General features: G+C 29.1%; 1 protein-coding gene and 1 long non-coding RNA gene across 6 annotated transcripts; both read right to left on the bottom strand.

Annotated features, from left to right (window-relative positions):
- Positions 1-23,204: 23,204 nt before the first annotated feature.
- On the bottom strand, positions 23,205-103,709 carry LOC147802022 (uncharacterized). Of its 5 annotated transcripts, XM_087155355.1 has the most exons (17): positions 103,464-103,708; positions 92,943-93,098; positions 91,212-91,547; positions 86,788-86,987; positions 85,745-85,872; positions 82,354-82,537; positions 69,518-69,728; positions 59,808-59,916; positions 47,126-47,208; positions 45,034-45,118; positions 42,247-42,330; positions 38,354-38,464; positions 35,174-35,204; positions 34,193-34,344; positions 31,590-31,669; positions 28,034-28,197; positions 23,205-23,748 (listed from the first exon to the last, which is right to left on the bottom strand). In XM_087155355.1, exons 5-9 carry the CDS (start codon positions 85,842-85,844, stop codon positions 47,186-47,188), a joined length of 627 nt encoding a protein of 208 aa, XP_087011481.1. In that variant the 5' UTR covers positions 85,845-85,872; positions 86,788-86,987; positions 91,212-91,547; positions 92,943-93,098; positions 103,464-103,708; the 3' UTR covers positions 23,205-23,748; positions 28,034-28,197; positions 31,590-31,669; positions 34,193-34,344; positions 35,174-35,204; positions 38,354-38,464; positions 42,247-42,330; positions 45,034-45,118; positions 47,126-47,185. The 5 variants fall into 5 exon arrangements, 3 of the variants coding, with proteins under 3 accessions (XP_087011481.1, XP_087011482.1, XP_087011480.1); XM_087155356.1 differs by lacking the exon at positions 35,174-35,204 and having other exon boundaries at positions 34,235-34,344; positions 92,973-93,098; positions 103,464-103,709; XM_087155354.1 differs by lacking the exons at positions 35,174-35,204; positions 103,464-103,708 and having other exon boundaries at positions 34,235-34,344; positions 92,973-93,454.
- Positions 103,710-108,426: 4,717 nt separating this feature from the next.
- LOC122271963 (uncharacterized) lies at positions 108,427-117,475 on the bottom strand. The gene is made up of 3 exons (XR_015430307.1): positions 117,237-117,475; positions 113,838-113,958; positions 108,427-111,148 (listed from the first exon to the last, which is right to left on the bottom strand). It is a non-coding gene; the product is annotated as an uncharacterized LOC122271963 (long non-coding RNA).
- Positions 117,476-132,127: the final 14,652 nt, after the last annotated feature.

Below are 132,127 nucleotides of genomic sequence, written 5' to 3' on the forward strand. Positions count from 1 at the left end.
TTGTTCTATGAGTAGAATCCTGCATCTTTCTTTGTTAAAGAACGCATAATAGAATAATAATAATAAAAAAATTAAAAAAATAGCGGGGTGGGCTCGAATTTCGAAGCCGTCAAACTCCCTTCAATATTAAGTTATAATTTTCAAACTCGGTCCCTAAGTAGGGGACTATAGTCCAAACATTTCTGATGGAGGAAATTTTTATATGTAAATTAGGGGGTGCAGGGGGTGCCTCGAAGTTCCATTGCATAGCTGACTGCGAGAGGACTTTTGAAGCGAAATTGTGGCAGGTTTCTCGTGTCCGAGTAGTACGGTGGTCAAAACACCGGACTATTAACCGACGGCAGGGGCGAGGGGGTGCAAGTTCGAATCCCAGGATCAGCAACTTTTCAGAAAATTTTTTTTTTTTTTGCCTCCGCTAATTTTGCATTATATTATTTTTTCAATGTGTTTTTCTATATTTCAAAGGATCCTACATATAGGAAATAATTTTTTTAAATAGGGAAAATGGCGAATAACGGGTGAAAACTGGAAAAATCCAGGAAAATTGTTTAATTTCCATTGTTTCAAACTATTTTTACAATATATTCGACAGTTTATCATGCGTAAGTTGTTCTATGCGTAGAATCGTGCATCTTTCTTTGTTAAAGAACGCATAATGAAATAATAATAATATAAAAAATTAAAAAAATAGCGGTGAGGGGTTTGAATTTCGAAGATGTCTAACTCCCTTCAATATTAAGTTATAATTTTCAAACTCGGTCCCTAAGTAGGGGTCTATGGTCCAAACATTTCTGATGGAGGAAATTTTTATATGTGAATTAGGGGGTGCAGGGGGTGCATCAAAGTTCTATTGCATAGCTGAGTGTGAGAGGACTTTTGAAGCGAAATTGTGGCAGGTTTCTCGTGTCCGAGTAGTATGGTGGTCAAAACACCGGACTATTAAACGACAGCAGGGGCGAGGAGGCGCAGGTTCGAATCCCGGGATCAGTAACTTTGCATAAAAATTTCTTTTTTTTTGCTTCCGCTTATTTTGCATTATATTATTTTTTCAATGTGTTTTTCTATATTTCAAAGGTTCCTACATATAGGAAATAATTTTTTTAAATAGGGAAAATGGCGAATAACGGGTGAAAACTGGAAAAATCTAGGAAAATTGTTTAATTTCCATTGTTTTAACTACTTTTACAATATATTCGACAGTTTATCATGCGTAAGTTGTTCTATGAGTAGAATCCTGCATCTTTCTTTGTTAAAGAACGCATAATAGAATAATAATAATAAAAGAATTAAAAAAATAGCGGGGTGGGCTCGAATTTCGAAGCCGTCAAACTCCCTTCAATATTAAGTTATAATTTTCAAACTCGGTCCCTAAGTAGGGGTCTATAGTCCAAACATTTCTGATGGAGGAAATTTTTATATGTAAATAAGGGGGTGCAGGGGGTTCCTCGAAGTTCTATTTCATAGCTGACTGCGAGAGGACTTTTGAAGCGAAATTGTGGCAGGTTTCTCGTGTCCGAGTAGTATGGTGGTCAAAATACCGGACTATTAACCGACAGCAGGGGCGAGGGGGAGCAGGTTCGAATCCCGGGTTCAGTAACTTTTCAGAAAAATTTCTTTTTTTTTGCTTCCGCTTATTTTGCATTATATTATTTTTTTCAATGTGTTTTTCAATATTTCAAAGGTTCCTACATATAGGAAATAATTTTTTTAAATAGGGAAAATGGCGAATAACGGGTGAAAACTGGAAAAATAAAGGAAAATTGTATAATTTCCATTGTTTTAAATTATTTTTACAATATATTCGACAGTTTATCATGCGTAAGTTGTTCTATGAGTAGAATCCTGCATCTTTCTTTGTTAAAGAACGCATAATAGAATAATAATAATAAAAAAATTAAAAAAATAGCGGGGTGGGCTCGAATTTCGAAGCCGTCAAACTCCCTTCAATATTAAGTTATAATTTTCAAACTCGGTCCCTAAGTAGGGGACTATAGTCCAAACATTTCTGATGGAGGAAATTTTTATATGTAAATTAGGGGGTGCAGGGGGTGCCTCGAAGTTCCATTGCATAGCTGACTGCGAGAGGACTTTTGAAGCGAAATTGTGGCAGGTTTCTCGTGTCCGAGTAGTACGGTGGTCAAAACACCGGACTATTAACCGACGGCAGGGGCGAGGGGGTGCAAGTTCGAATCCCAGGATCAGCAACTTTTCAGAAAATTTTTTTTTTTTTTGCTTCCGCTAATTTTGCATTATATTATTTTTTCAATGTGTTTTTCTATATTTCAAAGGATCCTACATATAGGAAATAATTTTTTTAAATAGGGAAAATGGCGAATAACGGGTGAAAACTGGAAAAATCCAGGAAAATTGTTTAATTTCCATTGTTTCAAACTATTTTTACAATATATTCGACAGTTTATCATGCGTAAGTTGTTCTATGCGTAGAATCGTGCATCTTTCTTTGTTAGAGAACGCATAATAGAATAATAATAATAAAAAAATATAAAAAAATAGCGGGGAGGTGTTCGAATTTCGAAGCCGTCTAACTCCCTTCAATATTAAGTTATAAATTTCAAACTCGGTCGCTAAGTAGGGGTCTATAGTCCAAACATTTCTGATGGAGGAAATTTTTATATGTTAATTAGGGGGTGCAGGGGCTGCCACAAAGTTCTATTGCATAGTTGACTGTGAGAGGACTTTTGAAGCGAAATTGTGGCAGGCTTCTTGTGTCCGAGTGGTATGGTGGTCTAAACACCGGACTATTAACCGACAGCAGAGGCGAGGGGGCGCAGATTCGAATCCCGGGATCAGTAACTTTGCTGAAAAATTTGTTTTTTTTTGTTTCCGCTTATTTTGCATTATATTATTTTTTTCAATGTGTTTTTCAATATTTCAAAGGTTCCTACATATAGGAAATAATTTTTTTAAATAGGGAAAATGGCGAATAACGGGTGAAAACTGGAAAAATAAAGGAAAATTGTATAATTTCCATTGTTTTAAATTATTTTTACAATATATTCGACAGTTTATCATGCGTAAGTTGTTCTATGAGTAGAATCCTGCATCTTTCTTTGTTAAAGAACGCATAATAGAATAATAATAATAAAAAAATTAAAAAAATAGCGGGGTGGGCTCGAATTTCGAAGCCGTCAAACTCCCTTCAATATTAAGTTATAATTTTCAAACTCGGTCCCTAAGTAGGGGACTATAGTCCAAACATTTCTGATGGAGGAAATTTTTATATGTAAATTAGGGGGTGCAGGGGGTGCCTCGAAGTTCCATTGCATAGCTGACTGCGAGAGGACTTTTGAAGCGAAATTGTGGCAGGTTTCTCGTGTCCGAGTAGTACGGTGGTCAAAACACCGGACTATTAACCGACGGCAGGGGCGAGGGGGTGCAAGTTCGAATCCCAGGATCAGCAACTTTTCAGAAAATTTTTTTTTTTTTTGCCTCCGCTAATTTTGCATTATATTATTTTTTCAATGTGTTTTTCTATATTTCAAAGGATCCTACATATAGGAAATAATTTTTTTAAATAGGGAAAATGGCGAATAACGGGTGAAAACTGGAAAAATCCAGGAAAATTGTTTAATTTCCATTGTTTCAAACTATTTTTACAATATATTCGACAGTTTATCATGCGTAAGTTGTTCTATGCGTAGAATCGTGCATCTTTCTTTGTTAAAGAACGCATAATGAAATAATAATAATATAAAAAATTAAAAAAATAGCGGTGAGGGGTTTGAATTTCGAAGATGTCTAACTCCCTTCAATATTAAGTTATAATTTTCAAACTCGGTCCCTAAGTAGGGGTCTATGGTCCAAACATTTCTGATGGAGGAAATTTTTATATGTGAATTAGGGGGTGCAGGGGGTGCATCAAAGTTCTATTGCATAGCTGAGTGTGAGAGGACTTTTGAAGCGAAATTGTGGCAGGTTTCTCGTGTCCGAGTAGTATGGTGGTCAAAACACCGGACTATTAAACGACAGCAGGGGCGAGGAGGCGCAGGTTCGAATCCCGGGATCAGTAACTTTGCATAAAAATTTCTTTTTTTTTGCTTCCGCTTATTTTGCATTATATTATTTTTTCAATGTGTTTTTCTATATTTCAAAGGTTCCTACATATAGGAAATAATTTTTTTAAATAGGGAAAATGGCGAATAACGGGTGAAAACTGGAAAAATCTAGGAAAATTGTTTAATTTCCATTGTTTTAACTACTTTTACAATATATTCGACAGTTTATCATGCGTAAGTTGTTCTATGAGTAGAATCCTGCATCTTTCTTTGTTAAAGAACGCATAATAGAATAATAATAATAAAAGAATTAAAAAAATAGCGGGGTGGGCTCGAATTTCGAAGTCGTCAAACTCCCTTCAATATTAAGTTATAATTTTCAAACTCGGTCCCTAAGTAGGGGTCTATAGTCCAAACATTTCTGATGGAGGAAATTTTTATATGTAAATAAGGGGGTGCAGGGGGTTCCTCGAAGTTCTATTTCATAGCTGACTGCGAGAGGACTTTTGAAGCGAAATTGTGGCAGGTTTCTCGTGTCCGAGTAGTATGGTGGTCAAAATACCGGACTATTAACCGACAGCAGGGGCGAGGGGGAGCAGGTTCGAATCCCGGGTTCAGTAACTTTTCAGAAAAATTTCTTTTTTTTTGCTTCCGCTTATTTTGCATTATATTATTTTTTCAATGTGTTTTTCTATATTTCAAAGGTTCCTACATATAGGAAATAATTTTTTTAAATAGGGAAAATGGCGAATAACGGGTGAAAACTGGAAAAATCCAGGAAAATTGTTTAATTTCCATTGTTTTAAACTATTTTTACAATATATTCGACAGTTTATCATGCGTAAGTTGTTCTATGCTTTGAATCGTGCATCATTCTTTGTTAAAGAACGCATAATAGAATAATAATAATAAAAAAAAATAAAAAAATACCGGGGAGGGGTTCAAATTTCGAAGCCGTCTAACTCCCTTCAATATTAAGTTGTAATTTTCAAACTCGGTCCCTAAGTTGGGGTCTATGGTCCAAACATTTCTGATGGAGGAAATTTTTATATGTGAATTAGGGGGTGCAGGGGGTGCATCAAAGTTCCATTGCATAGCTGACTGTGAGAGGACTTTTGAAGCGAAATTGTGGCAGGTTTCTCGTGTCCGAGTAGTATGGTGGTCAAAACACCGGACTATTAAACGACAGCATGGGCGAGGGTGCGCAGGTTCGAATCCCGGGATCAGTAACTTTGCAGAAAAATTTCTTTTTTTTTGCTTCCGCTTATTTTGCATTATATTATTTTTTCAATGTGTTTTTCTATATTTCAGAGGTTCCTACATATAGGAAATAATTTTTTTAAATAGGGAAAATGGCGAATAACGGGTGAAAACTGGAAAAATCCAGGAAAATTGTTTAATTTCCATTGTTTTAAACTATTTTTACAATATATTCGACAGTTTATCATGCGTAAGTTGTTCTATGCGTAGAATCGTGCATCTTTCTTTGTTAAAGAACGCATAATAGAATAAGAATAATAAAAAAAAATAAAAAAATACCGGGGAGGGGTTCAAATTTCGAAGCCGTCTAACTCCCTTCAATATTAAGTTGTAATTTTCAAACTCGGTCCCTAAGTTCGGGTCTATGGTCCAAACATTTCTGATGGAGGAAATTTTTATATGTGAATTAGGGGGTGCAGGGGGTGCATCAAAGTTCCATTGCATAGCTGACTGTGAGAGGACTTTTGAAGCGAAATTGTGGCAGGTTTCTCGTGTCCGAGTAGTATGGTGGTCAAAACACCGGACTATTAAACGACAGCATGGGCGAGGGAGCGCAGGTTCGAATCCCGGGATCAGTAACTTTGCAGAAAAATTTCTTTTTTTTTGCTTCCGCTTATTTTGCATTATATTATTTTTTCAATGTGTTTTTCTATATTTCAAAGGTTCCTACATATAGGAAATAATTTTTTTAAATAGGGAAAATGGCGAATAACGGGTGAAAACTGGAAAACTCCAGGAAAATTGTTTAATTTCCATTGTTTTAAACTATTTTTACAATATATTCGACAGTTTATCATGCGTAAGTTGTTCTATGCGTAGAATCGTGCATCTTTCTTTGTTAAAGAACGCATAATAGAATAATAATAATAAAAAAAAATAAAAAAATACCGGGGAGGGGTTCAAATTTCGAAGCCGTCTAACTCCCTTCAATATTAAGTTGTAATTTTCAAACTCGGTCCCTAAGTTCGGGTCTATGGTCCAAACATTTCTGATGGAGGAAATTTTTATATGTGAATTAGGGGGTGCAGGGGGTGCATCAAAGTTCCATTGCATAGCTGACTGTGAGAGGACTTTTGAAGCGAAATTGTGGCAGGTTTCTCGTGTCCGAGTAGTATGGTGGTCAAAACACCGGACTATTAAACGACAGCATGGGCGAGGGTGCGCAGGTTCGAATCCCGGGATCAGTAACTTTGCAGAAAAATTTCTTTTTTTTTGCTTCCGCTTATTTTGCATTATATTATTTTTTCAATGTGTTTTTCTATATTTCAAAGGTTCCTACATATAGGAAATAATTTTTTTAAATAGGGAAAATGGCGAATAACGGGTGAAAACTGGAAAACTCCAGGAAAATTGTTTAATTTCCATTGTTTTACACTATTTTTACAATATATTCGACAGTTTATCATGCGTAAGTTGTTCTATGCGTAGAATCGTGCATCTTTCTTTGTTAAAGAACGCATAATGAAATAATAATAATAAAAAAAATTAAAAAAATAGTGGTGTGGGGTTTAAATTTCGAAGATGTCTAACTCCCTTCAATATTAAGTTGTAATTTTCAAACTCGGTCCCTAAGTTCGGGTCTATGGTCCAAACATTTCTGATGGAGGAAATTTTTATATGTGAATTAGTGGGTGCAGGGGGTGCCTCAAAGTTCTATTGCATAGCTGACTGCGAGAGGACTTTTGAAGCGAAATTGTGGCAGGTTTCTCGTGTCCGAGTAGTATGGTGGTTAAAACACCGGACTATTAAACGACAGCAGGGGCGAGGGGGCGCAGGTTCGAATCCCGGGATCAGTAAATTTGCAGAAAATTTTCTTTTCTTTTTGCTTCCGCTTATTTTGCATTATATTATTTTTTCAATGTGTTTTTCTATATTTCAAAGGTTCCTACATATAGGAAATAATTTTTTTAAATAGGGAAAATGGCGAATAACGGGTGAAAACTGGAAAAATCCAGGAAAATTGTTTAATTTCCATTGTTTTAAACTATTTTTTCAATATATTCGACAGTTTATCATGCGTAAGTTGTTCTATGCGTAGAATCGTGCATCATTCTTTGTTAAAGAACGCATAATAGAGTAATAATAATAAAAAAAAATAAAAAAATACCAGGGAGGGGTTCGAATTTCGAAGCCGTCTAACTCCCTTCAATATTAAGTTATAAATTTCAAACTCGGTCGCTAAGTAGGGGTCTATAGTCCAAACATTTCTGATGGAGGAAATTTTTATATGTGAATTAGGGGGTGCAGGGGGTGCCTCAAAGTTCTATTGCATAGCTGACTGTGAGAGGACTTTTGAAGCGAAATTGTGGCAGGCTTCTTGTGTCCGAGTGGTATGGTGGTCAAAACACCGGACTATTAACCGAGCAGAGGCGAGGGGGCGCAGATTCGAATCCCGGGATTAGTAACTTTGCAGAAAAATTTCTTTTTTTTTGCTTCCGCATATTTTGCATTATATTATTTTTTCAATGTGTTTTTCTATATTTCAAAGGTTCCTACATATAGGAAATAATTTTTTTAAATAGGGAAAATGGCAAATAACGGGTGAAAACTGGAAAAATCCAGGAAAATTGTTTAATTTCCATTGTTTTAAACTATTTTTACAATATATTCGACAGTTTATCATGCGTAAGTTGTTCTATGCGTAGAATCGTGCATCTTTCTCTGTTAAAGAACGCATAATAGAATAATAATAATAAAAAATAATAAAAAAATACCGGGGAGGGGTTCGAATTTCGAAGCCGTCTAACTCCCTTCAATATTAAGTTGTAATTTTCAAACTCGGTCCCTAAGTAGGGGTCTATGGTCCAAACATTTCTGATGGGGGAAATTTTTATATGTGAATTAGGGGGTGCAGGGGGTGCCTCAAAGTTCGATTGCATAGCTGACTGCGAGAGGACTTTTGAAGCGAAATTGTGGCAGGTTTCTCGTGTCCGAGTGGTATGGTGGTCAAAACACCGGACTATTAACCGACAGCAGGGGCGAAGGGGCGCAGGTTCGAATCCCGGGATCAGTAACTTTGCAGAAAAGTTTCTTTTTTTTTGCTTCCGCTTATTTTGCATTATATTATTTTTTCAATGTGTTTTTCTATATTTCAAAGGTTCCTACATACAGGAAATAATTTTTTTGAATAGGGAAAATGGCGAATAACGGTCGAAAACTGGAAAAATCCAGGAAAATTGTTTAATTTCCATTGTTTTAAACTATTTTTACAATATATTCGACAGTTTATCATGCGTAAGTTGTTCTATGCGTAGAATCGTGCATCTTTCTTTGCTAAAGAACGCATAATAGAATAATAATAATAAAAAAAAATAAAAAAATACCAGGGAGGGGTTCGAATTTCGAAGCCGTCTAACTCCCTTCAATATTAAGTTATAATTTTCAAACTCGGTCCCTAAGTAGGAGTCTATGGTCCAAACATTTCTGATGGAGGTAATTTTTATATGTGAATTAGGGGGTGCAGGGGGTGCATCAAAGTTCTATTGCATAGCTGACTGTGAGAGGACTTTTGAGGCGAAATTGTGGCAGGTTTCTCGTGTCCGAGTAGTATGGTGGTCAAAACACCGGACTATTAACCGACAGCAGGGGCGAGGGGGCGCAGGTTCGAATCCCGGGATCAGTAATTTTGCAGAAAAATTTGTTTTTTTTTGCTTCCGCTTATTTTGCATTATATTATTTTTTCAATGTGTTTTTCTATATTTTGAAGGTTGCTACAGATAGGAAATAATTTTTTTAAATAGGGAAAATGGCGAATAACGGGTGAAAACTGGAAAAATCCAGGAAAATTGTTTAATTTCCATTGTTTTAAATTATTTTTACAATATATTCGACAGTATATCATGCGTAGGTTGTTCTATGAGTAGAATCGTGCATCTTTCTTTGTTAAAGAATGCATAAAAGAATAATAATAATAAAAAAAAATAAAAAATAGCGGGGAGGGGTTCGAATTTCGAAGCCGTCTAACTCCCTTCAATATTAAGTTATAATTTTCAAACTCGGTCCCTAAGTAGGGGTCTATAGTCCAAACATTTCTGATGGAGGAAATTTTTATATGTGAATTAGGGGGTGCAGGGGGTGCCTCAAAGTTCTATTGCACAGCTGACTGCGAGAGGACTTTTGAAGCGAAATTGTGGCAGGTTTATCGTGTCCGAGTAGTATGGTGCTCAAAACACCGGACTATTAACCGACAGCAGGGGCGAGGGGGCGCAGGTTCGAATCCCGGGATCAGTAATTTTGCAGAAAAATTTCTTTTTTTTTGCTTCCGCTTATTTTGCATTATATTATTTTTTCAATGTGTTTTTCTATATTTTGAAGGTTGCTACAGATAGGAAATAATTTTTTTAAATAGGGAAAATGGCGAATAACGGGTGAAAACTGGAAAAATCCAGGAAAATTGTTTAATTTCCATTGTTTTAAATTATTTTTACAATATATTCGACAGTATATCATGCGTAGGTTGTTCTATGAGTAGAATCGTGCATCTTTCTTTGTTAAAGAATGCATAAAAGAATAATAATAATAAAAAAAAATAAAAAATAGCGGGGAGGGGTTCGAATTTCGAAGCCGTCTAACTCCCTTCAATATTAAGTTATAATTTTCAAACTCGGTCCCTAAGTAGGGGTCTATAGTCCAAACATTTCTGATGGAGGAAATTTTTATATGTGAATTAGGGGGTGCAGGGGGTGCCTCAAAGTTCTATTGCACAGCTGACTGCGAGAGGACTTTTGAAGCGAAATTGTGGCAGGTTTATCGTGTCCGAGTAGTATGGTGCTCAAAACACCGGACTATTAACCGACAGCAGGGGCGAGGGGGCGCAGGTTCGAATCCCGGGATCAGTAACTTTGCTCAAAAATTTGTTTTTTTTTGCTTCCGCTTATTTTGCATTATATTATTTTTTCAATGTGTTTTTCTATATTTTAAAGGTTGCTACAGATAGGAAATAATTTTTTTAAATAGGGAAAATGGCGAATAACGGGTGAAAACTGGAAAAATCCAGGAAAATTGTTTAATTTCCATTGTTTTAAATTATTTTTACAATATATTCGACAGTTTATCATGCGTAAGTTGTTCTATGAGTAGAATCGTGCATCTTTCTTTGTTAAAGAATGCATAAAAGAATAATAATAATAAAAAAAAATAAAAAATAGCGGGGAGGGGTTCGAATTTCGAAGCCGTCTAACTCCCTTCAATATTAAGTTATAATTTTCAAACTCGGTCCCTAAGTAGGGGTCTATAGTCCAAACATTTCTGATGGAGGAAATTTTTATATGTGAATTAGGGGGTGCAGGGGGTGCCTCAAAGTTCTATTGCACAGCTGACTGCGAGAGGACTTTTGAAGCGAAATTGTGGCAGGTTTATCGTGTCCGAGTAGTATGGTGCTCAAAACACCGGACTATTAACCGACAGCAGGGGCGAGGGGGCGCAGGTTCGAATCCCGGGATCAGTAACTTTGCTCAAAAATTTGTTTTTTTTTGCTTCCGCTTATTTTGCATTATATTATTTTTTCAATGTGTTTTTCTATATTTTAAAGGTTGCTACAGATAGGAAATAATTTTTTTAAATAGGGAAAATGGCGAATAACGGGTGAAAACTGGAAAAATCCAGGAAAATTGTTTAATTTCCATTGTTTTAAATTATTTTTACAATATATTCGACAGTTTATCATGCGTAAGTTGTTCTATGAGTAGAATCGTGCATCTTTCTTTGTTAAAGAATGCATAAAAGAATAATAATAATAAAAAAAAAATAAAAAATAGCGGGGAGGGGTTCGAATTTCGAAGCCGTCTAACTCCCTTGAATATTAAGTTATCATTTTCAAACTAGGTCCCTAAGTAGGGGTCTATGGTCCAAACATTTCTGATGGAGGAAATTTTTATATGTGAATTAGAGGGTGCAGGGGGTGCCTCAAAGTTCTATTGCATAGCTGACAGTGAGAGGACTTTTGAAGCGAAATTGTGGCAGGCTTCTCGTGTCCGAGTAGTATTGTGGTCAAAACACCGGACCATTAACCGACGGCTGGGGCGAGGGGGCGCAGGTTCGATTCCCGGGATCAGTAACTTTTCAGAAAAATTTCTTTTTTTTTTTTGCTTCCGCTTATTTTGCATTATATTATTTTTTCAATGTGTTTTTCTATATTTTAAAGGTTGCTACAGATAGGAAATAATTTTTTTAAATAGGGATAATGGCGAATAACGGGTGAAAACTGGAAAAATCCAGGAAAATTGTTTAATTTCCATTGTTTTAAACTATTTTTACAATATATTCGACAGTTTATCATGCGTAAGTTATTCTATGAGTTGAATCGTGCATCTTTCTTTGTTAAAGAACGCATAATAGAATAATAATAATAAAAAAATATAAAAAAATAGCGGGGAGGTGTTCGAATTTCGAAGCCGTCTAACTCCCTTCAATATTAAGTTATAATTTTCAAACTCGGTCCCTAAGTAGGGGTCTATAGTCCAAACATTTCTGATGGAGGAAATTTTTATATGTGAATTAGGGGGTGCAGGGGGTGCCTCGAAGTTCTATTGCATAGCTGACTGCGAGAGGACTTTTGAAGCGAAATTGTGGCAGGTTTCTCGTGTCCGAGTAGTATGGTGGTCAAAACACCGGACTATTAACCGACAGCAGGAGCGAGGGGGCGCAGGTTCGATTCCCGGGATCAGTAACTTTTCAGAAAAATTTCTTTTTTTTTTTGCTTCCGCTTATTTTGCATTATATTATTTTTTCAATGTGTTTTTCTACATTTTAAAGGTTGCTACAGATAGGAAATAATTTTTTTAAATAGGGATACTGGCGAATAACGGGTGAAAACTGGAAAAATCCAGGAAAATTGTTTAATTTCCATTGTTTTAAACTATTTTTACAATATATTCGACAGTTTATCATGCGTAAGTTGTTCTATGCGTAGAATCGTGCATCTTTCTTTGTTAAAGAATGCATAAAAGAATAATAATAATAAAAAAATTATAAAAAATAGCGGGGAGGGGTTCGAATTTCGAAGCCGTCTAACTCCCTTCAATATTAAGTTATAATTTTCATACTCGGTCCCTAAGTAGGGGTCTATGGTCCAAACATTTCTGATGGAGGAAATTTTTATATGTGAATTAGGGGGTGCAGCGGGTGCATCAAAGTTCTATTGCATAGCTGACAGTGAGAGGACTTTTGAAGCGAAATTGTGGCAGGTTTCTCGTGTCCGAGTAGTATGGTGGTCAAAACACGGAACTATTAACCGACAGCCGGGGCGAGGGGGCGCAGGTTCGAATCCCGGGATCAGTAACTTTGCAGAAAAATTTCTTTTTTTTTGCTTCCGCTTATTTTGCATTATATTATTTTTTCAATGTGTTTTTCTATATTTCAAAGGTTCCTACATATAGGAAATAATTTTTTTAAATAGGGAAAATGGCGAATAACGGGTGAAAACTGGAAAAATCCAGGAAAATTGTTTAATTTCCATTGTTTTAAACTACTTTTACAATATATTCGACAGTTTATCATGCGTAAGTTGTTCTATGAGTTGAATCGTGCATCTTTCTTTGTTAAAGAGCGCATAATAGAATAATAATAATAAAAAAATATAAAAAAATAGCGGGGAGGTGTTCGAATTTCGAAGCCGTCTAACTCCCTTTAATATTAAGTTATAATTTTCAAACTCGGTCCCTAAGTAGGGGTCTATGGTCCAAACATTTCTGATGGAGGAAATTTTTATATGTGAATTAGGGGGTGCAGGGGTGCATCAAAGTTCTATTGCATAGCTGACTGTGAGAGGACTTTTGAAACGAAATTGTGGCAGGTTTCTCGTGTCCGAGTAGTATGATGATCAAAACAACGGACTATTAACCGACAGCAAGGGCGACGGGGCGCAGGTTCGAATCCCGGGATCAGTAACTTTTCAGAAAAATTTCTTTTTTTTTTTTTTTGCTTCCGCTTATTTTGCATTATATTATTTTTTCAATGTGTTTTTCTATATTTTAAAGGTTGCTACAGATAGGAAATAATTTTTTTTAAATAGGGAAAATCGCGAATAACGGGTGAAATCTGGAAAAATCCAGGAAAATTGTTTAATTTCCATTGTTTTAAATTATTTTTACAATATATTCGACAGTTTATCATGCTTAAGTTTTTCTATGAGTAGAATCGTGCATATTTCTTTGTTAATGAATGCATAACGGAATAATAATAAAAAAATAATAAAATGACGGGGTGGGGTTCGAATTCCGACGCCGTTTAACTCCCTTAAATATTAAGTTATAATTGTCAAACTCGGACCCTTAGAAGAGGTCTATGGTCCACACACGTCTGCTGAAGGAAATTTTTATAGGTGAATTAGGGGGTGCAGGGGGCCCCTGAAAGGTCCAATGCACAGCTGATCGTGAAAGGGCTTTTGAAATGAAATTGTGACAGGCTTTTCGTGTTCGACTGGTCTGGTGGTTAAGACACCGGAGTAGTAACTGACGGGTGGGGCAAGGGAGCGCAGGTTCAAATCCCAGCAGCGGCAACTTTTCCAAAAAATGTTTTTTTTTCTTCCGCTTATTTTGCATTATATTATTTTTTCAATGTGTTTTTCTATATTTTAGAGGGTCCTTCATATAGGAAATATTTTTTTAAATAGGATAAATAACGAATAATGGATAAAAAATGGGAAAATCCTGGAAAAATTGGTTTATTTCCATTGTTTCAAATTGTTTTTATAATATATTCGACAGTTTATCATGTGTAAGTTGTTCTATGAGTAGAATCGTGCATATTTCTTTGTTAAAGAATGCATAACGGAATAATAATAAAAAAAATAATAAAATGTCGGGGTGTGGTTCGAAATTTGAAGCCGTCTATCTCCCTTAAATATTAAGTTATAATTTTCAATTTCGAACCCTTAGAAGGAGTCTATGGTCCACACACGTCTGCTGAAGGAAATTTATATAGGTGAATTAGGGGCTGCAATGGGCTCCTCGAAGGTCTATTGCACAGCTGACCGTGAGAGGGCTTTTAATGCGAAATTGTGACAGGCTTTTCGTGTTCACCTGGTATGGTGGTCAAGACGCCGGAGGAGTAACTGACGGGTGGGGCAAGGGGGCGCAGGTTCGTATCCCAACATCAGCAACGTTTCAAGAAGAAAAAAAATTTCTTCTGCTTATTTTACATTATATTATTTTTTCAATGTGTTTTTCTATATTTTAGAGGGTCCTACATATAGGAAATAACTTTTTTAAATTAGAAAAATGGCGAATAATGGTTAAAAACTGGGCAAATCCAGGAAAATCAGTTTATTTGCTCTTTTTGGACTTTTTTTGTAACATTTTTGATGTTATAGCATGCATGGGGTGCTTTCTGTGTGTGAAATCTAGCAAAGAAAGCGTAATGGAATAATAAAAAAAAAAGAATAAAAAAATAAAATGGCTCGAGGAAGGTTCAAATTTCAAGACCCCCTAGCTCCCTTTAAAATCCCGGTATAATTTTCAAACTCGAACGTCGAATTTTCAAACGTAGGGGTCTATGGTCCGAATAAATCTGCTGAAGATAATTTTTTTAGGCCAATTAGGGGGGTCTCAGTGGGCCCTTAAATGTATATTGCGAAGATGAGAGGAGAGAGCTTTTGAAGTGAAACTGTGGAAAGGCTTCCCGTATCTCCGTGGTCTGGATGGTAGGCCACCAGACAAGCAAGATCGCTGCTGCTGGAGGGGTCCTGGGTTCAAATCCCAAGGACGGGCACTATTTCAAAAAAAGTTTTTTTTTTGTTTATTTTAAATGATATTATTTTTTAATATGTTTTTCGATATTCTGGATGGTTCAAAGAAGTCTCTTGTTGTCTGGATTAGGTTCAAAATTGCAAGGCTACGAAGTTGGCGACGGCGTTTATAAAATAAAATTCAATTAGTAATAATTTTTGAACGCTACAATTGTATTTATACCTAATCATTATTTATTTAATATTTTGATTATTTCTACTAAATTATTCAAGCAAAATGTCACTGAAATAGTTCGCTGTTTATAAAAAATATTTCGGTTTTTGTAGTTTTATTTCTCCACTTTATTTTTCATTTCACGTTGGCAACTTAATGTTAATTGAAATCAGCTTCGTTTCTTTTCATTCCTGTCTGGCAAGTCTTGCAAATGAGCGCCTATTTTTGAACGCATGAAATGTGTCGACTGTTATTTCCAATTAGTATATTTTAAAAGCAAATAAAGTGTTTAATTAAGTAATATCATACAACTTGTTTCTTACGATTTCTGTATTTTAATTAAATGCACTATTGATGATATAAGGAAACTAAACTTCTAAAACGAAAAAAATATTTTAAAATATGACAAGAATTCTCACACAGACAGGGGCATTATAAAGAAAAGTACGTTCCAATTCTGTAACCTGATTCTAAAACTAAAGGCAAGCATTCATTTATGATAATGCAAAAAAATGGTTAAAGAAAATTGACATCTACAAATCTACAGAAGTTATTGCATCTCGAAATTCGCCATTTACCTCGAATTTCACTAACGGTTTAAGAGAATAAGTAAAAATGATAATGAAAATATAATCTTTAATCGCCAAAAAAAAAAAAAGTATAAGGATCGTTAAAACTTAAGTTAATTATTGTTAAACTAGAAAATTAAAAAAAAGTTTAAATATTATTGAAGAAAGGCTCTGTGAATTATTTCACTCCAAATTATTTTTATTTCAGTGTAATAGGATTTTTGTTGTTGTTATTTCTTTAATCCTCTGATTTGTTTTAAACATTGTTTATTTAATTGTAAAAAGTATGTTGTGAAGTTTTGTACAGTTTATTTTTATTTTCTTATTTATATGTATGATTTACTTTGAAAAAAAAAAGGACAAAATTAATTCTTTCAGAGATTAGTTTACTATTGAAGTTTGTGAAATTTAACCAGCCTAAAGAAAGTTTAAAATGATTATACTTAATCATTAATGATTATATTTTGAGAAAGCTTAAAATGATTATACTTAATGAAACATCGGTGTGAAATGAGTTTGATTATAGGGAAAACTGTTACTGTTCTTAAACTATTTTATTTTCTTAATTATGTATCTAAATATTAATAAAATGGAGTTTCGATCGATTTATGTGAAGTTAAAGTCTTAAATATATTGTTTGGATTTGAAACTGGTGGCATCAAGCTAAAAATAAGCATTTTGATAAAATAAAAAAAGATCCTGGTTAGCTTCAGTTTTTAGACATTGTAAATGTAAATTGTTATATTTCTTTGTATTTATTTTATGTGAAGGTAAATTATAGTATTCATTTACGTTCCAATTATATTTCGACGAGGCGAGGCGAAAGAAAGTTCATTGTGGCGGTGTACGATGGTGTCCCACCTCGGTAGAGGTAGGAATGAGACTTTCAAAGTATCAGGCAGTACAAACCTCTCTTCTTTGTGCTATTATTTAAGATCTAACGTTTCCTCATTTTTTTAAAAACATTCTTTTCCACTGTGAAACTTATGCCTTATTTGTTCCTTCCTTACTCACCTTTTTTTTTTAATTTCAAAGTTTTTTTTTCTTCTAATTAATATCCACTTTGTTTTACCTGCAATGCTTTTGTCTGGGTGGGGCGAAAGAAATTCATTGTGGCAGTGTACGATGGTGCCCCACCTCGGTAGAGGTAGGAATGAGACTTTCAAAGTATCAGGCAGTACAAACCTCTCTTCTGTGTGCTATTATTTAAGATCTAACGTTTCCTCATTTTTTTAAAAACATTCTTTTCCACTGTGAAACTTATGCCTTATTTGTTCCTTCCTTACTCACCTTTTTTTTAATTTCAAAGTTTTTTTTTCTTCTAACTAATGTCCACTTTGTTTTGCCTGCAATGCTTTTGTCTGGGTGGGGCGAAAGAAAGTTCATTGTGGCAGTATACGATGGTGTCCCACCTCGGTAGAGGTAGGAATGAGACTTTCAAAGTATCAGGCAGTACAAACCTCTCTTCTTTGTGCTATTATTTAAGATCTAACGTTTCCTCATTTTTTAAAAAATATTCTTTTCCACTGTGAAACTTATGCCTTATTTGTTCCTTCCTTACTCACCTTTTTTTTTAATTTCAAAGTTTTTTTTTCTTCTAACTAATGTCCACTTTGTTTTGCCTGCAATGCTTTTGTCTGGGTGCGGCGAAAGAAAGTTCATTGTGGCGGTGTACGATGGTGTCTCACCTTGGTAGAGGTATGGTAGCCCAATGAGACTTTCAAAGTATCAGGCAGTACAAAACTCTCTTCTGTGTGCTATTATTTAAGATCCAATTTTTCCTTATTTTTTTTAAAAAATATTTTTTTCTAATGTGAAACTTATGCCTTATTTGTTCCTTCCTCACTTACCTTTTTTTTATTTTTAATTTCAATGTTTTTTTCTTCTTTCAAGTCCTTTGCTTTCATTGACAAAAAAATGGTATATATTACAGGTTTATATACTTAAAAAAAGAAACTGTTAACTCAAAAATCAGGGAAATGACGCGATTGGGTTGAGTAATTAATCTTCATTTAAATTCATTGTTTTATTCTCATCTTATAGGATAACGATATTATGTAGAGCAGAGCTGAAACACTTAATCCGTAACATATTGATTCTTTTTTATTTGAAATAAACCATATAAAATATCATTTATTCAACAACCATAATTTATATAAACAAAGGTAATTTTTATTCCAATACAAATAATTAACCTCAAATTAAAGTTTAAACAACTAAAATAACGAAAAAATATTTTTAATACAAAAGTTTCATAAAAAAATTCTATAAAATTTTATTATCAGTAATAAAAACTACTTTAATTAGAAAAAAACAACAACATATTTTTAAAATTGGGACAAATTGTTTCCATAACATTTTGAGAAGGGAATAGCGTTGAGCAAAATTTATCCAGTTGTTTTTAATCAAAATCAAATAGGATAATCAAAGTAATTGTGGTAATTAACTTTTTGGAAACTTTTTTTATGCATTATTTTTAAAAATGTTTAAGTTATGTATTTGTGAAAATTTTAATGCTAAAACTTTGAATACTGCTGAGGGAGGAAAAGAATTTATCTGACCATCAAAATTATAATTTGTCAATTAAATAACTTTATTTTCCATTTTAAAATGGCAATGCCGATTTAAAACCAGATAAATTAAACAGGAACAAGAACACATTTCACTTGAGATTGCAATAATTTTATTTAACTTTCATTTTCTACTATTTTCCTCACTTTTTTTTAATAGTTTTGAGAATTATATTTTTTTAATCATGAAGATGATCTTTATTCTAACCATTGTTTTAGAAGAGGTAGGATTACCAGCTCGCGCATAGAAAGCGGGATCAGATCTTTTTAAACCTACCAAACAAACATTACTCCTAGTTGCAGAACTTCTCCGTTTCTCTCCTCATCTGGGGATGACAAAGAAAGCTCTGACTGCAAATCTTGGTTGAGTTTGCCAAACAGTTAGCGAAAACATCGGTCATCGGCAAATGTGATATGAGCAGATTAAAAATCCATTGATTGCGCTAATTGGGAACAACTAAAATAGATATAGCCCCCATCGTTTAACTACTTCCCATACCAATTATTTTGAAGAAAAAAAAAATGCAAAAAATGAACATATTTCTTTTTATTTTATTAATAAATACAAGTAACTAAAACAAAAGATATTGCACAAGTTTTAAATTGTTATTTGAGTTTTTTCATGTGTAAGAAACCTTTAATTTAAAATCAGTTCACTATCCAGAGTTATTTCGGGGAAAGTTAAATATTAGTCTTTGTATGATAGTTCTTACACAACACATCGTGATATTTTTCAAACGTCAGTGAAGGAATACATCATTTTTTTTTACTGTTATTGCTATGTAAATTCAGCAACCATCGTTTATACAATCGCACAAAACACGTGTGCAGTCCAACATACAAATAAAACTTGGCAAACAGCAGTTTTTCGCTTCCGACCGAGTAAAAAAGTGATAAAACAAAATGTACTGACAAATTCTGCTAAGCCCGAGTTTTCTCGGGATGATATATAATTTGCAATATATCCGAGTTAACTCGGGATAATCAGGGAAGCGGTTAAGCAACGACTTTAGTTATCAGTTAAGTGTTCATGAAATGCCGGTCGAAATCATTCTTAGTTAATTATGGCAGATGAAATATTATAAATTGTTAGAAATTCAATTTATGTAAAGAAAATAATAATTTCTTATTTCCCGTCTCAAAAATCATCCTCAGTTAATCTATGTAAAAATAAAAAACGGCAGTTTCATTTTTTATTTAGGCGTGATAAAAATTTTAATTTATAACTGGATAGAGTCAAGTAACAGATTAATTAAACAGTTTTGCGATTTATCAAAGAGGATTTAGATAAAATAATTTTAAATACTGTAAAAACATCTTAAAAAAAGCAAAATAGTCAGTTTTTAGCATATCGTTAAAAAAATTAAAGAATCTGCTGAGTTTTTTTTTTAAACGTAATTGAGTGTGATTTTGTAATTGTCCGTGATTTTAAAGAATTTCCAGAAGATAGAGCAGGAAAATATATTTTTTGAGAGAAAAATTGTTTGATGATTAATTAATTTAATTTTTTGAAACAAACCCATAAAATGAGGGCATTTTTAAAAAATTGCTTGATCTCTATTTTGTTTTAGAGTGATGTTATAGAATTTACCGGGGCTAAACGTACTAAACATATATCATGCAAAAACAAACATTTATTATTTTAGTTTTTTAGTAAAAGAGAAGTTATTTTTTTATTTTTCCCTTTATTAAATTTTTTCAAAACAAATTCGCAAAGTTACATACTATTTTAGTAGTTCAAAAATTAATCAAACGTAAAATAAAAGTTTATTATAGATTCATTTGGAGAGCTATTGATTTCAATTAATTGAATGTTAAACTTTGAAAGAACTGTATTAAAACTGTTTTTTCATTAAAACCTTTCAAATAAAAATTATGCTTTATTAGTCTTTTGATGCAATATTCTAGAAAACTCTGCCTCTGTCAAATAATTAATTTTAGAAAAGAATCTGTTCATTATGATTTCCAATCTGTAATCTATTATCTCTACTTTTAATAAACTATATTGTCCACAAAAAAAATTTTTTTTGTATAAAAAAGGCAAGTATAAAAAGTTTAGAAAAACATTATAGAAACTTTATTTAGGAACAGTTTTAAGAACATTAAAAAGAAATCTTACAATAAGAAATCTCAATATCTTTAAATTTGACCAAATATGTTGGATTGCTTTATATTAACAGGAAAAAAAAGTCATACCCGGGCAAAGTCAATTAAATCAATTTTCATCATAAGAACTCTCTTGCTTCTGGTTCATTAACTCTTTGCCAAATATCACTGACTCCAAAGAGTTGCATAGTTTTACTAACATCAACTTCAATGGAGTCAGTTATTTAGCCATATCTTTTTTGATGACTCAAAGGATGATACTTCACACACTTATTATAAGGAAAAAGTGCTCTAATACCCAAAACATTTAAAGTAATTTAAAATAATTAAATTTGTGTTTTAACTAAGTCAAAGAGCAAGCTGTAAGATATATTTACGAACTTAAAAATAAATAACTATCAGAGTTAATAGTAATAATAACTAATAATAAAAATCCTTGCTAAAAAATAATTATATGTAGAAATACAATTGCAAGAAGAAATATTTAAAGAGCAAGAAAAAAAGTGCAAGTTCAGTTGCAAAATTACAAGTTTGCAAGGAGAGAATAATTTAATAATTGGATTCATATTGTAAAGAAATTTTATATTACAAGAAACTTTATTTCTAAGCACTAAATTGGCTTATGTAAAGTTTTCGATGTTACCTTTTCTAATGGAAACGAATATTTAGCATATAATAAATCATTTAGGAATGATAATTCTTTGGAAAAGAGTAGTTTCATGCTTAGAACATTAAAAATAATCTGGAAAAAAACTTCATTTTTAGCAACTCACATATTATGAAATTGAATTTCAAGATAAACTGTATTATAAAAAAAAAAAAAAATTGTGAACGGAAATTTAAATATAGTTACTTAAATGAATGATTAATAAGAAAAGCAAAGCTGTAAAATTATAACTTATCCAAAAGAAAATAGTTCATGATAATAATCCAACAGCAAGAAAACATTAAGTCAGAAATCTAATATTTGTAAATTTTTACAATGTTGTTTTTCTTCTTCAAATCAACAGAAAATAAAAAGTATACCCTTCAAAGTTTTCAATATCAGAACATTCTGGCTTCCTTTTCATTAACTAATGACTAAATATCACCAATTCCAAGGAGTTTCACAGTTTACTAATATCAATTCAATGGAGTTAGTTATTTAGCCATATACATATATGGCTAAATGATACTTCATATACTTATCCCAAGGAATGATACCACATGAAACATTTAAACTAATCGGAAATAAAAATGTGATTATGCGCATTGACTAAGCCCAAGAGAAAGCTGAAAGATGGAAAAATATATACATATGCATTAGTATATATACATTTATGAACTTAAATGGTATATATTTTTATAAACTGAAAAAGTCATAGCTGTGTGAGCAAAAAATAATAAATAAAATGAAATAACAAAAAAAGTACTACTCAGTACTTTTAGGTATAGTATAGTAAAAGTACTAAATGAAGAAATGTTTCTACGCAAAAATTAGAGAAGATATTCCAGGAAAAGAAAACTAAGAATAAAACCAAGAAAATATTAAAACCAAGTCTGTAGGCTAAATTTGAAAAAAGAGATCAAGAACGCTAGATTAAGTTCTTAGAAAAATATCTCATGGATTATAGCACAAATAAAAACAAAGAATAGATACTTAGAGTGAACCACACATGTACCAGTAAATTAAGATAGCTGCAAATCCAAATGCATTATGACAATCTTGTATTACAAACTGAAATACATTAGTTTCAAAATAGCAACTCAACAACTACAGGCTCAAAAGAAAACTTTCAGTAGCAAGGAAAACAGCAGGTTAATCATATTATGATTCTTTGAATTTTTAAGATCATTTTAATTAAATTAAGATTAAGGAATAACTGAATTATGGAAATGTCATCATTAATGAAAGTCAGAAAAATATAAGTACAATTTGCAAATTCTAGCACAGGGCAATATAATTTAAGAAAGAAAAATGTAATAATTCCTTGCAGATGCCAGAATTTTTTTTTACAAGAAGCTAGGAAAACTGCAGGTTCAAAGACTATATTGCAATTTCATTTTTATCTCAAGGCCACAAGCTATCAATTGAAATCAACTAACACCTTAACCATGGAATTTATAATAGGTAGAAAAATATGAAATATAAAAGTTCCAGGCAAATGCTAGAAAGAAATTATGAAAGCAAAGAGAACTTCAGATCAACAGATCATACTACAATTTCTTCATCTGTAGATAATACCAGCTGTAAATTAAAATCAATAAATAATTGAAGCAAAAATTTAAGAAAAGCAAAAAATATTAAATATAAAAATTCCAGGCAAATAATCAAAAAACCACATAGAATTTATTCTTCACCTTCAAAGACCACAAGCTATAAAATTAAAATCAATAAGTACTTCAAACATGAAATGTATGAATGGCAATAATATATGCATGTATATATATATATTAAAGTTCCAGGCAAATTTATAAAAAATTATTCTATATTTACAAAATTTTTCCTATGTTAGAAGCACAATGAACATGAAAAGAATAAAATTTATATGTGTGAATAAAATTATGAGTGAATAATTAAGTGTGAGAAAATGTTTAGTTTTGAATAATAAATTAAGAAAAAGATTTAGATAATAAAATAACATAAAAAGATTAAAGCTTTTTATGTTGCAGCCCACTTTCCTGAAACATTTGTATAACCATCTAAAAATGTATAAAAAATTATTCTCTATTTACAATACTTTCCCTATGTTAGACGCACAATTAACATGAAAAGAATACAATTTATAATCTTAATATACAAGCTATATATAATTTTTTTATTTTATTTCCAATGGCCAAGGTTACAAAAGACCACTCACCACAATGGAGGAACAACAAAATAAACAAACACAAAACAAACGTGGCAAGAAAAGTCCATGACCCCAATAAGTCTCTTGCGCGCCAGTAACAGTCACACAAAGAGATATCCCCCAGTGCCGGGCAAAGACGAACGTGGTTTGCATCCATCTCTGCTTGAAGGTCACAAAGCGTACAGAAAGGCTCTTGAGCAACATGAATTTGATGGAGATGTTAGAGGAGGCAGTTGCGTCCGGTAGTCAGTCGAAACTCACCAACTGCCCTACGTTTCGGCCACGTAGGAAGATTTCTGAGATTATTCCATCAGATCTTACCAGAATTTTTCTCTTATTGGTTTAAAGTGAGAGCCATCATCTTTTTCTTGGTTAGGCGCTTGGCATTAGTGAGAGGGACAGCTTTCTTTGATGTCTGTACTAGCCAAAGTTATAGATCATTTAGCCACAAAGCGTTACTAGGGTGCACCAGTAGGAGGTAGATCTATGCTGCACCCCTATATATAAAAATAAGAATTATATATAAAAATATATAAAATAAGAAAAAAATTAACACACAATTATCTGCAGATAAATCTTTGTACGCTTACTTTTCAATTAAATGAATTTTTTTAAAAAAGATTTTAATAGTTTATATTTACTCTCTGTCAGTTCAAAGTCATTTGTTTATTTTTCATGATAATAGTCTTTTTACTAATAAATACCTTTCTTAATCCATACAACTTTCAATTTTTTCACTTAAAATTATAAATTTCCCCTTGGACTTAAAAATGCAAACATTCAAAGACATGAAATATAAAAATAGAAAGAAAAAAAAATCAATCTAAAATTAGAGACTGTAAGAAGAAAAGATTAGATATTATAAAAAAGAGAGAACAGGTTGCATAACAAGTAAGCTGTAGCAACACTACAGGTAGTCTGTAAAACCAAGGCCAAATATTAAATAATGCATTCCCAAAACATTTACAATAAGTTAAAAAGCTTAAGAGCTGAGAATAGATTTTTTGGAAAAATACTTGATAAAGTAAATAAAAAACTAATAAACCCCAGTAATTTTTATTAAAATCTTTTAGATTTAAAACTAATAACAATATAAAACTGCAATAAATCTTAAAAAAATATTTTTATCCTTCGAAATTTTTTTATTGTAAAATATGCCTTTACAATTTAGGAAATTTTCTGCAAAATTCATGACGTATGAGCATTTTCAGGGAAATGACATAAATATTATTAAAATATCTAAAGCAGAATAGTTATATAAATGTAAAAAGCAAACTGGTATTGTAAATAGGAAATTATAATTAGAGAAGATGAAAAATAAGGTTAAGTAAACAACAATAATAATAATAATAAGGCCCAGTTTAAAATCAGGAAAATACTGTAGAATGGATTAAATTGAAATTAAACAAACCTTTACATGACAAAAATTTACATTAAATACAATTATATTTACATCAACCAACACTGAGCAGGGTGGTCACTTCAATCCAGTTTTAAATTTCCCTGAATTTTTTCAGGTTTTTTCATTTAAACATATTAAAATTTCCAGGTCGTCATGTTTTTTTTCTCATAAAGTGTAGGATAGGTACAAGAAAAATATCCATATTATGAAATATTTTATTTAAAATGTTATATTTTTAATATATCACCGAGAAAAAATAATCGTACTAAATTAATTCGTAAGTAAGATATTGTTTCCTATAATTTGAACTTAGTAAGATATTGTTTTTTATTTTTTAATGTTTGGATAAATTTCTAAAAAATTAAGACAGATGTGGAGAAAATATCTTTAACTAGTAGAATACATTGTTTTTATTGAATAAAAAATGTTTTAATATAATACATTAAGTAGGTACCAAATGTGAAATAAAGAGTGTTAAAAAAAAAAAAAAACCTTGAATAAGTATTGTTTAATATATTTTCATTAAGCAAGAGAAAAGGATTCTAAGCAATTATACCTCAAAAAAATTTTTATTTTTACAGTGGCTTCCAAAAGTGTTCGCACACTTATGACTTTTATTGAAATATGGCTCTTTTCACTAATTAAAATGAATATTTCAGAATGGGTATTTAATAAAGAGATGTATAATCTATTCTTAGCAAAACTTCATGGAATATTTTAAAAACAAAGCAAAAGTTTATTTTTAAGAACTCAATAAAAAAAGTAACAAAAATTTTACATTGTACACTTAAATGCTTTAGGATTTCAGAATTAAAATTATTGTCTATCACTTTAATTTGTTTTATTTAATTATTTTCATTTAATTTTCATTTATTTATTTATTTGCAATTTAGTATCAAACTTTTGTTAGAAAAATTATATTTTAATTTTTGCTGGCTAACTCCATAATATTTTCTTTTACCCATTTATAAGTTGCTGATAGTCATAATTATATAACTGACAGCCTTTGAAAGATGATTATTTGTCATCATAAGAGGTAAATCAGTAATGAATATTGCTAAATTAGTCTATTTTGTCCCATTCCATTGTGCAATATGAGGTAAAATGCTTGAAAGAGGTACTTCATATCAGCGTGACCTGAGATTAAAATTATAAAATTTGCGAAAAAATTCATAAATTCAGATTTGAAAGTTGTAAAAATTTCTGCAAAATTTAAAGAAAATATTCTACTTAAATTTCATTTTCGATGAGGCTATACTTTGCAAATTCAATGATAAATAGATTCCTAACGTAGTAATAATGTTTAATCGGAATGGAAACAAACTTAATACATTGGGTTTTGATGTGCATTATAAAGCAGAGAGGAACTTTATCCAAAACAGTTGGAACAGTTAAGCATGGTGGTGGTGTCTTTGCATGTTGGTGCAGATCATAAGGATAAGGTAATTAGTCATTTATTGATGGCATAATGAATAAACCTGTTCATTTAAATATTTTAAAATATAATTTACAATTATGAGCCAAAAATTTGGTTATTGTAACTTTGTTTTATATTAAAATTGCTACTGGTAAATTTAATTGGTAAATATTCTAATTATACTAAAAATTAGAATATTTACCAATAGGCAGAGTTTTTTTTAAAGTGTATGACGACTTTCTTAAAAATTAACTTTTGCTTTGTTTTTAAAATATTCCACGCAGTTTTGCCAAGAATAGAGTATATTTTTTATTGACATATATATATATATATATATATATATATATATATATATATATATATATATATCCATTCTGAAATATTCATTTTAATTAATAGACAGAGCCCTATTTCATTGAAAGTCATTAGTGTATGAACTTTTTTGAGAGATACTATATTTATATTTCAATAAAAAGCTATTTTGTACTTTATTTTATCTAAACAGTGCTCTTTATAAAATTCATTGATCATATTTTAATTAAATCAGTATCTAAAGTTAAATCAATGTATAGATAATGCAGTTTGTTTGGAATTAGCATTATTATAAGAGATAGTCAGAATACAAAAATGAATGTTGCAAATCCAGAATTGTCAAATTTCTTCTTGCACACTCTATAAAAAAAGATAAAATTCTTTAAATCTTATTCATTTCGCTTTCTTATTTGAAATAAAAATATTTAAAGAATTCTGATCTAACCACATAGTTTTTTAGTTTAAATTAGTTTATTGTTTTTACAACTAGAAACCTGTCCCTAACAAAGTATCATTCTCCTTCTTTCCAAGAAATACACACGTAGAGCCCAAGCAAAATATTTGCCGAATGCGATAAATTGTAAATTCAGCGAAAGAAATAGTGTTTTGGCTAACAATTTTTCTATAGTTAAGAAAAATATATATTCTCATTGAACATGAAAATTACATAAATATGAGTTTTTTTTTAATAAATCTTGATTATTTTATTCAATTACAGTAATTTCTTATGGATATGTCATATAACTAATTAGAATTATATTAATTTCAGATAATTTAAGCAACAAAAAAGTAAAGGAAAAAAAATATAGATCACATGTCTGTTGCTGTATTAAGCAATATCATGCGACAGAACTCTTTCCTTCGATTAACACTTTTTATATTTTGACCTTAAATGTTTGGCTCATTTATTGGCCTGCACATGAATAAAATCCTTTGAGATTTTATGTTAATACATCGTTTAAATTATTTCTTATACATTTCTCAGTCATTGCCAGCTTTTTAAGGTTGGTTGGTTGGTGTCGTATCCTCTATAGAATCATATTTCATGGTGTGCTTGAATAGTTTTTGTTATTTCTATGGCATTAAAAGAATACAAATCCTCTTCTGTGGGGTAGTTTAAGAGGTGAAGGCCTGCAGCGACTGCAGGGCAGTTAAAAACATGATATGGTGTCAGTTCCACATTAAGACAGTTGCCACAGTTTTGATATTTTCTAGTCTTATCTGTAGAAATTTTCATGTTTTTATGATGTTTTGTTCTTAGTCTGATGAGAGTTGTGGCTGTCTTCCTATCGATGTCAAGATTAGTTATTTGATCGTGGGCTTTGATTTTTAAAGGGGTGAATAGTCTTGACTTTGCATAAGCATTTGCATCTGCCAACGTGGTTGGGATTGAGTTTTGATTTAGATCTCTGGCATTTTTAGCCAAGGAATCAGCTATTTCATTGAACTCTAGGTTCACATGGGCGGGAATCCACTGCAAGAAGCAATTTTTCCGGAGACGCTGAAGTTGTCCAAGTTGTTCTATGATGCTTTTTAAGGTAAAAGGAGAAATAGTTTCAGAAATATCTCTAGATTGCAAACAACATTTACAAATGTTCAACATTTTAATTACTACACATTTCGTATTTTGAATCAAAAATCAAATATTTACCATATGCAGTAGAGAACTAATTAACCGGGATGCTCGGTACCATCATTATCCCCGATGTCTGAATTTCCCGGTTTTCTGGATCAGCCAAAAGTGCCGTTAATCAATGTTTTATCAAACCCAAATTACAAGAAAAAAGTGAAACAAGAAAAAAACGAAAAGATCTCCTAAATTAAAAAAAAAAATGGTAGAAAAACAACATTTAAAAGGATAAAAACATTTGCAAGTTCAGACAAGAAAAACAAGTTTAAAAAATACAAAATTCACATATTTATTTTTTGATAATAATTAAAATCCCCAAATGAACTAATATAAAACAAAACCAATAATTAAAAGAAGCAATATATTCCATACTTAATTATATGGGGAGGAAACGATGAAAAGAAAACTTATTAATCTAAATAAAAAACAACACTTGAAAATTATTGAACGGAAACAACATTAAAACATAAATATTAAAACCTGGAACAAGGCAGGATATTATAGGATCAACGGAATTAAAAAAACAAAAAAAAAACTTAATGATAAAATTTATGAATAAAAATAATTAATTTATTGAGTACAAAATTTATCTTGAAAAAAACCCAAATGTAGTAGAATCAGGAAACCAGAATCAAAATTAAAAAAAAGAAAACTGCTATCTACTTCATAAAATAATCGTCTGCTTTTATTAACAAATAATTATATGCTTAAATTAATGAACAATCTTCTTTTATTTTATTTTTTATAAAAAGACTATTTTTAACGAAAGCAGATGTGATTCCACATTAAGAAACAAACTTGCTAATGATACAGCATTTCTAAAAAATCAGAATTTATTAAAAAAAACAACATTGTTTTGCTAATCGATGTCAAATAGATGAATGTAACTGGTGATTATAAAACGTTTTGTTCGTAATCAATAATGCATTATCTGAAATAATAAAACAATTCATCACAATAAATAAAGGATAACTGAGTAACTAAAGTGAATTTAAAATAAATCTCACACGTCAATACTCTTAACCAGAAGTTTCAAGTTCCTTAACATATTTATCGTTAACATATTTTGCATGTGCAATGCATATTCCCCACCCCCTCATAAACTAAAGAAAAAACCAAAACAGCATGCCACTTGTTTGATTGACGGTCGCTTATCAGAAAAACAACTGACACACAGGAGAAAATAAAAAATTTGTCCTTTCCCTGTCCCATCTCGATCTAATGATCTTCAAGGTCAGGGGAAGAATTGAAGTTTCTCTGGGCAAACAAGGAGAAAAATTCCCCCCTTTCCCTGTACTAACTTCAAGGATGAGTCAAATTTCTGCTATTTTTAATAATCGTTATACTACAAAATAGCAGGAAAACCAAGAAAAATTCCTCCTGGTTTCCTGGTTACCGGAAAAATGGTTCTCTACTGTACTTCAAAATAGCAGGAAAACCAAGCAAAATTCTTCCCCATTTTCTCATTTCCCAGATAAATGGTTCTCTACTGTAGCTGGTACTTAAAAGAACCTTTTATAATTAAAATATGTAATAAGAGGCTAAAATGAAATTGAGAAAATTAGAATTTATGCAACAATTGAAACGATTTATTGTCAAACATTGCTGTTAGTGATTGCAAGAAAACGTGCAATTGATTGGCTTTGCCGAGAAATAATCCACTGATTTCATTGAATGAGAGTAAAAAAGCTAGTGCTATATAAAATCTTTTGTTATTAAGTTATAACCAAGTAATTTCCGGAGAATTTTATTAGGTTAAAAATACTAAAACATTTTGTCAAAAAAGAAATATCCCAAAAGCATAGGAACAAACTAGAACATCAAATGGATTCAGACCACAGACTAGAAGGGTAAAAAATTCTACTTTTATTATCAGAAGCAAATATCCTAACCTCTTTCCCTACAATCATTGCCCATTCTAAACTGTACAGTCCTATATTCTCCAAAGAGGTCAAAGGTTTATTCACTCATTTAGCAGCCATGGGAGTTTCATGTGGTATTCTAGTTTAACAGGGTTATAATGGAGCAAATTTTGATACAAGTAAAGTATTGCTAAGTTGATGATATTCCAACTGTTTGGCAATAAATGTCCATCTAAAAAAAGGGGGTATAACCGATGGTAAAACTAATTTAAATTGAAAAAAAAAATTCCTGCTTTTCTTTAAAATTCCCTGATTTTTCAAGGCTTTTACCCAAATTTCCCTGATTTTTTCAGGTTTTCACCAGTATAAAAAAAATTCCCTGATAATTCCAGGTGGGTAGCCACCCTGATATAGCAATACAAAAGTATGAAAGAATCATTCAAAAGTTTCATGCAACAGAAAATAAGAAATTTTTTTTCTGTTGCATGAAATATATAACAGGGTGCATAGACAAATCTTTCAACAAAAAATAAGCACATTTTAAGTATTTTTTAAGCACTAAAAGAATATTAAGCACTATATACATTAACAAAATGCAAAATAATTTAAAGAGACTTTACATGATCATGATAAAATAACTAAGTTTCTGACAAAAAACAACAACAACTCTTTTCTTGATTATATAAACCACCATAAAAAGATGGAGAGATTTTTCGGTTCGATTTCAGGCGGTGGAAAATGAAGCCTGCACTTGGGAATCTTTTGCCAATTGCAGCAGAGTTGTACATAAGAGTGCAAGAATCTCACAGAACCCAGCTCAATATACGCAAATGCTGACCCGCAAGTATTTCAGCAAACATGAAAAATGATTGTCGCCTTCATACGCTACGGACTGAGGGTACGCCGAAATGCATTATGTTAGATTGAATTGTGGAAACATTGAATAGAACAATGTGGAAACCACGCTTTTGCATACGTGGCGGAAATCGAGATGGTAAATAAAAAAAAATCTCATTTTCGAAAAGGGAAAATTAAGCACTTTTTAAAAACATCCATTGAAAAAAAGCACTTTTAAAAAACAAAAATCGAAAGTAAGCACATTTAAGGACTTTTTAAAAACGCTACACACCATGTATAACGTATCTCATGTTTTAAACAACATTTTTAAATTTGCACATTTCAACAAAAAATAGACTAAAAAGGTTGTCTATAGAAAAGCTGTATTCGATACAAAAGTATCGAAGAATCCTTCAAAAATTTCATGCAATGGAAAATAAGAAAATTTCTCTCAAGTGTTATTAATGAAATTAAATATAAACAATTCCGTTTTGTGGTATTTGTACTTTAGACAAAAATGTTACAAAACAGAATATAACCACTATGAAGCATTTGTTTTTGATAGACTAAAATTCAACTCTCATAGCACAATAATTGAAAAGCCTCTATATAAAAAAAGATCATTCTAGGATTAATTCAAACATCAAACTTAATTTGAAAAGTTTGTTTCTGAGATTGAATTTTGCTATCCCTCATTGCAAAATAAAACCTTAGCTGCTCTATAAAACTCACATGAAGTTTTTAATATAACTTTTACATGTTTGTAGTATGAAGCATTAGGGAATAAATACATTAATTAACAACTGCTATGATAAAACAACCAAAAAATAAAACCTATACAGATAAAATGTGCAATTAGAAAACAATTTAAATGTTACCTGCAATAAGATTTTGTTGTTCTTCATGGCAAGACATCTTGTATTGCTCATAAATGTAGTAGTTCGGAATTTTAATAAACCTAAAAGAAAAAAAATTTAAACATTTATTTTTTGAATGTAATTTTTTTTAACGAAATATAATGAATCATAGAAGAATTTAAATTTCATACTAGTTTTAAATAAATATAACTTAATAGAGATTAAAATAATTTAAAATTAACATATAAATAAAGAAGAAATGTTGTTGTTTCAAGTTTCTAGATTCAGTAAGAAATAAATTATGCTTCTTTCAACCGAAGTGGAAAAAACAGTTTTTAATTGCAATGAAATTTAAATAATAGTATTAATTTCCAAGCTGTTTAATACATCAATATAATAAAAAAGCAACACTTAGGAATAAAAAAAAATTGAATGCATTTCTAAAGAAATTAAAATGATTGTAGAGTTTTAATATTTTACTTAAAAGTTAGAAATGAAATATAAATTTTTATATTTTTTAAAAAGGCAGTTATTATGATATTTCAACAGTTTATGCCATAAACTGCTAAAATATCATAATCAATTTTTTTAATGCTTTTCAATTATACTACTGCATATTACTGCAAATAACAAAAGTTATTCACAATTACAAATTAAATACCATTCTTATTCTTGTAATTGAATGTTGTTTAGTATGCAACTAAATCTAAATGATTCATGTATTTTAAAATTCTGCAGAAAACTAAAATAAATAAATTGAAAATAGTTATTTTCTTTATTCATTTCATCCACTTTTTCATTTTTTTTTTTATGAAAGTTTTTCCCACTTTCTTTTAGTGAAAGGCTGTTTCTGGACAAAATGAATGGGACACAAATTTGAAAGTCAACATTAAGACATAGATTCCAACATGGATAGAAAAAAATCCAGTAGATTTTACAAAATGATACAAACTTCATGATAATTGTTGCATAATGAACTAAATATTTTACACATAGGGAATTTTAAGAATTTTTATAGTAATCAAAATAGAAAAAATTTCAATACTTTACAGTTATGATTTCACATTAAATGAACATGAACACTTATTCTGTTTACTCATAATTTTAAAAAAGGGATTTCAAAGATATAAGATATTATTAATCTTTAAATATATTATAACTTTATATATTATAACTTTACATAATATAACTTTTAATTTTATACTTTACTATTATACTATTATATGATACTATTATATATTTTATATATATATTATATATTATTATATTATACTATTATATATAGTTACTATTACAACTTTAAAAGATATAAATTTGATACAACTATTTTGTAATTAAGTCTGTCATAACATATTCACATTAAATTCTTTCTATTTTTTTATTTTAATATCTCTTAGACCTGCTGCTGCGTGAAAAAAAGACTATTTATTAGTAATACCTTCATCTTACTTTCAAATGGAATTTAAAAACAAGCTTCCCTCTTAGAATAACAGCTTCGTATTAACATCAACATTGTATTTTTAAGTTTTTATGGCTGGTCAATCAAAAATTATTGTACGCTCTTACTTTTAATTTTTATTTTGTGTAGAGTCTGGCAGTTTAATCAAGAGTAACAGGCAAGAAGTAAACTTTTATATATTTAAAAAATTATTTGTTTACTTTCAGATAAGTAAATCTGTCATTACTCACTAGGCTATATAGTTAAATAAGTATTTTTTTATATCCTTATTCATTTGATTTAATGTTATTTTGTTATACATAGTGAATAACAACAGTATTTCTATCTGCTGTCTGAAGTTCACATACACACAAATGATAAGATTATCTTAAAATTCATTTCATTATTCTGTGCAAGAAGAAAGAGAGAAACAATTTTGGAACAGCCTAATATTTATTATATTACCATCTAGATTAATTTAGCCAGTAGTAGAAATGATCAAGAACCAAATTAGGGTACATAGTTTAAATTAACGTAAGTTATGTTAGTACTATGTTAAATCCAATAGAGTTGACAGTTAAGCAATATACTCTTTTGGTCTTATGTTACAAATTAATAACTTACAATTCTTTGTTCGCAGTTTATATAATCTATACAGGGATAGTATTTTGCTTCTGGGTCAATTTTTATTGACATTTCTCCTCAATATACATCTTTCATATTGAGTAATAAAGAAGAAAAGAGTTTAAGAGAGAGTAAAATAGATTTTAAAAAAACCTTTAGGCATTGCAAGTACAGTAGGAAACCGATTATCCGGAACGATCGGGACCATCGCTATTCCGGATAACTGATTTTTCCGGTTTTCTGAATCGCTACAAAAAGTCGTTTTTTTTTATTGTTAAACCCAACTGAAAAAAAAAATATTTAGAAATAATCTTGAAAAAACGAAGTAATACACTAATAATTATTTCCAAAATGATGCTAGGGTAAACATCTTTCAAAAAAGAAAGAAAAATCCTAAAATCTTATGAGGAAAAAAAAAAAAAAATTTTAAAAAATAGCGTGAAAATTTATCGAATTTCGTTCCGGTTTTCTGATTTCCGGATAACGGGTTCTGTACTGTACTCAATAAGTCAAAAGTTGTTTACAAGTAGCTTAAAAAAAGGATAATAATAAAATTTATCACCATATATATTTATCATTTGAAAGGAACACATATTTTCCATACTTGGTTTCAAAAGAAGTTGGGGACTAGATGGACTTTTTGAATCTTCCAAAATCTGTTTCACTAGCGTTTTTTTAAATAAGTTTTGTCAATATGGGTCCTCGAATTATGAACTGAAAAAATAGAGAATAAAAAAATTATAGGCATTCAAAATAATAAATGTTTGATTAAAAAATTGGTATTTCTATTTTTTTGTAAGTGTTTAATTTCTTGTAATTATCATTATCACTTAAATGATCATTTCAATCAAGTCAATAGGATATGATAGTTTTTCTTTACAGGAAAAATGTTCCCTAAATAATATACTGCGAAAAACTATGACTAGCGGGGCTATTTTTGGACAAAAGTGTTCAAGTATATTGACTAATGTTGATATGGATAGCAATATAATCAATCGTCAGTTTATTTAATACAAAAATAGAAAAAAAAAGTTTTGTCATGCAAAATATACCTAAACATATAAGTAAGTTATAAAAGAATATTAAAGATTTAAAAGGTATCAAAAATAAACTGAAATATATAAAAATTTAAATATAAAAAAATTATGTTACTTTAAATCAGTAAAAAGTAAGCAACTATTTATTGGTTATAACAAATAATAATAATATCATTTGAAGAAAAGTAATTTAGCCGAGAGTATCTCATTAAAAGATTAAAAAATATATGTATTAAAAAAAAATTAACAGAAAGTAGGTAGCGGATTGACAAAAATTTTAAATGTTATATAGTTAAACAATTGCAAATTTTTACAATTTAAAAATCTCTCTTTTCTATGTTTAAATAAAAGTTCATTTAAGTAAAAACTGCTAATGTGTTGATATTACACATTAGAAAAATTGAATAATATTACTGGAAAACAACTATAATAATTTTTATTTTCTTTTAAGATTTATAACAACAGCTGGTTCAGTTAAGTTTACATGGAGAATATGAAGTATTTACCAGATTTGTAAATGACACATATCTTTATATGCTGTAAGATAAAATAAAAATTATTTTGGGTTTTGAACTGTTTTTAATGCTATTTGTCAAGCAATTGCACAGGGAAACAAAATAACTTCTAATGATGAAAATTAAAAAATAATCTTTTGTTCAAAAAAAGAAAAGAAAACAAGTTTTTAAATACAAAAAGTAAATTTTAAATTAAAATAAATAAAAAGGTCAGTAAGAAAAAGAATTATAATTATGAATCATTTTTAAAAACTATCTTCATTCGATTCTACCTTCAGATGATGAGCATATTTCTGAAACAAAATAATTATCAGAAAACACTTGAGATGGTAAGATAGACATATATAGTACTTTAATCTTTATATATGTATAGTATCTTTATATTTGTACAGTTAATATGCTTTAAATCTTTATATACAAAAAAATATAACATTAAAAAATATCATAAGTTGCTCTATCCACAAGATAGAGGATATAAGTATGTAAATTTAAATTTCTTTAAATATGGTTGAAATATAGCATATTAACTGTAAAGTGCATACTATTCCATATTTCAATGAAATTTTTGTCATCAACTTGTTTATTTCAATTTATAAAGAGACACTATATCTGTGTGAAAAAGACTGTGTCAAAAATCTTTATGTTTCATGGTCTTGTACAACTGAGGAAATTATTCAGCAAAACTCTGAACTTATATCAATAATCTTAATTATTGAGTGTTTGCTTGCAGAAAAGTGTTTATTAATCTTCATTACAAAAGGTAAATTTATTTCATTTTACTCTTATAGTTACACCTGCAACAAAAAGTTACATTTATACCTTAACAGAAAAATTTAAATTAAGCATGACCAAGTTATGAAATTTTGTATTCAAAAATAGCTTATTAAGATACAGTGAATTACTGACACAAAAAAATTATTTTATATTTTAATAATAGTTAAGTATTGGGGGTGTGACATGTGCCTGGGCTCTTGTTAAATACATTTTCTTGTGCAGAAGAATAAATAGAAATGAATAATCATAAAATATTAAAGAAAATCCTGTAAGTAGGCAGAATATTTACAAAAAGAGATGGACAAAAGCAAGAAGAAAAGCAAAAACAGTGAATGACCGAAATCAGGAGAATGTCGGTTTTCATTGGTGGATACCAACGATCGCTACGGAGATGTTATATTTCTGGTCCCATTTATGTTGAGATGGAAATTTCGGTGTAGGTTGGAAGTTTATGGAATACTTGACCTACTGAAATCAGGGGATGATGAAAATAACACTTAAAAATGAAAACTGGAATATATACTCAGGAGGAGAAAAGTGCTTTGCCCTCTGCACCAAGTGCTCTTTGGCCCAGGCATCCCCTGAACATCTACTGGACTGCCTCGGTCTTTTAAAACAAGACCTTATTGAAAGACCCTTACTTGTTTTAAACTTTTTGAAGGTGAACAATCTCATGGACCTTGTCTAGCTAGGCTAGAAATGGGGATTTGAAAGTAGAAGAAGAAGGAACAAAAAATTAAATATACACTTATGTATAGTTAAATATTAAAGCAAAATTATTATTCAAAACAATTTTAAACATACAGTTATACTTCAAAAATATATTTTCAATACTCATGTTCTTAAATCTTATGTTGATGTAAAATTAGCTGAGCATTGTCATCACCTGGACAGGCTGAGCATTGTCATTCCTTTCGTGAATTTGAGAAAACTTTATCAGTAACAAACATAATTTGCAAAATCATTTCATTTACCAAATATTTTTCTTATTGTCATTAATACTTTTCCACATAATTTTAAAAGATTAAGTCTTTGATTTATTTTGATATATAATTCTATCAATAAAAATAAATTTAACTAATTTTCCAAAATTAGTTGAATGAATTTTTCAAGTATTATAGAGGTATTTAAAAAAATATTTTACATGCTCGTTCAGTGCTTCATAAGGCCTCATTGACATGTACGTTTAGAAACCTCATCAAAAGTGAAATTAAAACATGTATACAACACACACCGGGGTTGCAAATTGATATTTAAATGAGTAAAAAATGCTATCAAATCTGAGAAACTACACAAAGGAAGGTGCGAGTAATAAACACCATAACAGGTCTAATTTGAGGCTGAAATTTGCAGGTTTCCTTTAAACAATCATCTTTCAACTCCTTTCAGATTCCTCCTGTAATCAAACCAGTTTTGCTGTTTATTACAAAAATTGAAAAAAGAAAGATTACTAAAGGTTCCGAGACCCATACTCATCTGGGACATGAATTGTATAGTTGCAGTCAAATCTCACTTTTTGGGAACTGATGATTTGAAATATAGATTTTTTTAAAATTTGAAATACAATGAAAAAAATATGACCATGTTTAAAAATATTATTACAATGAAAAATTAATAAAAATACTGTGAAAAGAATTTAAAATTTTTTTTTTATCATAACACAACTAACTTTATGAACAGAATAAAAAACAAACTTTTAAGACATACAGATATAAACAATAAAAAAAAATATTTTTTAGAAGAAAAATATTGGATTATTTTCTTTCCTTAAAAAAAAACTATTATTTGAACTGAATTATATCAAGAAATAATTAATAAAGATACATTGAAAGTTTTTTTAACGGATAAAAGTTATACTTATTAACTTCACTGCATCTTAATAAATAATTTATTGAATGCATTAAATAAATTTTACAGTTAGATAAAATAAAGTATTGAATTAATCTTTAATATAAAGTAAGATGAATTAGCATCAGTTAAGACCAGTTAAAAAAAATTTTAAAATTTAAAAAAAATAATATTTAAAACACTAAAACAAATAATATGCTTAACAGCATTTCTAGTTAATTGATCTGATTTTATAAATATTTATATGAATTACTAAAAATGTTTACAGCAGGTAATGTATATTTCACATTAATTATGTAGTATACAAAACAAGTTCTAATTCTGTAATATTAGAAGAAAAAATTTATCACAGAATTAAAAACTTAGAAAAGAAAATAATTAGTTCTCATATTTATCAAGAATCCAACTAGTTCTTATAATTACTGTTGTTTAAATCTATGTTGCAAATTGAATGATAAAAATGTAAATAAAAATGCATAGTAAATAATTGGTATAAGAGAGAGTTCTGAGCACAGGTTTTCTATGCTTAGATTAGGAATGAAAATTTACCTTTTAGAAAGAAAAGACTCAGAAACAATCTTAAGGCTATGAAAAGGTGGTGGAATTTTAGTTGAATCATTCTAAAAAACAATTCGTTTTGCATCCTACATCTTCATCATACTGAAAATTGAAAATATTTCTGAATAATTTATGTTAATTAAAATTAAGTTATTTAAAAACAAGCATTAGTTTCAGATATTAAAGAATAAATAGGTACTTTTAGTATCAAGCACTTCTGATATGTTTCTTCTTCTTAAAGATAATGAAAATCTGACACATTGTTATACTTGAAAAAAAAAGAGAGATAATTCTTGTAAAATCATTCAAGTGAAACCAAGCATAATTAAGTATCAAGATTAAATTAGCCAGTGGTCAAAATGAACCAAACTAGGGTCCACAGTTTAAATAACATAAGTTATGTTAGTACTATCCGGTGTGGCAGAATTTTTTTCAGGTTTTCTGAGACATACCTCTTTAATACTAATATGATATTTAACAATATCATATAGATATTTAACAACAACAAATATACAAGATATTTAACAATAACAAATGTACAGACTTCAAAAAAAAAAAATAACTGTAACTTCAAAAAAGTTAAATTAATTAAATATATATATGAAAATTGGAGCAAATAAAATAATTTTTTTAATTGAATATGTGATTTTTCTCATTCTAATATTATAAGCGATATTCTAGCCCTTTGTAGAAAGATAACACACTAATATTTCCTTTTTCGCACTTTATAATTCATAATCGCATTAAAAAAATAAAATCTGAAGCAGTAACTGCCAATAAAAAAGATAGACGACGAAATCATGCGAATCGGACTCTTCAAAAAGGGGTTACTAAACGCGTGTTTTCATTTTGAGATTTAGTTGTTGGGACGGATTTTAAAAACTATATGTGGAAATCAATAGTAATAACTGCATGAAAAATTGGAATGAACATTTTCACAGAAAAGAAAATCAAAATTTTTACTTCATCATTCTTTATCTTTCATTATTCTCCAATTAGAATAGAAAAATCACAAGTATTTTTTTCCCCACTCCGAAATGGGAGAAAGGCATCTTTTGAATATAATTCTGAAGAAAAGATAAAATCGCTTGAAAATTTCGGCAGAAAATAAAAGCAAAACTTTTTATTCCCCAAAGGAAAAATACTTCTGCAAGAACTCAGCAACGTTCTGCAACAATGTCGCCACAATTCTGGCTCACTACACTGCTTCATTCAAAAAGCAGCACAAAGAAAAAGTAACGACTAATTTTAGTTTTGCACAACTACTTATAGCGTGCTACATCAGGTTACTGGCTTATAGGCATATAATGGAAAAAATTAAAGAGGTTACCCTCTTCTCGCTTTGTCTATTAACTCATGGCAGAAGAAGAATAAAAGTTTTTCCTATTTTCATGCCCGTTTTGCATTAATCCCAGGGTTCGTGATTTTTTTGATTTTTTTAAAAAAAATCAAAAGAATCAGATTTTTTTGATTTAAATCGGATTTTTTTTTATTTAAATCAGATTTTTTTGATTTTTATTCATATACACTGTGAGAACTTTAATTTATGATTAAAAAAATTATAAATGTTTAATCAAATTAACTTAATATTAAAACTATATTGTAACAATATTTTAGAAGCTCTAACTAAAATAATTTTTCATTATAAAACATGGCTTTGAATGCAAAGCAACCATTTTGAAACAAATGCGTGATTAAAATTTAAAGACTAGATGAAATAGAGAATTTAAAGAATACTTCAGGGGTGTGTCTGGGTTTTTCTGAGAGGTAACTATTTTGTGAAAATAAAAAATTACATTAAAAAATCAACACAAATATAGTAAAAATATGGATTTATCGTTTCTTACGAGACACAAAAATAAAATTTTAAGAAAAAGTATTTCGTGTGATTATTGTATCATTTTTCCTAAAGTTGAATTTGTAAAGGTACCGTTAAACGTAGTAAATTTGGCTTGGACAGACCCCTGTATTTTAACTATTAAAACAAAGTTTCAGTTAACAAATCACAACTTTAATTTAAAATTGCGATTTCTCTTTTTTTTCTCTTGATTCTTAAAATAACAAAATAAATGTAGCAGACTGTGTTTATAAATGTAGTCATTCATCTTTATCAAAAAATAAATAAATATTTAATCTATATATTTTTATATTAAAATATTCATTTTTAATTCTATGTCAAAATAGATAAGTTAAGCTTAAAAAAAATTGGAAAATCTATGTACTCATTGGAATTTTTTTTCACAAAATTTCTTTATAGAAAATCAGATAATGTCAAAGATACTGTAAACACATTATGAGAAAAAAATACCAGTTAATAACCCAACCCTACTGCATCAAATAGACTTTGAAAGGGAAGAATGACACTATATTAGGAAAAAAACATCTGAATTCATCTGCCCTTTTTTTTCTTTCTGTTTTTGGCATATTAGGGTAATTTTTTTTTAATAGAACCTGAAGCTTCAGAAATATGCATTTTCCACTAATAAAATATGATGTAGATTTTAATTCACGCTTTTTCATTCAAAAGGTAGAATTTTAATTAACATTATTTGTATTATTTTTTGAAAAAAATTCATGTTTATTAATTACTTTCTACAGCTATGCAAGTCTATATTAAGACAGCATTAAATGTTTACTTTAATCTGTACTTTCAATCTCAAGAATCAAAACATTTTTAAAAATGTAATTTCAAATGTGTTGGAATTTAACACACACCAAGAAAGTAATTTCGTTAACTAAAATTAATTACTGCAGCAATTTATTTAAATTAAATTTTAATACTAAGAAAAGAAAATAATAAAAGTATCAAAAATGTAAAACACTGTTTTTTGACTTCTAAAATCAATATATATAGATAAAAAAATTTGTTGATTTAAATCAATGATTTTTTTTAAAAAATCATTTGATTTAAATCATGATTTAAATCGTGATTTTAATCAAGCTGATTTAAATCAACGAACCCTGAAATCCTACAAAATATTATATAAATTGTCACAAGAATTGTGGTAATAAGTAATAGGATTATATAACAAATATCTCATAAGTAATTTTTCAGCTAGCTTTAAAACATGACTATTTCATGAATAACAAATGTAACAAAGAAAAAAGAACTTCTACACAAATACTTTTCAGCAGTAAATACAAGACTTAAGAAACAATCGATAACAAATTAAAATATTTTTTAAATGCTGCTTTATGGGAGAAAAAAGCATCAAATATAAGGCTACATAATAATTTACAGCAGTTTTGGAAACATAATTCATACATCATATCATTAATAGACCTTCAGAAAGTGTATCATCGGTAAAATGTTTGAATTATCTTGGAAAAACTGAATTATCTTTGGAATCTTATAAGTTTAAATTGAATAACATTTAAGTATTGCATACAGACACAATGAATATTAACAAAAAAACAAAGCTGAGCATAGAAACTGAAACTAAATTGACAAACACGTACAACTTACAAAAAACTAATAAAGGAATTAATTGACAAATAAGAAAATTTTTAAAATCTAAATTGCTTGCACCTGACTTTAATCTATCCATCTATGAAATATGACTTTAATCGATCTACGAAATTAAAATTTTATTTGAATAGTTTTGACACATTTTGAAAGTTGAAATTTCAGCAGTAGGGTTATTTTTTCAACATACTCAGAGTTACATAAACTAAAAATAAAATATTTTATAAAATTAAAAAAAGAGCAGAATATCCAGTCTCATGGCTGAATAACATAATTGGCTATTTCAAAAATTAGGCCAAAAATTAAATACAATTAAAGCTCTTGGTTCTTGCTTTTAATTTCTTTTGCTTTATGTGCAAACATGAAAAATAGTAAATTTATATAATAAAAGTAGACTATTTAAGAAGGTAAAAAGTACCTCTGTTCTAGGCAAAATATCAGGATCAGTTTCGATTCTATCAATAATTTCACACATGATGATACCAAAAGAAAAAACATCAGCCTAAAATAAAATATCTTTTAAAATCTAATTTATACTTTCATTTATTAAACAAAAAAGATGGTTCACTGTTATCTTTTATGTAAGAGACAAATTTGAAATGGAAAATTTAAAAATAAAATTACATCTTTTTTCTTAACAACTACTAATGAAACAAAATTTTCTTAGAATATTTAACGAAATTATGTAATTAGAAAATTTTGTTACCATTTTTCAAAAGAAGTTTAATTTTTATTTAAAAGTGAGACAGTAATAGTAATGTCAGTTTATTATCATAATAATAATATGGACTACAATTTATTTATTTACACACTAAACTTTACTGCTATTCACTTAAATCACACACACGCATTGGCAACACAACTGTCACCTAGAAATATGTTAGGAATTTGCAGAATAGTAACGAAAAATAGAATTTTGCATTCATTTCCATGCATTTAAATAAACCTTTGCTGCACAAATTTTATTGTTCAATGTGTAATATGGAATTTAAAATGTGTGGTGTTCAAATGGAATAAGAGAACGTATCTGGTACAAATTTTTAAAAATTTAAATGATGAAAACATGTTATTTTACATGTTGTGCTGTGCTTTGCATTCATGTACTGACCTTGAACCTTTACCAAGTACAGACTTTGACATTTTTATTCATGAATTATTAATAAATAAAATAAAATTTTTTGCTTTTTTAGAATTGACTTTAAAATTTTATAATTTAGTTATTCAAAACTTTATAATTTTTAATCTAGTATTCTGTTAGGTCTAACTTTCTCTATTTTCTTCATTTACTTATTTGATCTCAGCATTTTAACGGCTAAGTTGAATCTATTTTTAGCTTCCTTATACTTAATTTTAATAAATACTTACCTTCAATCATTATGGGCTAATGAATCTAATTAGTTTTGGGGTGTTATAGATGGCAATAATTTTTTATGTGTAAATTGTACAGATTGACTTTTTTCTCAAGTTTGTCCATCATTAAAATTTTTTTTAAAAACTTAATGAATACCTAGGTGGTTCTTTTGGGCCATTAAATTTTCATTGCTGGTGTGAACCCTAAATATCTGGAAAACTTCCTTATTAACTACCATACCACATAATTACCTTTTATTCATGACAGGTTTAACATGCACCTTGCAGAATAAACAATCAAGTTGTTCAATTTGTTACCAAGATGGAGCTCCCAGTAGAACTCAAACCTGTGCCAACAAAAAACTTTGCTGTCTTAACCTTTTTTTTCTTCTTCCTTTTTTTCTTTTTAAACAGGTAAGTGAAGGCACAGGGAAGCACTTAAAATAGAACTTTGGAAATAGGCTCATCTATAAATTTTATTTTTTCACATTGTAAAGCTGAAGAGCTTGGGAGAATATAGTAAGCCAAATTAGAATTTTTGGAAGAATGCAACTAGAGTGATTTCTGAATAGACAGACAACACGATATTTAAGTAAATTGTGCTATTATTTAAAAGAAATTTCAGAAATTCTGGAAACAATACTATAGAACAGTTACATAGAAAAATATCTTTAGAAAAAGTGAGACTTTGCACTATACTGTCTTAAATCCTTTAATCGATAATGCTCATGCCATAGTTTTTGAAATGGAAAAAAAAAAAAAAAAAACTGTATAAAATTACACATTATTAGCTCTCCATTTGAATATTTTAACTTTTCTTTGACACTTGAACATATGATTCAGTAACTGACAAGGATTACAACAATTTAAAAACTAAGCATCATAAAAAGTCATAATTAATCATAGCTCAAGAACAATTACACTATTTTTTAAAATTGTTACTTACGTTGATCTGAAAAAATCCTGACATAATATATAAACAAAATAGACACACATGAAATCTGTTTGAATATCTTCTACTTATAACAATGCTGTAATATAATATGATATACAGTAAACAGGTTTTTACAATGATCATCAGAGTAACATAGTTAGCCCTTTAAATAGAATAGACCACTAGTATTCATTTTGTATTAGAAAAGCATACTACATGTTAGTGTATGACAGCTTTTAATGTTTATAGCAATAAAGAGTTACAAATATGAGCTGACATTAATTTGTAAAATTTTTTCCCTAGCTAAATATTAGTAACTCATTAGGAAGTAAAGACATTCCCAGATTGTACGTTAAATCAATTAGACACCTGAAATATAATCATAATCAATTTAATAAGAAATATATCAAAAACTATATTTTATTCAATTTGATCTACAAAAAAGGGGCACTGAGCACTTTATACTTATACACTAATTGTTTAGATAATCAAGTTTTCTTTATTGATATTTTGAAATACTCTTTCTTTAATGAAACTGAGACACCTCATACATACTAAAGGGTACTTTATACCCTAACTACCTGGATTAATGGGATACCTACCAAGATAACTGTCTCCTCCCATCATTTTAGGTATAAGGTTCTATAAGTATGTTACTATAAGGCTAACATATGAATGATTAAATAAGCACTTAAATTTAATCAAATTATGAAAAGTTCGAAATACTAAATATTATCAGTAACTTTTTTTAATTACAGAGCAATAAAATAGACAGGGGTTAAAATCATCCCAGTCGTCTTTGTATTGTTAATACAAGAATACTCATGAAGTTTTTGAAGGAGTGTAAATAAATATGACAAAAAGTGTCATTGGAACACTGAAAATTATAAAGTAGAGCTAACTTGATTAAAAAATATTTACCTTTTAATTATACCACTTTCCCTTTAAACACTCAGGTGTCATCCAATAAGGTGAACCAACAATTAGTAAACGTTGACTACGATCCCTAAAATAAACAAATAATGTCTTAATACCTTAATAACGTCCTAATATCTAAATGAACAAATAACATCATAATATTTTAGAAAAAACGATTAGGCTTAATTATAAAAACCATTTAAATTTATAATACAACAGAAAAAGTCTCAAAATAAGGACAAAAGAAGTTGAAATACTAGCATGTATAATTTAGACTTTGTTAAAAAGATATTTACACTTTTATTAAAAATATATATATACACATTAAGCTTATATTGAATTATTAAAATGCCTTTAAAACTGTTATATATTTTTGAGACATGCTAATTTTGATTGTAATTAAACAAATTCTACAAAAAAATTCTAATTTAAAAAAAGAGAAAAATCAGATCTTTTTTCCTTCATAGACACTTAGCGGCTTTGCTGCAACAGTTATTGCGCAACATAGAAGTTTGTGTCACAAATGTGCAAACCCTTTAACAATTACAGAATTTTCATAGTTACAGAAAATATTTTTTATGGTAGCAAATGTAAAGTATTAATATTTTAACTAACTAAATTTAAAATAAAATTATTCACCACTACATGCAAATGATTTAAATTGATGTATGAAAAGTCTGATACACAAAAGCTCATTAACATTTAACAAAAATTCTATTTCTTTTAAAATTTCTGCTTTAGTTTACTACCACTAGGATAAATATAGCATTCATGATCACCAAGAACACTACAGGATAAAAGAGGACTTCTAAAATGACTATCCTTCCTTCATCTTTTTAAATTTTAATAATACAACAAAGCATTTTTTTCAGGGGACCGAAGTAAATTGATGTATAACAGAAAATCAAACAATTTAAATTTAATATTTCATAAGAACACTAATTTTGACAATGCAATAGCCATTGTTAAGATGACATTTAATGTTATCGATGTTGAAAAAAAATATAAATAAGTTTAAAATAATCATACCATTACTTTTTTATTATTGCCCAAAAAGAGATGGAAAGAATGTGTGGATGAGGATGGCCATTCTCATATATTTGTCCCAATTGTATTATGTATTGTAATTGTATTATGTATTGTACTGTATTATGTTATTGTAATTGTATTATTACTCATATATTTGTCCCATTTTTTTAAAACCTTAAAATAAAGAACTGGAAATCAATTACTGGGAGAAGGGCAGAATGGGAAAAGCTTCTGAGGAAGGCCCAGGCTCACAAAGGGCTGTCATGCCAATGCTGGTGATGACTTAATAATTTGAGCACACAAAAATATACAATTCTTTCCATACACATAGGCAATTAAGAAGAAAAAAAATTGAAGGGGGAAAAATTGTATTTTAGAGTTGAGGAAGCCTTGAGAGTTTCTGAAATCCATGGCAAATATTCAGAGATTACATAGAAAAAAAAACAAAGTACAGAAAAAAAACATACAATCAATATTTTATGTTTTTCAGTCATATAAACAAATTATTTTAACATAGCATATATTAAGAATAAACTGGGACTGCAAATAAATTACGGATAAATGTGATACAGATAAAATGTGCTTTACTGTAACAATAAAAAAAACTAAAATTATCGCCATCTGTTGGTACTTTCATCAGTGGAATCTACCAATCAAAAAGTGCTAACATCATATATAGGAAACCAGAAATTCAAACGGTAGTTTTGAATTGAAAAATAGGTATTTATCCATTAGCTGGGTACCTTATCAAAATGGTTACAAGTTTTTTAGCATTAAGAAAGACAGTTACAACTAATCAGATTTATCTTAAGCTAATTAAAAATTAACTTTAAACAGTTAGTCTTTTCAAAGTTTTGGAAAGCTGTTTAAATTAAGTTGGACTAGCAATTGTATAAAAGGTGGACACAAGAATTCAATTTTTTCAAAAGAATAATCTATTGCTGAAGTCTTAATGAAGTTTGGCTATTTTGTTTTGCACCAAGTTAACAGATTAATACAGAAAATATATTAAAATAATGTTCTATAAACATTCAAATATATACAGGCTCGTGGGCAGTTAGTGTACCTTGAATCTGGTATTTTCTCTGCTAAGCCAAAATCACCAACAACTGCAGTCATCTCATCTTCATTCATTTTGATGAGGACATTCTGGAGAACAAAGTATCACTATTTACAAATCAAATACAATAATAATATAAGTCAAAACTTTCAAATTTTCTTTACCAATAAAATGCATATTAAAATTAAAATAATAACAAATTTTTATGTCTCATATATTAAAAATGCACAGCAAAATTAGAAAATTATAGTAACTTATGAAGATAAAAGATTTCAAATGTTTGAAGTAAAAAAACTTTAATTTGAAAGAATTACAGTTGCATGCTGAACGATATGTCAAATTAAAGCCATAATTTGCAATGAGAGAAACATAAAGAGCTATATTAAAGACTATAGATTTTGGGATCATACGAAAAGATTTAATTCTTTTAAATGTTTATATGTCATTACCTTTTTCCATACTTATTAAGAGAAGAACAAAGAGGATTTCTGTATAATTCTTTAACTTTCAGAAAAAGAGAACTTTAGTGAAAGAGAAATTTAGCCTTAACCTAAAACCTTTTAACTAAACTGAACTTGTGTCGGGCACAGTTTAAGCTCAATTCATCTTAGACTCTTTGATGCAGGAGGGACGCCAGTGTCCCTTTCATATATATATTCTAATTACAAATACATATATTTTGTTATTTTTCAACTATGAAAATCAGTAATAGTTACGAAAACAAATTGTTAGAAGATTATCACAATTATATTTACACTAAAATATAAAATCCAAAAAAAGTAGTTTGAATTTCTTTTTAATCACATGAAAATTGATCAATAATTGATTTTGTAAATTAAAGAAATTTCAATGATAAATAACTTCCTCTTAAATATAAATAATTGCAATTAAGTGCAAACTTGAAAAATTATTGGTCGGAAGTGAGCTGTGTTTGGAAGATTTAATCTTTAACACAAGAAAAGATACAGCTGCATATCATAATCATGAATTATTAAAGCGCTAAATATAATATTTTTCACTCATTTTGACCTAAATTAATACCAAAGAATAAAAAATATGTTTAATAAAAATTGTGTGTCAAAGAGTTAAATGTCATAGTAGTTCAATTAAGATTTACAAGTATTAAAAATTCAAATCTACTAAAAAAATATTGTTCAAGCATTTTAGGTCTAAATACTTAAAAAAAAAAAAAAACTAAAGGAGCGAAAAAAAAGGGGGGGCAGAAAAACATAGTGCCCCAAAGCATGGCTCAAATTTAAACTAAAAAACTATTTAGGATAAATTTAAAATGTTTATTTTGCTTAAATTTATAACAGTTAAAAAATAACTGATTATGATTTAATAATTTTACAGCCAACATGCTCTTATAACCAGTAGGTAAAATTATTGAAAAAAAAGATAAACCTCTAAAATAAAATAATAAATTTCAGTTCTTATCCTTACAATACACATTTAGTTCTCCATAATTATCACTATATTATGAGATGTAAAAATAGCTTTAATAGCTGATAATTTCTTACCAGTGAACACACTAAAATACAAGTAAATAAAATAAAAATACTAATCAAACAAATCTGATGCCAGCAACTCAACAATAAACACAGAATGAAAAGAAAGATGAGGTTAAATCATAACAGATGTTTCATACCTTTGAAGTAAGATCTCTATGAAAAACAACACGTGAATGCAAGTAACATATGTCATGAGCTATACCTAATGACAGTTTAATTCTTGTCTCCCATGACAACTCAACATGCTTGTTCTGTAAAAGCTGTTCCAAGTTTTAGCCATTAATGTACTAGAAAAAATTTACAATATGAATCATCAGAAGTTTTGGCTACGAAATCAATTATGTATATATATATATATATATATATATATATATATATATATATATATATATATATATAATTGATATATATATATATATATATATATATATATATATATATATATATATATATATATATATATATATATAATTGATATATATATATATATATATATATATATATATAATTGATATATATATATATATATATATATATATATATATATATATATATATATATATATAATTGATATATATATATATATATATATATATATATATATATATATATATATATATATATATATATATATATATATATATATATATATATAATTGATATATATATATATATATATATATATATATATAATTGATTTCGTAACCAAAACTTCTGATGATTCATATTGTAAATTTTTTTAGTTCATTAATGGCTAAAACTTGGAGCAGCTTTTACAGAACAAGCATATTGAGTTGTCATGGGAGACAAGAATTAAACTGTCATTAGGATTGTTATATATATATATATATATATATATATATATCGCATTATCGTATCGCATATCGTATCGCATATGCGATATATATATATATATATCGCATATCGCATTATTTATGGCAATTAGATGTGTCTTGACAACGACTATTTGCCTTTACCATTCTTGTTTCTCTACCATTTAGTTTTTTATTTTTATTTTATTCATGTTTTTCATGTTAATTTGTGTATATATATATATATATATACATAACAATCAAAAACTAATTTAGTGCTAATAAGAACACAAAAGTCAACAGTTACAACATTATCAAAATTCTTACAAAAAATTGCTTCATTAAATATCATATTTTCATAATAAATTGCAAATCGAAAAAAAAAAAACATATTTCAACATAAGAAATCCATAAAAAAAAGGAAATCCAAGAAAAGGAAAATCCATAAAATAAGAAAAAAACTTTTTATCAACATTTCTTAATCTTCACTTTAAAACACATTTAATATTGTATCAACTTTTTCCCTGATTTATTTTGTCAAAATTTTGATTACAAAAAATCATCTCAAATCTAAGATTTTGCCAAAACAACATTAAAAATTTTTTAATATGACTGTTGTACACAAATTCATATATGTAAGAAATGTACATATTTGTGAAAATACTTAAAAGTATACTGATATAAAAAGTAATATATGTCATGCAATAGCTGAATGTATCTATAATAGATAAAACACGTACATCAATAAAAATATGCAAGATAAGATCATTTTCCCTGTGACAAAACTCTCCACCACTAATGTCTTTCTGCAAGATACTTTTAATAATCAACAAACATATATCTTACTAATTTAAAATAACAAAAGCGCTGCATTTACAAAAAGAAAAAATAAGAAAAAAATATGCATAATTTTTTTTTATTGAACATATAATAATTTTTTACTATCAAATCTGAGAAACTACACAAAGGAAGGTGCGAGTAATAAACACCATAACAGGTTTAAGTAGAGGTTGAAATTTGCAGGGTTCTTTCAAATAATCACATTTCAACTCCTTTCAGATTCCTTTTGTAATCAAACCAGTTTTGCTGTTTATTGCAAAAATTAAAAGAAAGAAAAATTAAAAAAAGAAAGATTACTAAAATGCCTTAAGTTCCAGAGACTCATACTTATCTGGGATATGAATTGTGTAGTTAATCACACTTTTGGGGGACTGCTGATTTTAATATAGATTTTTTAAAATTTAAAATACAATGAAAAAGATGTGAGCATGTTTAGAAATATTATTATTACAATCAAAAATTAATAAAAATACTGTGAATGGAATTTCAAATTTTTTTATCATAACACAACTAACTTTATGAACAGAATAAAAACAAAATTTTAAGAGATACAGATTTAACTCTTTCATTCCGGTAGGGTCTGAGATTTTGAGTTCCCCTGTTACGGCAGTTTTCAGAAGGAAGGTTTTTCACTTGAACTCGACCACGGTTCCCACCCAGTGAGATAAGTAAAAGGGGTGTAAATGATTCTCCTTTCTCTTCATTGAAACTCAGTCAAGTGGGGGAAAAATGCATGCAGCAACAAATTGTTGGATAAGTTTAAAACACCCCATTTACCAAAACGTTAGTTCAGCACTTTTTTGGTGACGAATAACTAGAATTGTAAAAGTTTCCTTCCTTCTTTTTTTGTTTTCTTTTTACATCTTTTCTATTGTTTTTTTTTTTACTTGATTTTTTTCACAAAATCATGAAATGTAAAAAGTTTAGATAAAAATTGCTCTTCAATAAATTTTTTATTACATTGCATTATTTCAAATAATTCTTGAATAATTAATTTAGCTTTAAATAATATGTATACCATACCTCACAAATTTCTCTGTTTTACCACTTCCGACATCGAATCTCGAGACTTCTTTACTCAAATTTTATTTAACTTAAAAATAATTTGAATAATCTATTATTTTTTATTAAATGGAGATTTTTATTAAATAGTTTTTTAATAGTATATTGCATTAAATTTTTCAGAATCTTAAAGATTAAATTATAAAATTTTGCTCAATCTTAAAGATTAAAGTTTAAAGATTAATATTTTGCAGAATCTGAACGATTTAGCTATCTTAGTTTTATAAATGACAATACCCATGGCTCGAAATGATCAGTTGAACAGTCCCTAAAAAATACTAGATTTTATTTTTTAACCGTTTGACGAAGATGAGACACCGGTGTTCCTTTTATATATACTTTTTCTTGCACTCAAATTACCATCTATAACTTATTTCAGTATTTTTTAATTGTAAAAAACAGTATGATAGTTTCTAAAAAACTCTGTTAGATTATCAGAATTATATTTATACTAAAATATGAAATATGAATATAATAATTTGAACAAAAAATTTATTTTCATACATGTAAAAAAGTTATCCGAAATTGATTTTCAAAATTAAAGAAATTGTAAAAATTGAAAATTAAAGAAAATTGTTTCTTTTAGATCAAAATAACTGTGTGTGAAAATAAAGGCAAACTTTAAAAAAATATATATATAATGTCTGCAAGTGATCTGTGTTTGGAAGATTTTATCTAACTCAGAAAAAGATACGGGTGTTTCACGCTCTATTTCATAACCATAAATTATTAAAATGCCAAATATAATATTTTTCACTTATTTTCAACCAAATTATCTTAGTGTAAACAAATTTTATACTATTTGAGTAATACTTTTTGATCCCCATAATTAGATTCAGAGAGAGTAATAGAAAGGCATAATAGTTAAAGGTATAAGTTTTAATCTTTCTCTTTACTGATCTATGAAGGCCATATATTCCAAATTATCTTTTCCTTTCTGACAACAATATTTTGAAAAATATTTATTTTCATTCTGAGGAATCACCTGTGTATTGAATTTTTCATAGAAATCAATAGTTATATGAAATAATATGCATATTCTAAGTGGACCTCTTAAGACAAAAATATTATTTCTTTTCATTAAATAGAATCATCACTCAAAATTATTAAATTTTGAGTGATAATATTTAGAGCAGCATTTTATTGCAGAGCACATCTTATATTGTTCAATAAATTAGTAATAAAACTGAATGATATCAAGACCTGCGTTTTCATCTTTAAGAACTAAGCCTTTACATAACGTGCTCGCTATCTTGTAGGCAAGAACATTCGGATAGTGTCATCGGCTTCATTAACTATAAATTATAGCAAAAACTATTCCCGCATCTGGTGGCCACAAGTTATCACATTTTATTTGTGTGTATTATTATAGATATATGGTTAGTTTATGATTGAAGAATCAGAAAGATGGATTAGCCTGTTTAGTATCTTTTTTTTTCAGTGAAAAGAAATCTGTGAAAAATAGAATACTATCATCTTAGCTAATTTGTATATAATTATCAGGCATAATTTACTTTTAACGGTATAAGTGTAATATTAAGCAATTTGTTGACATTAATATTTGATAATGGAGAATTTCAAAGTTGTTAGAATTCCTTAAATTCATTTTTTAATAAAAATAAAAGAATTTTCTTTTGTAGTTTGAAAGTATATTATTTAGTCTAAGTTTTAAAATACAAGTCTAGTTACAGATTCTTTATTTTCTCCCAATAACCACCTTTGACGTCGAATCGGAATTTGTTTGCATAAACGTTCAACAATAAATTAAAGAATGTGGTTATTTCTTCATGGTTAAATGAAGCCCAACTGTTATTTTTCTAAGAAAATGTTTCTTGCTGGTTGCAATCCTTTTCAGCAAAAATGGCCAAAGTAAAATAAATTTTAGCTTTTACTATCTTATGTCAAGAAGTGTTTTGTATAGTATATTATTATATTCTCATTACGCAGCAGGTATTCGCCTTACACGCCTCAAACTCAGTACCCTTTCCAACCGGCTCAATCATTCACAACACACATCAGGAATTCTTTCCCTTTTGTATAGCGATTGACACCACTATATTCTTCGATCAAGGTGTGCTGGCCTCCTTCTCCGAAAAAAAAATAAATAAATAAAACGGAAACTGTATTTGAATCCTTCTTGCTCGTATATTTTTAGAAACATTTCGCCCTAGATAATTTTTAAAAAAAATAATTATTGTCGTAATTTTACAAATGTTATTAATTTATCTATTTAATTATCTTTTTCTTATTTATTTCTTACGTTAGAATGCTTTAATAAGTCACATAGGTGCAAAGCATTGTTTATTGTTGCAAAAACAAAAGTTTATATAAAACAGAACTAAAGTAATTCAGTTGTTTCTAAATTTTCTCTATAGAAAAAAAGTATAAACGATAAAGAAATTAATACAATTAAGGATACTATCTGATTAATTTTAATATTTTGGAAGGCTTTTTCTAAATTTTAAAAGTATTTTTTATTACACTCAGTTTTTTAAAAAATTAAATAAATGAATAAAGTAAACAGCACATTGGAGCAGGAAGCGGGAAGGTGATAATATCCATTCCGTTATATTAACATTTTAAATAAAGCCTGTTGATACTTGAGTTTTTTTTAAAGTAAAATGTTTCATTTATGTTCTTTTTTTCAATATTAACGTGAATAATTTTAATAAATAGAAATAGTAGTATGTTGCATGGTTAATAGCATTAAAATAACTTAAATCTTGAAAGAAAATAATAATAATAAATAAACACACTGAATATTTTTTTTTTAAATTTAATTAATGAGGTAAAAACATTTCTAATTTCTTAAAACAAAATAAGAAGAGATACATGCAATGTCAGAAAAATCAGTGCAAGATTAAATTTGCTACAACCGCAAAGAAACATCAAGTTAAGCCATATTTTCTATTCAACTCTAGCCAAAGTATTGTGCGATTCAAAATTTGATTGACGCAAAATGAATTTCATTTATACGTTGCAAAGAAAAATTACAATTTTTTTTATAGAAATATAGCACCTTTTAGTCTTAGACTTACTTTGAATAATTATTGCTAAATTATTTGAAACGTGTACCATTGTTTTTTTTTCGCAATAAAATTTAAAGCATAATATTTACTTCACTGATAATTTGAATATAAATTATTATATTATACTCGATATGATTGTTTTAATGCAGACATGTTTGTATATAATAATATTATTTTTTTTTTATATTTTGCTATATTGGAGACAATAGTTACAGACAGAAATCATACGTTTTGGGGCGGAAAAAAAATAAGGCACAAATCGTTAGTCTAGAAAACTTCTAGAAGTTTTTATTTTATACTTTGGTTGATTCCAGGCGAAAATCGTTTAATATTTGAACGCGTAGTTAGTGATTCTAATCAATGACATAGCAAGGTTTTTGATTTTCATTCACAGATAGGTAGCATCTTAGGTACAAATTGTGGATTTTTATTAGATAGCTCAGTTCTTGTAAGTATTGCGGCAAAACTTTTCGTGAACATTGTATACAAATTCAAGAAATTTCAGTTGGGAGCAAAAAATAATACACTGAACTCAGCAACCACCAAAAAATAAAATAATTGGTCGAACAAACTGGAAGATATTTGGGGAAATGATAAAACGTCTATTGGTGATGAAGGAAAATGCCCAAATGTCATTTTAATTACTCACAAAAGGTAGATAAGGACAGAATAAGATAGATAGAGGAAGCTACGAATAAGAAAGGGATGAAAAGGTTTCTTTCCTAGTTTTTCAGGAATACGAACTTATAGAATGCATGGTGTCATAAAATTATTCCCACTCGTTCTTGCAGGCTAACAGTAAATACTTTTATACGTCGTCTAGAATAATCAAACTTTCAAAATATTTTTGAAATAGAAACGATTTTTTAGAAATTTTATCCATTCCTCATATAAGAAGAAAAATTATTGCACTTTCTCCTAAATTAGAACACATAGAAAAACGGCAGACCACATTCATTCATAACGAAAATTACTAGACTTAGTCCCCCTCGTTTCCTCCCTCGTGAAACAGTTGATTTTTATTTATTTTTTAATTTAAGCATGCATAGACAAAGAGGTTATTCAAAAGAAAATAAAAGGAAAATTACGACTGACTAGGACTAAAGTCTTTTTCAAATTTTATTCAAATGATTAATTTATTGACAAAATTTGAAATTTATTAAAATTGCTAAAATCGAAACAGAACAAAAAACTTGGGTAACTGTTTCCAATTGCGTTATTAGAAAAAAAAAAGAAAATTTAAAAAGGAGAAAAAAAAGCTGAAAAGACAGCAAAACAACTATTGTTTTCTTTTTAAGAATTTTCTTTAAGAAAAAAAAAAAGATTTGATTACATAAAATATGATAGAGTTTTCTTATGTCTACCAATATTAATCATCAGATTTTGAATAAATTGTTTTGAATTAATTTCAATTGAATGGTACCATTGAAATAAATTTATTTTATGAATATGCTTACTTTTATTTAATGGTTGATTTTGTGAAGTGATTTAAAATTTAAATATCACTATACAATGTTATTTCTTATATCATTGAAATCTTTAAAGTTTTAAATTATAATTTCTGCGCAATTAGATTTTTTTGAACAAGTATTTTAAATTCCTTAAAAGTTCTGTTTTCAAAATCTTTATTAAATATTCTAAATATTGTTAAATCTGTTTTAAGATTGGCTGCCAGCAAAAAAAAAAAAAAAATGCCCACAATATTTAAAATCTTTTAATTTTTAAGTATTAGTTTTTAGACATTAAATTTCATTACTTCTAATAAAAATCACATTTCTTATTTTGAAAAAAAAAAATTTAAGAAGAGAGAAAAATAACTAAGTAGAGGAAGTTTATTTCTTATAATTTTCTGTTTCTACTTTGCATTAGTAACAATATATGTCTCTGCTTAATTATTTACTTACTTAATTATATTTTTTTTTTATGTGTGGATAAAAATTTTTTCTATTTTTCTTCTTAAATCTATGGGAAACACCATAAACTAGGATACGTAGTCGATCAGAGAAGGTATATATGAAATTGAAAATGCATGAAAAATTTGCGCTTAATAAATTGAAGTATATATTATTTTCCCCTAATTAAAACAATTAAAATTCAATTAACTCATGTTAATGTTTAAAGAGAGAGAGACTAACAGTTGAATTATTAGACATTATTTACTAAAAGAAACTAATTAAATACAATAGAAAAAGTGTAATAGAAAAAAGGCTAGATATCTTTAATTTTATCACCATAGAAAAACCAACAGTACTTAATTAATATTATATTTATAAATCTGATGAAAATTGCACGACCTTTTGGTGTGACAATGTTTGAATATGAATTTCTCTAACTTTTTTTCCTCCAATATCAGTTTTATCTATATCTTTTTCTTAAGGTGTTCCGTGTTTTTTCCTTATTTTTTACGATGATCGTTAATCTCTCTCTCCCAGAAAAAAAATATATATAGTATAATTTTTTCTTGAATTTAAAAAAAGAAAAAAAAAACAGAGAATGAAGTGGTTGAATTTTGTGTATTTTTCTTTGGTGACGTTTACTGTGTGCAATACCTTACAATGCCTTTCCGCAGCTATTGTAATTCCACAAGTAACAATGAAGAAGGAATAGACAAGTATTGAAAGAATTTCTGCCTCTGGTAACTGTGGGTTTGTAGGATAGTTTAGATGTCCTGTGGTGAAGAGGAGTCAAAAAGCTTTGTGAAATTTTTCTATGTAAAGCAAATAGTGCACAACCGTATTGTGTAAATCCTTACTCAGAATACTTACAAACATTAGTCTTTCCCTTGCCGCGAAAAAAAGAAATATTCCTAAGGGAGTACTACCACAGTAATATAAATTTGAAATAGAACACTGAATGATTTTTATGAAGAAAAAAAAATGATTACGCATAATTAAGAAAAAGAAAAAAAAAAGAAAATATTTATTATTTAAAGTTAGTAAAATATTAACACTAATCATTAGCATTTCGAATAACATTAAAACGGTTTGATATCAATGAGGTTGAGAATCAATGAGAAATTAAAGTAGTATTTTGATCGATAAAAACTTGATTTTTGTATGACAAATGAAAGGCTTTCAAACATTTTCGAAAATTCGTTAGGTCGTCTATTTCTAAACATTTTCTGAACAAAAATAAACAAAAAAGATATTGAAAAAAGTAGAAATACTGAAAATTCCTTAGAATAAATTCGTATCTTTTCTTACATTGAAATAAATTTGTAGACATTAATGTATTGTATTTTCAATATTTTTATGCACCATAAAATATTAAAAGATAATGTCTAAGTTTCTTTATTCGCGATCAATATCGAGTAACATACCGACGCATATCATAATGAAAAATATAAGTTTTAATGTTGTTATACATTTTTAAATTTAAAAAAGTAACTAAAACGAGAAATCAGTCCTTTTTCAATTTCAATCTCTTTTTTTTTTCCTTTATCGATTTATGCGGCGTATTATTATTTAACAATAAAGCATTGATCTTTATCATTCGAAGACTATTCGAAAGTTTTATGTAAGTGCTCCTGCGGTTTCCTTGTATACCTGCTCAAAAGCACATTAATTCGTATATGTACGTATAAAACACTACATTTCCTCTGTGTACTAGATATATTGTTTTGAAAAAAAATTCCGCGAAAAACTATGTAATTAAAATTTGATTCCACTTTTTAATAAGAAAAATTAAGTATAAGGTAATTGCTCAAGCATCATAACCTCCAAAGACTTGAGAATAACAATTGTATTAGGTAATTAAGTTGAAATATCAAACAAATTTCTGTATGTGCTAATTACAAACGCTTTTTTTTCCAATACAAAAGTGTTTTTTTCCTTCTTTCTTTTATTTATTCATTTTTTTAACCACGGATGTATTTTAACAAGTGTAAAAGAAATGTTAATCAATGTTTGACAGAATTAATTAAACAACTTTCTTATTCCTATGAATAGCGAATATTTAATGTGGTTAGAGTGAAGTACAGTTTCGTCAGTTTAGGCTATTTTGTCAGTAAACTCGACATGGAAATCCAATATAGCAACAGTTTATTTTACGTTTCAGTTAAAAGAAAAAATTTTAAATTCATATATACTTATATTTAGCACGATTTTAACAAGTCAAATTGCCACAAATGAACAAAGCCGTTGATTAAATGGTTCTTTTTTTTTTGCTTCAAAAATAAAATTTCATAATGTGATATGAAAAAAATTATAATTTCGTTTTGAAATTTAAAGTGTTAATGCAAAGAAAAATTATTAAACCGAAGAAATTAATATATGTTCCATAATTATTCGAAGTTTGCTTAACGGTTGCACTATGACAAGCTCTTGTGGCTAAGAGAAAAGAATTATTAAAGTATAGCAACTCTTAGGAATTCCCGCGAAGAATAAAAAAATGCTATGTTTTAGTTTTAATTGTAATTTGACACAATTATAAATTCTTATTGTAAAATAATTGTAAATACTTTAACATCAATTCTGAAAAACATTTATTTATTTATTTATTTTTTATAAAAAAGGGCTGTGAAGCATTTCGTTATAACACAGGATACGTCCATTTGTTGAATTAAAACAGTGTCTTTCCGTGAAGTTTGCATTAGAAGATAAAATTTGGTGTTTGGCGCTTTCTCTAAGAGCCATGCCTGCAATTTTTAAAGTTAAGAATAGCAACCTTAGGAGAAAACTTTTCAACAATGCATAGGGAGGGAACTAATTGATGTTAACTGACAATCCTATTTTCTCCCCTCCTCAATGGACCCTAACAACCGCGAAGCTACCTTCCCCACCTTATTCACCTGGAGAGTCACGAAACAACACCTATCCGGAGTTTGCATGTAGATGTTTTTTCGTGACGCTTCGGAAATAAGGGGTTAAACAATAAAATAAAAATATTTTTAAGAAGAAAAATATTGGATTTTTTTTTCTTTCATTAAAGAAAAACTATTATTTGAACTGAAGTATATTATGAAGTAATTAAAAGATACATTGAAAGTTTTTTTTTACAGGTAAAAGTTATATTTATTAACTTCTAATCAACACAGTAAAAACACATATTAAAAAAAATAACTTCACTCTAACTTAATTATTGAATGTATTAAATAAACTTTACAGTTAGATAAAATAAAGTAGTGAATTAATCTTTAATATAAAGTAAAATTAATTAGCATCAGTTAAGGCAAGTTTTAAAAAAAAATTATACATAAAATATGAAATTTCTTAAAAAAAATATTTAAAACACAAAAACAAATAGTATTCTTAACAGCACTTCTAATCTAATAAATATTCAGATTACTAAATATATTTGCAGCAGGTAATGTGTATTTCACATTAATTATGTTGAATACAAAACATGTTCTAATTCTGCAATATTAGGAGAAAAAATTTATCACAGAATTAAAAACTTAAAAAAGATCATTTATAGAATAGAAATGCAAATTTACCTTTTAGAAAAAAAGACTCAGAAACAATCTTATGGCTATGAAAAGGTGGTGGAATTTTAGTTGAATCATTCTGAAATCCTTTCGTTTTACATCCTACATCTTCATCACACTGAAAAACGGAAATATTTCTGATTAATTTATTTCAATTAAAATTAAATTACTTTAAAACAAGTATTAGTTTCAGAAATCAAAAGAATAAATAGGTATTTTTAGTATCAAGTACTTTTAACCCTTTCTTAAAGATAAAGAAAATCTGACATATTTTTTATATATACAGTCAAACCCCGCTATAGTGAACATGGTTTATAGTGAACTCCCGGATATAGTGAACGAAATATTCGGTCCTGTGCCTTGCTATACACGTATAATCTTATTTTTCGTCGATATAGTGAACCAAAAAAGTGAGGAAGTTGGATATAATGAGCTTTTTTCGGTCTTCGACTGATTTTTTTCTTCATTTTTTTTTGCAATAATTTTGAAATTTCTACAAAATAAATACATATAACTATTTTTAAGACCATCTATAGAGGGGAATGTAGCAGCGATAAGCATTTTGTCTTGTTTGCTTCTTTTATCTCACTTTCCCATCCCTAAATAAACCAGGCAGATATTTCTAACTCAGGCAGATGATGCACCTGTAAGGTGTTAGTGGTATCAATATGCATTTTCTGTCAGAGGGAATGAGTAATTATTCATTATTGGTCAAAGGGTTGGACACTAATATGTGTTGATAAGGCTCTTATTTCATCTCCTTTTTATCCTCAGTTCAGTTAAAAAAAGGCCTGCAGACAAGTGTCTCAAATTTAACTATGGCGAGCAGTAAACGTAAAGCATTCTCCATTGATGATAAAATGGGCATAATCAAAAAAATTGAAAATGGATGTAATCAAGCTGATATTTGTAGAGAATATAAACTATCCAAATCTACAGTTTATAATATATGAAGAAAAAAAAAGGCAATTAACAATTTCTGCTCATGAAAAAAATTTAGGTGACAGAAAAAAGTTGAGAAAAGCAGATCACATGGATGTTGAATAAGCATTACTGAAGTGGTTCAGCATTCGAAGAGGCCATAATCTTCCAGTATCTGGACATATATTGACGAATTTGCTGTGCCATTTTGTGAGACTACTTTTATGTGATCGAATGGCAGGTTAGACAGGTTTATAAAGCGGAATAACAGAAATTCAGGATCTGAGAGTCGGGAAGTGTTTCCATATCTGATGTTGAGGATTGCTCATCAGCTAAAGATTACTAATTTTTTTTTTCGTACGTAAGAAGAAGAAGAATAAAAAATAACACATTTTTTGCTTCCATACAATATTTTTCAGTCATTCATTTGAATAATGTGTAATAAAACGGAGGAGTTTGGGAGCCATTAGTTAAATTGCCTCTGTAACGGATATAGTGAATCGAAATTTAGGTCCCTTGAAAGTTCACTATAGCGGAGTTTGACTGCATAAAAAAAAAAGTGATTTTTCTTGTAGATAAGAGAGAGATAATTCTTGAAAAATCATTCAAGCACCAAGCATAATTAAGTATCGAGATTAAATTAGCCAGCAGTCAAAATGATCAAGAACCAAATTAGGGTTTACAGTTTAAATAGCATAAGATATGTTAGTACTATCTCTTGTAATGCCAATAAAGTAAAAAATGATTGCACCAAGGTTCAAAACCATATTTTTTTTGATATGCTAAAAAAACTGAACATGGCAATTTTCGAGATTGGAAATCTTATTGAAAGTTTAATAGTAACATAGAAGAAGCCTATACTCAAACATTCAACATGTTGAGCTTATTAAAACAAGAAATAACTTTTTATTGATATACTGACAATACTTTTTAGACAAACCCTGTGTATTCATTATAAAACTGTTTATAAACATATGAAGGCAATTCATATTTATAAGCTAAACGAAACAACACCACCTAAGCTTTAGAATTTAATTAACAGTACATAAATTTTAATACATTTAAGATACATGAATATGTGACAGAATTAAAATTTACAAAGAACTTTGTTTTTTTATTATTATTATCTTGGATTTTAGACAGTTTTGGTTCCTTGACAAACAATCTGAATTTATCCCACAACTCTGTTAAAGAAAGCTAATTACTTTTATGTGGATAATTGTATTGTGTTATTAACTGACATAAATAAGAATTACTACCCCCAAAAATATAACAGGGTGTGTAGCCAAATTATTCAACAAAAAATAAGCAACCGTTTTCATACGCTACAGACTAACAATACGCCAAAATAGATAGCAGTTGAATTAATTGTGAAAACGTTGAATAGAACAATGTGAAATGTGTCTTTATTCATGCGATTAAAAGACATCAATTGGCATTATTAAATTAAATCAAATATATAAAATGATTATAATAATTTTGCTTTTGATGATTGAGTGAAGGATTAATAAAAGGGAAATGCTTCTAAATCAATTAATTTTCATTAGCGTAAATAGCAGTGCATGTCTAAAAATTTGGATTTTATTTGTGCCCTCTGTTACAAGTACTTTTAATTAACTTGCAATTTAATTTTGAGTCTCTTTCATTATTTTATGCCAAAGCTTATTTAAATGCAATTTGTATAAACAGCATACATATATCAAGACTTGTTTAACCCAAAAGAGACTTAAAATAGTTGTTTTCAACAATGTTTTCTAGTATTAACTAATTTAATCTTTTTAAGACTTTTAATTTAATCTTTCTAACTGACAAATAGTATCCTAATCTTTAACATTCATTATCAAATTGAGCTTGAAATATATAACTATGATTTTATTTTTTCAATGATTAGTTTTTTAATACTTAAAAAATAACAGTTTTACCCATCTTTGAAACCCATCGTTTTACATCGTACTTTGAAACCCATCGTTAACACCAGAAATGCTAACTATTTTAAATAATGTTAAATATCTTCAAAACAATTTATTAGATGCTTTCGTCAGTGAAAAAATCTGATTCAAATGTAACAAATCTTTTTTGGTTTTTTAATCAAGAATTTTGCCAAACCGAGATTTAATTTACCAAATTTTCATTTTATTTAATGCTGCATTATGTTAATAAGCAAATTGCAAGTCGTAGTAGGAAAAAAAAGAAACCAGGACATGTTTTGAAACAATATACATATATTAGTTTACTTTTTTTAAAAAAGCGAACAAGATAAAAAAAAGTATAGTTTTCTCAACTTAAGTACAATAAGGGTCAATTTTAACCACAAAGAAAAATACTTTTATTATATACAGAGTTTCGTTATTCTAAATAAAAAGTTTTAAAAATTTTTCCAGTTGAATTTTTTTAATAAACATGTCATAAAAGATCAATAATTAAAAAGTTTTATTGGTACTATGGCATTAAAAAATAATAAGTATCAATTATTTAATATTCTTTCATACCAATATTTATTTAAAATTTGCAACTAAGGCCATGATTTCTTTAATAAATCATTTTGAAGTGGGGTTGCAGTAACTTTGAAACGAAATCACAGTAAATATGCACATTTGTTGTCAAAAGCAATTTTCTGCATGAACTAAAATACAACAAAAAATATTAAATTGAAAATACAAATCTTTCTATCATTCAAACTGATTACTTTAGAAACTGTATTAGTATTCATAGAAAATGGGATGTTCTTAGTACAAATAACAAGACAAAAAGCTAAAAATAACGATAAAACATTTTTTTAGTCAGGAATTCAGAAATCTCAGAACTACAGTCTTTAATATTATTAAACTTTATCATGTTAAAATTAATGGAAATAGTTTATACTTTATTTATTATCTAACTATAACATTAAACAATTATTATTAAGACTTATTTTTACTACTTCCATGTCATTTTTGTACCTTTTCATAAATTCATTTTTATAAAATATTTTTTTAAATTATTATAAACATAAAAAATATACATGTTATATTGCAATTTAAAATATATTAAAACTTGTACTGATTCAATGGATAAAAAAAAAAAAAGAAATGTTTCATAAAATTTAATTAAATACTAATAATATAAATTTTATACAGCTGATAATGATGCTAATTAAATAATACTTAAAAATATAGCATTTTACATTACAGAAAAGCAAGGGGGAGGGGGAAATCATTCTTTAACTTATATTACTAAAATAAAATTTAAATGTTGCATTTATTTGTCTGCTAAATGAAGTTGTAAAATAACATTTTTAAAAGCATACTCAAATTATCCAGCTCGTCTTTTGCTTTTTTTTTTTTTTTCTTTTAGCATATTTAAGGTAGATATTTTTGAATTGTTCATTGAAAACATTAATTAATATTTATTGGAATAGTTAAATGCTATGAAATATCTTGGACTGGTTCCTGTAATTTCAATTACAGGCTTAAGACATTGTTCCACAGTTTTAAAAAAAAAAAAAACATAGTTTGAACAAAGAAAAACATGTTCTATTTTTGATCAAGCTACATGAAATAATAATTCCCTTTTTTGCATGCGACTTCAGAGTTTATCAGGATTTTTTAGCAAGATGTTCCCTAGTTTTTATAAGAGAGCATTTTGACTTTGCGTCACTTGGCATATTTGAATTCGCTATGTATCTTTCTAAATTTAAGAGGAAAAAATCTAAATATCTTGACATATCTAAATATTTAAATTACATCAATTATGATTAAGAATAATGACGTATCAGAAATATAAATATGACTGAAAAGAAAACACAAGACTAAAGGAATTTACTATGCAACAGTCAAAAAAAAAAATTATAAGTACAAAGTTTTTGCAAAAGAAATACTAAAAAAATGTACATAATCTGTATATTATCAATGTTAAATCTTATTTAATCAATGTAAGAGCATTTTCCAAAAACACAATAAGCAAATAAACCCCAATACATAGCATCGATTAAAATATTAACTATGGGAAAGATAAGAACCAATAATATAAGGAAACTTAATTGAGCATTACTTAATTAAAAAAATAAATAAATAAAACATTTTTAACTCTAAATATTGCATTATCCTGAAAAAAAATTTAAGAAATGCGTGAAAAATCCATATTTAATTAAATTTAATCCACAGAAGAGAAGGAAAAAATTACTATAAAAATGCAACATGAGAAAAGATTTTCTATTAAAAAAATATCATTAATAAGAGTGATAAATAGATAGAAAAATATAAATTATGATGGCAAAATTGTGAAATTAATAAAAAAAAAAACAAAAAACTTATTTAATATGATAAAACTTACACAAATATAAGTCAATTAAAGATCATTTAATTGAAGTTAAGCTAAATTATATTAAACTAAATAAAACCAATTTATAATAAACTAAAGATTTAATATAATAAACTGAAGATTTATTATAAAAGACTAAAATCACCAAATTAACTAATATAAAACAAAATTAGTCATTAAAAAATGCAATATATTTTATACCTAATTAAAAGTAAAAAATAAAATGATAAAATGTAAGGAAAATTTATTAATTAAATTAAATAAAAACAATGCTTAAAATTTACCGAATGGAAATGATAGTTAAAAAAAAACTAAATATAACATAAATATTACAATCCCATACAAGGTAGGATATAATAGAATCAACTGAATTTTAAAAAAAAAAAACTTCACCTTAAAATTTATGAATAGGTATTAATTTATTGAGAATGAATTTCATGATGAATAAAGAAAAAAAACTAAAACTGTAGGAGAATCTGAAATGTATCACTTGTAAAAAGAAAATGCTGCAATCTGCTTTATAACATAATTGTCTGCTTTTAGTAATTGTACGCTTATTTATATTAATTGTACGCTTATAATATTAAATTAATTGTACGCTTATAATATATAAAGAATCTTTCACTTTTATCTCTTTATAAAATTAAATGATTTTTAACGAAACCAGGGGTGATTCAACATCAGGCAAAACTTGCAAATGATACTGCCCCTCCCAGGAATCGAAATTTAGTTAGCTAAAAAAGATATCAAATAAACATAGCAGCTGACAAAAACCGTTTTGTTCTTAACGTTTCATATGAAATTATAAAGCAATTTGTCATAAAATATCAAAAACAAAAATAGAGAAACAAAAATGGATGAAAAGTAAAACCTAACACATAGATACTCTAAGGGGAGAAATAGACAGTTCCTTAACAACACTCCAGAATTTAACTGACAACACTCCAGAAACATGTAAGAATAATAGAAAAATCTTATAGGATACACCTAATGGTAATGAAATCTAAATCACAAATTAGCAATTTTAAAAACTGTAAAAAATGCTGAATTAGAAATCCAATAAATTATTAAGGAACATCAAGTTTTCTCCTTTTTTGATTTACATGATTTCAAATAAGACACAATTTTTTAAAACACAGTTTTATGTAGATTTGTTCAAAAAGTTTTTTTTAAAATGAAGATGAATGCTTTTAGGAAAAGGAATGTTTTTCTGTCCTGTCACAATAAGAAGTTAACATTGATTCTGAAAATTCAACTTATAAATTACGACTTTGTCTGTGAGATTAAAATTTAAATCAGATTAGGCCGATTGCCGAACCAAAAACAAAGAATCCCTAAAAAAAAATGGATGTGTAATTTATTTGTTCAAAAAGTTGACATAATAACAGATATATAAATAGATTACGCAACAAGAGAGAATGTATAAATAGCAGAGATAATAAAAAGCAAATCTGCCTTCATCCACATCCTGTAAACTCTGTCATAAAAGGTTTATTTCTTTTATGTAGTTAATTTTTATTGTATTGCGTTATTAACAATACACTGACATATTTAAGAATTACTATCCATAAAAATATATGTATAATAAGTATAAATAAAAAAAAATGGAAATAATGCAAAAAATAATTGCTAACATTTAAAAAATAAATATAGTACAGTAAAAATCCAAAGCCGGCTACTCAACCAGTTCAATTCAATATTTTATGTTTAATTTCTTTTATCTCTTAAATCTCAGGTTCCACCCTAAGATTTTGATAGTTTCACTCAGTATTCACAACTTTGTCTCTTGAAGAATCTATACATAAAGACTTACTACCTGAAGGTTTTAATCCAGTTTGGCCTATGATATAAAATAATAAAACTTTGCAAATGGAGCAGATGATTTAAATCAAATTATTAAAATTTTCAATTTAAACTGTAAGTTAAATTACTTCAATTAAAAAACATCAATTTGAATCATTAAACGATATTAAATATTTAAAATGATTATAATAATTTTGCTTTTAATGGTTATGTAAAGAGTTAATAAAAATAAAAATTTTCTAAATCAATTAATTTTCATTAAAAAAAATTGTTTTTTCACTTAATATTTTAAATTTTCATCAAAACTTTTTTTTTATGAACCTGCTACAATCTATATTTTTTGCAGAAGGCAAAATATTCAAAGTTCAAATGCTTTTAATTCAAAAATATTGTGCATTTAATGATCTAGAAACAATACATTATAGAAATATAAACATAGTTTAAGACAGACTTGTTTATAAATTTTAACAATATTAAATAAAGATTACATTGGGGAACAAATTCTTTTTTACCCTTATACAAAAACTTGATTTTGCCTAACTCAGGGGTGGAAATTTCAAACCAGAAATTAGTTTTGTTCTTCAATCTACAGATTCATTTTGAAATAATATTTTCAGTATATTTTTGTTGAAATGTACAAGTTTTTAAAATGTCATGTATAACAAAAGGTTCACATAAATGTTGCGACAAACTTCTAGGGGAGTTGGACTTATTATCTGAATGAAACTTGCAAACATGCATGGAAATATTGTCATATGTGGTTATCATGACCTGTTCAGAAGCACAGTAAAGAGCAGTTCATAATAGTGAACCGCAGAGTATGTCAAAAAAATCCAGGCATAAGTCGCTAAGCAAATTTAATACAGATGATGTGTCTTTATTCCCCTAGAAAATTGTCATAACACTTATGCGATCCTCTATTATAGGTAACATTTTTTAAACTTCTACATTTTGACAAAAAATACACTTAAAAATATTACATGAAAAAACTGTAGCTTGGAGTAAGAAATTGCTTGCAGATTTGAAATCAGCATCGTAAAAATTATATTGTTAAAAAATCCTATTCATTGGAAAGCAAAAATAAATAATTGTTTTCCAGTGCTATTCAAATTATAATCAATTAATGTAAAACCTTAATTTATTTGTCCCACTTAAACAGATAAATTTTTGCTTTTTACAGATTTCTTAATTTTACAGCATACTATTATTATTACCAGATTAATTTAGTGAAGCACTTTTTAAATTATATTATGATTAATAAAATATATAATTCCTTCCGTGCTATTCCTTGCAGTAAGTGGGTAACATGGTTGTGTAATTTTATACTTCATTAGATAGCAATTAGTATATTTCATGAAACGTAATTTATAATTTTAAAAACATTTGTTTCTTGCTATATAGAATATAATAAAGTTTAGAAAAAACAATAAAAAGTATATATTAAATATATGTGTAGATATGTGATACAAAGTTAACCTTTTATTACTCTTTGTTTGGTTAAAAAAACAATTTTCGATCTTAAAAAGTCCATCATGCTGCTTCAAAAGTATTTTAATTTTTTTTTTTTTTTGTCCTTCAGTTTTCTGTTGACTTTTTTTCAAATTTAAATTAAAGTCAGATTATAGACAAAATTTTTTTAAACTTTATATTTAACACTCAATATTCTTAAACCTCCGCTCTCAACAACTGAATTTCCCCTCCCCTCTTAACAGCCAGGATAATGATCAAATTTTAAAAATAAACTTTATCAAAAATTTTATCTTATTTTTCACAAAACACAATTTAAAGGGAAAAAAAATTAAAATAGTTTTTGACTATTAGAGAAGAAAACATATTTTCTTGCATATCAAAATTTGGTAATCTGAATTTCAAAATATTTACACACATATAAAAAAAATTTAGGACCTGAAAACTAAAATTAAATCAATTGACACATATTTTCTATAACAAAGAAGAAGCAACTCAAAATATCTTAAAAGTTACATCTCTATTAAGCATTTACATGCTTGCCAAGTCATTTTTTTAATGAAGACTCCTATATTTTACAACTCCCTTCTGTTTACCTGTATATTCTGAAATTTCTCTGTATTTGTTGAAGAAATTTTTTTTTTAAAAATTGACGATGAAATATCCGCTGATGAAAAAAATACTTCTCTTAATCCTCAACAGATAACACTATTGCTAGCACCGCAGCTTGTTCAGTGTTAATAGTTTTAAGTAAATATAAATAATGGTTTAAAAAAATCCTGAGGTTAAGATTTATATACATATTTTTTACTTTGCTAAATGTAAGCGCTTATATTATTTCCAATTTTGAATTTCTTTTTTTGACTTGCATGATAATGCACAATGTATCAAACTTTATAAGTGGCCTAAGAAATGTTGCCAGTAAAATCTCTGTAATTTTATTTCTCTAATATTGGCAGGTATGCATTTATAATTTAGGGGAGAAAAATTTGAACAATAGAATTAACTTCGTCAAGTTTTTTATTCATTTATTTTTTTTTAAAATAAAAATGGTAAGCTAGTTGAAATCTATTACAATTTATTCCTTAGGTCAGTTAAAAAAAAACTTAAACTTTGAAAGAAGCAAATTTGAAAAAATAATGAATATATGGTAGAAATAATTTCAAAAATGTTATAGCTGAAATGAAATAAAATATAAGTGAAAAATGAATATCTCATATAAAACGAACCTCTCTCCATTGATTCATTGATGCTGCACCTAACACACACATAGAACTAGAATTCTTTAAGTTTGAAGGGAATACTCTGATAACAAATGATGGTGATAAATCAGAAATTCGCAACATTCCACTCAACAAGTATTGATTTGAAACAGGAGCAGCAGCTAGTGAAGGTAAACAAGTATACCTAAGAGCTTGTACAGAAGAACTATGGCAGCACCTACACATGAAAAAACAGGAAATATTAAAGAAAAGTAAAACAATAAAAAGACTGCATTTTTTTAATAAATAATAATGAAAAAAAAATCTTTTTTGAATTTAATAAAGAATAGATTTTTAAAAAGTTATCATTTCGCAACTCAAATGCTATCTGAACTACATAACGTATGAGCACATATTTCTCCAAAAATTAGAATATCACTAAGGAATTGAAAATAAAATTGGCACTAAGGATAAAATTAAATACAAGCTTTTCAAAATCTATCTAATAAAATAAATACATCAATATTTATAAAAAAAACAAATCATAAAAATATTTAATACAATCATAAACTAAGCTATTTTTTTCTCTAAAAGATAGCTTGGTATTTTCTTAAATATCGAAAAAAATTATAAATACAGGGGTCTGTCTGGGTTTTTCTAAAAGGTACCTATTTTGTGAAAATTTTGACATAATTTGTGAAAAATAAAAAATTATATTAAAAAGTCAACACAAAAACATGGTAAAAAAATAGATTTTTTGGTTTCTTAAGGGATACAAAAATAAAATTTTAAGAAAAAGTATATTGTGAAACTACCATTTTGCGTAAAATTAAATTTGTGAATGTACCGCTAAACGGTAGTAAATTCGGCCGGGACAGACCCCTGAAATATATCTAAAGAAATCTTTCCTATAAAATTTAAACTAGACTGATAAATTATTAATTTGTCATATTGTAAGCAAAACCTATAAGAAATTGAAATATATTCTTGCAAAAGTTTGCTCCCATGAAAAAGCACTTAATATATTCAAGGGGAAAAAAAAAAGATTAAAGAAAATTTTCAATTACTAAATAATCAGAGGACTATTTAACAGAATTGAAAGCAATAAATTTTAAGAATCTTGTTCGTTTTAAATCATTACCATCTGCATTAATTTAATTCGTACACAACTTTTACGCATATCTAACTAAAGAATTTGTTAAATGAAAGATATTTTAATCTCAAATTAAAGATAGAGTTGCTTAAAATTACATAACAGTTAAAATATATAATTTCTTATACATGGGAGAAAAGTTTATTGTATTTATTGACAATATACATCAAACTATTTAGTGTGAATATTCATCTTATTAACATAAAAAATTTATCTTTAAAAATGAATTTTTATAATTTCAAAAGAACTTTTGTTTTTACCCAAAACAGTAAATTTTTATCTTACTATGAAAATAATAAATCTAAGCTATGAAGAGCAATAATTGTTTGTTATTAGAAAATAAAAAGCTAGATAGGAAGATAGGTTTTGAATACCTAAAATTAGATCATCAGGATAAGAACAAGTGAATGATGAAACAAGAAAAAGCATAAATGACAATATAAAATCAAAGGGTGGAGGAATTTTAGATGCAAAATCATGGCCAAAGAAAACACAGTTAAGAACCGAGTTCATTTACTAAAGAAAAAGCTTTCTTTTAAAGAAGATTCTCTAATAACTGCTTTTTTTCTGGCACTAATATATGTTGACAGTCAGAGAAGCATTTACTAGAAAAGATCCTTGGTGATGGCCTTGAAACAAAAAAATTTCACCAACAAAGGGATAAAACCAATGAACAGTAAAAAAATAAATTAGTAATTTATTTCTTTTTAGTTAATCTCAAAAATGTAAAACCAGGAGACAAAAATTTTTATCATCATAAAGATATTACTCTTTGTAATAAATGATGTGAATAGTTAAAGAAAAATATACTTTTCATTTAAGATAATTCATTGTTACTAAAATATTTGTGATAAACATAAAATATATATATATATATGATGAAATTAGGTGAACTTTCTTCTTTGTATTGCATTCATCATAAACTATATTCTTTAGATGGAAAATAACTTTTTACGTAAAGTGTTATAAGAAAAACAGAATTAGTCTTACAATTTTTTTTTCCTAGTTACAGTTCAGGCAACATAGGCACTATATATTTAAATAACTATTTTAAAATATTTATTGCTATCATACAAATACCATAGAAAAGTTTCAAAAGAATAAACCCACAATGCAAAAAAGCTTATCCAAAAAAGAAAAGAATTAATTTGCAACTGAAATTATTTTGTATTTCTCTGTGATCATATAGATATTATACTTAAAATGAATATAAAAGTTGTAACTAAAAAAGTAACATCACAGATTTTCTGAAGAGCATAATAAAAACCTTTTTCAACTCTTTGAAGATATTGGCACAGGTTCTACACTTTATATTTGAGACTGTTAAAATTAACTATAATAGTAAAGTGAAGTATTTGTGTTAGTATTTATTGACTAAAAGTGTCAAATATTACTCAAACTTTCAGTAAGGTAATGCTTGACACTTAAAATAATTTTATAATAAATGATGAAACTTTGAATGTAAAACATAGTTCAGTCTCTTTAGAAAAAACTAAGCATCTCAAAAAATCAAACCTCTTCTCATCTTTTAAAGCTAACTAATTTGTATCTGATAAAATTAAAGGCAAACTTAAACAAAAAATATAATTATTCTTTTATTTAAATAGCTCTATCATCATAACAGGTAAATTTGTTTTTATTCATAATAATATCAGTAGGGATTATTTTTATAAACGCTAAATGTTATTCTTCAAAATGACCAATGAACACTTTCCCGGTGGCAGAATTGCAGAGACACGTCGATCTTGTCGCAGAATGTTACAGAATTCTAGCAGAAAGATTTTTCTTCTGAAAAGTAAAAAGTTTTCTTCTCTACAAAAATTTATACTTAAAGTTTTAAATCATGCATTAAGGTAATCATTTCAAATCAATTTACAACAATTGTAGCATAAATAAATCCATGTAATATTTCGATTGTATTTTCGGCAATTATTGATATTTATTTTCACATGGTTTTTAAATATCCTGATATATTTATAACAATATGGAAAATTCGTATCATGCCTTTGGATATTAACATTTAAGGCAATGATTCTATTGATTGTTTTGTCAGTAATTGCTATTGATTTCTCCATAGTTTTTAAATCCGATATTTTTTATATGATATTATTTACAACAACCTAATCTCAAAACGAAACACACATTTGAGTAATCTCCTTTTTTAGGTATCTAATTCGTGTGATTTCATAAGCGATGTTTTTTTGGCGATTACTTCAACGGATTTCGTGAATTTTAATTATATTTTTTATTATGATTATTATTTACAAAAATCATTATTTAGTGTCCCCCCACCAAAATGCGAGAATAACACCAATAATATTAGAATAAAAAATTTTTACATATTCAATAAATAAAAATTATATATTTGTAAACACAGTGCTTTTGTTATATATGTTTCTAATTTAAAATAACAAAAGCACTGTGTTATATACTAATATCTTTTTGCAAGGTACTTTTAATAATAACAAACATATATGTTACTAATTTAAAATGTTTGTTATTATTAAAAGTATCTTGCAAAAAGATTCTAGTGCCAAGTGACAGTTTTGTCGCAGACAGCTCGAAAAAATTCTGCCACAAGGACCATTTAACTATGTAAAACAGAGAATGGTCGTTTCCAAGAGGCTTCACTGCATTAGATTTTTTCTGAAAGCGCATGAACTTTAAACCCTAAATATAGATAGAATTTCAGCTAATGCAAACCACTATAGATAAATTTCCCTAGAATATGTTCATGGTAGTTCATTACTATTTAGAATCTCTTGCGGAATATTATCTTAATTTAAAATTCCGATAAAAGCAAAAATAATAACTCATTTCTAGCTTGATTTTGCATAAAAATATCAAGAAAGAAAATAATTTTACAAATAACATAGAACTAATAAATTTATTAAAATAGCCATTAAACAACACTTACAAATAAATATACATACAAATTAATAATAAATAAAAGAAAAAATTAGCGTCCAAATAATATTTTAAATATTGAAAAAATTAATCACTGAAAAACTTTTATTATCACATTATTTATGTGAAGCAAAGTGAAATTACTATAAATTTTTAACTGCCCATAAAAAGTTGAATATTTAGAATTACTAATAAGATTTCTTGCAGAAAAGAAGTTATTTAAACTGAACTTTTCTTTGTTGTAGTAATATTACCTAAAAATAAATAATATCAATTACTAATTGTGTAATTCCACGAATAATAAGACATAGTTAATTTTCTCTTCGAACTTAATTCATGTATTTTACATAATTAAAACTTGGTAAGTACAAAGCACAAAAAATAATACACCATACATTATTTTTTATTTGGTGATCATACCATCAGGCAATAAAACTGAATCTTAATGGTTTAAAGGGGTGACACCAAATATGTTAATTACTTAGTGCAGATGATTTTTTAACATACAAAATCAGACATAAAAACGTACAATATCAGACTTGCAACAATTTACCTACTTAGAATCTCAAATTATGGGAGAAAAATCACTCTAGGAACATGAAAATGTATTAACATTATCAAACAAAGAAACAACATTAGATAGAAATAAACAAAAGGTCTTGTTTGAATCATTACAAAAGAAATGAATAAGTCTCTCCTCTTGAATAAAAATTGATGATGTAACTTTTCCAAATGCCTCCTTTCTTTTTTTAGAACCATATTCAGAAGAGATGCAGCTTGAAGAATCACTATTTTAAACATTATCACTTTTTTGGAATCTTATACAAGGATGAGGAACTGCTTTTCATTGAGCAATCCTCTTTAAAAAAAAAAGTCATCAATGATTGCCATTGTTCTATTACAGAAGCAAGGCACATGTAATAGATGGTTATCTACAGATAACCATCTTGTGGAAACATGCTTGAGGATTTTCTTTATCTCCGTATCATGAAGCTTTTGAAATTCTCTGAGTGGCTCTTTTCTTTTAGAACTTTTTTCTTGCCCTCAGAAAAGTTGAGGATCAATGAGTATTCACCAATCTTAAAAGGCAAGGTCCTCTTTCTGCAGCAAGTAACAACAGCAAGGCTACATTCCTATATGCTTTATGTAGAAACACCTGACTTCTGCCCCACCATTTGAGGAGCATTGTCAAGCGATATGTGAAGTGATTTCAGGCTAGTTAAAACTAGATTACCAATAATTCACACCAGTTGAATCCCCTACTAAAACTGGCAGTGATAGTAACACACAGTCAACTTTAGCCTTGGAAGAATCCATTGGGTGTAAATTGAAATAATTTATAACAATGGGATGCAGTTTGGATCACTGTAATTAATACAGTCCACAGAAACGGTAAAAGGGCTCTATCACATTCAGTGTTTTTTAGACGCAATTTCTCGTACGATTGCCGAGGTTTTAGTTCTAGCACATCCATAACTTTTGGCAATTTTTGAATCCGGAAACATTTTTCGGAATAATTTCCCTGCATGATCAGAACAGCCGAGTGGTAAATTATGTTCCACAATGAAAGCAGTGAACAAATATTCAGCTTTAGTAACGGCATTCTCGTGTGATGTGTTACTTTTCTCAAATAAATCAATCTTTTGACTGTTTTTAACCGCGATTCAATTATCTTTGTGTTTTTTAGTTTTAGCGTGAACACAAATGTCGTTGCGACCACCATGCGTTATAGAAAATTCCGATCAGCAAGGAACAAAAAAAGCATGAGTTAGATCTTTAGAAGATTTCTGAATGAAATCGAACTTTTTCAAATAACTCTACTCAAAATGCTGATAAGAAATTTTTTTAGACATCATAAATTAAAAAACGTAGAGTGAGAAGCAAAACAATGCACGGAAACGATGCCAGGATTGTAAACATATTCTCTGTTGCCAGATGCTGTCAACTGAATTTGTTTAAAAAAAAAGTTCGTCGGCGTTCAGTAGCCGAGTGAAACGTGAGGAAGGGCTCTACCGTAAATTTTGACCTCTGCTTAGCCTTGCATATCATTCGGGGCAGGATTTACGTATAAGCTGAATAAGCTGTAGCTTGGGGCCCCGAGATGACAAGGGCCCCCAGATCCTACTTTCCCCCCTCTTTTTTTAAAGTTTTAATCGGAGCTGGGGCTCTCAGAACCCCACAATGCATTTTTTTCTTTCTTTTTTACATAGTCGGACATAATAAATATAAATAAATGACTGAATAAAGCAAAAAAACTTCGTTGTCATTAGTAGGGAACATATCATCTTTCAAGCAATTTGAGTATTAATAAATTATTTATAAATAAATAATTTTTTAGTTTAAAAGGTAAAAAAGTTTTTTTTTTTTTGCCCCATCATTCGATCATCAGATTATTTAATATCTGTTTCTAAGGATCAGAATTCCCTTTTATTTTACTTTAAAATTGCACAAATGATATATTTAATGCTTTCATGTGATATGCAACAGTTTTAAATAGCACTTTAAAATATCTAAAAAGGGACAGAAATTGTCAGATCAAAAAAAAACAACAAAAAAAAAACAACAAAAAAAATTGTTGTTGTAGTTTATTTACGTCGCACTAGAGCTGCACAATGGGCTATTGGCGACGGTCTAGGAAACATCCCTGAGGATGAGCCGAAGACATGCCATCACAATTTTGATCCTCTGCAGAGGGGATGGCACCCCCGCTTCGGTAGCCCGACGACCTGCACTCGAAGTCGAGCACTTTAGGGTAGAACAGTTTAACGAGGACCAATACCGCACACCCTCGGTTCCTGCGTAGACTGATCCAAGTGGTCACCCACCCGCACACTGACCGCAACCAGTGATGCTTGACTTCGGTGATCTGCTGGGAACCGTGTCTGAACAATCAGTCCACTGCGGGACAAAAAAAAAAAAAATTAACTAATACTTTTGAATAAGAATTGAAATAACTATACACGTTTATTTTGCTACCTCATTCTATATAGCATTATTTAGAGTAGAGAGTTGCGTGTGGGTGTGATGATGACGTAATAAAAGAGGCATACAAAAAAAGCAGATTTCGTTTCAGTTAAATACCTCAATATCATATTTTTAAACTCCTCGAAAATGTAGTAAAAGAGGTATACAAATTAACTGTCGCAAACAAATTAATATTAAGTAAGAACGAAACAAAAATGACATGGAAATATGCTGAATCATTAATGAGATCGGGATGAAAGACATCGAAACCTATTTGATTGAATAGTATAACTAGAAGGTGTTTAAAAAATTCTGAAATCTACCAGGCTTTAATTTTTTTTTCTGTCACAAACTTTATCAGTAATTAAAAATAATAAATTCGTTAGATTTCAATATTGGTTCCGTTTCTTCGTTGATTAAATGTTAAACATTAACAGATATTTGTCTTTTAAATCATTCCATTCTATAATAAGATAATTATTCTACAATTGTAATTATCTAAAACTAATTACTAATTGATATAAAGCTTTAGTGTGTTCCATTGATATGTTGAATGCTCGTTTTGGCTGGATGCCCGGGACAGTTGCTCTTTCACATCCTAGCCACTATACACCATCAAGAGCTGAGCTGATACTTTAAGCCCGTATGACATTTATTCTCTCTGATATTTAATAGACCCTTTAATAAATCCTTAAAAATATAAGCCAAAAATTTAAATGACAATTTTTTTTCTCGCACTAAATTTTAACAAATGTACTTAAAATAATTAAAAAGAAAGCAAAAATAATGAAGAAATATTTTCAATATAAACATCAATTAAATAATATCAGCTTACGAAATGTTCTTTCTATTTTTACAAACAGTATTAATATAACGGCCCTTACCTGTTCCAGGGACTGCTGGATTTTATTCAAAATGACAAGGCTTCGGAGTTGAATATTAGTAGTCGTAAACTCGAAATTGGGTCGGCTGTGCAATGACTGTAATAAAATGAACTAATAAATTTGGCCGGGATAGCCTGGTTGATAGGGCATTGGACTTGTGTTCGTGAGAATAGGAGTTTAAATCCAGCCGGTAGAAGAATACCCATGTATAAAATGGTGACTGGTGCATGTTAAATTTGTCGGGGTCACAAAGTCCTCCAAGTTCACTTAACAAATGAATACCTCTGGGTACTAATCTATCAGTTCCCTTGTCTTCTGGATTGGGTTTAAAATGACAAGGCTACGGAGATGAATATTAGTAGTAGTAAACTTGAAATCGGGTCGGCTGTGCAATGACTGTAATAAAATGAACTAATAAATTTGATCGGGATAGCCTGGTTGATAGGCTGTAAACTCAAAATTGAGTCGGTTGTTTAACGGCGGTTATAAAAAAAATAAAACTAATAATCAAATTGTCTTTTCTTGTTTTCTTTCTAACCCTTTGCATATTTTCTACGCACAATCAATATTTCATATTTCTAAGTCTTATAGATTTTGTAACATAAAGAAAAAACAATTAAGAAAAAAATTCGCGAAAAAATTATTAATAAAAATTATTAAATAAAAATTGCAAATAAAATATATTCAAAATGAATCTAAAAAAAAACTCTGTTAAATATATAGTGGCCCAGCACGCCAAATTTTTACTCTGTGCTTAAAATGTGTTTCTTTTGTAAGTTTTTATCCTCGTTCAAAAAATATGTGCAATAAAAGAAAAGTTCTACATAACAGTCTCATCACAATAAATATATATTTAACAATAAAGTAATATTATCAAATTTTTTAATAATATAATCTTAATACTCAACAATAAAAAATAGTGACAGTTTACTTTAGGTGTATAGAAATGGAATTGAACTTATAAGGGCCCCATCATTTTCAGTAGCTTAGGGCCCTACCAAGCTTAAATCCGGCCCTGGTATCATTCAAACTAGAAATTACTTAAAATCAAAAAATTTGAACAAATTTTTCTTGTAAGTTGGTCAGATAAAAAGCTGCATTGAGTGAGAATGTTACAGGGAACGAATAAATCACATGTAGTAAATTTTTATTTGCCAATTAACTTTGCAATTGTAAAAATGTGAAATATTTGCAGTAATAAAAAATATAGCTTATTATAAAAAATAAATAATATTGCTCTAATGTATAAATTATAATCTGAATGAAACTTTGTGATTCTCATTTTGGTATTCATCATTCATTAGTTTTGGATAATTTTATTTTATTTAGGTATATAATTTAGTAAAAATAACAGATTTGATGTAATATATTTGCTGAAAATATTCCAATATTTTATTTTTGGCTTGCAATCCCTGTTTTTATGTACTAGTACGTTTTGAACATGGAAAGGCTGTCATTTTAAATTAAAATTACTTACAATGGTTTTTAATTTTTGAGGTAATTTTGTACATGTAAAAAAATTTTTTGTACCTTCAAGACATGTGAAAATGTTTGAAACACATAGTGTACTCATTTATTGCAGAAAATGAATAAAGAGTATATTTAAAATTATTTTATTAAAGAAAGGTAACTTAAATCTCTGCCATTTTTCTTTAATCATAAAATGCAAAAAGATTTGTAGACTTTCAATGTTGCCTTGTAATATAAAATCTGTTACAAGAATTATGTTTTAACTATATTAAATCATTGGCGATATTAATTCTGTGTCAAAAAAAATAAGTTTTCACTTTTGCCTTATTATAACGTTTTGTCACATTTAAATTCAAGGTTCAATAAATCAAGGTTCAATATTTCAATAAAAAGAATTGTCCACAATCAAGAAATATTTATGCTCCTTACATAAGCTTTCTTTCTTGTACATTGTACAGTTTTGTACATATTTTTAGAAAGTAATCACTCATGTATCATTTAAAGGTATGTTTAACATTCAAAATTTTTCGATTTCAGTTTTGAGCTGCTCCTCTTAATAATACTATATTAAGAATACTATATTATACTATATTACTTAATAATACTATATTAAGCCATAAAATTGATTCTCCTTTTTATACTCAAAGTATTTGCATAATTTGTATAAAATTACCATTACTTTAAATGATGACATATTTTAAACTATTCGCAAAGAAACAGTATTTACAGTTATTTTTATTAGATCAAATGTGAATTTCTTTATTAAGTTGAATGGGATTTTTTTTTACAAAAATAAAGATTATATATTTGAACAAAAACCAAGTTGTTTAAAAGTACAATCTTGCTTTTGAATTTTAAAAAATTAAATTTATGAATATAAACTAATAATAAATTCGATACGCAATCAATAATAGGTAAAATCACGAACTAATGTACTATAACTAATGTTCTCGTCTGTCAAATGACTTTGATATATGAGCATAATAAAAACAATTATTATACAAACAATTCTAACAGTACAGAAGTACACAATTATATAAGTATTAAATGATTTAATGAAAGCATCTGCTTACTTTCGAAATCCATTGTACGTTTCCTTATTAACTTTGGAGAAACATTATTAAAAATGGGAATTATTAATGGTACGATTTATGTTAAAAAGTTGAAGCCATGTTTGTGTTGCTATTAATTTATTACCCTCTCATTTTAAATTCAGTGTAAAATAAAGTTTTCAATTTTAAAAATTATTTCAAATTTTTTTTTTTTTTTGAATTATTAATTTAATTTGACATCATTTTTATGAACGTCTAAATTTAACACGTTATCGGTTTCCTTACTTTAGTTTTAGAAGAAAATAAACTTTTGTACTTAAGAAATCGCTTCAAAGTTGGAACAAAAAGCTTTTTTTCTAATTTAACTTTATTTTATTTTTGTGAATGTCTAATTTCAGAAGATGCGAATCACATTATTGGCCCTTTAATTAAATTTAAAAGCAAAATATATACATATATCTCTTTATAAAATAGCTTTGAAATTGAAAAAAAAAAGTACTTATTTTCTAAAATTACCAATTTTTCTTGACATTATTTTAACGAATGTTTAAATTTCAGGAGGAGCGAAAGATATTCTTCCTCTGCTCTCCCGGACGCCACGGAGTGGTAGAGGTTATAGCAGACAAGTGTAAACCGAACTTCATTTTCTTTGTAATAATGACAGCAATCGCACAACTGCAGAATTAAGGCAGTGGTTCACAAACTGGGGGCCCAAGAGAGCAACCCTCAATGGGACGATGAGTATTAGCAAGGAAATAAATCAAAATAATAATGAGCTAGCAAATATTGAAGTAGAAAATTTATACAAAACCAATTGTTCAGATGAAGAATTATGACTTAAAAAAAATTATAAATTAAAATTTCTGAACTTTCTCCTCATATTTTGGGTTAAACAAATGACAGTCTTACAGATCCTCTCAGAACAAAGAAAATGTAACTTTTTTATAACCCCAAAGCAGATCCGACAGTTAACTTTTACCATATCTAATACTTTCAACCATACTTTTGCATTTAAGAGTAATTTCATTTTAATAGAAATTGAACAGATGTGTACTTCATGTGTTAGTGAAAAAGGACAAGCAGCATTTAGAAACATCAGCTTAAAAAAATATGGCGTAAGTAGGAAACCATTTTTAAACAAAAAAAATACGCTTTTTCAAAATATAATCCTGTATATTCAAATCATCTTCCTATAAACTATTGCAAATATAAATTTCAAAACTTTACCAGGGTTTCCACTCAAATCTGGGAAAAAAACTTTACTGTACATATTGCAGGGTGCGTACACAAATCTCCCAACAAAAAATTAACATCTTTAAAGTGCTTTTTAAGCACCTCAAAAATATTTTTAAGTACTAAACACATTAGCAAAATAATTTTTGAGGACTTTACATAATCATGATTAAATAACTAGTTTCTGACAAAAACTCTTTTCTTGATTATATTAGCCACCATAAAAAGATTGAGAGATTTTTCAGTTCATCAGAGGGTGGAAAATGAAGCCTGAATATCTCAATATCTGAAATCGAGAATATCTCAAGAAAATGCAGCAGTGTTGCACATGAGAGTGCAAGCATCTCAACTAATCCAGCTCAGTAGACGCGCATGCAGACCCCCAAGTATTTCACCAAATATGTCACGATGATGGGTGCTATCATACGCTACGGACAAACAGCATGCCGAAATGAATTGTGGTTGAATGAATTGTGAAAACGTTGACTAGAACAATGTGAAAATCACGCTTTGCATAATACGCAGCGAAAAGCAACATGGTAAAGAAAAAAAAAATTCTTCGAAAAGGGAAAATTAAGCACTTTTTAAAATTGCCTCATGAAAAAAGTAGTTTTAATTGCTTTTTAAAAACGAACATCGCAAATAAGCACCTTTAGGCATTTTTTAAAAACGCTACGCACCATGCATTATTCACAATATATTAAAATGAAACACAATTACTGTGCTCTTGCGTGAGCTATATTTGTCTAACTATGCTAGTTTTAATTGCTGCAAAGACTTAGAGAGAAAAAAAGGGAAACAGCTGAACATAGTTAAATAATGTTATAGTAAATGAAATAGATTAGTATAGTTGGAATAACAACCTATGGCATAGATTATGCATTGACTGGTCAATATTTTTCAAAGACGAAAAGAAACTAATTTCCTTGTATTTTTTAAAATTGTAAAGAAAAAGAAAAATCAAAATTCTGTTATTTCAGGTGATTTTAAAATTTCCTATATTTCCCCTGTGGAGTGGCAACCCTTGATAATTAGAATACTGTACATATTTTCTATTTGGAAACCATCTCTGGCATAGTTGATTTTAGACTGAAAAATTAAGCTTTTTTAAAACATCACTTCATAACTACTTCCATTAAACTATTGTGAATATAAATTTCAAAGCTTTATTTATAAATTCAATAAAGAAAAGAGATGTACCATTCAAGATGAATTGGGAGTAAAGTCCTTTTTACTTCTTTCTGATTTAGGATATTTAAATAGTAGGTTGCTCTGTCTCTCACTTCATCATCACAATCCAGGAGGCTTCTCTGCAGTAGAACTAAAATATTTGGCAGAAGCTCTTCACAGTGAGCACCAAACTTAGCCAAGGAACTGACAGTAGCTGCAGAATAAATGCATATACTTTCAAAACAATGATCAATCACATAAATGTAAATGCATGCCTGCCAACATTGAAGAAATAAAATAACAGAGATTTCACTAGCGACATTTATTAGGGTACGAGTAAAATTTTGATACATCATGCATAATTATGTAAGTCAAAAAGAAAAATTCGAAATTGAAAATAATATAAGCACTTACATTTAGCAAAATAATATGTATATAAATCTTAATTTAAAGAAGATTTTTTAAACCATCATTTATAAATTATTTTATAACCGTTGTTAAACAGCCAACCCAATTGCTTGAGTTTACGGCTACTAATGTTCAACTCTGTCGCCTTGTCAAATTGAACCCAATCCAGAAGACAAGGGAACTCCTGGATCAATCAAATACTAGGCGAAATTTGCCTTCGTGGAGGGTTTTTTGAAGGAACTAACCCACATTTGCATTGCATGGAGAGGAAAACCATGAAAACGTCCCTCAATTAGCCTGACAGCACGTAGTACTTAAACTGTTAGCACTCAACTTAGCAATAACTTGTGCTAGCAATAGCACTATCTGTTGAGGAATAAGAGAAGTATTTTTGCCACCAGCGGATATTTTATTGGGTAAAAAAATTTTTAAATAACTTTCTTCAAAAAATACAGAGAAATTTTAGAATATGTGGGTTAAAAGGTTATAGTCGTAAAATACCGGAGTCTCCGTTAAACACTTGGCAGGATGGTAACAGGACACTTGGCAGGTATGGTAATAATAAAATTCGAAAATATCGTTTTGCTTCACATGAGATTAGGGGCATTGAGAACAAAAAATACAATTATTAAGTAAGGTTGTTCAAATTGTTTTTTTCATTTCAAAAAATTTTATAAAAGTAATTCTATGTTAAAGTTATAAATATTATTATTCTTCAATATATATGGAATATCTCTACCTGGTCACCATGCTATAAACTTATAAATCAAACGAATTCTTGAATATTTCTTTTCTTCTTAAAATTATGTGCCATGTAAATAAATGTCTTCATTGCTCCATTTTGTTTCTCAATTTTGCCATATTTTATACTAAATTTCAATAAAACACCCACTTACACAAATGTGTTATGTATACCTAATATTTGTATTTTTTTAAGGATCAGCATTCACTTATGTATGCGCATATATAATGACAAAAACTACAACCAAATAATTGCATTTACATTAAAAACTTTGAAAAAGAAACAAAATCCATAAAAATCAGGAAAATGAAGAAAGAAAAACATTGCATTACAAACGAACTAATATTGTTAACATTTAAGTTTTTAATAACAATGTCTAACACATGTTGTGTTAGATAATGTGGTTATTAGGCATCAAACTATTTTTATTCCATGATGATTTACATTTATTAATTAGCACTAATTATTTTGATTCTTTTTAATTCGTAAATAGACTAAAGACAAATCTTCCCCACACTAGCAAACAAATGTTAACCACAGCGCCAAAGAAGAGAAGCTGTCTATTTTTCCAGAAGTCAATGAGTGCAGCAGTTTGCCAAACCAATGAGCAGAGACTATGCAAACCAGGTTGAAGAAGAAAACTAACAGTCACTGCTGGCTCAAAAAATGTCCCTCTGTTTATGTTTTAGTGCAATTTTTACTTGTAAAGTAAAAAGTAGTTTAAAATTGTTTTTTTTAGTGACATTTGATAGACTATATTACTTCAATAAATGAGTCAAACTTAAAAGATATATGCTAAATCAATCTTTTATTATTCCTAATTAAACTTATCATCTTCCAGTTTAATTTCTTTATGCTTCTTTCACAGGTTAAAATTAATTTTTACTCAATCATTCATAGCGATATTAATTTTTCTTCTTCATGACGTGTTTAACATAATTAAATTTAACTATGCCATTACGTTTAAGGAAAAATTTCTACAGTTATATCCCTCTGTAGCAGATACCCTCCAGTAGATGATTTTTCATCTAAGACTTCTTTATATTTTTAAAAAGTAAACAGAGATGACTCCTTTTTAAAAACATCACTTAATTTGAATAAAGAGCTGAATAGAGAAAGAACAACAATTAAAGATTGTTTTCCCCCTGTTACTTGATTTCTGGCTAAACTTAAAGATTTATTCCAGTTTTATTACATTTTTTGTTTTTTGCAGGATGCGTAGCCAAATTCTTTAGCAAAAAAAAGCACCTTTTAAGCACTTTTCAAGCACTCAAAAAATATTTTCAAGCACTTTAAAAAAAAATATCATAGTCAGGCAGAGTTGAGAAGTTTTTGACAATTGATGGTTTTACCCAGTTTTATTTGCTAGCCAGTGACAAAGAGGACGGCGCGTCACCAACAATGAAATGAACAAGAGAAAAAAAGTTTTTCCATCGTCATTAGAGAAAAAAATTTGACAATGTTTAGTCAGTCCCTGAAATCAGCAAAAATTCGGAAGATTTTTCGGAATTAAATGTTTGACTTAAATTAAAATTTTATAATGCAATGTAAATCAGAAAATAACATTTAATTTTTTTTTGTCTAAGATGTAAAATAAACAATATTTAATTGGACAAAAAAGTTACTCACACTTTGATAATTTTTGTAAGAATTTGGTAAGTAAAGTGTTAAGTACAGGGAAAGTTAGATACAACAAATACTGCATGCAGCAAAAAAGTCGCTATTACGACAAATTTTCAAGTTACTAACAAAATTTTGTTATTAAAGATCTCAAAAACATTTATATAACAATTTAAAAATTTCTATCTTACCACTGCAGAAATTTGTAAACCCAACAAACAATTTCGGCTCTACTTTTATCGATTAAAAGGAAACGGCCAAAACAAACTTTCGTCAAACATTATTCTTCTTTATCTTCGAACATCATCGGGAAAAAAATTTCATTTAGTCTAGACAATGCATTCATTTAGTCTAAACAAATTTCATTTAGTTTAGTTAGTTTGCATATATTTTTTTGACAAAGAATTCAGAATCGACAAGGATTAATCTGTATAAAGGTCTATTGTTCTATGAATCTGAAAGTAATGTGTTTACGCTTTTTCAACAATTTTTTTCTTAATTTGAAGATAAGTTGTCCTTTTAAACTTATATTTCTTAGAAAAATCATTTTTCTCACATTTTATTACAAGTAAAAGCACAGATCAAAATGAAAACAAAGAACGCTTGCACTTTCCTTTGAACCTTTAATTTTTCGATCATCTAATTCTTTACCTATCGTTTTCAGAAATTGACACAAACACTCAAGTGATACTTCATCTCCTTTGGAGATGAGCCTCTTTATGCATTCATGCATGATAGGTTCGGTTAACATTCCAAGGCAAAGGAGTTCACCAATAAATCTAAAAAAAGACAATTGTAATGTACTTTAAATTTGTTTTTATATACATAAAATTTATAAAGAATTGAGAAAATTAACAGCCAATATTTAAAACCAGAACTTTTGATCTTGCTCGTCCTTTATTGAAAATCGATATACTGATTAACAAACAAAACTTCAAAACTGATAAGAGTGCCAAATATGATAAACTAACATAATAAAAATATAAAAACAGACGGATAAATTTTTTGCTTGTCCTTACATATTTTTTAATTAAAATAAATTATCATTATATTTTCTAGTAAAATTAATAATTCTTCATAGCTCATAGTCACCAATGCATACAAATAATAATCAGAGAGGTGATTCACTAAACAATTGCGGGGGAGGGCTTTTTAATATACAAAAATCTGAATTATTTTTAGCATATGGTTAATTCTTAAGCGAAATGTGAGTTTGCTTAATATCATTTAGACACACCGATATACATAACTAAAAATCAGCTAGGTTTCAGATAAAAAAAATCATAAGATGAAAAAGAACTATATAAATTTTTCTTAATATTTAACACCTGAATGTTTCTTTGATATCCATTTTTATATGAAGTATTCCTCCTTCAAAATTTTTTATGACAAATTGCTTTAGGAAATAAAATTCTGCAAAAGTAAAAGTAGGAAATAGAGTTTTCTTTTAGTCACGAAATTATAAATAATAAATAATTATAATGTTTTCAATAAACTGTAATAAAAATTTGAAATTTGTCAATTTTTCAGGTGTTCAAAAAGCATAAAAAATAAGATTTTCTTTAAAAAACAATAAGAGTTTACAATTACAGAAGAGTCCTGATTAGTAGAGTTTCAAATAAATCTGAGCTAAATAAGTCTTGCTCCTAAACAACACATTTTACAATCATTTTATTCAAAATTAGTTGGCTTACCAATGCCAACTGCTTGCACATGTTTGCATAGGGGACACTGGAGTTTGCCTCTGCCACAGCTGCCTTAAATATTAAATCAATGACTGCGCACAGTTTTTCTTCAGTGTCGATGTTAAGATTTGAGTCTATAGAGTTCCAAACTTCCGTGGCGTGACTTTATCAAGGATTCCTTGGACACTTCTTCTAAGTTCCTCTTTTTCCTATTAATAATTTTAAAAAATTAACATCATTATTTGTATTACAAACTTGTATACATTAACTTAGTTAAATTTTACATCGACCCTACCTATAGAGTGAAAAAAAAATTAAAATTCAGAAAAATGTAATTTCTACTTTATACAAAAGAGAACAAATAAAAATTAATATTGAAAACATTTCCTTTTTTTACCTAAAAAACAATTTCAAAGGCACGTTAAATCTACACCAGACAGAGAAGCACAAAAAGCTATTATATATTCTTATAGGATGAAGGTTTAATGAACTTATAAGTATGACTAACTTGTTTATTAAGTTTTAAAAATGTAATAAAACACAGAGAAGTTATAATCAACATGAATGATAAGGAAGGAGAGACATTTTTAACAGAATGTGTTAATTGAATATCAAAACTTACTAACAGAACAGCAACACAATATTTCATTAGTGAGGTTAGTTTTTGATTCATCAAATTTGATAATTCCAATTTAATCTCAGTATAACAAAATTATTAATCTTATTCAAAACTTTGTCAGAATAAACTGAACCGAATAAAAATATTTAATAAATAAAAAAAATAAAACTGATAAAATCCACAGTATTAATTTAGTAGAAAAGTAAGAGTATAATAACAAGTAGACTCGGGTAACTAAATATCACACATTAGATAATTTGCCTACTTAGATCCTATCTTGTAATCAAACCACTTAATTTTTCCCAAAGCATTTCTGGAGTCATTAAAACATTAATTTATATTGGAAGAACTGACAATATTGTAAAATACAGTAGGATTTACAGCTGTTTTAAAATATTGTGATTTACTTGTAATTCGCTAATCATAAAAATACAACCTTAATAAGTATGATCTCACCTTTATACTAATTCCTGATATCTAATGTGTGATATCAGGAATGCAATTAAATGTTATTTCAGCTGAATAAATTACATTGTTTAACTATAATCATTGAGCTTAATGGATTGCATTCATTCTGAATATTTGATTTAAATTAAGCGTAAAAAATAAAATATAAAAGAAAACAAACGGAGATAGCCAGGTTGGAAGGATGTTTGGCTCGTGTCCGTAAGATCGAATCCTGTGGGCTGAAGAATCTTGTGTATTAAAGGTGGCTGGTGCACCAAAAACCTTTCAGGGTCACAAAGTCCTCGAAGTTCCCAAAAACAAATCAGTATCTCTGTGGATGAATGAATGGAGTATGAATGGGTCCTCCCTGACAGAAATCGGCTGTGACAGGTATGTGGCTAAAATCTTATTCCTGGCCACAGATGGCACCGCTGAAAAACAAGACCTCAGACTGAAATTCCTATGGTTTTCCACTGTTGGTATTGGCAAGTGGCATAAATAACAACAACAGAAAACTTACGTCTGACCGAGGTATAGTAAACCACCTGAAAACCCAGCAAAGTCTACGATAAACAGTGTTTCACAATATAAAAAATATTTGAAAAAATATTTTTTTAGTATAATTTAGAATATTGTTGGAAATAGTATGATTGCAACAATATATAGTTTACTTCATAAATTATTAACTAACTTAATAAGTGGAGTCAATCTACAAAAAAAAGTTTTCTTTCATAAAATTTCGTCATACAATGAAATTTTATTCAGAATGTTAATATTAAACAATTTATTTAAAATATTTTTTACATAAGGAAATGGTTTTGTCTGAGGATGTACCGAACATTTAGTGACTATACAGTCTCTGTGGCAGAATTTTTTCTAGCTATTTGCGAGAAAACTCTCTAGCACTGATATCTTTCTGCAAGATACTTTCAATAATAACAAACACATATGTCACTAATTTAAAGAAATAAAAGCGCTGTGTTTACAAAGAAAAAAAACTATAATTTTTTTTTTTAATTGAACATGTAACAATTTTTTGATCTAATATTCTTCTAATAATATTCTGATAATATTATTTTTACATATAATTTTTATTTTATATAATTTTTTAATAATATTTAATATTTTCTTGTATAATATTTTATATACAATTTTTATTCTAATAATATTCTGATATTCTCGCATTTTGTTGGTGGGGGGGGGGGGAGGAACGCACAAATTATTTCTCTCTTCGCATTTTGTAAAGAATCATCGCAGTAAAACAAAATAAATAAAAATCATGAAATTCATAGTGGTAATTGCCGGAAAAAGATTGACAACGAAATCACACTAATCGGACTCCACAAATGCGCGTTTCGTTTCGAGATTAGGTTGTTGTAATAAATAATGCTAGTGGGCTGCGCCCCCTGCTCGCTAACACTCACCAACCCCCGAAAACCTAAATTAGTAGCGAGTGAAGCGATCTTGGTTTGCTTAGCAAACCAAGATCGCTTCACTCGCTACTAATTTAGGTTCATTGCAAATGCACAAAATTCTAAGAATTCAAAACAATCATTCAAATCCGTATAACAACTTTTTTTTAAAAAAAAAATTACATCTTTTTAGTAAATACTAAGTCATTAAAATATGTAGACATTATTGAGTTATGCAAGTATTGACTGAACATGACATCTTTAAGTTAAACTATTTATTCAGTATACTACAAAAAAGAAACAAAATGGAACGATGATCGTAATATATAAAATAAAATAAAGAGCACGGGCTTCATATGTGAAAGTTAAATTAGTCGTGCTGATGTGTTCCCAGATTTCCTAAATATGTAAATACCAATGTTTTTTCTTTCTTATTAACACTTCTACATCAATAAAATAAATTTGAATTCAAATAAATGACATGTAATTCGCTAAACCTATTAAAAATGTGCTATAGTATAAAATCTTAAGATAAAATTTCTAAAGCTGATATCTCTTTAAAAAGATTAAAATTTTGGCTATAATTAAGTCTAAAAATTGAAATAAGTGAATTGCAATGGAAAAACCTGCATAAACAAAACATTGAATTTTGGAAGAAATCACATTTGGTGAGAATGCTCTCTCTTGTCAAAAAATACAAAGTAAACTGACCTCAAATAAAACTCAAAGGACTTCGAATCAAATAACTATCACAAAACTACTATCACGTTTAATATAAAAGGAAGATTTATTAACTAAACAATAAAATTACAGCATCGCAGTTCCGAAAAGCAAATCTCACACTCACTCAAAAAAAAAAAAAAAAACAATTTACATTCTAAATAGTCACCATAGCAACCACAAAACTCTTCTCGTTACCATCTATAAACTGATATATAATAAATATATTATTTAACAAAAAATACGATTCGCACAAGCACATAATATTTTACACTCTGGTTATCTCAGTTTCCGTTTTTAAAAGCGCTATATGTGGAGTCACCTCAGCTAGAATTGGCATGTGACATTTTTAGCGATAATCATTGGTCGATTTTCTACCGTTGCCATTCGGGGAGTTGTAATAAGGCTTTTTTTTGTCGCCGTGTAAGAGAAATATATATATAGATTGTATAAAAACTATCGGATTTAAAAGCCATGGTAAAAATAAATATCAATAACTGGTCACAAAATTTGATAGAATCGTTGCCTTAGAAAACTATATACTCAAATGCGCGATTCGAATTTTCCATATTGATTGAAATATATCGGGATATTTAAAATCCATGTGAAAATCATTATCAATACCTGCCAAAGCATATAATCGGAACATAAAGGCAGGATTCAAATATTACGTGTAAACTTCTGAAGAAAAGTAATTACTTTCACTTTTCAAAAGAAAAATCATTCTGCAAGAACTCTGTAACGTTCAGCGACAATGTCACTGTGTCGCTGCGATTCTGCCACAGGATATACAGCATTCGGCCTTTTTACCCAATATTCGGTTGGCCTAATATTCAGCAGAGTATTATTTGAAAAAGTAATTTTAGACTGTTTTTTTTAAGGAGGGGGGGGGGGATTTGAATAGATATAATACAGAATAATCCAAAATCGTACATGTTACTCCACATTATTAGAAATTGCATCTTTACATATTTTGAATTTTATATCTTGCTTTATGTTTTAAAGAAGAGTTTATGTTTTTGTTCAATCGATTAACTCTGCTACTGTCTTTTTTGAGAATTACTCGCATTATTCATTTTAACGAAATAACTTGTCTTAAACACTCCTTTACAAGCGTTCATTTTTACTTAAAATTCGTAATTGTATACTTTTGAACTTAAGACATTGACTAAAATTTTGCAGCATTTATTTGAATACCGAAAAAAAGGGAAATTCAAGTTCAATAAAATTTTTACTTTTTCTGGGAAGGACATGTTCTGTAGATTCTGTTGTTGTCCACGTGCTTCACTTTCAGCTTCCTTGAGAATTCGGTCAATGGTTTTAGGATTATTTACATCTTTTCTAGGAACCCAATCATTCTAAAAGACAAAAAACAAATTTAAATACTCAATTTCAAACTAAAACAAAACTTAGAGTACAGTAATTTGATAGGGTATTTAATGACTTAGCCTTTTTAAATTTATGACATCTTGCAACATGAACCGGATCCTAGAGCTAGTTAAACGTTTCTCTACTATCTTTTGCATTTGTAAGAAATCTATCTTTTGCATTTGTGTAAAATAACCTTCCATCTGAAAAAAAGGGATTGCTAAAATATGGGTTTAAAATAAGAGAAAATAAAGTATTTTGAGAAAATATGGTTTGAGAAAATATGGTTTGCTAAAATATGGTTAATTACAATAAATATTACATCAATAACAGATTATGAAAATCAAGCACACTGGTACGATCAGATACCCTGTTTTGGAAGGGCATGTTCCGTAGAACCCAATCATTCTAAAAGACAAGAACAAATTTAAATACTAAATTTTAAACCTCAAACAAAACTTAAAGTATAGTTATTTGATAGGGTATAGTATTTGATGACTTACTACCCTTTTTAAATCTATAACATCTTGCAACATGAACCTGACCCTAGAGCTAGTTAAACGTTTGTCTACTATCTTTTGCATTTGTAAGAAATAATTTTCCATCTGAAAAAGAGAGATTGCCAAAATATGGTTTTAAAATAAGAGAAAATATGCTGAAATATGTTTAATTACAACATGTATTACATCAATAACAGATTATGAAAATCAAATACACCAGTTTATATAATTCCTTTTGGTAAAAATTGAAGCAAACAATTTCAACTGATGGTTGGTAATTTAAATCAATAGGATAAATTTTAGAATTCTAATGAGTAAAATTTTTTGCATCATATTAAATATAGTAATACAGGATAGTAAAATCCAAAATATAAATAATTACTATTTTAAGAAGATCATCAGAAAGTTTAATAATAATGGCTAAGTTATTCAAATGCATATAGATGCCTCAACAACTGTCTGGATTTTCAAATAAGATAATTTAAATCAAGGTCACAATATAGTGAAGTAAAATTTACATTATCCATAAAAAGAAACTGAAACTTACCATAAAAACTTAAAAAAAACATTAAATAGAAATTCAATATTATTAGCAAGGTGTGTCACAATTACATTCATTACAGAAGAAAAGTATGGCAGTAATTCTTTAAAATTTATTAGAAGCCGAGTTGAATGTACATTGTGTTACAATTTATAGTGGTAATGTTATAATAATTTTCGATACTTGCAACTAAACAGAATTTATATTCATAAAATCCTCACAAATAATGAAATAAAAAAAAATTAAGACACATAACAAATTAATACTTATGCGAACCATAACAAAAGTGTTGTTAAAATCTAAAAATCACTACTAATTATTAGAAACCCTCCAAATTGGATCAGAAAATCCTATAAAGATTTTAATCTGTTAAAGATTTATTGTTCGATGAATCTGAAAGTATGCGTTTAAATAAGCTTTTACAAAAATAAAAAGTTCTTGAATTGAAGATAAGCTGTCTTTTTAAACGTATATTATTAACAAGAACACATTTCTCACATTTTATTACAAGTAAAAGCACAGATCAAAATAAAAACAAAGAACACTTTCTTTTGAACCTTTAATTTTTCGATCATTTAATTCTTTACCCTTAGTTTTCAGCAATTTACACAAGCACTTAAGTGATTCTTTATCTGCTTGAGAAATGAGCCTCTTTATACAGTCATGCACGATTGTTCAGTTAACATTCCATTCACTTTATTTTTCCAATATATCTAAAAAAAAGACAATTATAATATGCTTTAAATTTGTTTTTATATGCATAAAATTTATATAGAATTGAGAATATTAACAGACAATATTTAGAACCATGACTTTCGTTCTTATTAGACATTCATTGAAAATCGATATGTCACGGGCAATGTAAATAATTGGGCATTGTTTATAATGCCCGGGCAATTTAAAAAGTGCCCAAAAGGATATGACAAAATGATAAATTATGTTGCAATTATTACATTGCCCGGTCATTATGTATAATGTTAAAAGTCAAGTGGGCAATTTGTGTCACACACAGCCACAGGGTGTCTTGGGATATTCATCCACTTTTAGATGCACCTATGCACCTGGATAATTTTTTTAAAATTTTTTCCCGCACATGCGCTGTATAAAGCAACTACTTCAATTACTCTTATCTGGCGCAGTTTTTATTTCTTTTTAAAATTTTAAAGCAATAATTTCGGTATTAGTTTAAAATTGATTCAAACGCTTTGTTTAATTTTTTTTTAAATATTTAAGCTATAGCAAAAGTGACACTAGACCTAGCGTATATTTCGGACATTTACCAAAGGTTTAGTCATACTAGGTCTGGTTAAGTACCATTGCCTGGTTTGCATTTGCCCGGTATATCCTACACTGATGTTTTTTTAAGGTCAAGTGCCACTGCCCGGTATACATTTACCCGGTATACCCTACACTGATGTTTTTTTAAGGTCAAGTGCCACTGTCCGGTATACATTTGCCCGGTATACCCTACACTGATATTTTTTTAAAGTCAAGTACCATTGCCCGGTATATATTTGCCCGATACTCCAAACACTGATGTTTGCTCTAATCTATCGTCAGTAAGTATTAAAATATCGAATAAATGTAATTATACCCACGAATCAAATTGGATGTAATAAATATTTCGGACATTCACCAAAGCGACTAATTTGATTGTCAACATTCGCCGGTGAACATTGGCCAGCCAGAATCACACCACACGCACGTGGTTGTCCCCATTGCTCTCAATTAATCAAAGTGCCCAAAGAAATAATAGCGGTATTTATAATGACCGGGAAATGTGAGAAATTATCGTAAAGTAATTCAAATTTATCAAATTGCCCAATTTTAATGGTCATTATTCATAATAACTGAGCATTATGAATACTGACCTAAATAATTACATTGCCCGTAACAGATATGTTGATAGACAAACGAAACTTCAAAACTGATAAGAATGCCAGATATGATAAACTAAGATTATAAAACAGACAGATTAATTTTCTGATTGTTGTCACGTAATTTTAAATTAAAATAAGTTAGAGTTATGTTTTCTTGTAAAATCAGTAATTCTTCACAGCTCATAGCTACCAATGCATACAAATATAAATCAGTGAGTTTAATTCATTTAACAATTATGGGTAAAAAGAATTTAATTAGTAAGGCTTTTTAATAGTAAACATCTGAATACTTTAAATTATTTTTAGAATAAGATTAATTCTCATGTGAAATGTTCTCAGTAAACTGATTCTTATAAAAATTCAGAAATCAGACTAAAATAGACTTCAGGAACCGTACCTGGGAGTCGGGTCAACCTTCTATCTACACACACGTTAGAAACCTTAGATTAATATTTTTTGGATCTTCTTTGGGGACTGTTGAGTTAGGGGGGGGATCTCCGTCCCTCACGTTTTATAAATGAAGGGAAACAACTCCTTAGATTTCAATCAAAACCTGTGTTATTCAATTCTTGACCGATTGGAAAGTTCTTAGTTTCAAATGTCAGAGCGGGGAAAAAAAGAATGAGAGGCATATAAAGAAGAAATTGCAGAAAAAGGTATCTCATTACAGATGAGCTCAATCTTGCTTTCGAAGGTCCGAACACCCCAGAGCCAAAAGAATTTTAATCCAAGCCCACCTGAGCATGAGGTATATAGAATTACTTAAAAGAGTTCAAAATATACGTCAGATAAAGGCCAAATTGTCATTTGATGTCTAAACAAAAAAATCGGTCATTAAAACGTTTTTTTTTTTTTAAATCCTTAACCTGTAAAACAAGAAGTGAAGGGAAACGACTGTCTCCAAGATGACTCGAACGAAAATTAAAAAAAAGAAAATCAAAATCTTGAGCTAAATAAAAATCATTTCTAAATTGACATTAAGCGTTAGCCTGACTAACCTAAAGCACAGAACAGAAGTAACGAGAACTCAGTAATTTTTTTATATCTTATAAATTTTACTTTTTTTATATTCAAGAATTGAACCAAATGTTTGTTTACAAGTAGTATAAAAGTTTATGAAAATATTATCATGAGTCCGAGCCCACTCAAGAAAATGTTCTTTTTTTTTTCGTAAAAGATTCCGAACCCACGTGGGGCTTATGCTGGGTCTATCTCATCTCCATAATTCTCATATATGAATTTTTGCCAAGAGAATGATAATTGCGAGGAGTGTAGTGAAGTTTTATTTTGCACAAACAAGCACTCTTGATTCAAGCTGCTTTTTAAGGCGACGCCTACTTTCGATTTTTTACTGAAGGTAATTTAACATATGAGATTTAATTACTTATCATTATATGGTATTTATAAGTATTATGTTTGATTTTATTAACGTAATGCACACATGGGATTTAAGCATTTTATCTTTTAATAAAATATAAATATCGGTTTTACATAATTCTATAGGGGAGATTTCCGTATCTTGATCTGTGACGCCAACTAGATTCGCCAAGGTGCCAAATAGATTTTAAACTTGCAATTTAAAAAAAGTGGTTAAGGGATAGTTTTCGAGTTGGTCCCTTTCTGTTTTTTTTTTAAACTTTTTATATTATTATTAATTTTCTTTTTAAAGTTTTTCGTAGGCATTATTATCGTTCATTATTGTTGGTGGGCTTTTTTAAAGCTCATGTTATTATTTAAACCCCATAAAATAAAATTCTGGGCCTTATTGCATTTGTTCAAACAATTTTTCTCGAAATTAGATCAGTGAAGATTCTGATTTTAAAAAAAGCAATCGATAATTAAGGGAATTATTTTTTATTCATTTATTTATTTATTATTTTTTATAACCGGCGTTGAACAGCTGACCCAATTTTTGGGTTTACGAATACTAATGTTCAGCTACGTAGTTTTGATTTTGAACCCAATCCAGAAGACAAGGGAACTCCAGGATCAAGTAGTAGGAAAAATTCGCTTTCGTGGAGGACTTTTTGATGGAACCAACCCGCATTTGCGTTACGTGGAGAGGAAGACCACGAGAACCTCCCACGGTTATCCTGACGGCAAGGGGACTCTAACCCATGAACTGTCTACCACTGAATATATTTCATGTCAGCGCTGTGGTCGGTGCAAGCTGGATGGGGAATTCGTATTGACCAGACATTGCCGGGATTCGAACCCGGTTCACCTCATTGGAAGGCGAATGCACTATCTCCTGAGCCATCACAGCTCAAGGGAATTGTTTAAGCTTCAAATTTGGCGAGTGTTGATTATAAATAGAAAATGAATGTAAAAATTGATTCTTTAGTACAAGTAGTAGATAAACGCAGGCCAATTTTTTTTTTTAAAAAAAAGCAACACGTAGTTTCTTTGCACTAGTGATCGCCAAATTTTAGGTGTGGCACTCAGTTTTTCTGTAATTCAATACTTACTGCTCTCATTTCTTGCAACAAAAAATTCTAAATAACTTAACTTCTTTTTAAGAGCTAATATTCAACACATATAGTTTAGTGAAGATAATGTTATTTATGAAGAAATGGGTTATAAAATTTTAATGTAAATGTTACTTTACTTTGGCGACTGCTTATAAGAGAGGAATAGTGATATTTGAAATTTTCATTGCGTTTACTGCATTGCTGATTTTAGTACAAATAGAAAATAAAGGTCTCTAAATCTAAAAAAAATGGTACTTATCCGGGTACTTTTCGATTAGCCAGGCGCAAGGAAATTCGAAAAAGTCAAGGAACTATTTCTTAAATTTTAATTCTTTTTAATTTGCTTTTATTTATTTAAATTTCTTTTATTTAATTTTTATGTGCTTATATATAAATATAACTATAAAAAATTGGCAGAGGACTACACTTAGTGGTGACTTTTCACTAGAGCCCGGGAAATCAAAAAGTATCCACATCAGTTTTGAAAGACCAAAAAAACTTACTACCACAGTATCTATATTGAGTTCATATGTTACACTGATCAACAGTGGTTTGTGTGCCATTTTTGATGTTATTTCATATCAATTTGATGCTCTGAATTCAAATATAGCATTAGTTTTTGCCTAGTAGCTCGAGTTTTTAAAATATAACATTTTACTGAACTGAGCATTTTAGTGAAACGTTGCACTATTTTAAATGAAATCCATGGATTAAACAAACAAACTAAACTCGAAATGTTTTATTCAATTATACAAATATTATTAAATTATTATATTTTGTTTCACTCCCTGAAAATATTTCTACAGATGCCTTTGGGTTTTGTTTCAAGTGTTTTGTATATAAAATTTCATATTCTATAAGGATAAAGTTACGTAAGAATTTTTACATTTAATTTCAGCGAAAAAAGTCAACAAAATTATGCAAGCAAGTAATTCTAATTCGAATATTTTTAAACTTTATTTATTGTCTCAATTTCTACAAAATATAACAATTAAAAAATTCAAGGTATAATTTTATTTTAATATTTTTGGGAATGTCTGACTTGTGTTACATTTTAAAGGGAAAAAAATTAAGCTAAATTTTCAACTCAATTCAAAAAATACAAATTTAACTTTGCAATCATGTAGTGTGTTTTTTTTAAATTTACAATTTCAGAATATAAATAATGAATAATAATTCTGAAATTACAAATGGCTTAAGTTACACATTTCATGAAATATGTTTTACAAACTAACAGATTCAATGGAGATTGATAAAATAAGCTCATTTTTTAAAAAAATACTAAGAGTACATTTTAAAATTAAAGACTTGAAAATTATTAATGGTATCAAATTTGTCAGAAAACCCACTGTGTGAAGAAATGGAAACAAATATCAATAAAAATTGTGATGTAGTATTATTTCTTGAATAAATTTGAAATATTCAAAAAAAGAAAAAAGAAGGAAATGAGCTGAACATAAGATATACTTTGGAGTAAGAGGGAGGAAAATGGATGGTAGCAGAGTTCGCTAAAATAATTTTATTTAGTATTTCTGTATTGCTATGCAAATAATGCATGGAATGACATTATAAAATTATTGTTCTATGTTTTACTGCTTCACAGCAATAAAGAAAATTAAGTAAAATTATATCACCGAATTGTTCTACTAATATCCAAATCTTCCTGTGACTTACTCCAAAAATGAAAATCAACGTAAGAAAATATCAGAAAATACAAAATCTAATAATATATAGCATCAAAACTAATGCAAAATAATATTACGGCGTACTCTAGATAATATTAGTTTGCAACAGGCACGTAGGTAGGGGGGGGGGGGGTTCAAGGCAATCTTTTTATATATATATATATATACCAATTATAATTTTTCCTTAATTTTAGAACAATGTTCTAAATATTTTATTTACTGGAAAAAAAAATTGAGAATTCCCATGGCATTTCAGTTTGAGGCTTTTATTAATCTTCAACATTTTCGTGGTTTTCCGTTGCGTACAACGCAAAATTTCATAATTTAAATTTAAATTTAATCTCGGTCAAAATAAATTATTTTTATAACTTTCATAAATATTGTCTTACACCCATACTTAAATTGTAAGTTACTTTTATTTTTTGGGTTGAATTAAAAAATTACAAAAAATATAAAGAGCATCTTATTATATTCTCAAAGATGACTGGCTGTCTGTCCTGTATCACGTATTTGGAGAAATTTGCCTTTGTTGAGGATTTTTTGATGCAACTAACCAGCATTGGCGTAACATGGGGAAAAATCCTTCCCACGGTTAGCCTGACTACAAGGGGACCAATGATGCATCAACCAATGAGGATATTTTACGTCAGCACTGTAGTCGGTGCTAGCCAGGTGCGAAATTCGTATCTACTAGTCATCGTTGGGATTCGAACTCGATTCACCTGATTGGAAAGCGAATGCTTTATCCCCTGAGCCACCACGACTCATGTACTTTATAGTACATCATAAGAAAATGCGTTTATGTTTTGGAGATTTCACGAATTTAAGCTTAAAGAACCGCGATGGCTCAGCTGATAGAGCGTTTGCCTTCCAAACAGGCGAACCGGGTTTGAATACCAGTCGATACGAATTTCGCTTCCGGCTTGCACCGACCACTGTGCTGATGTGAAATATCCTCAATGGTTGACGGATCATGGGTTAGAGTTCCCTTGCAATCAGGCTAACCGTGGGAGGTTCTCGTGATCTTCCCCTCCATGTAACGCAAACGCGGGAAAGCTCCATCAAAGAGTCCATCACGAAAGCAAATTTCTCCCAATACTATACAGGAGTTCCCTTGTCTTCTGGATTGGGTTCAAAATTACAAGGCTACGGTGTTGAACATTAGTAGTCGTAAACCCATAAAATTGGGTTGGTTGTTCAACGACGGTTATAAAATAAAATAAAATTTAAGCTCAAAAGAAGAAGAAAAAACTCCGGCTCTGAGCAACACCTCCTAGAAGGCCTCATCACGGATCAATTTAGTAGTCCGATGTGACGAAGTTAACTGCGCAGTAGATGAAAAATTAGAAAGATGTCATTACGTTCGGGATACTAAGCTGCGCAGTGGTTAGAAATACAAAATATGTCATTACGTTTGGACTACTCAAGGATATTTACGGTAACCCGTGCTGAGGCCTTCTCTTTTCTAGGAGGTGTTGTTCTGAGCCATAGCCACCGAGAAATATGGCCGTTGAGATCTCCAAGGTCTTTTAGAGCGACGTCACAAACAGTAGTTCTTAACTCATTAACCGACAATTTTAAATATTTGTTATTGAACAATAGCTTCCTTTATGCTATTCTTTATATTATTGTTTAAATAATATTGTATATATTGTATTTCAGTACCGAAATGTAAAAGAAGTAATTATAAAAATGGACCTAATGTGTTTTTGATTACAAATTCCCCCATAAGGTAATACAAAAATGGAACCATTCAATTAAACGCGACATTTATCAAGAAGCAACTAATAGCAGAGATTAGCCATTGGCAAAATAGGTCTTGTCTTGGATTACGTGGCGTCCTCACTTTTCAACTACAATAATCAAGAGTAATAGTAAACAGTACACCCTTAACCTCCCTGATACTTTGGGCACATCGGGCTGTTGCGTGAATGCTTAGCTTAATTATCCATTCTACCCAGCTGTGGATAATAATATTGGGTCGGTAAGTTCTCATAAATTTTTTTTTTAAATTTTTTACGTTGTATATTTTATTAAAAGTTTGAGACATAATGTTTCAGATTATTCGAAAGAGACTGGTTTGTTTTCAAATGAATTGATGGTAATTTTCAGATCATTAAAATTGAATGGCCAGTTGAGAATTTTTAGCACTTCCTCCTTGTTGCTGTTAATTTAGATTCTAAGGCAGCAAAAGCTGCTCGAAACATTTGTGCTGTGTATGGATAGACTCACTCGTGGCTTGAAAATTTAAATTTTGACCTCACAGACGCGACTCGTTCTGTCCGTCTAATTGAGTTCAATGAAGGGTGATTAAACTTAGTTTTGCGTGAAAATTAGCATCAAATGAAACGGCAGATAAAATATCCATATTTTAAACATTTCAAAAAAGGAATGGTGAAAATTTAATTACCAACTCAGTATATTTCAGGTAATAAAAAATTTCTGATTAGAAATTTGGAAACTTTCTCACATTCTTATTCTATTCACTGATTACATTTAAAGAATCGGAATAGTTTAGTTCTAAAAAAAATTCTTCTTGAAATCTTTTTATCTTGCGATTTCAGACCGGCTAAAATATATTAAGTCCCAACAATATGAATTAAACTTGCATTTCTTACAAGAGTTTCAGCGCTACATGTTTCTAAGTAAAAATCGCATTTGTTTCCAAGTTATTTAAAGCTCTGATCCCAGGAGTATTTAGTCACAAGATCTTCATATAAACTGCTAAGATTTTCCGTTACAGTTTTCTAATTTTTTTTACAGTTTTAATTAAGGAAATAGGAATTTCAGTTAAGGAATTAGTACTTTTATAAAGATCTGCGTTTGTCGAATAATCAAAAGCTTTAAAAGCTAATAAAAACTTAAGCTCAATGGAAATTATTTGCTGTTTTAATAGAATTATCTTGTATCACAACGATGAAAAAAAATTGAGAAAACTTCATTAGAAGTGTTTTAGTCAGTAGAAAATTATTTTGGTGAAGACTGCTTATCAAAATGGCAGAGATTGCGTATCAAATTCATATAGCGGGAATATTACTCTCGTGTAAGAATGAAAATTAGGATTGTTATTAAATACAGTCTTTGAAAAAAAATCTCTGCTCTCCCCCTCAGCATTTGCAAAATTCGGAAGCAACAAAGGGAACCGTTGGAACAGTTAATTTAATTGTTTGAACTTTGTTCCACTGAACCTAGTCACAAAAGTTTACTAAAAATGTTTCTGAAGTTTTTGATTTTGAAAGTTTTTAAATTAAATTTTAAGTAACTTTATTAGTCTAATCTTTAAATACAAAAACTGTTTAAATTTTGAAACTAGGTTCAAAAGAGCTCTTTTTAATGAAGAATTAGATAACATAACTGAACTTAGTTTGTTAACCTACTAATACACAATGAGAAAAATTCTTTAACCTTTGACGTAGATGATTTCCTTTTTATATATTTTTGACACTTTAATTATATTTTCGTATATATAATCAGTCTAATAGTTACTAAAAAATCTGAAATAACCTGACATCTCTTAATACTAAAATATATAATTAAAATGGTAGTTTTAATTTTTTTTATTTATAGTCAAAAATTTAATAATTGATTTTGTAAATAAAAGAAATTTCAATGATAAATTTCTTATTAGAAATTAATGAGATCTAAGTGTAAATTTAGAAGTGAGCAACGTTAAAAGAATTTTACCATTACAGCAGAAAAAAACATTGACATTCTCTGTTTCATAACCATAAATTATCAAAATGCTGAATATATAATTTTCATTTGTTTTGACTTTTGTACTTTTTAATGAAAAAGTACGAAATGTTTAATAAAAATTCTGCGTCAAAGAGTTAAGAATACTTTTTTAACTTTATTGGAAGTTTGTACACTTTAGTCAGTCGAAAATGTCTTGGTCGAGGTTGCTTATCAAAGTGGAGAATTCATATAGCTAGATTATTACGTTTGTGTAATAATGGAAAATTAAGATCGAGATTTAATAATGGTTCTGAAAAGGTCTCTTCTCAGCCCTTCAACATTTGGAAAATTAGAATTCTGAAGAAACTAATTAAACCATTTGAACAGTTTATTTCATTCAGCAAATTTTGTTCTATTTAATATATTCATGAAATTTAACTAAAATTTTTGGAAATAGAAACAAACTGCAACATTTTGGATAGCAGAAACAAGAAACTGATGCGGCATTCTCTAATTTCATAACCATAAATGATCAAAATTCCAACTAATATTTTTATTGTTTCGACTTTTATACAATATAATGAAAAAGTACGACATGTTTAATAAAAATTCTGCGTCAAAGAATTAAGAACACTTCATTAACTTTATTGGAAATGTGTAAATTTTAGTCAGATTGCTTATCATAATGGAGAATTTTTATAACTAGAATATTAAGTTCGGGTAATAATGAAAAATTAAGATTGAGATTTACTAATTGTTATGAAAAAGTCTCTTCTCTCAGTATTTAAAAAAAAATTCTGACGAAAATAAGTGAACCATTTGAACAGTTTATTTCATTCAATAAATTTTGTTCTATTGCAACTAGTCACAAAATTTTATTAAAAAGTTTTGAAGTTTGATTTTTAAAGTTTAAAAAATGCTTTAAAGTTTAAGAAACTTTTTCAGTCTTACCTTTAAATACAAAAACTTTTTAACTTTGGTAACTAAATTCAAAAGAACTTTCAATGAATAAAAAAAATTCGATAAAATAACGGAATTTAGTTTCTTAAACTACTAATACAAAACGAGAAAAATTCTTTCACCTTTGACGCATATTTTTCAAGCTCTCTAATTAAAAGTAAAAATATATTTTGATATTATTGATTCTAAAAGCAGTTTAATAGTTATTAAAAAATCTGTTAGATTATCGATACTTTATACTAGAATATAAAATCCAAATAAGAAATTTTCAGTCATATTTCAAAAACTTTTATATTTTGTTAATTGCATAAATTTCAGTGATGAATAACTATTTCTTAGTTCTAATTAACTGCAAATAAAAGCAAATTTGCAAATAATGGAAGTGCGAAGCTGTTTAAAAATTTTACCTTTACAGGTGCAAAAAAATGCTGTCATTCTGTATTTTATAATAAAAATTAAAATGCTTAATATATTTTCACTCGTTTTGAATTTGATACAATTAAAAAGGTATGAAATAGATATAGCATAAAAACACAATTTTCTGACAGTTTTTCCCTGTTGTCAGTGCTCTTTAATTGGCTGGAAAAAATCACGTGTTAGGATCCACTTTTTCCTCACTCATATCCAGATTGTTATCAGCATAAAAAGTAAAACTTATTGTTTTTTTCTATAAATATGCTTGTATCCCTAATTTAAAAAGGTATTTTTCTCTACTGCTATTATTTTTAATTCAAAAGTTTAAAACTAAGAGAATTGATTTTTTTATTTTATTATAATAACTTAATTCTGTGCTACATTTTAAAATAAAGTTTCTTGAAAAGGTGTCTAATCTTATTATGCGTTTTATCATTATTTTTGTGCAAACATAATTGCATATTGTTACAAATTACAGTTATAGAGATTCGTTAAATGATTTAGAACTTAATGATCAGCTTCATGCACAATGTGGTGCAAGCAGAAATGGTATTTAACATATCCACCCATTTAGTTAGCGAAAGTATTAAATTACCGTTGTGAACTCAAATTTGTTTGAACAATATAAATGTTAGCTAAAGAAATGATTACTTGAAGAAATTACTCCTATTCACCAATAGATCTAAATATTTATAATAGATAATATTTGAACATGGAAGTGGAGGCACAAGTGTAAGCAAACTGAATTACTTTTAGTACGTATATGTAAATGAATAATTTTAACTTTAGAATATTGTCAAGAAGTAACAATTTTTGCTAAGTAATCATCGGGGGTTGGTGAGCGGCAGCGAAAGGGGGAATGAGCCCCCTTCTGTTTTACAAAAATTGTGCGTCAAAGAACGCAATCTGGGCCTCAATTCTCAAGAGTAATGAAGGAAAACAAATGTATCAGATAAAAGCACTTATTCTTGTTAGTAGGGAGAATTTTACTGTAGTTTTACAATTGTTTAAATTAGATGTTTCACCAAGACTAAGAAAAGTTCTTTGAAAAGTGTACATATTGACAGGCATAAAATGTTTCTAAACATTTGTCTACTGTCTCAACTATAAACTGAATTCGGTTCTGATGAAATCTACATTTGCTTTGATAACTATCGGTAAAGTATTTAGAGAAGAGTTCAACTAACAGCGTAATATTTTCCTAATGCAAATTTTAAATAAAATCTCAGGATAAATTTGTAAACATCATTAATATCTATCATTAATAGTGGTAATTTAAAACTGAATGACTTAGTCTGGAATAAAAAGAAATTCTTATGTATAACAAAAGTAAAACTAACCAATTTGTCGATCAAATATTTTTATTAAAACATTTATAATTACATATAGTTCAAACTGCATCTAGGCATTACATGTGTCTACTCATTTACAAATTACTAGTTTTAAACAATATCTTCCTTATTTTACATGGAGCTCTAACATTTACAATAGAATGTTTTAGCAACATTTCACATTAAACTTGCACTTTGTTTACACAACGAAATATTAACATGGATTTCTTGGTGTACAATAAGCTATCAAACGGCAACTTTGATATTTAATTACACAATGCAAGTGACATGAATATTTATAATCTATTGAAAATTCTCCTTGTAAAAATATGTATCAGAACAAAAAGGAACCTGAATTCATTAAAATTTAATTCTCAATTTTGTCATTTTAAATAGAATCTAAAAAGCTTCAAAAACATTTTTTTTAAGAGATTTTATTTTAAAATTAAGAAGTCTCTGTTGCACCTGAAACTTAATTTCCGAAAAATTTAAGTTATATTTTGAAAAATTAAACTTTTCAAACTAATTTATATGAAAGGCAGATTTGAACATTGAGTTTTTCACTAGATTAAATTTTCGACGGCGATTTTAGATAAAATTCATATTTTGAACTGAAAGTAAAAGGTAGTAAGGCTGTTAATTTATAACTTTCAGAAGAGGGTAGTTAAAAAGTAAATCTTTTTTAAAAAATTTAGCTATAATTTCTAAGAACGGATTTTTTTCACCGTTAGCTATTTAGTGTTTGGAGCAAAAAATAAATAACATTTGATTTTTGAAAACACGATCAGTATAGCGTCTGAAGAGATCGGGGAACTCTTTCGATCGAAAATTCATTGTTGTTAGTCCAAGTTGCACGAGTACTCAAAAAAGAATAACTAGTTTCAAGTTCTTAAAGCAAGACTCTGCCGTTAAAAGATTTCTACACAGCACAAGGATACTGATCCACTACAGAAGCGCACATGTGTGAATCGAGAAGTTCCGAAACGGCTGGACGAGTGTGAAACATGACGAGAACGCAGAACGGCCGACTACCACCTCCACGTCATTATCCACACTAGTCTAGAACATTCCGAAGCTTCCGATTCACACTTGCACACTCGTGTAGCAGATCGATATCCCCAAATTGTGTAGATCTGCTATATCATCGACTATAAATGCGGTAGTACTGACTGTTTTTCAATCACAGTCTATTAATATATACGTGCTACCAGGTTTAAATTTGGTTCTCGACTACTGTACAATGATACAGTTGCAATTTCGACGTAGTATCTCACAATTTACTTCATAGACAATTTAACTTAATCCAGCTCAAAACTGTTAGAGATTCCAAAATTAGTATTATATGACCCCGATTTAGAGTTATCTATAACATTTTATTGAATTTATATTTGCATAGAAGATTTCTCGCCCGTTTTAACAATGATCTGCTTAGGATAGAACTCGAATCAACGAATTTGAAGATTTAAAAAAAATTCTTGGAATTTGCAAATCTGCTTTTACATACAAGTTTTAACAAGCTTATTGTTATCTATGTCATTATTTCTTAAGTATTAAACTCAATCGCAACATACTACGAGAATCGAAAAATTCAAAATTTTAGTGTTAGATTTAAAACGGAACACATTAAGATAGTATGTTTATACTTTACCTCGTGGATCGTTTCGGCTTCTGTTCAAATAGTAGATTCAATTTTCTATCAGAAATTTTGCCTTCTCTGACCAATAACCTATATTTGTAGCACTTTTACACGGGATCGGTATATTTAAAAGAGATAGTTCAGTTTAAAAATATGCGTTCGAGCACTCTTTAAACACTCATTTGAGTGGAAATCTATATATTTACTTTACGTAGCACCAAAATCAGATTTGAAAATCTTAAATGGGTAGCATTTAATTTATACGTGAATACGTTGAATTATTTTTTTTTCAAAACACGTAAACTATTACAAATACTAAATACCTGTTTTATTTTATTAGATACATATGCAAGTTAAGATTTAAATTTCCTTAAAATATTTTAAAATTGTATTAAATTAATTTCAATAGGACGAATAAATTTGGTCGTAATAAATACTAAGTTACAACATTCACAACTCAAATAGTTTTAAATTTTCGATTACATTTAGAGACTTTCGATGTAATATTAAATTCACGTTTCAATTTTGTCCTCTAACTTAAATTTAATCTTAGTTTTGAAGTAAATTCTATAATTTGATTTAGACCTTGAAGGGCGATTGAATTCATGTACCTATTTTCGAAACTATCAAATTAGTATTAAAACTTTTATTTATTAGATTATGCAATATTCTGTAATGATTAATATGTGTACGAACCTTTTTCAACTAAAGCTCTACCATTTATGCTTTGAAAAATAATTTTTCTAGTACCCACTTTTCTAGTTTTAGCTTAGCTTTATGTCAAGTTAAGTATCCAGCATAGTTAGATAAAGTTCCTCATATCGTAATGCCTAGCAGCTGTTATGCGTTATTCTTTTTAATAGCTATACAAGTTTTAAAGCTCGCCAAGCACTTTCCAGGGTGTTTGAAACCTGGGTCGAAAAAGAGATTAATGCTGTGGATGTACGGCTCTATGTGAAACGTTGTTAACTCAATCGATGCATACTTAGTCGAAAACAATTTACAATGAAACTAGTTTAATATACAAGAAAGAACGTTTTTGAAGTCTACCCGTATTACAGCGCAATATTACAGCGCAACAGATTTCAGTCACAATAGTTAGCTGGACAGTCTAATGTGTTTGGAATTTGTTTTAGTTTATACAAAGTCAGAAATCAATTTTGATCTTTTATAGTTATTAAAATAGATGCATGTTTTTAAAAATGTGTGTGTATCTTTAATGCACCTGTTACAAAATTTTTATTTTATCCGAATTAGAAATTTCAAAATTCGAACAAAGCTGAATTTCAGTATTTCCAAAATATTTCTAAATGTTTTTTCCACGTTATTTTCACTAAACTTGGAAAAATAACTGAAAATGATCGAAACTGCATAATTTTAATTAAAAATTTTTACTATCTCATAATTTATAAAAATCTAATATAATTTTAAAATATAAATTTTAAGTATACTCTAAATAAAATAGCTTATACCGCGTAACTATGCCCCATTGTTTAAACTTATTTAGCCGCCGAGTCAATGAATTGATGTTAGCTTATGGTTAAAATATATGTTATAGTTAGTCTCATGTTAGTAGTTAGCCAGATTATGAATGAATAATATGAATGCATAACGAAATTCCTTTAACATGAATTGCTTTAAATTTGATCATCCAGGAATATTTACATTTAAAAAAGGGAAAATTAAAAATTTTCCAAACTTACTTTTTGAAACGATGGCTAAATAGTGTGTCACAGATTCTTTTAAAATTTTTAAAATATCCTTTTATCACGTGCTATGCCCACAGCCAGTTTCGCATAACTAAACGAGCTGAATTATCCGTAATAAATATTATTCAGCGTTGAACATATACTTTTAAGCACTGAATATGTATCAAAACTGCTATTAATATTTAAGAGGGGAGATGAAGCAAATTCAGGTATATTCATTTAAAGATTTTCGTTATGCAAATAGACTCGGTAGAGAAATAAGATTAAAAAACAAGACTAGTTTTGTAGAAGCCCATTTATTAATGTATCAAATATTTTTTATAAGAAATATAATTTTCGTTTATCTTAAGAAAAATCAACTGACAATTTGAAATATTTTATTTACCAAACTTCTAACTAATCTAACATTTTCAATGCATGCAATAATGTGTATAATTAGTACTAACTACAGATAAAAGTTTCTGTTACGCCAAAGCGTGTTAAAAGCTACCAGTTTTATTTTGAGCGACAAAATTAGAACATTTCTTGAGCAAACCTCTACCGCGTTCCGCTGCGCTAACTTGATTACTAGACAGTCTTGATTTTTCATTAATTTTCTTTTAATAGTTTCGTTCTCAAACTTTTTATATAATGCGCATTAATTCTTCTAAAATTTAGACTAAATGCGTAGAATTGTTATTGCGATAGATACTTCATAAATGATCGACAAATTGTAAATTTAGATTTGTTTAGTGAAATTTACCTTAATACAGTTATGTAAATAAAAACCTAATGTGTAAAGTGCTAACTATGCAACATTGTTTTCCATCAAAGCTAACTAAGATTAGGACAAAAGTAAAATTTGAAAAATGCGATGCTATGACGCTACAGCGAGTCGCTAGCATGAAGGGTTTTAAACAACTTAAGTGATAGGTACACAAACCGATAGATCCGGAATAGTAAGATAAGATTTCTATTTCGAACAGTACGGGTTACCTTAAATACGTTAACTGGTATTTAATATGTATTTTACTGATGAGTGGAGATTAATTCATAACTATCAATTTTATACCGTGTGATTTATTAAGGTAACACTGAATTTGCGATATTGTATGTTGGTTTTCCGTCATCCAAATATCTCGTTACCGCCAAGAATTTTGACATTTTATAACGTTGATTTAATAAATACCGGTTTTTATCTGCGAGCTGTAATTTTTTTTAAAGATTAAAACAAGTTTAAGAGTTAGTTAATTTTAATAGCTTACAAATTTGAGATCAGATTTTGTATTAGATTTTTCGATATACATTCCTCAAATTTTTTACAAACAAGGTTTGCTTAAACTTCAGATTAAGTGTATTTTAATGGTAGATTTTGAAATTAACCCACATTTACTTAAACAGATTCTAAAATATGAAAGTAACGTATGATGTATTTGGTGGAAAAGGAATATTTAAAAATTTGTGATACCAAAATAAAATCAGATATAAAGTTTTATTCATCTAAATATGTTTCGTCTGAGAATCGAACGGAAGTATTTTAATTTTTAATAATTCTCTGAAGTTAATGATTTGAATTTACACACTAAAACAATTCTTTTGAATAATACAAATTTTAGATTTTAGTTAGTATACTGGACAATAGTTTGAAGGAAAAAAATAAATCGGAATTAGTTCTTTTGCGCCAAGGTTTAATTTTCTTAAATATTATGCCATAGCTGATAGCGAGGAATAACTAACAATAAGCTTGTATTAAAAATGCTAAGACTATTAACAGTATGTATATATAATACATAGCTGATAGATTAGAGAAGGTGCAGTCAAATTTCAGAGACTTAGACTTTAAATTTAATTTAAGATATTTAATGGGTAAATAAGACTCAAAAAATTTATGAATAATAATTTTTAGATATGATAAATAGAAAAAGGTATGTTTAGGTAAATAAGACTTAAATATTCTTTACGATTAATAAAAATATTTTAAATAAACTTTTAAACGATGTACACTTAAATTGCATTTATATTATAAATATGGATTTAGATTTAATTAAAAATATTTATATAGCTTAATTCTTATCAGAGAAAATATTTAAATTTAAGTAACCAAAATGCCGAAAATGGAATTTTCATACTATTCAAGGAGAATGTAAAAATAAACCTCTTGTTCTGTTGAGTCAACCAGGCAACTGAAGTAGGTCATCTTAGCAGACTACGATCATGGTAACTAGGTCAGTGATGGAGATCTTGGCAGACAACAGGCCTCATGGTAACCAGGTCAGTGATGGAGATCTTGGCAGACAACAGGCCTCATGGTAACCAGGTCAGTGATGGAGATCTTGGCAGACAACAGGCCTCATGGTAACCAGGTCAGTGATGGAGATCTTGGCAGACAACAGGCCTCATGGTAACCAGGTCAGTGATGGAGATCTTGGCAGACAACAGGCCTCATGGTAACCAGGTCAGTGATGGAGATCTTGGCAGACAACAGGCCTCATGGTAACCAGGTCAGTGATGGAGATCTTGGCAGACAACAGGCCTCATGGTAACCAGGTCAGTGATGGAGATCTTGGCAGACAACAGGCCTCATGGTAACCAGGTCAGTGATGGAGATCTTGGCAGACAACAGGCCTCATGGTAACCAGGTCAGTGATGGAGATCTTGGCAGACAACAGGCCTCATGGTAACCAGGTCAGTGATGGAGATCTTGGCAGACAACAGGCCTCAAGGTAACCAGGTCAGTGATGGAGATCTTGGCAGACAACAGGCCTCATGGTGACCAGGTCAGTGATGGAGATCTTGGCAGACAACAGGCCTCATGGTAACCAGGTCAGTGATGGAGATCTTGGCAGACAACAGGCCTCATGGTAACCAGGCCAGTGATGGAGATCTAAGCAGACAACAGGCCTCATGGTAACCAGGTCAGTGATGGAGATTTTGGAAGACTACGATCCTCATGGTAACCAGGTCAGTGATGGAGATTTTGGAAGACTACGATCCTCATGGCAATTAGATCAGCAATGCAAAGCCTAGTGTTAAAAAGAATACAAAATGTCTTTATTCTTATGGTCAAATTAACACAATTTCACTCTTGTCAGAGGCAGTGTTTGATATTGAGTCTAGTAAAGTTTTATAAATATTAGTTATGCAAATATCTCAGTCAACCCCTTTGTAGGTATGTCCTTTAAATGCATATCCAGAATTTGCATTTTACAAAATTCCTAAATCTTATAAAGGAGATCATATTAATCCGAACATTTAATTCCTGCAGGTAGGATCTCTGAGCAGCTATGTGTGTATTTTTCAAAAGGCTGGAGTAACACAGAAATCTATATTAATAAATGCAGACGAAGTTCAAACGAAAACTTAATGGCGTTGTCGAAATTTCAATTTCGCAAAACTTTAACTAACCACGGAATTAAGAGATTTATCTATAGACCGTTAGGGAACATTAGTCTGATATTCGTGAAAGTTCTTATTTTAGAACTTTGTGCCAAATGACTAAATTTATTAGCCTCCTGATCAGTAGGAGATTTTATCAACAGAAGTTAAACATCTCCAACCAAGAAACTAAATTAAACATAAGTTTTAGATATGACGAAAGTTACATAGGACGCAATACTAATGTTACAAAGTTTTGTCCAAGCAAGTTCAGTTTTTCAGTGAGACAAAAATTTTGTACGCTTTAAAACCAATTAAAAGCAGTAGGGGCCCCCGAGCGTTCGCCTCCCAATGATGCTACCTAAGCATAGACTGGTAGATTCAAATTCTGCTCTTCGCTAGCACCGACCGCAGTGCTGACGTAAAATAACCTATATCGGATCAAGAGTTAGAAGCTCCTTGCCGTCAGACTGATCGTGGAAATCCACACAATTTTTAAGGCTAAATTTTGTAAGCAGGGCTTTAAAATTAAATTTAATGTAAAGTTTAAACAAGATATCTGCTCACCTGGAAAGTCATGAGAAATCGTGGAAAGTCATGAATTTCGGTATTGAACAAAATTTGTCACTCACAATTGAACTTGTACTCTTTTTTTTTAAATTTGAAATCTAATGAAGATGCAGAGTATAACAGTTTTGATTATATATCTATCATTTCAATTGATGTTATGATAATGCTTTAGTCATTAATTTGAAAATCTAAAATGTAGCAGATACCCTGTTTAAAAATGTATACAATATTTGTTAAATCAAATGAGTTCAAAACTACTCATTTTCATACCACGCTAACAGCTATACAGTAAATTTTATTTCATAAATTACAAAAACATCTAGATTAATGTTATTACCCGAGTTTTTAACTATTTTACAATTTCAAAAAGAATTAAAAACTAAATTGTAATATTCAATTTTTAAAGAAAAACTTAATATGCTTAAAGCTAAATTCACACTTGCACCATTATACAAAATCTGCATGCTAAATTTCAAGCAAGTCGAAAATGAACTTTTTGTCATGTGTGCTGGTGTAAAAATCTCCAAATCTATGTTCAGAAAACGCATTTAAATTTTAACAAAATACTGAGAACAAACATTATTGTGAAAATTTCAGAAAATGACTTTTCTTACTAAATAAAGTTTATATAATATTTAATAAAATGAAACCTTAATTTATTCAAATAAAAAGGTTAAACATTTAAGTGTCTTCAGGCCAAATTATTAGACGCACTATTAGATTCTCTTAATTATCAGGACAGATTTATTGTTTTTACTCAGCTTTCCACTCGTTCGTCTATCAATTGGTTAAATTAGACGATCAACAATTGATTAAATTAAAAGACATAAATATAGAATATTTATTTTATCACGTATTATATTAATACATTATAATAATTAGACCCACCGTAGTGTTTTAATAATTGCATGTTTTGCACGAGTTTATAGGCAATACTTTTATATTTAAACACGTGTAATGGGCTTTAATTCAAGAGATTTTTCATATCCTTCCTATTTGTATTTATTTTTAACGTATTGTATTACAATGTTAACCAATTAATACACGAACGTAAACAAGTGCAAACCGGTTTCAGTCCCTTAAAAACAATAAAATTGTATAGTATCACCAGATAATTATGATTTTACGTAGAATCTTATAGTGCATCTAATGATATTGCCAAGGACCGTACTTTCATTTTCATTTATCACCATGGAAAATTACTATCATTTCTAAAAATCGTAGATCAAAAATTTAAAGGGTTTTGAAAATCCAATGAATGAACGTTCAAACAAGGTTAAAAAAAAATCTCAATTTTCGTCGAAATAGACTAGGTTAAAAAAAATAGGTTAATACCTTAAATATTGACTTTTATTTATGGAATAGTTCAATGTGTAGTGTTTTATAATTCGATATATGATAAAATGCTAAACTAGAATAGATACATTAACACTAGATTGTCCAAGGAAGTCTTTTTGACTGCTTTTTAATTCCAATTAAAAAAACAATGTATATAATGACACAATTTCTTATAATTTTGTGACTTTTTGTACAACATGCAATTTTTATTGTTAATATTTACTAATAACTTGTTCTATAACTTCAAATATGAAAAATATTGAAAATTTTAAACAAATTTCTTTCTGTAATAGTTATTTTTTCACAAGGCAGTCATTCTGACTTCCTTTGGGCAATCTAGGTATTTACTAAGTTTCAGTCTTTCTAGTGTTAAATAAAATTTATTAAACAATTTCTTGGTCAGATCAAAATAAATCTTAACTTCCTTACCCATCTAAATCTGATAATGATAGCCGACATTCTCCTGCACGGAATAGACTTTTAATATAGCAATGAAGCAAATTTATGTAGTTGAGTATCAAGCATCTATTTCGAGGTACATTCTTGGATCCTGCAAGAAAATAGGAAACATGTCATTAATATAAAATTTGCTACATAGACAGTGGCGTTTATTTTTATACTTTTGCGTAATAGAATTTAAGTTGGCTGATGAAGGTTTTATACTTATGTCTAACCAGGATGCGTAGCCAAATCTTTAAAAAAAATAAGCACCTTTTAAGGCACTCAATATTTTTAAGCATATACATAAACAAAATTCAAAATATTTTTCAAAGAATTTAGATGATCATGATAAAATAACTAGTAGATAAAATAACTGATTATATTAGCAGTTATAAAATAATCGAGAGATTTTTCGGTTCGATATCAGAGGGTGGAAAATGAAGTCTGAACTTGAGAATATCTTGCAAAATGCAGCAGAGTGGCGCATGAGAAGGCAATAATCTCACCGAACCCAGCTCAGTAGACGCACATACAAACTCGCAAGTATTTCAGTAAAATGATTGGCGCTTTCATACGCTATTGACAGATGGAACGCCGAAATGAATAGTGAAGAAGTTGAACAGAACTATGTGAAAAGCATGCTTTCGCATAATGCGTGGCGAAAATCGACATGGCAACGAAAAAAATCTCTTGTTTGAAAATTAAGCACTTTTTAAAAACACACAATGAAAAAAGCACGTTTAAGGGCTTTTTAAATAACGAAAATAAGCACCTTTAAGCCCTTTTTAAAAACGCTACGCACCATGTAGACTATTGCGACAATACTAGAGTTCGGTGCTAAATATTCATGCGGTTAAATTAAAATCTCCAATTCTCAGAAGAATTGGAGTTGTTAAAGGCTTAAAAATTTTAATTTCACAGTTTTGGCAAATTTCTTTTCTAGTCTGAATGACGTTTCAACTGTTTTCGAATTTTTAAAATCTGTTTACTTTAGAAGTGACGAAAATTACTAGTTACAGAAAATCACCGAAGAGCCCATCCCGGTGGCAAAATTTTTTAGAGATGTCTGCGACAAAACTTTAGCACTAATATCTTACTGCAAGATACTTTTAAACATATATGTTAAAAATTTAAAATAACAATGCTTTGTTTACAATATATATATTTTAAATTGAACGTGTAATAATTTTTATTCTGTTACTATGGGTGATATTCTCGCATGTTGTTGCGGGAGCAGAAATTATTTCCTTCTTCGCATATTGTAAATAATTATCACAATAAAGAAAATTATTAAAAATTGTGAAATCCGTAGTAGTGATAGCCGAAAAAAGATAGACAACGAAATCACGAGAATCAGACTCCTCGAATGCGTGTTTAGTTTCGAGATTAGGTAGTAGTTAATTATATCCTGTAAAATAAATATCGAATTAAAAAGTTAGAGAAATCAATAGCAATAACCGCTAAAAATTCGATAAATTATCGCCTTAAGTAAATGCTCAAATGTGCGATTCGAATGTTCCCTATTGTTTGAAATATATCGGGATATCTAAAATCCGCGTGAAAGTCAACATCAATAACTACCGAAAATAAAATCGAAACATTACAAGGATTTACGATGCAATCTGCGTAAATTAACAGAGTCAAAAAGTGATTATCTAAATTCATGGTTCAAATATTACGTGAAAATTTCTGCAGAAATGAAGTAAAATTATTTACTTTTCAAAGGAAAAATCTTTCTGCAAGAACTCTAACCCTCTGCGACAATGTCGCCGTGTCACGGCGATTCAGCCACGGAGCCCTGCACAATTATAAATTTATGTTCGTAACTAGCCATGGTTGACGTACGAAGGAAATTTAAAGTAGGCAGCAAACTTCCCAACCTCCTTGTAGGAAGTTAGTTCATTCCTTTACATAGTTTAAAATCAAATAGATTACACATAAAATTAAAATAAGCCAACAATTCATGCAAAATATTTAGTATACACAACCAGTAAATTCTATATAACAATTTAATTATGTTTCATTACGAAATTATTTAACATATCTAAATAAAAGTAGCAAACAATTTACAGATTTCAATACCATAGTAGATTTCTTATCAAATGACAGTAGAAACTCCCTATAAAGAAATTCTTAATCTGAAAATTTCCAAACTAAATTTTCGATTAAACCAAATTTTCCATCCTTTAATTTTCATAGGTTTTTAAGAAAGTTATTACGGTTAAAATTTCCCTGCAAACCAGTTAGTCGCCATTATTCATCGCAAGAATTATGAGCAAAATCTGCAGACAAAATAACATTTTAAGGGAGAAATTATTTCACAATAGTTGAGTATTGATTTACTTTAAATTCGACAAAAAAAATTCATTTGCCTTGATCGCACTGGCTAAAGGTTGAAACATTTGCTTAACTACATGCAAACTAATAAACGGCATAACGAAATTTTACTTTCCTGGTCTAAGGAAAGAGCAGGAAAGGAGACGAAAGATCCTAGATACATATATGGTGTTGCAAAACCGAATAAAAATGAATCGGACTTGTAAACCTATAGTTTGTCTACGGTAAGAACAACCCCCAACGTAAGAACTAATATAAGTAACTTTTAAAAATTAAATCGTAATTTCATTCATCTCAAATATTTTAAAACTTATATCGTTTTGTATTTTAGAAGTAGTTTTTACTTAACCTACTAACCTCGTTATCATAGTTACCGCCACGGGTCCAGACAAATGGCTAGGGTAGTTCTTCATTTAGACAAACTATAGCTTAATCGCCAAAAATAAATATAGAAGACATTGATTTTGTTAAATCAAAATTGAAAGTTTCTGCAACCCAAATATTTAAAAAATGTCTTAAACTAATCTCTATTAAAATATTAATCTTGAATATACAAGATTTTAGAACTGAGTAGGAATTCTGTTAAGTTTGAAACAGTCACAAAACTTTATAAATCAAATCAATATAGGAGAAGGAATAAAAAAGGACAGAGTTTTAAAAAACTATTAGATATATTATTCAAAACATGCGCAATGTATAGTATTCAGAAGCTTATAATTACGTTAAATCCTGTTAAAAATATATTTAAAAAAAAGAATTTAAAATTTTAAAACTATTGTTTCATAAAACTCTCGTTTTACTGCTTTTCATAAACATTCAATCGCAATATCAAGTCAGTTTTATTCAATATAAAAATTTTAACTGATAATTTTCAAAGTAATACTTTTAGCAAGTCAATATCTCATCAAAAAATTCGAAAAAAAAAACTTTTTACATTTCACAAGAGAGCAAGAATTCCAAAATTCCGAATTTCGGAGAAACACAAGCATACCATCAATTAACACGAAAAATTTTAAGTATGTAAAAGTAGTGAAGAATAGAAAGACTTACTTTAAAGTTCTCGTCAGATGAGACATCCATAAAAAAGCTTCAAGAATTTAGTAATAAATGGCGAACATTTAATTTAAGTTCTTTAGAACTTCTTTGAGGCAAAAAAAATATTTCTTTGAGACAAAAAAAAAAGCACCAGATTTAAAATCACGTCCTATATCCATCTTGATACTTAAAGCTTGACTAACAAACTCATGAAGAAAAAAACAGCAACAACAGAGCGAAGATACGAAGAGCTCGTTTGGTACCAGTCTTGTCCCGTATTTTATATCCCTTAATATCGATAACGATTAGCAATTATTGTCGATCAAAGTTGAGTTGAGTTGATGATGAAGTGGATCTATGCTACTCGCGTTTTTGGGGCCACCCTGTGCCGAGCGTTATCGCCTGCCAAACATTCTGTAGCGTGAAGGTGGCGGGTTCGAAACCCGCCTACCCCGAATGTATCTTCGTATTGTTCTTATTTGAATTGTTCTATCTGTCTTTCTACCTGATAAAGACTTAAAAATCGTACTTGTATAATTGAATACATGTAATGTAATTGAGCACTTGCATGTAATTGAGCACACAAGCATGCAAGTACCAATGAATAAAATACTCGTATGTAATATATCCTCTGTGCCTTGATTTAACTGAAGTTAATTTTCATGGTTGGGGAAAATTCTAGCAAAAGTTGCTGAGGAAATAAGAGGTTGTAGGGCAATTACTTTTTTACAGAACGATAAAAGGGGCCTCCCTAGACAAGTGGTCTCACCATTCCACCAAACGCTCTCTAGCTTGAAAGTAACGGGTAAGGGTTCCACCGCCATCCTGAATACATCATTGTGATGTTCTTCTCAAGCTTGAGTCCCGCATTGAACTGATCTTAAGGAGACGGTTCCCAGTAGAATACTGAAGTCAAGTATTACTGGTTGTGATCAGTTAACGGGTGGGTGACCACTTTGATCAGCCTGATAAATAAAATATATTGCTGATGTTAGTTCACTTCTTTTAACCATTCTTTAAATGCTTATGTTGCGAAGAAAGTGATGATTTTGATTTCTGTGGTATAACCGACTTATATCTTTATCTTCATGCAGTTGTTGTTTGTTCCACTCCGTTACAGCGTTGAGGTTCTTCAGTGACTTCAGACAAAAACTTGAAATCTTCTCTTTTGCCGTCCGAGACATTAGACTCTCAGCTTCTCTTTACACATTAGATACTCAGTTACCTTCCCTTTAAATCTATGCTTCTTTTCTCTAATCATTTTAGTCAAGATACATGGTCCTCCTGCCGAATATTTTGAAGCTCCGAGGAATCGGGTTCGAATTCCGTTCTCCCCCTGATTGTAACTTCATCAAATTTGTGCCATCTGTTCTTCGATTGACAAGGAATAAAGTGAAGATTTTTATTGAATTTTCATTTTATTCATGTGAATAAAGTAATCAAATCAAATCACTCCTCTAGTACCATTCAACTTGATGAAGTTTTTACAAGAGAATCTAGCAGGGTAGCCAAGAAACAAAAATTCCGCTTAGTGATAAGAACAGATTCGTTCCCCGAAATCTCTGAAAGACCACTACGACAAAAGGACCAGTATATAATGTTTTTATGTCGAATAACCGTATTTTCTAATGTGTAAACAAGCCAGCGTACGTATTTGAAACTTTAAAGCAATTCATTTTTCCCCCATTGCCCACCTGAAGGGCAGATTTGTTGGCCACTCTTTCAGGGGCACCATATTATGTGGGCCAACGCTGCTCCCCCACGCTAATGGTGTCATCACCCTTTCGTCGCCACAAATCTAAGTCAAAACACTAAGAGTGTTATTTTACCTACTGTAATAGGTTTAATAAAAGTTAAATATTCGCAATGGCAGAAAGCGCTCGAATTCTAATTGATTCTGGTTCTGAAATTTGAATAATGAGTCATGAGTGTTTAAAGCGATAACAATTGAAAATAGAAAAAATAAACCAGTCTCTATTTTGCATTTATGATACCTCGTTAATAGCTAATCGTAGACAAGGTGCGTAGCGTTTTTAAAAAGTGCTTAAAGTTTCTTATTTTTTATTAACGTTTCTTTTCCCGAGATAACTCTGGATGGCAAACTAATAGTAAATTAAATATTTTTTTTTAAAAATAAAAAAAATAATATTTTAACTTAAAACTTGTTTATTATGTTTTGTTTCTGTTCCTTGTATTTATAAATGAAATAAAAAAATATGTCGATTTTATGCATTTGTTTCAACAAATATTGGTAAGGGAGGCGGTTAATATATATATTTTTAGAATCCTTGTCAGAAATGAAGACAAAAAAAGTCCTAAATTAATGTTTAGCACCGTCAAAAATATAACGATAATTATTGAAGAAGCTGGGACTAAAATCTTCTTAGCGTGTATAACATAGCTTCCCAACTTATTTTGGGTCACCGTCCTCTTCACAAATGAAAAACCTTTCAGCTCCCGCGTATAGAAAAATAAAAATATTTGAATATGAAGTTAAAAAGAATTTTAGTCCCATATTAAGTAGTTTAACATTTTTGTTTTGATGCTCTTCTGAAACCTTTCTTTCAAATAATTGAAAATATATTTCATAGCTAATGCATTTAAACTATAAACGTTTTTTTTTTGTTCCTAATTTTTGTAAAAATATCTACTATGCAGCTAGGTAGGTACTTTATTGACGTCGCATTAGAGCTACTCTATGGGCTATTGGCGACGGTCTGGGAAACATCCCATCGGATGATCCGAAGACATACCATCGCAATTTTGATCCTCAGCAGAGGGGATGGCCCCCTTGCTTTGGTAGGCCGACGACCTGCGCACGAAGTCGAGCACTATATGGTAGAATAACTTAACGCGGAGCGATACGGCGTATTCTCGGTCCCTACGCAGGCTGATCAAAGTGGTTACCCATTCGCACACTGACAGCAGCCATTGATGCTTAACATCGGAGTTCTATCATAAGTAAATAATTTAAGTGTTTTTGCGTAAAAATAAATTCAGCGGAATCATTTTGAAATTTAAATTAAATACTTAATTAAATATTTTTCATATATTTTATTGAAACATTTTTTCGACAAATTTTATCAGAGCTGCGGTAGGTACAGCGTTCACCTCTCAATAAGATGCCCTAGTTTGGAAACCCAGAGGTGCTGGTTGATTCGAATTCCGGTCCCGACTCGCATGAGTTCTCTTGTCTTCTGGGCTGGGTTCAAAATTACAAGGCTACGTAGATGAACATAGATAGTCGTAAACTCAGAATTGCGTCTACTGCTCAATGCCGGCAATATAATAAAAATGTTATTAGGTAGACCTGCAATCCATCGCTTAATTTTTTTTTATTAGTAATACTATGAGTGAAATATTTTTAAAAATCTAATCACATATACTTCATGAGTTAACAAAAAATGTGAGGTAAAGTATATTTGAGAACTACCCTTTGAATTATCATACAAAGAAAGAAAAAAACACATAAATTATACAAATAAACTATCTTACCAATACATTCAAGAATTCTTTATAAAAAGTGTTAAAAACAAACAAATATTTGCATACTTTATAGTTTTCTAGTAACAAATTTCTAAATTTGAATATTATATTTAATAGTATAATTAAATATAGTCTAAATTTGAATAGTATATTTAATTAAGATAAAGAATAGATCGATCTTCCAAATTTTCCGAAAATACATAACATCTCTTAATCACCCACAATCTTATTAGGTCCCTGCAGAAGGGCTTCGCCGCCTACTGCGATAATCCCCCCCCCTGTCGGGAAACTATGATATAGAAAAAAAGAGAGTAATTGAAAGGCCATTATAGAAAGAAACAATACAATTTTTTCAACAATCTGACTGGTTTGGATGTTTTTCATCTTACCTTCCAATATACATTTAACATTATTTTATTGCGATTTTCCATTGAGGGGTGAGTAGCCAGTTTTTTCAGCAAAAAATAAGCACCGTTTAAGTATTTTTCTCGCACTCAACAGATATTTTTAATCACTTTCCATAAAAAAAATCATAATTAGGATCTGTGGAGTAATAAAAATTATTTCTTTATATCTTTTAAAGTTCTTTATTTATAAACATAAAACCAACAAAATTCAAAAACATCATTTTCAAGGACTCTACACAAGACTAATAGTAACCGACCCACCCCCGAAGGAGTTTTCGGATAAGGGTTTCACCCGTTGTCCCGTGAACTAAACTCCACAAATTACAGTAAAGTAAAATCAAAACCTAAATGATTGATGCTCATAGGAAAAAATCACTAATTCGAAAAGATCAAACAGATAAAAATGAAAGAGAATCCTCAAAAAAAAGTTAAAAGCGCTTAAAACACCTAAATGAGTAAAATTAACCAACAATAAAAGTGTCAAATATACAGGTAAAAACATATAAAAAGTAAGGTCAGGTAAAACAACAAATGGTAAAAATACGAGAAATCACATTAAAAACATATAAAACAAAAATAAGCTTAATGAAATAAGACTTTACATAAGCATGATAAAGTAACTAGTTTCTGATAAATTCTGCAGAGAAAATTATGAAAATCATGAATTTTTTGTAATTTAGAACAACAATCGATACGGTAAAGAAAAAATATCCTTTTAAAAGATAGAAAATCAAGCACTTTTTACAAACCCCGGATAAAAAAAGCACCTTTAAGGGTTTTTAAATAACGTAAATAAAAAATAAGCACTTTTTAAAAACACTATACGCACACTGGAGAAAACGTAGCGATTGAACATTGATTTAACATTTCGATATTGTTTTGTTTCTACCTATGGGGGGTGCCTCTAAATGATGTCACACGTGGAGGGGAGGAAGAGGGTTCGTGAAATTGTGACAGTTTCTAACAAAAAGGAAGGGTAGCATAATAAAGTTTGCTTTAAAAAAAAAAATTAAGCAGTAAATTTTAGCACTTTATTTTTTATCAAAATAAGTTTATAAATAATATATATTATTGTTGTACTCACAAACGTTATTGTTACACATAGTTGTTTAAAAATAAAATAGTAAACACAATCTATAAAATAATGCTTTATATTTTGAGAGCTACAAATATATTTTTATGTAGTAAGTGACGAGAGGAGGTTGGGGTGAGTGTGACATTTGGATATGGTGTATGTGACATTTTGTGATAAAAGGATGGATGAAAAATACTTGGGAAAAAAATGTGTGAGACATCATTTATGAATCATCTCCTAACCTAAATATTAATTTGTGACCTACAAGATGCATATTTTTTTACATCATATTTAACAAAAATTCTAAAATTGAGCACACATTTTAGAATTATCGAGGAAAAAAATTGAGTTACAGGAAAGGATTATTCTAGAATTATAGGAAGAAAAAAATTCATTGAAAAGGCCATTTTTTCCCCACACTATCTAATTTATTTACTGCATTAACAAAGTCTGAAACTTCATTTAAGAATGAAAATATTTAAACTTTGTAGCTTTTAATTCACAGATTAAATTTTTCAAATATTGAAGGTTATTCAGAACAGAAAGCCACGATTTTTAAATGGCAGCTTTCTTAACTTGTCAAGCGTATTTGAAATTCTTATGGACAGCGTTTTTAAGAAGAAAAAAACAGAATTATTCATATTTTGTTACAGTTATATCTTGAAATTATAAATATATTTGAAAAACTCTTCTTTACAAAGTCGCTATTTTGTTAAACTCGTTGACCGATTTAAAATTCCAACACATGCTATTTAAAATTTATGAGCTTAGAATTACAAAGTACACTCAAAAGATTAAATTTATAATGTGGCAATCTTAAAAATATATCAATTTTAACTCAGTTTTAAATTTCACTCAATATCACTAAATTTTAAACTGAAGGTTAAACTAAGGAGAAGAATCAAAGGATGAACCAAACTTAGTTTGGCAATCTGTTGCATAAGGGAGAAAAAAACGAAAATTATTTTGTCTTTCAGGGAAATAATTCTATTGTCATTTTAATTTAACTGTCAAAATACTCACGGGTGAAAAAAAAAGAATGCTGAATTTCTATTAAAATCATTTTGCCAAATATATATAAAAAAATAAGAAAAACTTTAAAATGCAATAAACAAAAAAAGTACGCTACATTAGAAACATGCATAAGTTAAACATTCAGTTAATTTTTTAACTTTCATGAATTTATCTGTAAATCAAACCACGTTTAATCTTTTCGAAAGCTTATTTCATCTAAAGCGTGACGTCAATAAATTACTATGAAAATATGTATATAGTAAGGTTCTTTATAGTTATATAGTTTTTTCCCCTCCCGATTTTAAAATGGTAATTGTGTTCTCCCTAATAACCTGTAATGTTACGTAATTTATCCTCAGTGGTAGATGGATCATGGGTTGGAGTCAGGCTAACCATGGGACGTTTTCGTGGTTTTCCTCCCCATGTAACGCAGACGCGGGGTAGTTCTATCAAAACGTTCTCCTCGAAAGCAAATTTCTCCCACTACTGTATTCAGGAGTTTCCTTGTCTTCTGGATTGAGTTCTAAATTACAAGGCTAAGGAGTTGAACATTGGTAGCCGTAAACTCAAATTTGGGTCGGCTGTTCAACGACGGCTATAAAGTATAAAATAACCTGCAATGAGCTTTGGCGGCTCAAGGGAGAGAGTATTCGCCTTCCAATGAGGGTGAACTGGGTGCGAATCCCAGAGATGGCTGGTGGATACGAATACCGCACCCGGTTCGCACCGACAACAATGCTGATGTAAAATATCCTTAGTGGTAGACGTATCATAGGTTTGAGCTCCCTTGCTGTCAGGCAAACCGTGGTCAGACACCACTTGTGCAATACATCTGAGCAGTCTTAAGAATCTCTATAAGTTGGTGTTGCTAAGTCTCGAATGTTGGAGCTCCAGTCAATATGTCATCCATGCATAGGTCATTACACAAAACTGATGCGGCCAATGGAAAATTTTTACCTTCGTGGATGGAAATTCGTTTAATAGTTCTCATTGCTAAATATGGGGCACTAACAGTTCCGTATGTGACGGTGTTTAGCTGCTACACCTTAACGGGTTTGTCAATCTCCTCTTTCCACAAATTTCTTTTTAATTTTCTGTGATTCTCTTCAATGTCAATAAGGCGGTGCATACGACGAATGTCTGCCCGTGAACGAACAGCTGTGCTTTCTAAATATCGCTAGCGACGAAAAAATATCATCCTGAATGACTCCACTATTGTATCGAATGGGGCTGAGAGAATCAGGTAGTTAAGGTCGATGCATTGAATACTATTCTTAGTTTTGTTGTGCTCTTTTGAGCCTTATAAATGTCATAATGGGGCATATAATACGAAACTTCGGGTTCATTACTCTGGCTTACTTCAGTCATATGTCCTCATTCTTCATATTCATTCAAAAAGTCTCAATGCAATTTTAGGTAGTTTTGGTCACGAGACAAACGAATCCACAGCGATTCAAGTCTCTTAAGAGCTATGTACCTCGAATCTCACAAAAACGGACCAATGCTTCCGAAATGGTATGGAAACTATATATTTTTTCGTCTTATCTCTCTTACGCTTTAACACGTACGATGGTTGCTATTTATATTTCTGGCCTAATAATGAAAAAACAAATATGTAGGATCGAAACTGGTTTTATTGTTTTTCAAAATATTCTCCATGATGATCAATACACTTTTGCATGCGTTTGAACCAATTTTCAAAGCACTTTTTCCAGGCCGATTGACGTAACTCCAAAACATTCGTTTTGAATGCATCAAATGCTTCTTCGGGGGTCGAAAATCGTTGCCCACGTAATTTATTTTTGATGTGTGGGAGTAAGAAGAAGTCATTGGGTGCCAAATCAGGGCTGTACGGCAGATGACCCATCAGTTCGATCTTTCGCTCCGTCAGAAATGCCTTTGTTTGAGTCGATGTGTGAGAGCTCGCATTGTCATGATGAAGAATGATTCGCCTGTTCTTCTGCTTTTTTCGAATTTCTCTGATGACTTCTGGCAAACAAATGGTCGTGTACCATTCAGAATTGAACGTCATGCGTTGCTCTAACGCCACTGTTGCCACATGACCGTTAATGCCGAAGAAACATGCAATCATTTGTTTCGATGTGCTTCTTCCTCGAACAACTTTTGTTGGTTTTGCCTCGTCTTGGAAGACCCATACAGTTGATTGCTGTTTTGTTTCCGGCTCATATGCATAGATCCATGATTCGTCACCTGTGTAGATGTTATACACAGCCTTTGATGTACCTTGAACGTATTTTTCCAACATTTCCTTGCACCAATCGACACGAGCCTTTTTTTTGAACGTTTGTCAGATTATGCGGGATCCAACGCGAACAAATTTTTTGTACGCTCAAATGTTCATGCAATATTTTATTGATGCTAGTCATACTAATGTCCAAAGACGCCTCTCTCTCAAGGTATGTCACATGACGATCTTGCTTTATCAGTTCACGCACAGCATCGATCTTTTCTGGCACAACAGCGGATTTTGGACGACCTGCACGGAATTCGTCCCGGATCGAACATCGACCACGATTAAATTCGTTATACCAATTTTTTACAGTGCTGTAGGATGGCGCTTTATCGCTGAATAAAGAATTAAGTTCATCTAAGCACTCTTGTCTTGACAATCCACGTCGAAAGTTATGAAAAATAATGGCACGAAAATGTTCACGATTCAATTCCATTTTTTGAAAGAGAAGAACTTTTCAATTTACTGCCAACAACACAAATGACGCTATAATGGTAAATCGTCTGCTGAATTTATGTTTAAAAATATCAAACTTTCGATTAAAATCGTCTGCGGTCGCCTAGCAACACTTACTGTTGCCAAGGTCAGAAATATAAATAGCAACCCTCGTAATGTTCTTCGCATAAACTTATAATCTTCGCATAAACATAATGTTTTTCGCATAGAATTTTCATTACTTTTAGATAATTCATTTCCCATCTCATCGATCTACCAAAATTTTCTCAAATTCAAATTTAATTCATCTAACCCTCATATTAAAACGCTATTAACTAGAATTAAGTGAATCGAATCTGGAGACACTATATATGTAAACTAACACTGAGTTTGTAATAGTTTTTTTTTCACGTTTAGCTTATATTTTCGCCGGTTTTATCACGTCATTAAAATATTCTAATGAAAAGAATAATGTCGACTGTTCCTGGGATATAGAAATTAGGATCCGCAAGATTAAATGACTCTGGAATTCGCACACGCGTATCCATAATTTTATTTAGAACTAAATCCACTATTTTTTGTACTACTAACATGGAAATACGCCTGGTAAACTTTTATTTTTATTCACAAGAGTCCGGGCGCGTAGCCAGATTTTTCAACAAAAAATAAGCACTTTTTAAACTATATATTCGTGGAAGCAACGTGTGAGCCGTGGCGCAGTTGTTAGCTCCGTGGGTAAAGAAGTTTGTAGACTCGGTGGTCAGGGGTTCGGTCCTAGTCTAGGAGTAAATTTTAATTTTTTTTTCTATTTACTTCATTTAATTTTTTTGAAACTTATTTTTCGACATTTCAGCATGAATAAAGTGATCGATATATAAAAATAACTATTCTTTTTTTGGGAAAAAGAGAATAATAGCTACAAACGGAAAAATTTCTAATAAAACTTATTTTTCGATATTTCAACGTGAATAAAGTGTTATATATATAAAAATAAATATTTTTCTTTGGGAAAGAGGGAATATTAGCTAAAAACGGATAAATTTCGACTCCGGAGCTACGCACACCACTCACTCCGTAACTCCCTTTAATATTAACTTATAATTTTCAAACTCTGCCAGAAAATAGAGTTTTGTGTAACAAAATATCGTACCAAAAGGAATTTTTATACACTAATTAGGGGGCACACAAAGGGCCAAAATAGATTTTGCTAATTAACTGGAAGGAAGTTCTTTAAGCTATATATTCGTGAAGGCAACGTGTGAGTCGTGGTGTGGTTGTTTGTGCTATCGGTAAAGAGGTTTATAGACTCGGTGGTCCGGGGTTCTGTCCTGGTCACGGATTAATTTTTAATTTTTTTTCTAGCTACTTCATTTTATTTTTTAAAATTTATTTTTCGATATTTCAACGTGAATAAAGTGTTATATATATAAAAATTATTATTTTTCTTTGGGAAACAGCGATTAATAACTGAAAAACGGGTAAATTTCGACTCCAGAGCTATGCACACCACTCACTCCGTAACTCTCTTTAATATTAACTTATAATTTTCAAACTCTGCTAGAAAATAGAGTTTTATATACCAAAACATAGTACCAAAAGGAATTTTTATGCACTAATTAGGGGAGTCATAAAGGGCCAAAATAGAGTTTGTTAATTAACTGGAAGGAAGTTCTTTAAGCTATATATTCAAGGAAGCAACGCGTAAGCCGTGGTGAGGTTGTTAGCGCCATGATAACGAAGTTTGTAGACGCGGTGGTCAGGGGTTCGGTCCTGGTCACGGATTAAATTTTATTTTTTTTTCTTGCTACTTTATTTTATTTTTTAAAATTTATTTTTCGATATTTCAACGTGAATAAAGTGTTATATATGTAAAAATAATTATTTTTCTTCGGGAAAGAGGGAACATTAGCTAAAAAACGAATAAATATCGACTCCGGAGCTACGCATATTACTCACTCCGTAACTCCCTTTAATATTAACTTATAATTTTCAAACTCTGTCAGTAATTAGAGTGTTATATACCAAACAATCGCACCAAAGACAATTTTTATAGACTAATTAGGGTGCACATAAGGGGCCAAAATAGATTTTGTTAATTAAAAGGAAGAAAGTACTTTAAGCTATATATTCGTGTAAGCAACGCGTGCGTGATATGGTTGTTAGCGCCATGATAAAGAAGATTGTAGTCTCGGTGGTCAGGGGTTCGGTCCTGTTCAAGGGTTATTTTTTTTATTTTTTTTTCTTGCTTCCTTATTTTATTTTTTAAAACTTATTTTTCGATATTTCAACGTGAATAAAGTGTTATATATATATAAATTATTATTTTTCTTTGGGAAACAGCGATTAATAGCTGCAAAACGGGTAAATTTCGACTCCAGAGCTATGCACACCACTCACTCCGTAACTCTCTTTAATATTAACTTATAATTTTCAAACTCTGCTAGAAAATAGAGTTTTATATACCAAAACATAGTACCAAAAGGAATTTTTATACACTAATTAGGGGAGTCATAAAGGGCCAAAATAGAGTTTGTTAATTAACTGGAAGGAAGTTCTTTAAGCTATATATTCGTTACAGCATCGTGTGAGTCGTGGTGTGGTTGTTTGCGCTATCGGTAAAGAAGTTTATAGACTCGGTGGTCAGGGGTTCGGTCCTGGTCTCGGATTAATTTTAATTTTTTTTCTAGCTACTTCATTTTATTTTTTAACATTTTTTTTCGATATTTCAACGTGAATAAAGTGTTATATATATAAAAATTATTATTTTTCTTTGGGAAACAGCGATTAATTGCTGAAAAACGTGTAAATTTCGACTCCAGAGCTATGCGCACCACTCACTCCGTAACTCTCTTTAATATTAACTCATAATTTTCAAACTTCAAATTAGCAGAAATTTTCAAATTAGTTTATTTATATTATAATATTTTTTTTACTCCTTTTACAATATTTTCACAAAAGTTTATCATCCGAAATGTGTTCTATGTTTAAAATCAAGCGTCTTTCTGGGTGAAAGAACGCATGAAAGAATTAATAATAAAATAAAATAAAATGGCAGGAAAAAGGTTCAAATTTCAAGTCCGTCTAACTCCTTTTGAAATTAAGCTATAATTTTCAAGCTCGAGCGGAAAGCTGGCCTCTGGGAGATGAACCACCCTGTCAAGGATAATATTTATAGACCAATTAGGGGGGCTTCAAAGGCCCCTTAAGTCTTTTGTTTAGCTAACCGGGAGAGGGTACTTAAAGCTATGTAGTAGCCCCATCCCCGTATAAACGTGGTTAAACGGCTAAGACAGCGCGCTAGTGACTTACGCCTTATGCGAGGGGGTGCAGGTTCGAACCCCGGCAGAGGTCAATTTTTAAAATTTTTTAAACGTTTTTTTTTTTTGCTTTTTTTTACATTACATTCTTTAATGTGTTTTTCGATATATTGAAGGATCCTACAGTTAACAAATATTTTTTTTTATTCGAGAAATTTCAAAAAATGCTTAAAAACTGGAAAAATCCCGGAAAATTGGTTTATTTATATTATAATATTTTTTTTACTCCTTTTACAATATTTTCACAAAAGTTTATCATCCGTAATGTGTTCTATGCTTAAAATCAAGAGTCTTTCTTGTTGAAAGAGCGCATAAAAGAATAAATAATATAGTAAAATAAAATGGCGGGAAAAAGGTTCAAATTTCAAGTCCGTCTAACTCCCTTATAATTTTCAAACTCGGACGGAAAGCTGGCCTCTGGGAGTTGAACCACCCTGCCAAGGATAATATTTATAGACCAATTAGGGGGGCTGCAAAGGCCCCTCAAGTCTTTTGTTTAGCTAACCGGGAGAAGGTACTTAAAGCTATGTAGTAGCCCGATCCCCGTATAAACGTGGTTAAACGGTTAAGACCGCGTGCTAGTGACTTACGCCTTAAGCGAGGGGGAGCGGGTTCGAAACCCAGCTGTGGTCAGTTAAAAAAAAAAACTTCTTTTGCTTTTTTTTATATTATTTATACTTATATTATTTATTTGTGTTTTTCGATATATTAATGGATCCTATATGTAAAAATAATTTTTTTTTATTCGGAAAATTTCAAGTAATCCTTAAAAACTGGAAAAATCCAGGAAAATTAGTTTGTTTTTATTATATTATTTTTACTAGCACAGCAGTATGTTGTAGTTCTGGGAGGTAATGTCCCAATAGTTTCGTCAAGGGAGCAGTTCTAAGTTTAGAACAATTAATGTTAATTTTACTTTTTGTGTATTTCACAATATCTCGAAAAATTATAAAAAGAATTTGAAACATTTTTGCTCTCAGTTATAAAATTCGTTTATCCAAAAGAAAATTCTATGCAAAATATAACTTATTGTAAATGCTCATTGTTTTATTTAATAATAGTCGAAAAATTGAACTGCAAGGTAGAAATTGTTTTCAAAATTTAAATTTTCACTAATTGACCGATTTCACTGAAATTTTGCTACTTAAAATTGCATTCCTTAAAATGATGTAAAAAAATTTTCTACTATACAATTCAAAAATTTTAAGACTTATGTTAAATAAAAAGACAATGATCATTTACTAAAAGATATATTTTGAGTGGAATTAAATTTAAATAAGCGAATTTTACAATTGTGAACAAAAATCTTTCAATTCGTTTAAAAAGTAGTAAAAAAAAAATTCACATGAAGGGATTCAAATTTTGGAATTCTCTTCTGTCCAAACTATTGGAACCTTATCTCCAGAGTTCCGGTTGCCCCAATATCTTGGGGGTCAGACATCTACATCACTAAAAAAAAAAGCCGGTTTACTCAGAGAAAGTGAATTTTTGTGTCTGATTTCGTAAAATATTGTTACTGTAAGACTGTCTTTTTTGTGTTAAAAGGGCATATATATTCTATTCCTTTACTATTTGATTAAAAGCGGCCAAATACTGTCTTTGGAGATTCCTGACCTCATTTCAAATCAACTTAAATAGAGTTGAACCGTTTAATACTCATTATATGAATTAGTTGTGTTTGCTTATGCTTTACTGCTACTTTATAACCTGAATTAATAATGCTTTGTTTTTTTTAATAAAGTGGAAAGTATTCTTTTTTCTTAGAATAAATCAATTATACTTTAAATGGGAATAAAAGGTACATTGAATGCTTAATTTCTGAATCATTTTGATCAATAATAATGTACTTAAGTGTGTACTCAATAAAAGTTAACTTAAAAAAAGGAACTGTTTTTGTACATCGTTTTCAAAAATGCTGCAAATCAAGTTTCGTTTTTTTCCTGTGTACTATGGCAGGTAACACAACTTTTTTTTTTATTAGAATTAATTTAAGACAGAAATTAAGATTTTTATACTATTGAATTTGTAATTTTTGTTGAGAAGAATATAATTACATGTATAGAATTGGCATTTTATGTTTAAATTTCATATTGGGACAAAATCAAAGTCACTGATCCTAACCAATTTCAAGCATTGATTTGAAATAAATACTGTTGTGTTTTTTATTGATTTTATTAACACACTGTGTTTTTAATCGAATTTATTAACACAGAAACTGTTCGTGTAGAACAGTTTCTGTGTTAATAAATTAATACAATCAATTCAAATATGATGTTTTATGTTTTTTAAAGTGCTGACCATGCTGTAATTGGTCTTGTACCTGGAAGGTTCTGGGTTCGAATCCCGCTTAGTGCATTGGTGTAATCTATCTGTCCTTTTAAGGGTGACGTTGATCCACCTTAATGGGACCCACAAAACAGAAATAAACAATAGTGCCTGTCACGTGCCATATGTTGCCAAAAGTGGTGGGCATTGAAATAATATTTCTGAAAAATATTAATCTTTGGAATGTCTTGCACAGCATTCAAAGTCATCTTAAAGACTAACAGTTAAAACTGAGTCAGCTACTTTAAAAAAAAAAACCTTTCTTGCGTTTCAAATTTTATAAATTAGAATGTCTTTAAAGATTAACAGAATATTGTATTTAAAGTTTATAAAATTGTATAATATTTTTATACTCAATTGACTAAATTACATGATAAATTTTATATTATGCCTTTTGAGCTAACAATATGTCTTTTTAAATCTGTTCTGTCTCTTTCTTTTAGTATCTTGCTTTTTTTTATGTGTCACGTTGATGCATTATTTTATATATACGTATATATATATATAACACGTCGTTGCCGAGGGGAAGGATAAAAACAGGTCTTAGGCAGGGAAAGAGGGCACAATATTTAATTTTTAGAGAGAGAACAATCATC

Source organism: Parasteatoda tepidariorum, chromosome 11 (assembly GCF_982258835.1).
Source record: "Parasteatoda tepidariorum strain Cologne lab strain chromosome 11, Ptep-v5.0, whole genome shotgun sequence".
Classification (NCBI taxonomy): Eukaryota; Metazoa; Arthropoda; class Arachnida; order Araneae; family Theridiidae; genus Parasteatoda; species Parasteatoda tepidariorum.

Excerpts from the sequence above, each read along its gene's own strand:
- LOC147802022 (XM_087155356.1), bottom strand. The coding sequence starts at position 85,844 with ATGTTAACCGAACCTATCATGCATGAATGCATAAAGAGGCTCATCTCC. Across the intron at positions 69,729-82,353 it reads CTCCCAATTCATCTTGAATG|GTGCTGCCATAGTTCTTCTG; the intron begins GTACATCTCTTT and ends TTTCATGTGTAG. Across the intron at positions 59,917-69,517 it reads CAATGAATCAATGGAGAGAG|TGTGATGAAGATGTAGGATG; the intron begins GTTCGTTTTATA and ends TCCGTTTTTCAG.